Here is a 142702-nt window from a genome sequence, read left to right as displayed (position 1 = left end):
CTCAGCTTCGGTTGACTGCGCAGGTTGCTCCCCATCCCTCCCCTCATCTCCCCACCTACCAACCAGCGTTCAAGGCAGAATTCTTAGGAACGCCAGGCTTACCAAAAAAAGCACAAGCCATGGCACCTAGCATAAAGTAAGATGGTCTCACTGAATTTTGAGCTATTAAAAATCAATTATTGGTAGCATTAGCAGGCTGTGCGGTGGCGAATTTTGTTGGTGGTGAGAGCCCACCTTGCCCTGCTTCTCCCTGCTCCATTTCCTCCCATATATCTCAGCCCCAAGCATACCACACTCCTGCTCTGCAACCTTCCATGACTCCCTCTTCCTTTGGAATTTAGTACAATTTCTTCGACGTGGCATTTTAGGATGCCCACCATCTGGTCCCAACCTCCCTTTCTAGCCTTATCTCCTACAACTGCTTCTTGCTGCTTATTCTCTGGTCAAATCAACTTCTCGTTTCCAAGCACACTGTGTGCTTCCTGCCCCTGTGCCTCTTCTCAGGCTATGCTCACTGCCAGGTTTGCCCCTCCCTCCTCTGCCTGTGGAAATACTATTCTTTTTTCACAGCATCTGGCAAATCCTATCTCCTTCCTGAAGTTCCTCTTTACCCCTGAACCAGACATGATTCTTTTTACAAACTTTTCCCCCTGAATCTCATTTTGTGAACTTCAACTTGGATACTAGCTCCTGTGAAAACATCCATCCCCCAGGAGGAATTCATCTTTCTCACTCCGGGCCTGTAATAGATGCTGTTCTCAGTATGTGCCTAGGATGAGCTGTTTAAGTGTCCCTTTTTCTTTTCCAGGACGTAAAGACAGGGATGCCCAGCCCCTTCGCATACATCTCTGTGCCCTCTCTGGGATTCCAACATGCTCAGCTTGTGTTATTCAGAGTGATAGTTGATGGCCTCAAGACAGAGCTATTCCTGGTCTCTGCATTTATCTAACATGCCTGGGATTAGAGTCACGAGAGCAGCTCTAAGAAGAGGATCAAGTTCACCCCTCTGCCCCAGGCAGTCAGGGGCCTTCTTGTTCTGTTTCCCTTCCTTGCTGTCAAAACTCCTCTGCCACCAGGCAGTTAGACCTTGGGTAAGTTACCTCCCCCTCTGCGCCTTGATTTCCTCTACAGTAAGATGGAGGTTGGCCAAAATCATCCTCAACAGCTCCCTCAGCCTAACAGTTCTCCCAGCAGGCTCTCAGGGAGGGAAACCAATGCATGATGGTGGATATATTATTAATAATACTGTGTTGTATACTTGGAAGTTGCTAAGAAGAGTAGATCTTAAACGTTCTCGCCACAGGAAAGAAATGGCAATTGTGTACTGTCATGGAGGTGTTAGCTAATGCTATGATGGTAGTCATTTTGCAATATATAAGTGTATTAAATCAGACAATGTCCACCTTACACTTATACAGTTTTGCATGTCAATCACATCTCAAGAAGAAAGCTGGGGGAAAAATAATGGTAGATAAATGCTTCAATGCAGGAATTTTGGAGGGGAGAGGTGATTAGGTTTCTTTCTTTTTCTTTCTTTCTTTTTCTCCCTTCCTTCCTTCCTTCCTTCCTTCCTTCCTTCCTTCCTTCCTTCCTTCCTTCCTTCCTTCCTTCCTTCCTTCCATCCTTCCTTCCTTCCATCCTTCCTAAGCACGCACTCCATCACTGAGCTATACCCTCCCCCCTCAACGGTGGAATTCTAAGCACCTTGACAGGCATTTGAAGCAGACGAGGGTAACCAGGTTGATGAGGGTGTTGACAGTGTGAATAAGATTGATCGTTATCACTTATTAGGTGTTGCCCCGTGTTAATATACCCTATCTTGAATCCTCCCAATAAACCTTTGAGGGAATATGAAAACCCATTTTATAGATGAGGAAACTGAGGTTCAGAGAGGTGATGTGACTTTCTCATTATCCCACCAGCAAGTGGCCAAGGCAGGACTTGGAGCTGGGCCCACCAGGCTCCCGCCTATACTCCTCCGGCGCATTCCAGGCAGGCCCGAGTGGCCGGAGCAGGCCCCGCCTGCCTCCCCTCCTGCCCTCTGCGGCTGTTTCGCATCCTGCTGGATTCCTGAGGTGTCAGGCCTCATTAGCACCCATGCCCCAGCGAGCGCCGAGAGGCAGTTGACAGGTATACAATCTGACCGCGGCTCCCTTCAAACCATCAAGCTGTCTTCAGGCAGGAACGTGCCGGGAAGCCGGGCAGAGGCCCCTGGCTTGCCTGCATAATCTGATGCACATTAAAAACATCTTTTGGACGCCTTTTACTTGTTGCACACTCGTTCGCACTCTCCTGGTTTCTCTTTTTCTCCCTCCAAGAAAGCTGACGGAAGTTTGCCAGCCAGCCACGTGGGCTCCCCAGCCCAAGCAGGGTCTTGCTGGCTGGATGGCCACCCAGGAATGGCTGACATTCTTGATGTTTGGCTGGACTCTAGGTGAGAGCACCTGTGACATCGGGCTACATCCAATCAAGTTTTGACACGGACCAGTATCTCTGCCTCCCTCTCCAGTTCTGGGGAACGGGTACAGTTTTACCATGACCATCAGTAGAAAGCCTGGACTGATACTAATCATGAGTGGCATTGGATGAGTGCGTGATTTGGGAGCTGAACTCCTTTTTGTTTGGGGGGTTCTCCATCCCACGAGCCGGAGTTGGGATAGGAGAGCCAGGCTTCCGCCAAGACCATGAGAAAGCCAGATCCTTGCTTTCCCAGGATCCCTTGCAACCAGCAGGTGGGCATGTGACCAGAGCCAGCCAATCCGAGCTCCTGCTCAGCACTTAGTTCAGCCCAGGAGCAGTGGAGAGTCTGACCTCATAGCTGCCAGTGTCTTGGGGTGGTGGGACCACAGGCAGCAGGCATTGTGTGCACAGGGTGGGGGGTGATACACAGAAAGCTTCACTGGACGGGTTCTATAGCACAGTTTGGGCTGTGGTTCTGGCTGCCAGTTCTGCCTTATCCTGGCATTTTCTGACCCTAGATTTCCAGCCTTCCTGATGACTTTTCTGCTTAAAGCAGCACAAAGGCAACTTCTATTGTTTTTATTTAAGGTTCTCTGGCCAGAACTCATATGATGGCTGTTTAATTCTTACAACAATCCTTGAGATGGCTGCACTTATTAGTCTCATTTTACAGACAGGAAACTGAGGCACAGAGTGAACACAAGCTCACACAGCAAGAAACAGCAGGGCCTGGATTCAAACCCAGGTCTGAGAGCCTGGGCTCTCAAACACTTCGAGAAAGAAACTGCAGTGGGCTGAATGATGGCCCCCTCGAAGACGTCCATGTCCCAGAATCTGTATATGTATTATCTTTCATGGCAAAGGGGAATTTACAGATATAATTAGGTTAAGGATCTTGCAATGAGGAGATTCTCACGGAGTATCTGGGTGGGCCTACTGTAGTTACGAGAGTCTTATAGGAGAGAGGGACAGAGAAGAGGTCAGAGAGGAGGGAAGATACTACACTGCTGGTTTGAGGATGGAGGAAGAGGCCACGAGCTCAGGAAAGTGGGCAGCCTCCAGAAGCTAGCAAAGAAGAGGAAACAGATTCCTCCCCTGATTAACCTGCCCTCCCCACACCTTGATTCTAGCCCAGTCAGACTGATTTGGGACCTCTGACCTCCAAAGCTGTACGGTAATAGACTGATGTTGTTTAAGACACTAAGTGTGTGGTAATGTGTCATGGTAGCAGTAGGACTTTCCCTGGGGCAGGAAAAAGGCTTACACCATTTGTAATTCTTGTTGAAGGATGAGAGGATGGTGCTCTGTGGGAAGCCCCCGACTGAACCCCCAGGGTGGCTCAGGGCTGCTGTTCCATATATCCGTGTTACCTAAAAGGATGAATGAACACAGATTCCCTGCTTCCCTGCCTTGGGAGATGAGGCCAGTCATACACGGTGGTAGCTGTGGCTTTGGCCCCAAGACCAAGGAGGAGACCCTGGATGGCCAAGTGGGTCACACACATGGAGGCTGGGACCCAAAGCTGACCAAGCCACCCCCATTACCCTTTGCTCCTAAACCAGTGTCCTCTGGGGCTTGCCACTCCCATGGTGAGAAACAGGCAAGATAGAACAGTTAACCCAAAGAGAAAAGCAGGAGTCTTTTCCTTCCAAGGGGCTCCCCTAAACTGGGAGACCCTGCATCTTCCCCTTCATCCTCTCCTGAACACCACTCAGGCCTCCCAAGGCCCAGAAATCAGCCCGAGGGGCCTCCACCGAGCGGTCAGTCCCACGCCAACCTCATTCCAACAGTGCAGAAGCCAGAGGGCTCAATCTCAGTCTGGAAAGGTGTGCTGTGTTTCCTGCTTGAGCTGGTAAAATCCATCACTCAGGGCTTCCGTGCAGGAGACAGGCCCACGGAGGCAGCCTTGGCCTGCTTTCAGGATATTTACCTCTTCCTAGAACCTTTCCATGGGGTCATGCTTGGAGGGAGTGGGCCTGGGAACAGCTAACACGATGAACATTTTTTTGTGGTCTCATTTCCTTTGTTTTGTTTCTGGGGGAACAGTATGGTCTTCAGGTATGTGTCACAAAGTCCAGGTGGTCCTCCCCTCTCTGTGATGCTCAGAAGCTCCAATGCCTAGAGCAGTGCCCTGGTTGAACTCCTATTCATCCTTCAAAACTAAGCTGACTGAATGCCCTATGGTATCCCGGATTGGATGCTGGATTGGGAAAACTATTGAATTCCCAACAAAGACAGTAGTTTAGTTAATAGGAGCGTACCAATGTTCATCTCTTTGTTTTGATAAATGTAACTTGGTTATATAAGGTGTTCACATTAGGGGAAGCTGGGGGAAGAGTTTATGGGAACTCTCTGTGCTACCTTTATAATTTTTCTATAAATCTAAAATTATTCCAAAATAAAAACTTTATTAAAAAAAAAAAAAACTAACCTGTCTTAGGCACAGCCAAGAGTGGAAGCCCCTAAGGCCGGTAGATGTCCCTGCCATGTACACCTGAGTGCCCTTTTCGTTTCCCTGTTGTGGCTTAGATCATCCCAAGATGGGACAATCTTCCCCATTCGACTAGAAGCTTGTGAGGGTAGGGGCCGTGTCTTATTGCACCTTCTGTGTCTGTCACAGAGCATTTACAATGTGCCAGGAACTGTGCTAAGCGCTCTATACACTTTCCATATGTTAACTCCTTTAATCCTCCCAGCAGCCCTGGAAGTAGGTATCCTTGTTATCCCCATGTCACAGATGAGCAAAACTGAGGCATAGAGAGGTCAGAGAATGACTAAAGTCATAAAGCGAGGAAGTGGCAGGACTAAGACCAGGATTTGAAATGTTTTGATGGTCTGGCTTCCGAATTCACATCCTACACTCTCTGCCAGGGGAAGCCATATGGCCTGAGGGCTGAGCAGATCTTTGGCATCAAGTGAGCATCCCAGGTGGCCACACACCAGCTGTGTGACCCTAGACAAATGACTCAACCTCTCTGACTTCAGTTTCCTCATCTATGAAATGAAGAGGAGAATAAAAATGACTTCACCAGGAATGAATGAGACATGCAGAGCACTTAGCCTGGTGCCAGACAAATGGCAACCACGATGATGGTGATTAAATGGTAACCATGGAGATGATGGTAAAGATAGTAAATGGTAACTATGGTGATCAAATGATGAGGATGATGACGACAGCGATGATGGTTTCATGCTTCTGACTGAGCAACGGTGCAGGAGGAAAAGGGGACTATGGTCAGCTTCAGGAAAAGTCCAGACACAATACACTGGGTGTTGAGGAAGTGTGAACAGCAGTAGCAGGTAATGACCATCAGTCTGGAGGCCAGAGGAGAGCGAGGGAGGCAGGAGCCCAGTTGCAAGGGAGCACTGCCAGTGGAGAGTGGTGGTAGAGAAAATGGCCCCGCCACCAGTCCCGGCACACTCTTCTGATTCTTCGAGAAGGTGAATGTATCCCCCACAGCCTCTGTATGCTCCAAGCCTGGGAAAAAGTGAGCAAATCAGGCATCGACCCTGGACAGCCCTGCTTCCCCCCTGCTAGAAAGGGCTTGGTCTGTTGTTTGTTTCACAACTAGAAATGGGCTCTTGTCCCCGCCTGAGCAGGAAGCTTTTGTTTGGCAGGAGGAGGAAGAGCCGAGGGAGGCCGGAGAGGAGCCCCCAGTGCCTCATGCTCCGATCTCCTCCTGCGGCGCCTGCCGGAGCCCAGGTGGGCGTGGGGGCTGAGGAGGCCCTTGCCACCCAGCGAGCGGGACTCCAGGGGCCTGGCACTGCCGGGAGAGGTGGCGGCTGTCAGCGCCGAGGAGGAGAGCATTCCGGGGCACAAGAATAGCCTGACCACAAGACAGGGAGGCGCTGTCTTTGAAACATCGGCTTCCTCCCTAGAGCAGAAAAGACCACATGTTGGGAGGCCCCGAGGTTTCCTGGAACTGCCAGGAGCAGTGGCCTGTCCCCAGGTAGACCAGTTTCCCACGCGGAGTCCCAGAGCCTGGGCATGGGGCGGGCACCCTCATGGAAAGAGTCCACATCTCTGCTTGTCCATGTTCTCTAAAGACACCCTTCCCTGCAGCTGATGCCCCTGATGAGAAAGCACCAGTCTGGCAACCGCCTGGCAGAAGATGGTCCACACTTTTATTGTTTATGTGAGACCCTGGGCCACAAGAAAGTGTTGGCAGAGCCTGGATCCCTCTAAAAGCCACAGAAAATATATGTAGACTTCAGCTCTACCCTGGTCACACATCCTTGTGCATTTAATTGTTCACTTTTTCAGTAAAGGTTGAGTACTTCCGTACTAGGCCCTGTTCTAGGAACAGGGAGGTGGGGGAGGGGTGGAATGGCAAACAGGACAGGTCACTATTCTGGCAGAGATTACATCTAGGAGGGAGAAAACCAGCAGTGAACGAGGAGATAGAGCCAGCAAATTCTTCTGGATAGCAATGAGGTGTGCAAAGACCATAAGTGTGTTTAGGAGATGGAGATGTCCGGGCAGGGAGCACCTGGAAGCTACCTCAGTCTGGCAGTCAGGGAGGCTTCTTGGAGGAGGTGACACTGGAGTGGATCATTTGGAGGTGAGAAGCAGCCAACTATGCAAAGATCCAGGTGAAGAGTTTTGAGCAGAAAATACATCAAATGGAGAAGTCCCCACCTGAGAAAGGAGCAAGCGGGGAAGGGCCCAGTGACTAGAATGGAGTGTGAACAGGGGAAGTGGCACAGGTGAGCCTGGCAGGAGACTGGTGGCTGAGGTGTGTAGACATGGACCCTTACAAGTCAGGGGAGGGGATCTGGACGCAATTCTAAGTGGCATGGGAAGCCACCAGAGAGCTGTAAGCAGAGGCAGGGTGTGAGCTGGCTTTGTTGTCAAAGCCCACTAGAGCAGGTGGCGGGGGAAGTGGGTTGTAGAGGGGCAGTGGGAGGGGCAGGCAGCTGGACATCGAGGGGTTTGGACTAAACTCGAGTTTTCCTGAAGTGTTTGGGAAGGTGGTTCAGGTTTATGGAGCAGGATGTGGGGAGATTGTGGGAGGAATCAAATCTCAATTAAAACACAATAACTCCCCTTTAATCTATTTGGTAGATAAAAAATGTTTTTCACTGATTCAGAAAAATACCACACAAGAATTTAGCCTCATGGTTAAGAGTGCAGCGGTGGACACCCATGTTCATGGCATCACTGTTCGCAATAGCCAAAAGATGGAAACAACCCAAGTGACCATCAATAGATGAATGGATAAACAAACTGTGGCCTGTACATATAATGGAATATCATTCAGCCATAAGAAGGATGGAACTATGACACATGTCACAACATAGATGGACCATAGAAACATTACACTAAGTGAAAAAAGTCAGATACAGAAGGATGAATATTGTATGATTCCACTTATATGAAGTACCTAGAATAGGAAAACTCACAGAGACAGAAAGTGGAATAGATGTTACCAGGGACAAGGGGGAGGTGAGAAGGGGAGGTTGCTATTTAATGGGTCCAGATTCTGAAAGAGATTTGGCAACAGATAGTGGGGATGGTTTCACCTCATCCTCTGGGTACCTGGGCCAGATCCTCAAGAAAAGTGCCCCCAGGTGGAGGTTCACCCAGATTCACTGTTATGTCCCTGCCCAGCTGCAGGCTGGCTCAGGCCGCAATGACAGAACACCATAGATGGGGTGGCTCAAACAGCAGACACATTTCTCACAGTTCCAGAGGCTGAGAAGCCCAAGGTCATGGTGCTGGTCAATTAGGTTCATGGTGAGAGCTCTTTTTTTGGCTTGCAGACCTTTTCACTGTATTCTTGCATGGCAGAGAGAGCTCTCTGGTGTCCCCTCTCATAAGGACACTAATCCTGTCGGATCAGGCTCCATTCTTATGACCTCATTTAACCTTCATTACTTCCTTACTCCAAATACAGCCACAGTGGGAGTTAAGGCTTCAACATATGAATTATTGGGGGGGGGGTTACAATTCAGTCCATAGAAGGCCTCAGTCTCATTGTGGCCTAATCCAGCCTGCCCTCCTGTCCCCCAGTCAGCATCTCCTCCTCATTTCTCTGTTCCACTGGTGGCAGCTCTGTGTTCCAGGTCATTCAGTGGTACATCCCCTGTCTTCCTGCCCATGCTCCACCTGCTACCTGCTATCACAGAGGTCTTCCCAAAACACTAAGCAGACCATACCACCTCTTCTCTATCCCCATCATGTAAGCTCAGACACCTTCAGTGGCTCCCCATTGCCAACCAAATAACATTTAAAACTTTCACCCTGGTATTCAAGGCCATCCCACAGAGTCACCCAAATCTGTCTTTCCATTTCCTTCCTTGTCCTCTTGACAACTGTGGTATTTTCCCAACCTTCTGTCTTTGCTCACATCATCCCCTCTGCCTCCAATGCTCTACCACCTCCTTTCTGGAGGATTTACATCCTTCCAAGTCAAGTTTAACATTCTCCAAGGTACCTTCTCTGACTATTCTTGGTGGAAGAAACATCTCCCTCCTTGAGTTCTTCTGCTCCTTGCATTAGTCAATGAGACCTTTGATTAAAAAACAACCCAGAAACTCAGCTCTCCGTAGCATCTGAAGGAGGAATTAATTGGCTTGCATATCTGGGATGTCCAGACGTGGAGGAGGTCCCAGAAAGGAAGATATCAGGACTGTCTCACCTTTCACCACTCAACCCCTTCATTTCTCTGGGGCTACCTCACTCTTTTCTACTGCAGATGGAGCTCCTCCATGCAGTGGGGGGCAGAAAGAGCCATTCCAATTTAGTGGCCCTACGTGAATGAGAGCATCTGCCTACAAGCCTAGGGAATGGTTCTGATTGACCAGGTTCGGATCACATACCATTCCAGACCAGTCACTAAGACCAGGAGAATAGGGTGCAGTGATTGGCCAGACAAGGATCACATCCCACACAATGGGCCAAAAACATGGAATTTTTTGATTGACACCTTGCCAGGGGTTGAGTAGGGAAAAGGCAGCTTTCTGAAGGGGTGTGTGGCCAACAAAAAAACACATGTCCATCACACCACTTGTCTTTGTTACATAGCTGTTTGTATTTGTAATTCCCTTTGCCTGTGTCTATGTGTGTGTCACATGCCAGACTTAAACTCCTTGGGGACAGGGAGATGGGTCTTATTTTTTTTCTAATGCCCCTCTCTGGGCATAGAGTCTGACCCAGAAGGACTCCATGGTCAAATGAGCTTGGGAAACTTTACTCACCGTAGCCCCTTCTTGGCAAAAAAAAAAAAAAAAAAAAAAGCATATTAACATATTAAATGCTCTGAGAAGTCCTGCGGCAGAGAATGCCTTTTGAATTTGTCTAACTCGCTGATTCCCAAGAGTATTCAATCATAAATTGGATTGTGTACTAGCACCAGTTAACACCCTGCAGAACCAGTGTCCCATGGAACCCGAATTGGAAACTCCTGGGATCTCTAAGGTCCCTTCTGAGCCTACTGTTCTTGGGTGCCCGTCAGAAATGACTGAAAGACCTGGGAACAGGAGACTGAATCTTGTCTGAAACATCTATCATCGGAAGGTGTCTGACGGGCACCTACAGGAAGCCTACCTTAAGAACTGAACTCTCCTAACTTACTGGTGAAGATATGAAATGATTCAGCTGGCTTTTTGTTCATACCATTTTAGCAACAAGTGTCTAAAGTCTTTCAAAGACATACATTCTTTGCTCCAGCAATTCCATTTCTGAAATTTGTATCTAAAGGAAATAATGGCACAAATGCACAGAGAGAGTTTGAGCAGGGACATTCATCAAGTATTGCTTATTATCCTGAAAAGTGAAGACCATTTGGATGTCCAGCATTAAGAACTGGTAAACAAAATCACAGAGCATCCATGGAAGCAAGCACTAAACACGACATGACATGGTAAGGGAGACACAGTATGAAGATGAGGTGGGGAGTGGGCTGCAAACCAGGATGTGAACCCCTGTTTATCAAAATGTCTGTTAGTGCTTCTCAAACTAGCTATGCTGAAGGACCACTTTGTGATTTTCAATCTGTCGCAAGTCAATACTTTTGCAAAACACGACAGATAAAAACGCGGTGTCTATGTCAAATTGCTATGAAAGTTTCTAAATGCTTAGTCTTCTCCATACTTATCTCTTCAGGCACCAGGAACAAACAGTTCCCAGACCACACTTTAAATTGCTCTGTTTTATATCTTATATAAAAGTCTGGGAGGAAATGCAATACTAGGGCAAGAGTGATTTCTCTAAATAGTGAGGTTGGGGTGATAATTCTTTTTCTTTTTAATCTGTATTTCAGCTTTGCTACCATGAATGTGTGTTTCTTGAGTAATAAGAGAGAGCTGCAAGTGTCAGAGGTGGGGCAGGATGAGTATTTAATAAGGAGGTTGTACAGGCTCTTCTGGAACGGGGTGGGAAGCCGGGAGCAGATGGCCCTGGCGCCTCCAGTTCCCAGATGAGACCTGTGGCTGCCTTTGTAGAAGGAGGCATTGGTGGGTCAGCAGCTTTCTGCTGGCAGAACCAGGAAGAGACAGAAAGATTCTTCTCAGTCTGGAGCATCGTCCCAGGCCCCCATCTCTGCTGTCCCTGCCACTCCATCCTCATCCCTGGGCGACTGAACTCTCTGGCCATCCTTCCCTGGCCTGTCCAGCCTTACCTGTGGGAACACGGAGCAGCATGGACATCACCTGCCAGGCGCAGCCCTGCCATGCCAGTGCTGAGCCACCAGACATCACGTCAGGGCGTCCCGACTGGAGGCTGAGCCGCAGAAGAGGCATCGTGACTCCAGTCCCCTGCCAAGGCCCTGGGCAATGTCTGCTGGCTCCTCGGCTCCTCCGGGGAGTTTTCCCAGGGACCTCCACCCTGCCAGCCCGCCAGCCGGAGGCAGAAGGAGGGAGGGCAGGGACTGCACAGTTGTGGTTAGCATGGGGGGGAGGGGTGGAAAAAGCCCTCCCCACTGCCATTCCTGTGGGGTGGAGGCAGCGCTATCCCCCAGGACAGGAGTCTGGCTTTGTTGATGTTTCCTAAAGAGAAGAAAGGGCAGGGATGAGTTTCCAGGCGCCAAAAATGGGGAAGAATGTGAACCCCTGCTGGGATGACAAGGTATTCGCCTCAGTGGTACCCAGGCTCAGTGGATGCCTGGGGGCCAGGGGACTGTGTAAACAAAGCCGGCTCCCCAGAGCCACCACTCATTCTGGCCCCAGAGTGGGGACAGGGTGACCTTGGGTGACTGTAGGTCTCCTGTGCCTCTCCAGGGTTGGACACATCCTGCTTGTCAGGGCACAGATCTGCAGATTCAGACTGTTCCAGAATTTACAACCCAATAAGACAGGTGTTAGTGGTATTCCTGTTTTACAAAAGAGGAAGCCGAGGCTCAGAACAATACAGTGGCTGAATTGCCGAAAGCCACAGAGTTGGGAAGCGACAGAGCTTGGAGTCAAACCCAAGCCAGGCTAACTATAAGACACCATGCTCTCTCTGCCATGATGTTCTGTCTCCTAAGATGGTAAAGAAGAGGAGGTCTGATTCTGGTTTGCACCCACATCCCCTTCCAAAGAGCCTCACCCCATCTAGGACTACATGGTATGTAGACTGTGCTTCTTCCAAGCCCTCATTCCTGTTGGAAGGTGCCAAGGAGCCAGTTATTGCTAATGGCAGTAATTTAGGAAGCTTCCTCCCCAGAAAGATAAGCATTTTCAGAATGGACTCTGGGAAATCCAGTTTATGTCCAAAGGAATGAATATCTAATGGTGGAATTTCAGACACTGGCAGGTCTTTGACTGTGGGCTCCTTCCTGGTGCTCTTCAAATTGTCCTTTTCCCTGCATGTAGCTAGCCATGCCCCACCCACCTGCCTTGAGCTACGTCATAAGACCGAGATTCTCACCCAAGTTTTGACCTCCATTAACTGTGTAGCATTGAAAAGTCACCTAACCTCTCTGAGTCTCAGGAAGATGAGGAGGGTAGAACAGAAAGTAACCCAGGGCCCACTTGTATCAGAATCGCCTGTGAGTGACGCGCTAATTGCAGGTTCTTATGCTCCCCTCAACTTCAGACCTAATGGGTAAGCCTCTCTACAGGGTGGTGCCTGGAAATCTGCCTTTTGAATAGATTCCCCCCGGTGATTCTAACAAGCACTAGAGTTTGACATGACAAGCACTGATATAGAGAATGTCTAAGGTCAATTTCAGGCTCTGCATGTGATCTGAAGGTCAGTGGACATTACCTGTCTTTTTGCTTGCCTCCCCTACTCCCACTCCCACCCAATTTTCTCTGCTGAGGATAAGCTGCAGGGGAAGGCCTGGCATGCATGGGGCTGGGGCTAAACCAGCAGCTGCAGCAGGACAGCAGTGAGTGAAGGGCTGGAGCCTGGGTGGAACCGGAGCTCTGTGCTGGGGCCTCCAGGCTGGATCTTTGCTCTAGGGCTGGCCCAGCCTGCTCCCAAGTCCAGAAGTCCATGTGAGCTGGAGCCTGTGTGGAGCCATTGTTTCAGCTCACATTGTCAGGTCTGCTACAGATCCCCACCCCTGTGCCACAGCTCTGGTTAGGGACATCTGCTGTCCCAGGCTCTGGAGAGCTTGCCATGGGCCTGGGTCTCTCTGCACACACTTAGCCCTACTAAGCCAACCTGGTCCTCCTTCCGAGGTGCTTCTGGATCATGTCAGAGACAGGGGCCAGGTGTGGGACTGGGCACCAGACAACGATGAGAGGCTGAGCTGGGCCTCATCTCATCTGTCCCAAACTCGGGAAAACAAGTGGAATCCTAGAATTCTGGCCGAGTAACTGTGTAACCTCGAATTCAGATCAAATCTTTGGAATGACATCAGCAACAAGAGTCAAATTAAAAAAAAAATCTTTTAAGCAGCATTTATAGAGCAATCATACTTATGCAGACACATGCATTTCAGTGAGTCTACAGGTATGAATCTGTATCTATTTCCATATGGACCTGGAATTGGGCCAAACTTTACAGACTAAGACCATGGATCTCCACAAGACTGCCCTGACTTCAGACACCAAGGGTCCCTGTACTTCAGACCAGCTGGCTATAGACTCTGAGGTCCCCATGGACCCCCACAGGTTTGATAATTTGCTAGAAAGATTTACAAAACTCAAAAAAGCACTATTAATTATGACTATGGTTTTATTATAGCAAAAGGGCACAAATTAGAAGACACATATGGGGCTTAGTTTGGGAGGGTTCCAAATACGATGCTTCCGTCACCTGCAGGACCGTGTTATCCTCCTGGTGTTGGCATATGACAAAGAGTACTGCCAACCAGGACCTCTCCAGAGCCTCAGTGTCCAGAGTTTTTAATGAGGCTTCATTGCATAGGCATGACTGACTGAACTCAATCTCCAGCCCTCTCCCCACTCCAGAAGTTGGGTTGGTATTACGTGGCTCAAAGTTCCAACCCTCTAATCACACAGTTGGTCTTTAAAGCGTGGCCAGGCCCCATCCTGAGCCATCCTGTTGCCATAAACTATCAGGTGTGGTCCGAGGGGCCCACCAGGGATAATCATGCAGTCCTGTTACTCAGCAATTTCCAAGGGCTTAGAGGTTGCCTCCCAGGAACTAGAGACAAAGACCAGCCAAATGCTTTATTACACAAACTGTACATGACATAGAGAAAAGAATGGAAGGAGATCCCTCAAATGTGAACAGGGGTTCTGTCAGGATGTTGAAATCTGGGTTGTGGCAGACACTGGTATGTTCACCAGAACCCATTTCTCTTCTTTCTGATACACAGTTAGACTACATTTCCCAGCTTCCCTTGCAGTCAGATGTGGCCATGTGGGTGAATTCTGGCCAATGAAATGGGGGGAGAAATAATGCTTGCTATTTCCAAGCCTAACCCATAAAACCTGCTGCACAGTCTTTACTCTCTTTTTTCCCCACCTACTGGCTTGAGACAAAGCACTCAGGGCCCTAGAGGGTGATGGAGCCACAAGATATGAGGATTCCAGGTGCCTGAATCATCAAGAGAAAGGTCATGGACCAAACAGTGTCACTGGACTTTAGCATGAGCAAAAATAATCTATTCTGCTAAGCAATTGAGATTTGGAAGTTTTTTTTTTTTTTTTTTAACTTACGTGAAATTTTTAATTTGAAGATATATCAGTTTGTTCTTTAGTTCTTTTAAGAAACCAACAGAAATACTGTGACGGGTTTATGTTTGACTTGAAAAGCAACACCACCTTTGTGTACTGAAAGAAAAACAAAATTTCTTTAAATTCAATTCATTGGCTCCATACTTCATATACCAGTGAATTTGCTGCTATTCACAAATAGAAATTATTTAGTTCTATGTGTTAATCTGAATAACAGATGCATATTATAATTTTTAAGGCAGATAGTGACCTTTTCTTTAGGACCTGTGAGATTTCATCTTGTCATGGGGTGAACACTATTTTACAAAGTGTAACAATGCTTCATTTTTAAAAGTTGAGGTAAAGAACTTGAGCGACTAAATAGTAAAGCTGCGTGGGCAATGGAATATAACCTCACGCTCTGGTATCTTCTCTTCCTTTCCATTGGGCCAGATTAGATTTCCACCTGCTGCAGTGGAAAACAGGAACTACTATAAAGCCTGAAAATAAAATGTTCTAAAGCTAAATCCCAGAGCATTTTAGTAGGCTTAGAATCTTTAAAGAGTTTTAAGAAAAGGACTAATTGCCCAATTACTCCTTCAAAACAGCTCCCAAGAAAAGCCCTTCTTTCTCAAAAGACTTATTCCATTTCATTTCATTCCATTCCATTCTATTCACGCCTTTTGCTAACTAGGGTAAAGAGTTTCATTTCAAACTGCACATTTTTTTAAAACTAGTTTTCCCTCAAAGCAAGTTCTTCATGCTGACATTTCCAGTGTCAGGAAACACAAATGCCGCTAATCATCTTCATTTCTCGCGTTACCAAGATCTTTCTCCATCTTGTTCTGAAGGATGAGCAGAAGTTTGAAGGGTACATTTCAGAAGATAAACTGCGGCATAAAGACCGTATGTTCACCCAAACAGTACGCACCTTCCGCCATCCGTGTCCCATTCCGGGTGACGCCTCAATAAAGCATCTCTTGTCCTGAGCAAGTATTACAGCTTGGCCTGTCCCCAGGCTACAGACACAGTTCATCTCCTGTGGGCAAGCTGGATAAAGGCACCACTTCTCTTCTTGGAGCCCACCCTTTCTCCAAATGGCCTGTCTGTTACAGTAATGTCCACAGAGCCAGTTCTTAATGGCTGACTGCAGACACACCATTGAACAGTGTCTATGGGCAAGCCCCAGGACAGTTTGCATATTTTAACTTGGCTTTTGGTCAGTAAAGTGAGATGTTATTTGTTGATCTATTCACAGCCAACGAAATCATAACATTTTTTAAAAATTGAAATACAGTTAATTTACAATGTTGTGTTAGTTTCTGGTGTAGATATAGTGATTCAGTTATATATATATATATATATATATATATATATATTTCTTTTCATTATAGGTTATTACAAGATGTTGAATGTAGTTCCCTATGCAATACGGTAGGACTTTGTTATTTATCTATTTTATGTATAGTAGTTTGTACCTGCTAATCCCAAACTCCTAATTTATCCCCCCTCTTCTCCTTTGGTAACCATAAGCTTGTTTTCTATGTCTGTGAGTCTGTTTCTGTTTTGTAAATAAGTTCATTTGTGTCATTTTTTTAGATTCCACGCATAAGTGATATCATATGACATCTGTCTTTCTCTGTCTGACTTACTTCACTTAGTATGATCATCTCTACATCCAACCATGTTGCTGCAAATAGCATTATTTCATCCTTTTTTAATGGCTGAGTATATTCCATTGTATATATAGACCACATCTTCTTTATCCAGTCATCTATCCATAAACATTTAGGTTGCTTCCATGTCTTGGCTATTGTAAATAGTGATGCTATGAACATTGGGGTGCCTGTGTCTTTTCAAATTGGAGTTCCCTCCAGAGACATGCCCAGGGGTGGGATTGCTAGATCATCTGGCAACTCTATTTTTAGTTTTTAAAAGAATTTCCATACTGTTTTCCTGGAAGTTGTTTATTAACATCAGGTGGCCTACCCTAATTAATGCATGGGTAAATTTCTTTTTTCCCCCTTATGTTAATTTTCTTAACATGCTATAATAAATACTTAGCATTTTCTTAAGAAGAAAAAGCAAACACCGAGGTTATTTTTTAATGACGACATACAAAAAATTAAATTAGGTAGAGTGGAGGGGGCCTGAATAATTTTAAAATGTCTTTGAAGAAATATTTAATAGAAACATTTGATAGTGCAGCAAAAACCTTTGTTCATTTGGAATCCCTGAACCCTGAGGGGCCCCTCCGCTCTCTCAAAGACCCACCCAGCAAGCCTTGAAGTAGCTTTTCTTCTCAAGCATCCTCAGATTAAAAACATGTTCCACGACAGGACTTCTTCCCAGCCTGCTGCTTGGGTTGCATCCCAGGAGATGCTTCTGCTCCTATCCAAGGCCCTAGGCCTGAGACTGAGGCTCAGGGTTATGGAAGGGAACTCAGGCTAGGACCCCAGTCTTCTCTCCACTCACAAGTTTTCTCCCTTATAGAGAACATGCTGGGCTCCATCAGGATATCTCGTCAACCTTACTACCTTGACGTTTTTGCCAAGAAGGAGCTTCCTTTCCTTCTGCTGAGTCTGCTGCGGCTTCACAGAATAACCAGACCCTGGTCTGGGGCCAGTCCCCATCCCCTACCCCAACAACCACTCAGGGCTTGCCCAGGGTCTGGCGCCCCAAGGATCTACTTCCTGAGGATACACTTCCAGGTCAATTTCAAAGAAGCCTGCTGAGAACTTTCCTTCTCTTTTCATCCATGAGATGGCTGGTGCTGGCCATACATTTTATTGTCAATAAACATAGGATCTGTATTAGTTAGGATGCTCCAGAGAAACAGAACCAATAGGATGTGTATGTGTGTGTGTGTGTGTATTCATATATATGTATGTGTATACATATAATGTGTGTGTGTGTATAGAGTCAGAGAGAGAGAGAGAGATTTATTTTAAGGAATTGGTGCACATGATTATGGATGCTGACAAATCCAAAATCTGTGGAGTAGATCAGCATCCTAGAGACCCAAGGACTAGCCATTGTTGCAGCTCAAATCCAAAGGCTGTCTTCTGGCACAATTTCCTCTTGCCTGGGAGAGTCAGTCTTTTGTTCTATTGAGGCCTTCAACTGATTGGATGAGGCCCACCCACATTATGGAAGACAATCTGCTTTACTCAAAATCCACCAACTTAAATGTTAATTCCATCCCAAAACACCCTCACAGAAACATCCAGAATAATATTGGGCACCATGACCCAGTCAACTTGACCATATAATTGACTGTTACAGGATCCTTGAAGACCCAGCCTTTAGGTCAGTTTTTCTTGACAGCTAAGACCTCATCTTCCAGGAGAATCTCAGCCCATGAATCACATGAAACAGCTGCCTACTGAGTGCTGCTGACTCCCCACATGTCATCATCATCATCATCATCACCACCATTATTTCTGTTGTTAGTCCCACTTTCCCAAGCAGGTGCCTAAAGTTCCAAGAGGCTCAGTGACTCGTCCCAGATGACATGGCTGGGAAAGAGAGGAAATTGGATTTGAGCTTGGATGTTGGAACCAAACTCATACTTTTCCCATCATGCCACGCTCTCTCTCTTCAAGCAAACACAAAAACACTTGCGGCAAGGCCTGGCGCTGCTCTGGGCGTTGAGAGGTATCAACCTATTAAATCCCTGCAGTCGCCCTGGGACATCAGCACCTCTAATGGCCCCATTTAACAAATGAGAAAAATAAAGCACTGGGAGGTGGGAGAATGGGCACCACAGCAAAGTGAGATTTGAGCTGGGCAGCCTGACCCCAGAGTCCACAGTGAACTACTGCCTCACACGGTCCCTCTCTGTTGTCCCTCTTTCCTCTCCACCCCACACTTCCTTTTATTTTTAAAAAAACTTGATAGAAAAGAAGAATCTAAACATTATTAGCCTTCTGCTCTTTGCATCCCTCTAAAATGAGCATCTTAAATGTAGGCATCTTGTTGTAACTGGGGCAGCCAGCTCTCGGGGGCTCTGTCCTCTGTGCTTCCACACCCACCCCACCCCTGATTTCCCTGGATCCACAGAGTCCACGTGCCGCCACGTCCGTGGAGCAGTGTCTCCCATTCCACCAATTTCCCCCCAGCAAATTGTTGGGGTTACTAAGCGTGACGGTTTCCAAAGAGCCAATGCTCGGCCAAGTGTGGAGCTAGATTCATCTTCACGGCCTCCTTAGGCGACTCGGCAACCCAGTGAGGCAAGCACTCTATTATCCCCGTGACACAGAGGAGGCGACCGAGGCACAGAGCCATCAGGTGCCTTGGCCAAGGGTGTGCCGCTCCTAAGTCTGGCCCAGTCTGGGTTTGACTGACATGACAGCCGGAGCTGGTCCAGGCACTAGCCTCTCAGTCTTCTAGGAGAACTGGACTGGGCCCCAGGGTGTAACTGGCCTCAGCAGATGCTGGGAACCCAGATACGAGTGAGGTGCAGGCCCTGCCCTTCTCTGGATCACCGTCTAGCTTAGGTAGCATAAAAATATGTAACAAGCAGCCCCCTTCCCAGGACCCCATGTTACAATCTGTGGCCAGCCTCCACCTTACAGCTCTACAGCTCGGCCTCCTAGCCTCCAGCCTGCCACCCAGGGCCAAGGCCTGGCCTCCACTGCAGGGTGGTGGCATCTGTTCTGCTTTGCTTGGGAAAACCGCTCCATTTATAAATATTTGGATTGTGGAGCTGGTCTCCCCACTCAACCTTGGCTTGGGCCTCAAAATGAAGCCCTCTTGTAAGGGCCCTGGGACAGGGGTCCTGGCCAGGAGAGGGGCAGAACTCTGATGGTCTAGAGTCCATGGCGGGTAGGCAGTATTTCCAGATAACAGGGCTGAGCTGGTGGGGGCTCACTGTCTATCTACCACACTGAGACTTTGGACCCCCCCCCCCACCTCAATGACATCTCAACCAAAGGCCTACGACTCCCCTTTCCTGTAACTCCCCTCCCAGGCTCTCCCTCCTGAGCTCCTAGTTCTGGCAGTCATGTTGCCCGCCCTGGAAAGCAGGTGACCTGGATGGTTCTTCCAGCGGGAGTGCCAGGTACTGCTGTGGCGGAGTGGCAGCTCAGCCAGGACTCTCCCCTGAGGACTCACAGACAAGAGGCAGAGCAGTTCAAAGTTGCCAAGAGACATGATTCACTCACTTGCCAGTTACTGAGTTCCCACACAGTGCCATCTGAGATGAGGGGTACTATGGTGAACAAAAGGGGACATGGTCTCTTCCTTCCTAGTGGAGAGGTGGTGAGAAATCACACTGAGGAATGGGAACTAAAACTAAAGGAAGTGCTGAGAAGATGAGGAGCTTGATTCTATGAAGCCTGACACAAAGAACCAGATGGGAGTCTGGGAAGACTTCCTGGAAGAGGTGAGGTTTGACATGAGTCTGTCATATGAGTTGGAGTTAACCAAGAGTTGAGGCAGAAGAGTGAGAATCCCAGATTTAGGTGAGCAGGGAGCTTGGGGGGGACGTGAACAGAAGTCCTGGTCAGCGGGAGGACAGAGATGAGGAAAGGTCTTGGGGATGGGCTGAAAATCCATGGAGGAGAGATGGGGGAGGCAGACCAGGCGGGGCCTTGAAGGGTGTGTCAAGGATCTGGATCCTGGCCACTGAGGGCAACCTATGTCTTCACTGGGGTCCATGTGCCTATTGGGCAACAAATCATCCATATGGAGGATTTTGATGTCCAGATGGACTTACTTATTTTATTTCTTTTTGTCTAATCTTCTGGTATTTTAAAGATATGTTAAATCATTTATCCAAGTGATTTAAAGTTGTTAAAGAATAAAAAAAAATTTCTGCGACTGTTTTTAAAAATCCTACTACAGTCACCCTTCAATATCCACATGGAGTAGTTGCAGGAGCCCCCTCTTATACCACAATCCATGGATGCTCAAGTCCCTTATATAAAATGTCCTAATGCAATCGGTATGATAGTCCCCCGTCTGGTGGATGTGAAACCCGCAAATATGGAGGGCTAACTGTACTTTTATTGAAAAAAATCAGGGCATAAGTGGACCTGCATAGTTCAAACCTGTGTTGTTCAAGGGTCAACTATTTTTATAAAAGTTTAATTATAAAGTTACTATGGAGTCTAACCGTTAAGAGCAGGCAGACTTGGGTTCGAATTCCACCTCTGTCCTTTATGAGCCAAGGGTCACTTCTCCTCTCCAAAACTCTTTTCCCTTTTGGAAAATTTCTATTTCACAGTATTATTGATAAATGGAGGATCAAATATAAGCAAATGGCAGGCGCTTTGTGTTCGATTAACTATCGTTATCATTGTTGTTATTCATGTACTTTTTATTTCCTCCCATCAAAAACCTGTTCCATCCTCTGTTTCTCACTTTGAAAAACAGCCTCACCATTCATAAAATATTGTTCAAGCCCCAAATCAAGGAGTCACCTTTTTTTTTAATTTCATTTTTTACTGAACTGTAGTTGATTTACAATGTTAGTTTCAGGTGTACAGCAAACCAATTCAGTTATATGTATATACACATATACATGTATTTTCAGATTCTTTTCCATTGTAGCTTATTACAAGAAATTGAATTTAGTTCCCTGTGCTATATTTATTTATTTGTTATTTATCTATTTTATATATAGTAATGTGTATCTGTTAATCCAAAACTCCTAATTTATCCTTCCTCGCCTTTCCCTTTGGTATCCATAGTTTGTTTTCTATGTCTGTGAATCTATTTCTGGCTTGTAAATAAAATTTGTATCATTTTTTTTAAGATTCCACATATAAGTAATATCATATGATATTTGTCTTTGCCTGACTTCACATAATATGATAATCTCTAGGTCCATCTTTGTTGCTGCAAATGGCACTATTTTATTCTTTTTAATGGCTGAGTAGTATTCCATTGTATATACATATGAGAACTTCTTTATCTATTCATCTGTTGATGGACATTTAGGTTGTTTCCATGTCTTGGCTACTGTAAACAGTGCTGCTGTGAACACTGGAGTGCATGTGTCTTTTTGAATTAGAGTTTTCTTCAGATACATGCCCAGGAGTGGGATTGCTGAAGGGTAAGTCTGTTTTTAGTTTTTTAAGGAACCTCCGTATTGTCCTCTATCATGGATGCACCAATCTACATTCACACCAACAGTGTAGGAGGGTCAGAAGTCACCTTTGATAGCTCACTTTCTTTATGCTCAGAGGCTGATCCATGAGCAGAACATGCCGCCTCCTAAATCTGCCCCATGTTGGCCACCTCCCTGCATTTCCCCCACTTTCTCTTGTTCCAATTCTCCATCACGGCCCCCTCGCTGACGGTACTGCTTCCTAAGTGGCCTCCCACTTGCCCCTGCCCACTACAGTCTATTCTCCACACAGTGGCCTGAGTGACCCTCAGGTCCTCGCAGCTCTGGCTCCTTCTAAACTCTGGGGTATATTATAAGTGAACTTTCATCTCCTCAGGGAGGCCTCTCCTGACCACCTCTCTTAGGTCTCTCCTCCCCATTCTTCACCTCCTAACTCTTTGTTTTATCATCTTACCTTATCTACAACAATGCCACCTACTTGAAATTATCTTATTCACTTACTTGTTAGTGCCTAGAAGGTAAAGTTCCTTAAAGGCAAGGACTCCTCTGTCTGGTTTATCACTCTATCTCCAACACACAATAAAAGCTTGAAATATTTGTTAAATGAAAGGATTAATATCAATACTGTTCATATAAAATTAATTTGGAAATGCCTCAAATGTCACCTCCTCTCTGAAGCCCTCTTTGATTTCCGGGGTATTTTGTGCCGATGTCTACTGGCCAACTGACCTGGGGTTGAACTGGTTTAAGGTAAGTTAGTCCAGGGCTACTGAGAGTTGCTGTAGGGATTTTCTGAGAGAAGCGGTCAGCCTTGTTGTCTTAGAGGCCCGGAAGCCCCAGCCAGGAGCAGGCTGACACAGGCAAGGAGGCTTCACCCCATCATTGCAGCTGATGGGACAGAGAAGAAGAGATCGGGGCCAAAAACTAGAAACAATTTTCAAAAGAGGGAGAAAACTCCAACCACTGACCGCAACATAATGAAGTAAGACAGCCACCCAGAGAAAATTTGCATTTTAAAAACTGAGATCTTCCAGGGCCTGGTCATACCAACTCAGCATCTGGTTGTTGCCCTATAACTCATCTCCTCACCCCATACTTGGAGCCTCTCCAAATGGCTCCGCTCGTTTGGTCCGACATCCTGGGGATGCCTGGAAAGCTGAGAGTCCCTGACCTCCCGGGGTGACTGAGTCAAAGAAGATGCAAAACAGAAAAGGCAAGCCCTGTGGCTAATCTGGATTTGGGTTTCAGAGGTTATTCTGGAGCTTTAAATAAAGAGCAGGTTTCTACTGGCTTAAATCATGGTGCTGTACAAACTATTGGTCAATAGATTCTAGGGTCATTGGACTCAAATCTTGAATTTACCACCTATGAGTTATAAGATTGTGGATAAGTCACTCAGCCTTTCTGCGCCTCAGTTTCTGCACCTGTAAAATGGGTGCACACTCTCAAAAGGATGCCTTGGTGATTAAATGAGGGAATGCATAGAAAGTACTTAGGAGAGTGTTTAGCACACAGCTTGTGCCACTTCAGTGTTTGCTTTAATTATTATCCTTTATCAACACAGATTGATTTCTTATAATACAATATTAAAGTAAATCATGATAAAATTGCATTTCAAAGAACTGAAGATTCATTTCCCCTCATCACCAATTCAACAGGCAGCACATCTGGATTCTTGTCTAGTATCCTTAAGGTTTTCAGTCCTAACGTAAATTACCAGAAAGAAAACATACTCGATACGATGGGCCATTTACGGCTAAGATCCACTCTGAGCCTCTAATCTCTACCACCTCCAATTTTCCCCCCAAAATAATCTTTCTGAAGCATTGATCTTGGAGGCAAGAAGATTATTTTCAGATATCTGGAAAGGCCAAGATAATTAATGGAAAACTATGAGAAATAATAAAAAGGTTTGTTATTATGTCTAGTTACAAAATAAATATACAAAAATCAGTAGATTTCTTATGTATAAACAATAATCAGTATAGTGGAAATAAAGAATTCGTTCACAAAAGCAACAATAACAACAACAAACAAAATACTGGGAATAAGTTTGGTAGGAAATGTGCAGGTTTATATGAAAAAATATATATATTTTTTCCCCAAAATCTAGAGAGAAGGACTTGAATAAATAGATGTATCTTGTTCTTGTCTAGAAGGCCTCAAAATTATACAAACGTCAGTTCTCCTAAAATGTATTGAAAAATCCAATCCAATCTCAACCACAATTCAGTGTGGTTATTTTTGGAGCTTGACAGCATGGAAGAATAAATAGGAGAAAATACATATCTGGGGCAAAAATAAGAAAAGAGGGACAGTTGCACTAGCAGTTATTGAAACATAAAAACAGAATAATATAGATGCTTTGATATGAGATCAAAAATCAGGAGGTCAATAGAACAGAATAGAAAATGCAACTTAATACGCGAGAACTTAGTACATGAGAAGAGACACTTCTAATCAGAGGGGAGAAATGTATTATTTAATAGATGATGTGGGCAACTGGCTGGCCATTTGGGAAAAAAAATAAAGACAGATTCATACTTCTTTTACCAGAATAAATTCCAGATGGAATAAAATTTAAATGTAAAAACCCAAACCATAAAAATACTAGGAAAAAAGGGATAGAAGAATATTTTATAAAGAAAAGCCTTTATAAGTGGCAAATGAGACCCAGAAGCCATAATGGAAAAGATAGGCTGTTTGAGGTTTTACAGATTTTACAATAAAATACATTGCAAATAAAGTTGAAAGACAAGCTTCACTTGGGAAAAAAATATGACAGAGATATGTTTACTATCCGTAAGATAGAAAGAGTTTCTACAAATCAATGAGAGGGAAAGAAAAAAAAAAAAAGCAAAGAACCTGAACATTCAAAAAGATGGTCAACCTCTTTAATAGTAAAGGAAATGAAAATAAGACCAATGAAGTGTATTCCCCACCACCGTTCACCTTGACAGTTTTCAAAGATCAAATACTCAAAGTTGGCTAAAAGTATGGGACATAGGCATTTTCATAAATTGTTCGTAGAATTACAAATGGGTTCAAGCTTTCTGGAGAGAAATTTGGCCATACCAATCAACACTTTAAATGTACAAAATACTGGGAATACAATTCTGTCCTTTTTTTGGCTTTTATACATCTTCTCATGTGAGAAGAATTGTGGTGTAGTGGGTGCTGTGGTGTGTTACCCAGAGCCTCCTTCAGCTACTAGGAGGGTTGATAGCTGAGAGCTCACAGCTGAGTACCACCCCTACTCCAGCCACCACAGGGATTGCTCTTGGCTGAAAAGAAACATCTTACACAAGGTCATGCCTGCCTCCTGGGGCAGTCCTCATCCCTGACTGGTTAACGGAGGTGGTATAAGACTTAATCTTTTCACCCCAGTGTAGGGTAACTATTGCTCCAGAACACCCTGTGGGATGGGCTGAGGTTTTTGTCGTGTCTGCACTGCAGCTCAACTTCTCCCAGTACCCCCAAATGATTCCTTTACCCCCTTGTAGGTGTGGATGCTGAGAACATCTCCCCATGAACCTCCCACAAGCAGATCTCTGTCTCAGAATCTGATTCTAGGAAATCTGACCTGTGATAGTTGGTTCTGTAAGTGATCCAAGAAGGCAGAATTTAAAGTGAGATTTTGGTTTGGATTATCTGCTGCCTGGGAGTGAGGGCTTCATCACTGTTGGCATGTGGAGCACCGAGAATCACTAGAGCACCACAGCAATGAAATTCAGGAATGAACAATCAGGAGTCTGAGAGCAGCCGCCCCAAGACATGATCCTTTGACCAGTTTCTGATCCTGAGCCGGTTTTCAGACCTAAATCCATTGGCTGAAGATTCTTCTTGGTGTCCAGGAGGAAGAAGCCTGCAACACCATGGCAGGTGTCTATGGTAAGGATTTCCCCAGCTCTTCCACCAGAGGGACTTACAGCCATTCACTTGAGTAACTGAACTCTGGGAAAAGAGGTACTCCTTAAACACAGGGCATGAGTTGACACTGAGACTTGGGGACTCAAAGCATCACCATGGACGTTCTGTTAGAGTGGGTGCATGTGGGAGCCAGGTCCAGGGTCCACTGCATCTATGGTCTTGCTCAGATCATTTGCCTCATCCCCGAATTTATCACTGGAATATCTATACTTAGAATTTGGCAGAACACATTGGTTTCTTGGCAGGTGAAGTAAGAGCCAAGTGTAAACTTTTGAAATTGACCCCCTCACCTCAACCAAGATAGTAAATTTAAAAAACATTATTTTATCCCAGCTCCGGTAGGACAGAGCCAGACAGATCCTGAAGGATGACAATGGAAGGCTGCAAACTTAACCAAGTAGCAGCCCCTGTTGCAGCTGCTGTGGTGCCGGATGTGGCTTCTTTGCTAGAACGTGTTAGAATGGGCTCTAGAAAATGACCACTGATCTGGTGAATGTGTTATTTTCCATCTGTCAGACAGGAGGGTCAGAAACAGTTTGCATTCACTTGGAAGGAGCGACAGTATACATTTACTGTCTTACCCCCTGGGCTATGTTAATTCTTCTGCCCTCTGTGATAGTATCATCTGAAGGAACTGCACCATCTGGCTGGGATGCAGCCTGCAGAACATCACTAGTCTTCTAGGTTGATGCCATCATGTTAACCGGACTAGATAAACAATAAGTAGCAAATGCATTGGAAATATATGTATATACTTGGTATAACGTGTGTTCCAGGAAGTAGGGGGCAGTCCTAGAAGATTCAGGAGCCACATTAGTGAAGTTTTGCTCCTCGTCTAGAGCGTACTGGGATATTCCCTCCAAAGCAAAGGGCAAATTATTGCGTCTCAAGCACAATGCCTGGTAGGCCTCAGGTTCTAGAAAGAACATTTGTCATGTTTTCCAGCCCATGTATCAGAACACATGAGACGTTTTTAGGGGAGACCAGAGCAGAGTCTGTCTACAGCAGACCCAGGCCGTAGTGCAAGAAGCCCGCTGCCTGGACCATAGGACCCAGCTGACTACATGGCACTGGAGCTCTCCAAGGTGGGGGGAAAATGCTATGTAGATTTTATGGTGAGCCCTAACAGGAGAATCTCAGTGTAGACCTCTGAATTTCTGGAGCTAGTTCATGCCATCTGCAGTGGGAAAATACACATCTTTCAAAAACAGCTCCTGGAATGATAGAGTGCACTGACAGAGATGGAGTGCCCAATCATGGACGGAAGTCTCCAGGCAGGCAGAGCTGTCCATCATTGGCTGAGTTCAGATGGCACTGCAAAGCCAGAAGTTTGGCCAAACAGGACCAGAGGGTACAAATAAGCTGACAAGTCCCCACGTTATCCGCCACTCTTCCACTCACCCCATGTCCATATGTAGGGGCAACTGATGGAGAGGGGGAAATTCACAGATGGGTTAGACTGATGTGTAGACGCAAGCTGCAAATGGACCCTAACTGCATACAGCCCCACTTGGGGTTAGTCCTGAAAAACAGTGCTGGGGGTAGATTCTAGTCCTGGATGGAATTTTGGGCTGTGACCCAGTCATCCACTTAGTGCAGAGAGCTGGCCCGAGGTTAGAATACAGATGGACTCAGGCAGTGGTGAGGGGCTTGACTGGTTGCTCAGAAAACCGAAAGGAGAAAATCTGGAAGAAATAAGTGGATGGATTTAAGAGAAGAGGCATAAAGTGTGAAGATCTTTCCACTGCATGTTAATACCTGCAAGGGAGTGTCCACCTCAGAAGAAACACTAACCAATTAAACAGACAGAATGACTCAGCCAGATGATTTCAGCCAAAGTGGTATCAGCCACCCTAGTGCCTGCGTAAATGGCACTTGAATGGAGTAGCCATGATGGCAAGGGTGGAGGCCACACACGAGAGGGGTCCCCATCCTCCAGGCTGGTCTAGCTATTTCCACTGCTAAACAGCCAAACCGCCAGGAAAGTGACCAATGCTGAGCACCCCCACCATATGACACCTTCCCTCAAGGAGACCAAATAGCCACTTGGTGGCAAGTGGCTGTGTTGAATTCCTTCTGCCCAGGGAAGAAAAAATTTATCTCGACTGAAAGAGACACATGCTCAGGGGATGAGTTTGTTTCTTTCTGTCCACAGGGCTTTAGCCAGTATCTACCAGTATTCAACGTCTAGCCATGTGTTCATCTACCCACACAGATTCATGCATAATATTGCGTGGCACCCAGGGACCCACTTCAGAGCAAAGAAGGTGCAGCCCTCTTCCTCCATCTTCAAAGTACATCACCTCAATCTCTGCTTCCATTGCCACATCTCCTCTCTGATCCTCCTACCTTCCTCTTGTAAGGATGCTTGCGATTATGTTTACAGATAGGGCTGGTCACCTTGATAATCCAGGCTCATCTCCCTATCTCAAAATCCTTAAGTCAACTACACCTTCAAATTCCCCTTTGCTATGTGAAATGAAATATTCACAGGTTCTGGGGGATTAAGATGTGGACAACTTTGGAGGGGATCATACTGCCTACCACAAGTGGTTACCCCAGCAGCCACACAGATCAAGACAACCAAACATGAAACCCTACCTAAAGTTCTTTCATACGCTATGGTTTGAAGTCTAGTGATCTGGTCTGCCTGATCTTAGCTAGGACAGAGAGCAGAGCAAGGTATGTTAATTTAGAGCCACAGAGAGGTGAGTGTCTTGGTGAGAGCTGAGGGCTGGAGATGGCAGTGATGCTGGGGCATGGAGATGAGCCCCAGGTCTCTGCACAGGTGGGTGATGGACAGTGCTCAAGGCAGAGCCTGAGAGGACCACACTGCTGTGCTGCTAAGACAGTGCCAAGAGTCAGCCTTTAAGCCAGAGTCCAGAAATGGAACCCCAGCCACCTTTCCAGCATGATGAGAACACAGGAGAAACTGCTGCTTCTGAGAGGCAGAGCTGCAGCAAGGGGTCATTCCTCAGGGCCTGATTCCTCAGCTGGAAGATGAGGGGGTAGTAAGGACGTTCCCCCATGGAACTGCCATGAGCATCCAAGAATGATGGGTGTAGAGGGTATCACGTGGTGCCAGGCACATAGCCAGGGAGTGCTGGCCATTGAGACAGTGCTGGCTGTCTACCCACCAAGATTTATGCTCCGCTTCCAGAGTGCAGTCATTGCTGGCAAACAGCAGTCCTGCTGGGGACCACACTTTCCAGCCCACTTCATCTCTCTGTTGTCACATGACTGGTTCTAGTTGATGGAATATGGGCAGTATGATGAGTTCCCTCGGGCCAGCCCCACAGAATCCCTCCTGGTGGTCCTCCACTTCCTCTCTCTTGTGTCTCTGGCTAAATGTTGATGCCCAGTGTGACCTTTGAACCTAGGAGATAAAGATAGCACAGACTCCATTAACCTGGATTCCTGAGCACATGGGACTAACACCTCCCTGGTATCCCACTGCCATTTAGACTTTATGCAAACAAGAAATAAATTTCTATTCTGTTAAGCCACTAAGATCTTGGGATTTACTCTATCTTTGTATCACCTAACTTTACCTTAATGGATCCAGTTTTCAGTGATTACTTAGCCATCTGAACATCTTGAAAATCCAACTCAAGATATGAAATTGGCAGGAGCTTCAACAAATCTGAAACTAGAAGGATGGGGCAGCGCATCAGTGATACCCCCAGGTCCTAGGACTGACGCTGCTGAGACAGTTTGGGGCATCCAGGCTCAATGCTGTAGTCGGGGTAAATGAGCGTATCCATCATGGTGGAGCCAAATCATCAAGCCCTTCCTACATGCTGACTCTTTCCTTGCTTTATCTCACCAAACCCTATTTTGCGGGTACCAAGTTTACATCCATTTTACAGAGAAGGAGCCTCTGTGAAAACCTCACAGAGAAGTTCCTTGATTTGCTGAATGTTGCACAGCTGGAGCACAGGTGTATCTGGGATTCAAGTCCAAGGCTCCTGAAGCCAAGCCATCCCCTCAAGCTCTGTGCTTGCCTTCCTCCCTTGGCTGGTGGGAGCTAAGTGGATTGCCAGACCCAAGAAGATTTTTCGTTTCTGCAATGAACAGTTGCCCAGGATGTGGCTACAACCATCATATTAAGATGCTTAGAGTCAGATTTGTATAATCAACAGGGAAGGTCTTAAGTGGAGGGCCCTAATTTAGGCTTCTGGGGCCAAGATGGCTATAAGACTTGGGTTAGAAGACAGAAAGACACAGTGATCTGGCCTATTTCCCCTTCTCACTTCCTCTGTCTGGCCAACATCATGCATGTTTCTGGCATTTTTACTCTTGGCTCTTTACCTTGAACAAAACAAAGCGAAACAAAAGAATGAAGCCTATTTATTACATTTCAGATTTTGAGATTGATGGGTCAACAGTGAAATAAACTTATGGGGGTTAGAACAAGGATAAACTCTCATCACATGTGTCAGTATTTGGGGGCCTAAGTGCCTTAAGAGCGGTCTAAAGGAGTCTGGATTCCATCAGCAAGCATCACTAATGCGGCTTATTGATATCTGTATCTATTATCTGTTGCCACAATAACGCTGATTTACAGCCACGAAGACTTGGATGCGTACAACAATAAACACGTATCTGGCTCAAGCGTCTGTAGGGTTGTGCTGATCTGGGGTGGGCTTGGTGGTCCTTGGCTGGACTTGCTCGTGCTGTCTGGGCAGCTCTCTCTTGGCTGAGTCTGTGCACACGTCTGGAGTTGGCTGGCTCTCGGCTGATCGAGGCTGGCCTGGTCCGAGCTGACTGGGCCGACTCAGCTCTCCGCACAGGTTGCATCTTCTGCCAGGGTGGCCTAGACCTAGTGTCATGGCAGGTGCAGAGAAACAGGAGAGAGGGAGTGGAAATACACAGGTGCTTTCTCAGGTACAGCTGACCCTTAAACAACACAGGTTTGACCTGCACAGGGTCCACTTATACCTGAGTTTTTTTCAGGAGGAAATACTGTAGTACTACAGACCGAGGGGTGATGGACCTGTGGATGTGGCGTCGTGGAGATGGGTAACCACAGGTGCAGGGGAACTGCATGTACACAGGGCCAACTGCAGGTTACACTTGGGTTTTTGACTGTGAAGACGGTTGGAGCCCCCAAACCCCACATTATTCAGGGGTCAGCGGTACAAGCTCGCATCACACCTGCTAACATTCCATTGGTTAAAACAAGTCACGTGTCTGAGCTACAGTCATAGAGGCATGACGCTAAAAAAGGACACAACAAAGAGTGAGGACACCTGAAGGGGTAAAGAATTTGGCAGAGGGTGGGGAGGGGGGAGGGGGAGGGGGGATGGAGGCATTAACACCAGCAATCTACCACAAAACTTATTATTTACTGCGTATTTACTGTGAGCCATGTCCTGGGGCCAGATCCTTTATATATGATCTTTAATACTCATGACTATTATCATTTCGTCACTGATTTAGATCCTCAGAGAGGTGCAGTGACTTGCCCAGGGTCGCACAGCTAGTGAACAGCAGATGTGAGCTGAGAATTCCCAGCTGGCTGCCACGGTAGGTGATCTTTCCACACCAGCAAGTGGCTTGGCTATAAACATTTGTTATTACTAATTTTGAGAATCTATCATACCATAACTGCTTACATTCCTACCTCCAGCAGAAGATTCATATAGAAGGTCTGAGTCTTTCTTGTTTTGTTAGTGTGAACACTTGAAATACAAAATTTTGATGTAAAATGATTACTCCCAAATAACAAGAATAACAGCAATTGTAATAAAAACAGGAGCTTACCGTGTGACAAGCACTCAGGTCTCACGATTACCTTATGACACAGGCATCATTTCTTCCTCTGTTTTATAGATGCTGGTAAGAGGCAGATCTGGGCTGTAACACAGGAGGGTGATGGCAGAGCGTGCTGGCTCCCTTCCCCTGTTACTAAGTAGAACTGAATGTGTTTGGGGGCCACTTTGGGCACAGTCAGCTATGTCCCATGAGCCTCTCCCTCTCTGTCTTCGCAGCTACCCACCCTCTCCTTATCTCATGTGATTTAGCTCCTTGCGCGAGGGCAAACCAGTCCTGGGGTAGGGGTGGGAGGGTGTTAGGTGGAGGGAAAGCTTCCAAAGCTGCAGCGGGGGAATTGTGCTGGGAAGTGGGGGCAGGGGTCCTCCTCACAGAGAGAGCAGGCGCTGGCCACATGGACCTGGCTTCTTGGCAATGTAGCCTCCAAGATGGATGGCCGTGGCCTTCAGGGCTGGACAACCTCTTCTCAGGCCTTTGATGCTGCAAGCAGAACGAATGTGAGCCGGCCGCCCAGCCACAGCTGCCTCTCATTAGGGCCCGCTTCCTCCAGCCCAGGACAAGGTGGACCCAGGAGGTAAGCCGGGGCAAACACCACATGTGTCTGCCCCCGCTGGCTGCAAACCTTGCTCTTGACTTCTTGCCCCTAGACCGACTTCCCAGCCCGACTTCCCAGCCCCCCACCCAACATCCCCCTGGTTCTTCAAGCCAGAATCTGAAATCAGAATGGGTCCTCCCTCCCCACTACCACCACCTTCCCCCCACACCTCCAATCCATCAGCAGACCCCGTCAGCTCTGCTTTCAAAATATGTCTTCCCTCTGACCACTCTCCCCATCTCCACTGACATCACCTGATCCAGGCCACATGCTGTATCCCTTCTGGTCTATTGCCCTAGCCTCCTGGTGTGGGTTGAAAAATTCAAAATCTTTGAATTCATATGTTGAAGTCCTAGACAGCCCAATAGCTCAGAATGTGCCCTTATTTGTGGATAGATGTAATTTGTTACTATGAAGTCGTACTGGAGTAGGATGGGTCCCTAATTCAACATGACTGGTGTCTTTCAGAAAAGGGGTAATGTGGACCCAGACACGCATTCAGGGAGAAGATGGAGGCAGAGATGCAGGTGTTGCTTCTATGAGCTAGGGAAGGTCAGAGATGGTCAGCAGACCAACAAGAGCTGGGGGAGGGTCATGGAACAAATTCTCCCTCACAGCCCTTGAAGGAATCGACCCTGCCAATAACTTGCCCTCAGACTTCCAGAATGTGAGACCATAAATTTCTGTTGTTTGAGCTGCCCAGCCAGTGGCTCGTCGCGTCGGCAGCCCTGGCCAACTAGTACACCTCCGGACTGGAGTCTGCTTTCTCTCTTGCCTCCTTCCCCAGCCCATGTGCACATTCTATGCCACAGAAAAATGGATATATTAGAATTCCAATGGGGACCGTTTAATTCTCTTGCACTTACTGTGGCCTGCAAGGCCCTGGAAGACCTGGTCCTGCCGAGTTCCCCAGTGTCCCCTCATCCTCTTTCTCCCAGGCCCACTACACACCACTCACACCAGCCTTCACGTCAGTCTTGAACTTGCCAAGCTCCTTCCAGGTAAGGGCCTTTGCACATGGTGTGCCCTCACCCCTCTGCCAAGTCTTTACATGGTCACCCTGTCTAGAGAGCCAGGGAGACATGGACACTGATGACATCATTAGGATAGGGAGGAAGATGCCTTTAGAGAAAGGGGAGGGACAGGGAGGCCTGCTGATGGAAGGCTGGGAGCCTGTGCCCTGCTCGCGGCCTCTGAGAGGAGGTTTGTTTGCCAAGGATTTTCACATTTTGATGTAAAGACTCAGACTCTTACCCCCAGTTCTTCTCTGCGGACTTGCATGACCTTAGACAAGTCTCTGGGATAGTGATGTGGTCGTCAGTTTACCCATCTGTAAAATGGATCTGTATATGACCTCATTTAATTCTCCTGACAAGAGTGCAAGGTGGGTGTCATCTCAACGATAGGCACTATTAGAACCTTCATTTGTTAGAGGAGGACCCCGAGGCTGGGGTCAGTGAGGTCACTTGTCCAGATCACCCAGCATGAGGAATGGCAGACCAGGGATTTCAACCCGAGTCTCCCTGGCTCCGAATGCACATCCTTGGTCACGGTGCTACAGCAAGTCTGTGACTGTCCACATCTGTAAAATGAGCAGGTAGCTGAGGAGGTGGGATTACAAGGCCCCAAGTGCATTTATCCAGCATAATTCCATTGAGTCTTTCTAAAAAGTGAAGTCCATCTGTCTATGATGCCAGGTGAGAAGCACCCCGCAAACACACACAGTAGACAGCGTACACACTGTGTGCCCTCCGCTGTGTGGCTCACATGGGAGAGAAATCCACAAACACACAGGCCACCCTCGGGGGGTTCTCCTCACGTGGTTAATGGTTGCTGCTCTTGGGGAGAGGGAGAAACAGCTGGCGTGACTTCTGAGACTTTGTCACAGTGGAATTGTTCCCGAGCAGATGTGGGCTCCATGTTTTCAACTTTTATACCAGCTCTGATTTAAAAAAAAAAAAAAGGAATATAAACAAGATTACAAAACCAATATGATTGGCGTAAAGTTTTCATTGACTGTAAACAGACTGCTTTTAAACATTCCTAAAGCCAATTGCATATTATTAATGGGAAGCCCCCAGTACAGCTTACCTGTCACCAAAATGAGCAGCAACGGATGCCAGCCTGAGTAGGGCGCTGCTCTGGCTAAGACCCACACACACACTCCCATTTAGCCCTCAAACAATCTGTGGAGGTAGATGGTGACATTCCTGTACCCATTTTACAGAAAATGAGACTGGGCTTCAGCGATGGTGGACTAGGAAGCCCACGCTATCCATCACCATGGGATCATGGCAGACTTACTAACGACATCTTAATTAACATGTTTTTCTATAACTTTCTTACCCTTTGACACTCCCCACCTCTCACCTCTGCATCCTGTGCCTTTTGGCTTCAAGCAGCTTTTAGCTATTGTCCCCGGGGAGGTGTCACAAGTGACTGGGAAAGAACAAAAATCCCCAAATTCTATAATTCTCTGTGGTTTAGGTGAAGAGCTAAACCGTTTGGGTAGAGGGTTTGTTTCAGGAACAGCAGAGTTTGGGGGAGGTGGCAGGAGGCTTTGTTTCAGAACAGGAGCTCTGCCAGAGCCATGGCAGAACCCGGAGAAGGTGGGAAAAACAGCCCCCTTTACGCTGGGGGATGGGCAGGCAGGAGGAACTGGTGCCTCGCAGCCAGGGACCCACGCATGCCTGGAGCGCAGCCCTTTGTCCTCAAGGAGTGACAGTGATCGCACAAGGGGCCTGTGCCAGCATCCCCTGAGCAGCAGGGCTTGGAGCCAGAGCACAGAGCTGGCTGTGTGGAGTCTCCCGCGGCCCCACAGTGTGGCCTCCACGTGGGTGTCCGGGGACCCTCCCTGCTGCCCCTGTGGGACTCAAGTTGGCTAAATGACAGAAATGCGGGGCCCCAAAGTGGAGGAGACCCGTGAACCATGAAGAGGTGGCAAGGAGAGGCCTGAAAGAGGCTGAGCTGCCGCCAAAGGCCCCAGCCTCAGGGGCTGACAGTTGAGCCCTGCATCCAAAGGATGAAGGGGGGGACAGTCCCCAGACTGAGTAATCCCTGGCTCCCACGCTGGTCCAGCGAAAGCCTGAGAGCCTCATAGCTGTCTGTGCATCATCCGCCTGGATGTGATGAAGTTTCATTGCACCGGTACCATGAGGGCTCCGTATAGAAATTAAGGTTCGTCACGGAAAAATAAAGTCACATTTATTTGCACACTGGAGTTTATAGCCTGTAAAACTTATACCTGTCTTACTGTTCTACCTCACGCTATGAGCTGGTTCCCACTAGAGCATCCAGTTCTCTGCACACCCCCCCACCCTGCATACACACACACGCATATACTCATCACACACACACACACTCATCACATACACACACACACACACACACACTAACACACACACACTCAGGAGGGTCTCTCTCTGAGCCTGTGTGATAAGCAGAAAGTGCCCCCCCAATCGTGTCCGTGTTCTCATTCCCAGAACCTATGATACATAACATAACGGGAGAATTAAGGTTTGTCTCAGCTCAAGCCCCTGGGATCGGGCAGCTCCCGAACCCCAGGCCTGCTGGGCAGGGCAGGAGCAACTTTCATGGGCCTCTTTAGTCTTTTCCAAGGTGGGGCCAATCCCCCTCCCAAGCCCCTGGCCAAGGGTGGGAGTGCAGGCCGGGGGCTCCTGCCTGGAAAGGCTCTAATGCGGTCTGGGAGCGGAGCAGGAAAGGGGCGGGGAGGGCCCAGCGAAGGGACCCGAGCGCCTCACACCTCGTAAAGCAGTGTGAGCGAGCGGAGCTGGCGCGCAGAGGGGCTGCCCTCGCGACTTTCATCTCCTGTCAATAAAGCGTTATCAGCACTGAGCTGGGTTTTCAGCTTTTCATTCCAGATGTGGCCCCAGGCAGCTTCTCTTCCCCCTGCCCTCTTCCTATGCAGGCCCCTCAGGGAAATACTGGAGTAGAGGAGGGGCAGGGACAAAAGCCCCTCTTTGGGGATGGTGTCTTGGGGTTGCAGGAGCCAGGCCAGCCCAGCCAGGCTCGTGGAAGGTCAGAGATGCTGAGATTCCTGCCCCGGAGGCAGAGAGGGAACGGAGGGTGCCTCCACCAGGAGTCTGCCTGTCCCTGTGGAGATGTGGGAGGGGCGCATCCCGGATTGGGTGCTGGGAGGCCTGGACCCCAGGCCTATCCTGGACCTGAACTGTGACCTTGGGCAAGTAAGTTTCCTTTTCTGGCCTCAATAGTCTTGGTAAAATAGGAACTTGCTTTAGTTTCTTTTGTTAATTTGTCAATAATTATGTACTAAGCCCGCCATGCATTCTGGTTTCTGTTTAGTCTTAGGAGATGAGGGTGCACACAGAGCAGGGCTCCCCACTCTTATAAAGCACTCATTCGAGAAGAAACAGTTCATCCCAAGTCAACACAGACAAAAGCAAAATACCGGACTTTTAAAAATGCTATGCAAGAAAGGAAACAAGATGCTATGAGAGAGGAAACCTTAAGGGGAGAAACTTCGCTAGGAAGGGGCTAGGGGATGCTCCTCTGAAGGGAGGATGTTTGAGTGGGACCAAACAGGAAGAGCATTCCAGGCAGAAGGAACGGTGAATGCAAAGTCTCCAAGTGGGAACATGATAGGAACAGGAAAGCCACTGTAGCTGGCACAGAGTAAGGGAGAGGGAAAGGGGTAGGAAGTGCAGACTGTTCAAGAGTCGGGGGTCAGATTTCCTAGCATTCACTAAGACCAGGTCAGGTGCATGGTAAAGAAGTCCACAGGTATGTAGTTGGGGCTGGTGTTGCACTGTAGAGTCTCATCCCTGGCTCCTTCCATGTTGCTACTCCACATTCTCAGCGTGGGACTTACTTCTCATGATCCAGGATGGCTGCTTGAGCTCTGGACATCAAGTCTACTTTCCATTTATCCAGAAGGAGGAATTAAAAACAAGGAAAGTAGCCTTCTTCCTGTTTGGGGCACTGCCCGGTAGTTGAACACAGCATTTCTGTTTACATCTGGATCATAGGAATGCTGGGAAATGGCTTTTTATTCCAGACGGTCATGTGCCCAGCTAAGAATCAGAGGTTCTATTACTAAAGAGGAAAAAGGAGAATAGGTATTGAGGTAGATACCTGACAACTCTGCTACTGCCTACAAGATTGGGAGTTCTCATCCAGAGCCCACCTCCTGGTCCCACTACTCAAAGCCCCATCCAATGATAAAGTAATCACTTACCCCGTAAATCTAGTTTTCTAGATCTCAGGAGTTGGCACCACTGTCTAGTCAGCTGCCCAAGACAGAAATTTGACTCTTTCCCCACCTCCTGCAAAGACCCACATCCAACCTATCACCAAGGCCTGTCCATCCGACCCCCAAAATATATCCTGAATCTATCCTCTTCTCTCCATCTCTGCTGTCACCATCTTAACCAAAGGCCCATCTCTTCCCCAGCGCACTGCAGTAGCCTCCAAACTGGTCTTCCTTCTTCCCTACCATCAATTCTCCACAGAGCAGCCATCATCATCTAAAACTCACTGTCTCTGTCTAAAGTCCTTCAGCGTCTTTCTGGATAAAATAATAATGTCCTAAATCCATGACATGGTCCTGCGATGACCAGACCCATATTTCATCTCCTCTTTCTCCCTCTCTCTTTCTTTCCCTCCTGTCTATCTGTCTGTTTGTCTGTCTCTGTCTCTCCTCCTGCCACACTGGCCTTCTTTCAAGTTATCAAACATTTCAAGTTCCTTCCTGTCACAGGGCCTTTGCACACATGCAGATCCCTCTGCCAGGAGTGCTTCCCTGCTTCCTTTCTCACCTGATTAAATCCTATTGAAAAGGACCTTCCTACCACCCTATCCTAGGTGATATTATTTGCTCTCACGTTGCCCTGAATATCTCACACATGACATTTATCACAATTGCAATTAATGAATGGTTTCATGTCTGCTCCTACCAGAAATCTGTTCCTGGTGGGGGGAGTGTATCACATTCACAGGGAGGGTGCCCAGTAAATGTGGGTTCAGTGCATACACTGGACTTCCCTGTCAGTTCCCACACCTGGCTTTCACCAGCGGATGCCTGTCCATCCTCAAGAGGATTGCACAGACTTCTAGGAACTCGAGACTCTGTGGCAATGGTGGGCCTTGACTCGTATGGGCTGCTCATTGCACAGTAAACCTTATGATGCCTTGAAGAGGTCTTAATAGCTTCATGAAGGCCTAGGTTCTCAACCACACACATCTCTGGGCATTGGCCACAGACTTAAACCTCACGTGAGACCTTCAGCAGGAGGAATTCCGGAAGGTGAGAGAGGGGGAAACAGTCAGGGGCCAGGGAAGGGGAAGGAGGGGTCTCAGCAGGGTTTGAAGGAAGCCAGGGAGGTTCACGGAGAGATACCCAAAGACAGGCAGCAGCTGGGACACCAGAAGCCTGACCCACAGACAAGATGTCTTTTTAGGCCTCTTTGGAGGAGTATGTCTCTTGAACTTTTAGAGTATTTTTCACAAAATTTTGATTTGATCAGAGTGGTCACGACGGGCTGCAGATCAGGGGACCCAGCGGAGGACTCACCTGTGCACCACCCTGTCGCCTTAGTGGGCATGTTGCTCCTTCTCTCTGGGCCTGCCTCAGTTTCTCCACCTGTGAAAAGGGGGTGGTTGAACTAGAAGATTCTTAGAGTCCATACAATTAGCTCTCGCATTGATAAAACTATGAGATCTTGGCTACCTCTGGAAAATGTAGATTTACTTAGATGTGAACCCAACTATTAGGATAGACAAGGCTGTGCCATGGGAACTGATAAGCCCGGACCCCTCAGTGGCTTGACGCAGTAACACTGTATTTCTCGCTCTCATAAACTCTGCTGTGTGTCAGCAGCAGCATCTGGAACCTGTGGCCACTAAGGTCCCGAGACAGAGGAGAGAGAGACAGGGCAGGGACGCCAGTTCTCACCACCTCTGCCCGGCAGGGACACCCGGAGTTTCCATTCACAGTCCCCTGGCCAGGGGGAGCCTGGGGCCCCGCCCCAGCTGCAAGGGGTTCTGGGAGATGGAAGGAGCACTTGGATGTTTTGTGGGTTCCCACTGTCTCTGACACACTCCATGATGTGATGTTGGGGTGAGAAAAAAACCTCTCCACTCACGAGCCTGTGTTGCAACACATGCGCAGCAAGCACTTTCCTGGCTTGTTTCCTGGAGCTGGGCTCCATCCCACGCCCCCTCCTTTGCTCACACTCACTTAGCAGCTGATGTGCAGAGACCCCTACTTCCTCTCGATTATGCCACCCTTCTGGTGGGTGACCAGCTCCTCAGAAACATCTGGAATCCTTCTTTCCCCCTGGGAGACATGGAGCTGGCCACAGAGGGTGTCTCGCCAATGCTGGGGCATCCCTGGTCTGACTTGGGACATCTGTTCTCCCTTCGTCTGGTCAAAGGGAAGGGAAAAGGAGAGTGGTCTTTCAAGTGAAGGAAATATTTGTAATAAATAGTTAACTGGCTACATCTGTCATTCATTCTCCGGCCTCACAGGCCATTTGCCCATCCATCCATCCAGTTATTGAAGAGTCATTTCCCACCAGACACTGGATAACACTTTAGAGTGTGGAGCCCCTAAAATGTGCAGAGTGTGGACACACGAATACAATGTAGAGCCTTGTCTTGGAAGCGAGTTTAACTGCTTTGCTGGGAGGAATAATTTAAAAAGTAACCTTAGGAATGATAAGGATGCTGAAGACGATGGTCACAGCTGCCATTTCCTGAGTGGCTGTGCAACCAGGCACTGTGGGACCATGCTGAGTGCCTTACAGATATGGCTGCCTTAGAGCTGCAAGTCCCAGGGAAGCAAGAACTATTATCCCCTGAGCAAGAACTATTGCTCAGCCACTTGGTGTCGCAAGCCAGCTATGCTATCTGGCGACAGTAAAGTTGGCTGAGACCTGCTCAGGGATAGTGGTGGCATCTTCATGGGTCAGTTCTATAGTGTGACTGAGGGGGTTGCTCCTCACAGCCTAGCCTCTGAGCCTGGTTCTCCAGTCTTTGTCTGTTCAAATTAGCCACCGTTCATTTCTGTCACTTGCCACCAGGAGCTCTGTGTTGGCGCCAACCAGCAGAGAAATGCCCCAGCAAATATGGGGAGAAATTCACCAGTCCTTCAAAGGTGACCTCTTTTCCTTCCCTTCTGCCTCTGCCAAGGCCACATTGGTAAAAGGCCACATCAACTCTCCCTGCGTTATTGACAGCTGTCTACGTGGTCCTCTTGGTCGTGCCGCACATGGTCCACACAGCTACCAGAGGGTACAGTCTGACCCGCATACCCCCAGCTTCAAAGTGGGGTGAGCTGGAGGACAAAGAACCCCTCCTCCACCAGGGCTGCCAAGCCCTTCAGATCTTCCACCGCCTGCCCATGGCCTCAGCTCCAGTCCTGCTTGTCTTGGCCACCGCTGGGCTGTCCTCCAACTGTGCCACTGGCCCTCGGGCTTCAGAGCCTTTATTCACACTGTTCTAGCCAGTAAATAGTTGCTGAGGGTTGAGCTCCAAGTTGGTCCTATCTGTGTCCAGAGTGTCTTGCACAGTGCCCAGCATGTACAGAGTTCCCCCTAAATGGTTGTTGAATCAATCAAATTAGAACTGGATAACATTCTGAGCAGTCCTCTCATTGGGAGGTTTCGAATAGGTGGCCCAGAGGCTGGGTTTAGCTATTATCATTTAAAATTCTATTTAACTAGCTTTCAACATTTTTAAAAGGGGATGAATCCCACTTTCTGAGTGCTCTTCCATAAACAGAAGAGCCGGCACTCCCTCCTTCCAGGACCCAACTCTGATTATTATCCCGCTGGTAAAAGCTGAGTGGCAGCCACTTCCTATAAACAGGGCAACGGTTCTCCTTTGTCCTACAGCTTCCATCCAGCTCACTTCTCTCATTTATGCAAAATCTGTCCTGGGCTTCTGTAGGCACTGACTGACATTTTCAGTCCTTGGTTTGTTTGAAGCCTTATTTTACAAGTGTACATAGATGCCCTGCTAGAGGGTTGTCCAAGATTGCATTTAGTGACAAAGTTTGGACCAAGGCTAGGACCAGGCTGGAGAACCTCCATCTGTCCCAGGTTCTCCCTGCATCCTCCCCATACGATGGAATGGACCCTGCGCACACCCCGCACGTGCTTGGAATCTCCGCTTCGGATTTGCCTTAAGCTCCTTTTGCTACAAGGATGTTTTAGAGCCTCCAAAGTCTACGTGAGCTCCTCCCATTACCACCCCCAACGAGATCCTTGGTGCCCCCAAGCGCGGCGTCCAGAGCCACATCCATCATGGACACCGGGCTGTCAGCACGGCCACGCGCCCCTCTCAAAGGCCCGAATTCAGAATGGATTTATCCCAGGGGGAGCCTTGTTATGCTTTTATGTCTTCAATTCATTAGGTTTTCTGTCAGCAGCATAAATCAGGGCCGGACCTTCTTCTCACACACTCGGGAACGGGGAGGCCACGTAGGGAACAGATAGAAAATGCATGGCGAGCAGGATGGGGCAGACAGTGATTCTATCACCCTTACATTTATTCCTTTGTTTTTTTTTAACCAGAAAGAGATTTTAGAGAGATTGTTGGGGACACAGGGAGAAGGAAAGGATGGATGGGGGGACTGAGACTGAAATTGCGGCTTTCCCCATAATCTTACCAAATTGCCCCTAATTTCTCCCAATTCCATAGTCAAAAAATTCCCTCTGTTTTTTCTGCCATAACATGCCTAGGGAAGTTATCTTTAAAAAAAATAAACCAAATCATGTTAAATTCTTCAATATCTCCTTATTTCAATTAGTTCAAACTCCAAACTCCCTACCAGAGTCTCCTAGTTCACCATGATCTGTCTCCTTCCTTCTCTCCCATCTCCCTCTGCTTGATAAGTTGCAAAAATGTTTTCATTCATTCATTCATTTATTCGTTCAGTCATTCGACAAATGTTTCATAAGCACCTGATGGGGGCCAGGCATTTTTTTAGCCCTTGGGATGAAGTAGGGAAGAGACACACATTCCTGTCCTCATTGAGCCTACGTTTTAGTGAAAGAAAGGCAATATTATGAATAAACAAACACATACATAGTATGTCAGATTGTGATAAGTGCTATTAAAAAAGAAAGCAGAATAAAGGATGGGGCTGCCCAAGAAGACCTCTTTGAGGCAATGTCATCTGGGCAGAGACCAGAGTGAAGTGAGGGAGTGAGTCACTAGGATAAAAGGAGAGACAGTGTCCAGGAAGAGATAACAGTGAGTGCAAAGGCCCTGGGGTGGGAGTGTGCAGTGGGTTCAAGCAAGGGTAAGAAGGCCCACGTGGAACCCCAGTGCACTGTTGGTGGGAATGTAAATTGGTCCAGCCATTATGGAGAATAACATGGAGGTTCCTTAAAAAACTAAAAATAGAGTTATCATATGATCCAGCAATCCCACTCCTGGGCATATATCTGGGAAAAAAAACCTCTAATTCAAAAAGATATATGCACCCCAGTGTTCATAGCAGCACTATTTACAATAGCCAAGACATGGAAGTGACTTAAGTGTCCATTGACAGATGAATGAATAAAGATGTGATGTGTGTGGGTGGTGGAATATTACTGGGCCAGAAAAAAGAATGAAACAATGCCATTTGTAGCAACATGGACAGACCTAGAGATTATCATACTAAGTGAAGTAAGTCAGACAGAGGAAGACAAATATAATATGATATCACTTATATGTGGAATCTAAAAAAACAGTACAAATGAACTTATTTACAGAACAGAAACAGAGTCATGACATAGAAAACAAACTTATGGTTACCAAAGGGAAGGAGGAGAGGGATAAATTGGGAGTATGGGATTAACAGATGCACACTATCATATATGAAATAAACAAGAATGTACTGTATAGCACAGGGAACTACATTCAATATCTTTTAATAAACTATAATGAAAAAGAATTTTCAAAAAGAATATAGACATATACATATATATGTATAACCAAATCAATTTGCTGTACACCTGAAACTAACACAATATTGTAAATTAGCTATACTTCACTGAAAGTAAGTAAGTAAGTAAATAAATAAATGAAGGTCCACGTGGCAGGAAAAGGGTGGGATAGGAGTAAACTTGGAAGAGGTGGTCAGAAGCCAGCTCAGGTAGCTCACGCCTGCGGGCCACTTGGAGGTATTCTGAGTGTAGCGGAAGATCTGAGGGTCTAAGCTAAGTGGCATGCTCCTTTGTTTTAAAGGGATCACTCTGTGTCCTATCCTTCCATGGGACAGACCTTGGGAAGGCCCAAGTGGGTCCTGGGGGCACTCCAGGTGGAAGCCTGAGCTGGGCAAGGAGAGACTGGAGAGGGAGGGTGGAGGGGGAAGTCTTGGCGTCAGGAGAGTGGAGAATGGAGCTTCATACCTTAGATGTTTGCCTGGGGTGCCCATGGCGCCATGACACCTGCGCCACATCTTTGTATCATCACTGCCTCCACTGAGCCATCCCAACCCGCCCCCCCCCCACCAGTCCAGAAACCCCTTGGGATCTCAGCTGATCCTCTGACTCTACCTCCCATGTTGTTTGCGCATCTGAAAAAGTATTAGGTTCACGCCAGCACGAAGTAGGACAAGAGAGAAGAAATACTCTTCTAAGAATGGAAGACGGAAAGGTGGGAATTTTGTTCCTCATCTCCCCAAACTCATGCCCATGTCAGGGCCTTTGAAGCAGCCACTGCTTCTAGAATGTGGGTTCCCTTCTCCCAGCACCTTCACCCAGAGCCTCACCCCTCCATCCTTTTGACCAGGGGTGTGCCCCCCAAGATTCATGTGTTGAAGCCCTAACCTTCCATGTGATTGTATTTGGAGGTAATTAAGGTTAAATGAGGTCATAGATGGGGACCTAATCTGATAGGGTAAGTGGCCTTATCAGAAGAGGAAGAAAGAGGGAACTCTCTCTCCCCACCCACGTGTACACAAGCCACTTCAGGACACAGAGGGAAGGCAGCCATCTGCAAGCCAGGAAGAGAGCCCTCACCAGAAATCAAATCAGCCAGCACCTTGATCTTGGACTTCCCAGCCTCCAAAGCTCTGGGAAATAAATTTCCGTTGTTTAAGCCACCCAGTGGATGGTATTTTGTGGCGGCAGCCCAAGCTGATCAAGGCAAGGGGTCTCCCAACTCTTTTGATCACTTACCTCTTCCCAGCAGTAAAAATACCGAACACACCAGCCCCCTCCCAACTGCATGTAGAGCTATTTATGAACTTCATACACATACCACTTATCCTGTCATTGATCTGTATATAAAACATCAAAGAAAAATGGCAGTTTCTTATTTTTAAAATTGAGAAAGATAAATAGAAATTCTACTCTTTTCTTCATGGAACCCACTGGGTTCTCCACTTGGGAGACATTATTTCAGAACTCTGTTCTTCAGGAAAGGCTTTTCTGATCTACAGGTGACTTATTTGTTCATTCATTCATTCATTCACTGGAAAAAGATTCATAAAGGACATACTAGGGACCCAGTATACATGGATGCATCAAATAGACATGGTTTTGCTCTTGAAGGCAATGATCCAGCCTTGCTAGGCCGTTCTGTAAGGCAGCCTTTTCTGTAATTCACTGTCATTAATAAGGGTTCAACTGCCTGTTTACAAGACACCTACCTTTCCTGCTAGGGGACTGAGGAGGACAGAGGTGAGCCTATCCTCATTCACTGTTTCCTGGTGTACAATAAGCATTCAGTAAAAAGTGAGTGGATGAGTCATGAATGATGAATGAATGAGTGAGCAAACGTGTGAACAAAAAGTGAATGACAGAGTTTACTCCTCCTTTTCTCCTTTTTCCTCAGGTCAGTCTCGCCATGAAAAACTATTGAAGTAGCTCAGGGGCAGGTGAGCTGGCCGCAGGGCAGGGGCGAGAGGGAGAGACTGGCGAGCAGGGCCAGGTTAGCGGTGGTTTTATTACATCCCATTAAGCATATGGTCATGATTATAATAAGCACATGAGTTATGGCGAGTGACATATGTTTCTTAAAAAAAATTTTTAAAAGAAAGAAGAGAGGAGGAGGAGGAAAAGAAACCCAGCTAGCCCCCAGAGGTGGCCTGGCCGGCTAGCCAGGGAGCGGGCCGCGACTGCGACGGCTCTGCCCCGAGCTTTTTCACGCCTCACATCCTGGGCGTAGCATGTGGGCAGAGAGGGACTCCTGCGGGCCAGTCAGGGTCTGGGGGCTCCCAGGAGGATCTTTCTTGCCCGGTTGTCTGAGAGCCATCCAAGGACAGGGATGCAGTCAGCTTAGCTTGAAGGCCCCAGTTTCTGGGACAAGGCTGGCCCCAAGCAGACGTTTGGCAGGTGAAGGAGGGAAGAAGGACAGAGGAGGGAGACAAAGGAGAAAAGAAAGGCAAGAATGAAGGAAGAAAAGGGGAAGGGAGGAAGGGGGAGGGAGGGAGGAGGTTGGAGCTTCTCACTGAACTTACATTCATTCATTCATTCATTCATTTATTCATCAACCAGGCTTCTTGTACCGCACACAGCACAGTGTAGCAGGTGAGGCCTGGGCTGGGATCAGAACACCTAGGTTGCTCCTTGGGCTTTGCCATGCACATCCTGTGTGGCCTTAGGTGAGTTCCTTTCCTTCTCTGTCTCTCATTTGGCAAAGAAGGTTGTCACTCAAATCCCTCCCAGCTCTGACTTCATGGAGGCTGCAAATCTCCAGTTGGGAAGGGGCACAGAGACGCCTGCCTCCTGCCCCAGCCTTGGGAAGGGCCACACCCATCTCTCAGTTGGGAAGGTCCTAAGAGATCATCTAATGTCCTTCCTTCTCACTCATTTCGCAGGTGTGGAAACGGAGGCCTGGGTATCTGTTCTCCTCCGTCTTGCCTCCTCCTCCTCCCAAGGTCAAGGGGGATTCTAATCATTCTAACCCGACTCAGAGACACAATCCACTAGCCCATTTTCTGTGACCAAAGAGGTGTCCATGTCTGGGCAGCAGCAGAAGACAAGAGTCCCTGTTTTCGGAAGCTCCACCTCACCTTGACAGCCAGGCTGTGGCTCTTGGCCCCCGGGAATGGGCCTCGGTGGCCTATGATGGAGGGTGTGGGAACTGGGGATCTTGGCCACCAGACCCTTGGGTGTCAGGAAGTGTGAGGCCCCATCTCTGAAAATGACCACGAGCCAGGTCACCTAAATAATTAGTCTTTAACTCCCTCAAGCGGTTTCACACTCTCTTTCCAGATGCGGAGATGAGGTTGTCTGAAAATCTCCCCACAGCAGGTGGCAGAGCCAGGCAGGGGTCCAGGTCTGCCTAACTCCACAGTCTTTGTGAGGCCTTCCTCCCTAACACCTCTACCTCTGCAGCTCGGAGATCTGGCCTGGCCTCTGCAGTGGGACTGTGAGTAAGTCAGGTCATCTGCATAACAAGCAGCATCCTCACCTGTAGAATGGGACCACCCTCAGAGGGCCGACAGGATGGGTAATCCAGGCAGCATCAAGCCCAGAGCTGGGGCGGGGGCGGGGAGTGGGGGTGCTCTGGGCTGGACCCAATTAGTTTCTCAGCCTTTTTTTTGGCAAGGAAGAAGGCTTTTATTATCCTGTGTTTTGAAAGATATTATCTCTTGAACAAACTTTGTTTGAAAGTAATCATTTATTTCCCCTCCCTCATATCTAACATGCCGGTGGCCATCCTCTGAGATGACGGCTGTGTCCACACTGGGCTGTCAGAATTCCAGTCACCTCCAAAACAGGACACTGTCCAGCCAGGATTCCCCGAGTATGGGCTAAGGGCCTCGGAAATTTCAAGATGAAGGAATAATACCCATGCTATCACTTCTCCACAGGCCCAGGTTAAGAGCCCCTGGGAGGGTGGTAGTGATAATAAACGCAGTCACGGGCCTTCACTGAGCTCATCTTCTGTGCCCTGTGTGGTTCCAGGAAGTTTCTATGCGTTACAGCACAGGTCTATTACTTGTCCTCATTATGCACGAAAGAACCAAGACTTGGTGATGTCACTAGCTCCCAAGGTCACGAGCTAGGCTGTGGACAGTTAGGGCTCAGGCCCTGATTCCAGAGAGACCCCTCTAAACCCCAACACTAAGTTTTCTTCCCGAACCTGAGTCTGGAATCTTGTGATGGGGGTGGGAGGGGCCCGAGGCAGCGTGGGCCTTGCCTGGAGAGGGCTTCCCAGTTTAGCAGAGGACACTGGACATGGACTGATTTGCCCAAACCTGCAGGGCAGCAACGCAAAGTCCCCACAAGGCCTTTCATGATTTGGCCAAAGGTCACCCAGGGTACCTGAGCTGAGCAGCCCCCTACTCCGTGTCTCAATTTACCCTGGTAAAGAGCACACACACCAGTGCTTCAGAGGGCTGTTGTTAGGCTGCCAAGAGATAGCAGGGGCCCAAACGCCCAGCCAGCACGGCCTGTGACTAAGACGAATGGCCCTTGGGCTGCAGGCCTTCTCCGTGTATTGCCCAGTGGGGGCTGGAAAGGAAGCTGGAGGAGGGTTGCATCCTGGGGGCCTGTCCTGAGAACTGGGGCCGCCCTGCAGAGTGATGGCCGTTGGGGGACGAGCCTGAAGATAAATAAGAACAGTCCGCGTGAGCCTGGGCTCATCTTAACACTAAGCAGAGAGGCCTGGGGCTGGACTTGAAAGCGTCCGGCCGAGACGGATGGGCTGCTGCCACGGTGGGGGTGGCTGGGCGTGGGGGATGAGTGATGGGGTGTCGGGACGCTCAGTCACCGCCAGCCAGAGATGCCGGCCTCTGTCCAGCCGCCGGGACATGTGCGGGGGCCTACCCCTCCTGCCGCCCTGCCCGGGGATTTATGGCTTCGTTAAGGCCTGGAGAGGGGCTGAGGCCAGGCCTGCGGTGGGAGGGTTTGATGTCAGCCTGGCTGCCCCTGCTGGATTTCCGCCCTGCGCAATCCAGGGGAAAACAGGCCGGCCCCGCGGGGCAGCGGTGACTCGGGGTCACTTACAGAAGGGCGTGAGGCCTGACCTCTTCTGTTGGCTGCCTCGGGGGACTTCTGGGGAGAGAGGCCTAGGGGCCTCTGGGTGACTTGCCCTCGGCCAACTGACACCTCCGTGCTTTTCCAGTCTCTTTGCCCGGGTCCCCCTGCCTGGAGTAGCGGGTATCCTGGAGAAGTCCCGCTTGTCCCTGCAGCCTCGGCGCCCATGCCATCTGCTGTGGGGGAGCTTCCTTTGGGCCCTCTGCTCCACCCAGGCAGCGTAGGGCTTTCTCCTCAGTGTCCAGCCCCCTCCTAGTCCTTACCAACCTCTTCCTCAGGCCTTTGGTATTTGCCCCCAGATGACCATGAGCTTGAAGGCAGCTAGCCCATCTATCTTCATCTTGACACCCCTGGCATACATACGACCGCTTTCTGAACTCTTCCTACATGCTGGAAGCTGTGCTAAGTGTTCTTCTATTTTACTATTTACTATGTCCATCTCTTTTACAGGCATGGAAACTGAGGCTCAGAGAAATATTAGCCAGAAAGCAAACCGAATCTGTCTGATTCCAAAACACAAGCGCTGGATTACTCAGTTAAGTGCCAGCCTGGGGGGAGAAATCAGCAAACATAGAACAAGTTTTCTCTTTCCTCTGAGTCCATCACCCCATGCTTACCCTTTGCATTTGCCTAATAATGTGGCTTCACATACATTCTCCTATTCGATATCCATAGCGGCCCTGAGAGGTCAGTAGTATTATAATCATCCTATTTTACAGAGTGAAAAAACTGAGGTCCAGGGAGAGGACAGACCGGTCAGGGTCACAGCCAGCGAGTGGCTCGGCCAGAGCTGTCGATGTGGACGTCTTGCCCTCTCCCCACAGCCCCTCAGCTATTCCCACATCTCCTCCCTCCCAGGCCAACCTCAGCTCAGGAGGGCCGACACTCTGCTGGTGGACTTGGTCCTGCCACTGGGAGAAAGAGGAGCCTCCCCAAAGCCCAGGCCTCCCTAATTACTCCCGACCCCAGGAGGGATCTTTGTAGAACAAAGCCTTTGGCTGCCAGCCAGCCTGGACTGTCCTGTTGTCAGGACATCCCCAAGTGGCCCTGCCCTCCTGCCCACCTACAGCCCTCCGTGCAGGAGGTGAAGGGACCCGCCGCTGCCCCCTTCCTGTCCAGGCCTGCAGCTCCAGAGTCGGCACAGCTGCGAGGAAGCAGCCTTCTCCCACCACCTCGGCCTCCGTGGCGGGGGCTCCGCTTCCAACAGGGGTGTGGCTGATGGCCCACTGGGGCTGTCTGGGGAGAAGCAGGAGCACCAGAGGCTGGTCCAGTCTCCCACTTCCCCGCTTCCGCCTCCTCGTCCCTGCAGCCTGGCTTCATCGTCCGTTTTGGGACCAGATGTTTAACAAGTTGGGATTCTCAACACCTGTCCCAAAGGATCAGTCAAACTCCCTGTTCGCTTTTTGGGAGGAAAGGGAGGCTTTGAGGAGGAAATTGACAAGTCTGCCACTTCTTTAGGGCAGGAGGACAGTTATAACTTGAGCCTGCAAAGAGCTTCTGCCTCTGTCATTCATTCATTCATTCATCCATCCATCCATTCACTTATTCACCTACTGTGTGCAAAGCACTGTTTGTTGAGCACCTACTGTGTGTGAGGCATTGTTCTAAACAGAGATACCATCATGGACAACATGGGCAGATGTTTTGTTTTCATGGAGCCACAGTCCCATGGGAAAGACAGACATTAGACAGACCTTCGGAGAGTAATTCATTCATGTTGTGATAAATCACTTCCTTCACAGTTCTGCTTAAATATTATTTCCTCAGAGAGACCATCCCTGACCTCCATGTCTAAAACACCCCCCTGTTAATCTCCATCCCCTTCTTGATTATTTGACAGCAGTATGAGTGTTTGGTGTTATGTTATGTATTCTTTGTTCATTTACTGTCTTTCCCACTAGAATGTAATTACCATGAGAGTGGAGACAATGACAATTCCATGCTCAATCTCCAGCATCTGGCATGTAGTAGATGCTCAATAAATACAGATGAATGGACAGATGAGTGCATGAAGGCAGAGGAATGGCAACGTGTGCAGAGCCTGGGATGCCAAAGAGAACGGATTAGGCTCCTGCCAATGTGCCCAAGAGGACAGTCATGGGCAGCTGCTGTGGGGGCCCACAGGGGAGGGATCATCTTCCAGCGAGCCTTTGGTGGCATCACAGGGGGCTCTAGATCCTTGGGTTCAATCCTGGACCTCCACCTCCTTTATGAATGATCTTGGGCAAGCATTAACCTCCCTTATCCTCAGTTTCCTCATCTGTAAAATGGGGATGAGTATAGCATGTACCTCGTCGCGTGATCATGAAGGCACATGGAATGACAGCTGTGAGTTTATTTAAATGAAAGTCTCACTCACTGTGAGAGTTCAGTAAACACTGGTTATCATAGCCCAGTGCTGCTCCCCATCTCCTACAGCAAATTAGGCTAAGGGGGCTGGGATTTTAAAGAAGTGGTTCCTGGTTGGCATGGTTATGGGAATGATGGGGTGGAAAGTCGACAGAACAGAATGTCAGTTCATTTTCAGCCTCTCCCTTGAACAAGTCATCCACCTCTCCGCCTCAGTGTCCCCATCTGCTCCAGGAGGCGTTGGCCAGCTTCTCTCTGCGTCAGGCTCCCTCCCCCAGCCCATTCCCAGCCAAGCTTGCTATTCCCTGCGGCTGGAACTTCCCGTCAGAGATCTCAGGGCCACGCAGAGCCAGGCCTTCACCTCCTGCAGGAATAGTTTGCACCTTCCCCCAGCCCAGATGTCCTGGAGTCTTGCCTCTCTCGCTCTCGCTGGGCCGACTCTCTCCCAACCGGCTCCCAGCCAGGAAGCCACTGGCCCTTCCCCATGCCCCTAGTGCCTGCTGTAGGGGCCGGTCTACCCGGAACAGACCCCAGGACCCCCAGCACCTCGAATCCCCAAGCTCCCAAACTCCCACCCATCTATCCGCCTGCAGCTGGAGGTCATGTCCACACCTGTGGTAAATACTTTTAGGGGGGTTGACTCACAGTGCAGGTTGGTTGGAAGGGTCCCCCACCTCCTACCATGGGGGAGGCGTGCCCCAGGTAAGCGCGCGCGCGCGCGCGCGCGCGCGCGCGCGCGCACACACACACACACACACACACACACTGCCTCAGGAGATCTGCAAAAGCTTTTTTCCCCCAGAGACAGAGCGAGTTTCAGAAACCCAGGACAGTGGGAAAGGGGTTGCTGAGGGGGCAGGCTTTGGCGCTGGGCCCAGAACTGTGGTCTCGGAGGCGAGGGAAACTGGGGGTGGGGTGAAGGGAGGAGGCGCTGAGTCTGCAGCCAAGCAGTGATGTGGAGAAGTTCACAGGGCAGAGGTAGCCCCGGGATCTGTACCCAGACGAGGTGACCCAGTTTCTCCCGGTTTGGGGACCCTGAGGAAGTTACTGTCCTTCTCTAGACCTGTTCCTTCCTCTGTGAGGTGTCAGTTCCAGACAGTTGGTGGCAAGGAGCCAGGCAAAGGTTAGGCAGCCCCAGCTCCCCATCACAGCCCAGGACCTTCCAAGACCATGTGGCTTATGGTAGGAAGTTGTATCTTCCTGGGCCTTTATCTTTTCATCCACAAAATGGGGGCGATAATAACCCTTAGCTTGTAGGATTGCCACAAGGGTGAGAAGTCCTGTATGGAAAGCATCTAATACAGTGGCTGGAAAACACATCCCTTCCTCAGGGAAGCCTGGCCCCAGGGTGAGATCGGGGGCCCCTTGGTAGGATCCTTCCTTATAGACTCTGGCCTTGACAGCACTGATTGCTTTCTGTAATTAAATATGTATTTATGTGATGACTGGATGAATGCTCTTCTTCCCCACTAGATTATGAACTTCTTAAAGGCAGACACATAGTAGGGGTTTCTATTAAATCCAATCAGGAAGCCAGAACTCATGTAGTTATTTCAATAGAAGGAATTTAATATAGGGCGCTTACTCTGAAGAGGGTAGGAGAGCTGAAAGGCTTTATGGGATGATGAGGCAATTCTGAAACTAAAAGAACCAGGAAGCAAGTGATGACACCAGAGCCTGGGAGCCAGGATCAGTGAGGGACACTGGAACCACAGTCAGGCAGGAGCTGCCCATAGAAGCTGGCACTCAGAGGGAAGGCCTGTCCCCAGGACCTGGAACCACAGGGGTGACCCAGACACTGCTCAAGATGACACCAAAGCAGAAGAGTAGGGTCAGAGCAGGAGAAGTATCCTGGCTCCAGCCCTCCAATCTCTAACTGGCTCTTCCCATTGGCTAAGTATAACAGGAGGTTGGTTGGCAAGAGAACCTGGGAGGTGTCATTTGGCAGGAGTCAGTCCTGAGACACAGAGAAGGATAAAGAAAGACCGGGGGACAGATCTGAGTTGAACAAATGGCAGAGCCAGACCTCAACTTCTTCATTCATTCAGAAATGCACATATATTATTATATATGCATACTGTATATTACATATGCAAATACACAGATATATATGCATACATAATATGCATATGCATATCTGTGCATATATATGCTTATTGCGTGTATATGCACTGAGCACTGTTCTAAGATCTTTGCCAAGATGAACTCATTTAATAAGCATTTGTATAAAGAATAAACAGTAGGCACTCAGTAAATGCTGCTTGCCCTTGTTGACTGGGATACTGTTGGCAGACATGCATGAAAGGGCTCAGACTTGGCTGGATTCTGTGATTTTCCTGTCTCACACTCCAAGATCTCCACCCCTGCCCTGGCCTTCTTGGGTCCAACCAGCTGGGACCAGGCCCCCAGGCTCTCCCTGGCTGAGAGCAAGGGAGGAAGGGCAGAGGATGGCGGCCCTGGAGCCCCAGCCCCCGCGGAGCCCCTCCGTCTCTGCCCGGGGCTCCACGGGGAGCCGGCGCTCCCTTTCCGCGCCTGTCAGTCAAACCCGGCTGCTTGGAAGTTCAAGCGTGGCCAAAAGGAAGCAGATTTCAAAACACACCTCTGCTTGCCCTGCTTCCCTTCCCGCCCCCTTCTGGCTGTTGCTCCAGGCTCCCTGGGGGCTCCCTTTCCCCTGGCCTGTCCCAGGCAGATCTGAAACCATAAGGGTCTGGAGCAGAGGCCGGGGTGGGCTATGAGGAAGGAGTGGGGGTTACCAGCCTCGGTCTCATGCTGTCTAGGGGCTGTTGCTGTGGGCGGAGAGGAAATTTGAGGCACATCAGGGGCCAAAGCTATCCCTTCTTTAGTGAGGAAGGGCCCTGGGGTGGCAGGGGAAGGTGGCCTGACCCTAAAAATCAACGAGGCTGGGGGCTTGCTGTTTTTGTTTATTACACTATCCTGGCACAACTACAAGACTTGGCTTCTGGAAGAGTCTGCACAAGTATATGTTAAATGAATGAATCAGCGAATTCCCGTCTGAGCAAGGGCATTTGGGTCAGAGCACATGGACACCATCCTGACTCTTGGACACCTTCCAGCTGTGTGACACTGAACAAGCCTCAGCTTTCCTCACCTGTAAAATGGGGAGAGACACAGGCCTCTGCTTGCAATAAAAGACCAGTCTTTTCAGATACCAGTGACTGTTGTAAGCTAGACAGTGAGCCCGAATGTCTTCCTGCGAGTTTGTCAATAGCATTAATAGCATGGCCAGAGCCTCTTAACACGGAGCCATTGCTTCTTGTAATGTCTTTGCAACAGCAGATGCAAGGGGAGCAATGCCCAGTCACGGAGGCCGATTCTGGAGCAAACGCCTTGAACCGATGGTGGGAGTTTGTGTTTCCTGATGGGTTTATTAGGTTTCTACTTGTTTGCTCCCCTCCCGCCCCCTCCCCACTCAAAGCCCAACCATGAACGTGGTGACAGCGGGACCACACTGTTCCCTTTATTGCAGTGTTGTTTTCCATGTGGAAAATCTCTCTCCAGAAAGTGCTTGCGATTTTGAAGAAGTGAGTTAACCTATCGATGATGTCTTTATTGTCAGGACACTTTCTGAATTAGAAGTAAAAGGCTCTTCTGAATTCACCAAAATGACATGGGGGAAAAGATGCTCCTTTCTGAGGATGAAAGGTGTCCTTTTGTGGTTAGTGGGCGTGGGGGGGCAAACATTCTGAAGCTCGGAGCTTCACTTGAAGATCCTTTGGATAACTCAGGAGTCTGTTGAGCGTTTAGTGTCCTGTTTCTGAAGGCAAAGGAGAAATCTCTGCCCTCCCAGGAGCAAGGCCAGCTGGTGCCTAAGCTGTGGGCCCATCTCTGGCTCTTGTCTGGTCTTTTCAGCCCCCAGCAGCCCTAGTCTGACCCTCTCCTGGGCCCCCAGTCCTGTCAGTCACCCAGCAACATCAGGCAAGCCAACCCCTCTGCAAAACTGTGGGGAGAAAAACTCTGCCCTTGGTCCCCTTCTCTTCTCCAGACTCCACCAGGCTGTGCCTCCTCCATGACCCCAAAGCCCTACCCAACCTTTTGAGTCTGAAGTTGTCTATGATTCATTAGAAGAGACAGATGGCAAGGTAGACTGGAAAGGTAAGGCTTTGGGCTCCCACTGATCTGGACTCATGTCTCCTTGATCTCCTAGTTGCTGTGTGACCTTGAGCAAGTGACTTCACCTCTCTGTGCTTCAGTTTCCTCAGCAGCGATGGAAACACCCAGCACAGGGCCTAGAATCTACAGTTGCAACTCATTCACTTCCCTATAGTCTTATTATCACTGAGGAAGAAGCAAGTTGCAGGAGAAGGCACCTAGAGGATATTGGCAATAGGAGGGGCTGGGCAGCAGAAGTTTCCTCTCAAGGGGAAATAAAGAAAGGGGGTGGCTGTTTTAATGAACACCTGCTTGGTGCCAGGCACACAGCGATCCTGATTCTACAGACACAGAGAGGTTAAGTTTCTTGCCCACGGTCACACAGCCAACAAAAGAGACTCAGTTCCATACCTGGGTCCATCAGACTCCCAGTTCAGGCTTAGTTTGCTCCACCCTTGAGAATACCTTCCCCAAAGCCATGCACACCTTGAAAGGTGGAATGAGGATCCATGAGTAGGTGGAGCAAAGGAAGTCCTGCTGTGAAGGAGGGAGGGGGAGGGGGTTTGGAGGTCCCCCAGCAGTCGCCCTCCCTCCGGCAGCCCTTGCTGAACATGCTGGGAGCATCTGCTTTCGTGTTCTGGGCAGAGCCACTTTTCCCTGAGAACAAACCCAACTGTCCTGGGAACAAACATCTTGTTGACTCAGACACCTGAGCAGGCTCTGTCTCCCAGGACCCCAGTGCTTCTGACTCCGTTTCTCATTTCTTGCTGATAGATTTGCCTTTACAATCCTATGCCTGCCTCTTTGAGTCTCTGCCATCCTGCTTCCCTGCCACCAAGTGTGTTGGGGCCCAGGACCCAGAAACAGGAAGCCAGGGATAGCCAGCTTCACTGGCCCATCTCCTCTGCACTGGACGGAGGTACCATGGTTTGGGACTCCTGCTGGGGAGGAGGGGACTGGTTGGGTGAGGTGTGAGCCCCAGGCACCCCTGATCTGCATAATGCTCAGGGCCAGCTGCGGGCCAGGCTGAGTGGCCCGGGACTGGGGGCAGGGAAGGGACACATGGGCCAGAGCCGCATCTCAGCCAAGGACAAGGGAAGGTCCTGGTGTCAGCACTCAACACTGACTTCTTTCACTCCAGGCACTCTGGGAAGGAACTCAAGAGATCAAGACTGTTTGCTACAGGTCCATCCAAACTCTGTGTCCCTTGAATGAATGACTGGCCCTCTCTGAGCCTTGTTTTCTCTACAGGAAAAAATGCGAGGGATGCCTTTCCCTACACACCCCTCTTTGGGACAGTAGGATCATTTCCTGCTTCAAAATCCTAATCTTTCATCTAAAATAAGGCTACATCCTGATCCCCCTCCCCTCTGGCAACCCAGCTTCGCTTTCCATGCCAGCTAATCTGAGGACGCCATACTGTGTTAATTGCAGAGACCCCTTCCTCTCCAAGGCCTCCCTCCCCAGCTCTGTTGAGGAGGTAATGTGAGTCTCATGGTGCCCACCAGCCCTGGGGCAAACCCGGATTCCTGCATGCAGCCAGCACCCTCCGGCAGGGTGTCTCCTGTTCCTCACGTATGTGACAGCCATGACCACCCCTTGTGCGTTGCGTTGTCTGGAATATGACCTGAGCTACCACAGGCTGAGTCCTCCCTCCCTTTTCATGCCTAGCCATGCCCAGTGCTGACCCAGAGTCAAGAGATCAGACTTTGGTTTCGGACGTGGTCACAAGGTGGCTGTGTGGCCTGGGGGACATAACCCCACATCTCTGTGCCTTGATTTCCACATCTGAGCAATGAAAGTGCCCCTCTTCTCCATCCTGTCCATCTCTCCCACTGCCCTAGCCACTCTAGGATCCTGGTGGGGGGACAGCTCAGCTGGCCTGGCCTGGAGGCCCATGGAGGGTGAGGAGGTGGGGTGAGGCCACTGTGCTGCAGCCCCCACCCCACTGAACACTCGCCACAGACACATTTGCAGCCATCTGGAGCAGCTGGGTCCCACCCGCACACATGGTCCAGCAGCCAGACCCGCAGCGCACCGCCCCCACCGCCCCGCCCGGCTGCCTTTCCTGCCACCCCCGGATTTGTACCCATAATCTGCATATTTAGCAGTTCACCACATTGCAGGCCAAACCATAAATCCTTCTCAGGCGGGGCCCTGGGAAAGAATCCCCACGCTTCCGTAGAGCCCTGAGGCCTGGCTTCTGAGACCCTGCTCCTAAGTCTTCAGGCCAGCAGGGACGGCAGCTCTGCCTTCAGGCATCCCCTGCTCTCCAGAGGCTGAGCCAGGCAGTTGAGAAATCAGAATAATCAAAATATTTAGAGGAGAAACAAAAGGGAAAGAAGAACAATTTCATTTGACTTTCAGGTTGCTGAGAGATGGACTAAGCAAGCCTTTCTTCCCCATTCTGCAGAGGGGTAAACTGAGGCCCAGGTTCTGTCCTGACGCATTCAGAGCCAACTCAGCAGTAATGCCAGGATGACCAGTTATTTCTCTAAGCTTTGGCTGATGCCAGCGAATTTCCAATTCTTGAGTTTGGGAGCAGCTAGGAGCTAAGAGCAGAACACAGAGGACGGAACCCACACACTTGGCCTCCAATCCCCCCTTGGTTGTGTGGTCATGGCAATGGGTTCGAGTCCTCTGAGACTGTTTCCATCACCCCTTCACTCCTGGGCTCTCTCCAGACTCCAGATCAGCCTCCCAGCCTCTCAACTCTCCAGCCCTGACCTTAAAGGGGCAGGATCTTTTAGCGTCACTGATTCTCCTCAAAGAAATAGAAACCGACAGCCTTAGAAAGTTGTTACCAAGAAATCTGCATAGCAGACATCCTGGGGCCCATCAATGAACCTGACCCCTCCCCCCAAATCACAGGCATTAACATTTTTTGAGCTCCATCTACAGACCTGATGCTGCAGGGAGCACTCTGTGGAGACTTTCTCACTTAGTCCTGATGTCAGCCCTTTGGAAGGGGAGGAAGATGATGAGGATGATAAAGAAGATGATATTGGAGGGTGGCAGGGGCCAGGCTCCAAGCCAGAGCTTTCGGGTGCGGGGCCTGAGCTTTCACTCCCATGGTGTCCTCAAGAAGGAGGAATCCTCCCAGTTTCTGCTCTTTGCTGCTCCCTGCAACCCAGTCAGCCCCAAGCAGCCCCCATCTCTCCCGACATCCCAAAGGATGCACTCCAGGCCCCATCCTCAGCTCCACTGCCTCTACTGCTCCTCTGTGCTGGGGCACCTACCTGCAGAGATTTATACCAACAGGTGATCTCTACAGCCTGTCTCCGATGCCGTGGGCCTGGACCCTCTCCCCAGCAGCATGGGGTGCTCATCAGGGAAGGATTTGGGGTTCAAGGTCTTCTGTTCTCTCTTCTATTCATGTATCTAACATGCCTTGTGCCAGCTGATGGAGACAAAGTCATTAAAAATGTCTTCAGTCCTATTACCTTGAGGCTGGGGGCTGGACACCCCCACCGCCCCACTTAAGTGTCCACTGAAGGACGCAACAGAGAATTTAGAAGAAAAATGGAAATACCGTGCCTGGAATCAGAAGACCAGGGTGGAAGGTTACCATGCCATTAACTCACAATGTGACCTTGAGTGAGTCACTCGGGCCCTGGGCCTCGGCTTTGACATCTGTCACATGGGAGACCTGGACTCCAGCAATCACACAGCCTCAGTAGCTCCCATCCCATCTTCCCAGTTTTTGCCCTGTCCGCCCACCACCTGGAACTCTCTTAATATTATTCTTGAAGTAAATGTACTTTTTCTCATTAAGTGAATTTATTTTAAAAGGGAATTTTAAATTACTTCTACAAATGGAAAAACTCAGTATCACTGGCCATAAGAAATAAAAGGTAACCAGAAAAATAAATACAATGAAGACAAAATAATGTTATTAGCCTCACTGGAAACTGTTGCCTGCTGAAGGCTGAGGTCCCACTCATTCATCTTACAAGTGTTCCCTCAGCTCCTTCCCCATGCCAGGCACCGTTCTGGTGCTGGAATAAAGCAATTAAAAAGAGACAAAGTCCCTGCCTGCATGGAGCTCAAGCCCTAATGGAGGGATATAAGTCAAATGACTGTGATGCGGTCAAGGTACATGCTGTGGAAGAAAAGAACAGCAGATGAAGGAGGGGTCGCTACCTTACTGGCGATGTGGTGGGGGAATCTCAATGTGTATTTGAGCAAAGCTCTGAAGGGAGCGAGGACAGAGTCACATGAGTATCTAAGAAAAGAGCAATCAGGTCAGGGAAAACAGCAAGTGCAAAGGCCCTGAGGCAGGAGTGTCGGGGTCTGAGGAATCTTGAGAAGCCCATTGCACAGTGAGCTGGGGGAGAGGTCAGGGAAGGAGCAGGGAGGCTGCTGTTCACAGGGGAAGTTGAGAACGTACCACCTCCTGCTCCCTGTGTAATCTTAGGTCAGCCCCTCCCCTCTCTGGGCCCCGGTTTCCCCATCTGTAAACTAGAAAGCTAGATTAAACTAGACTAAACTACTAAAGCATCAGAATCACTTGGAACTCATGCAGGGGTGGGGTGGGTGGGGTGGAGGAACCCACTCCAAACCTACTGAACAAGAATCTCAGGGTGGAAGGGCTCAGAAATCTGTATTTTAAATCTACTGGACCAGGCCAGGTCTGATGGGCCATCTAGTCTGTGAACTACTTAGAGCTTTCCAGGTCTGACTGTCTTTGGGTTCATGTACCCCAAAGTGGAGACAAACACCATCCGTACATACAGGCATGCATTCATTCATCCAGTCAAGCAGCATGTATTTCACGAGTGGCTAAAACTGCTCTAGGTTCAGAGCCAGTGGAAGGAGGCAGACGCAGTTCAGCATCACACTGATGGGGAGGTAAGAGACAAGAGACAGGGCGGAATGATTTTAGACAATAAGAGCTGTGAAGAAAAGATACAGTGGTATGAGACTAGGGGAGGGGCAGGGCCACCTCACGGTCCTTAAAGATGCCTCTTTGAGAGGGGACACTGAGCTGACACCTGGATGATGTGACTCTCTGGGGGAAGGGTACTCCAGGCAGTGGGAACAACCAGTGCAAGGGTTCTGGGGCAGGTACAAATCTCTCCAAAGAGAGAAGGACAGTGCAGCTGGAACGTGGTGAACTGAGAGGGAAGGAGGAGTTGACAGCGGCGAGGAGAACCTGGGCCACGGTGTGCGGGGTGAGTCTGGGTAAGGGGCTTGGTAGCTTGTAGCAGGATGAGATCTTTGTCTTCAACAGATGGCTCTGGATTCTGGCTGAGAACAGACTGGAAGGTGTACTAGAGGAAGCAGGGAGGCAACCACAGTCATCCAGGTTGAGAATATCTGGTGTCTGGGCTGGAGGTGGGACAGGCGGGAGAGAGGGTCCAATTAGGCATCCATTGGGAGGGAGGGTTGAGAGAAGTTTTCAATGGACCTGCCTATGCTCCAGTGGATGGATGTCCTGGGGAGTCTGAGCAACTGGAGGGCGGGACTGGGTCTTACAGGGCTTTGTGCCCTCAACAGAGGCAAAGCCCCGTGCCTGTGAAGAAGGTAAGCAAATAGCCTGCAAGCTCAACAGAGCGTGAGTAATTCCTAAAGTGTCCACGAGATGGCAGCATTCCAGTGAATTCGGGAGAAGCTGACGGATGCCAGTTAGGGCAGAAGGATGCCCGGGCTGGACCAACGAGTGGGTGGTACAACTCCAGGGTCACTTCTTGTGAATGTTGCCTCCTGGGGTGGCACAATGTGTGGCCTGGCCTAGAGTCTCAGTTCTGATTTGCCTGGTGGTGCCAACCAGTAAGTGGGGGTTGAGCCAGGTCTAACGTGAACCCAGAGCCTCCTAAAAGCTCAGGCTCGACCTGGCCTGGCTGGGGCTGAGGACTGGTTCTGCTTCGTGTCAGCGGTGTGACCCAAGGTGAGCCACTAAATTCTCTGTGCCTCAGTTTCACCATCTGTAAAATGGGGCAGATAATAGTGTCCATCTCCTAGGGCTGCTGGGCAGACTAAACGAGCTAATACACATAACAATGTTTGGGATAAGGGCCTGGGTCTTGTCAGTTCTCAGACGGGAGCTCTTACAAGCAACGCTGTTGCCATTACTATTCCTCTCTCTCTGGCCATTGAACTGGGGGAGGGGCTTGGCTCAGGCAGGACCAGGGGTGGAGAGCAGGGGCAGGGATGCCCTCGGAGACCAGGTGGGGCATGGACCCCACCTGTGTGCCTGGCCCTGCTTCAGGGTCAAAGGGGAAAACTGAACCAGAGAGAATGTTCCAATCCAGCAGGGGGAGGGGGCGGCCAACAGGGACCCGGGAAGATCCTGAAATGATCTGAGAGGCCTCTTGGAGCAGATGGTGATGGCGGAGGAGGGGCCAGACAAGTGGAGGAGAGGAGGGAGCGGACTCTAGATTTGCACGGAGGCAGGCAGAGGGGAGGGAGAAGAGCAGAGGCCAAGGTGGGCGTTTGCACCAGAGGGAAGGACCAGTGCCTGGAAGGGAGGTGCTGGTCAGACGGTGAAGAAAGGAAGACATTCAGACAGAGGACATGGGGCTAAGCTAAGAAGCCTTGAATGATGAGGAGAGAAATTTCTATTTCTCCCACTGGGAGCCCCTGGGAAAAAATAAGATGATCTAATAAGAGCATATAATGTGCTAGGTGCTTGTATGTCTTATCTCACTTAATATTCAGAACAGCTCTTGGTATCAACACCTGTGATTATCTCTGTTAAAGATAAGGAGACTGAGGGTCAGAGTGGGGAAGTGGGGAAGTGGTTTTCTCAAGGTCACACAGCTGGGAGAGGTAGAACTTTGGCCCACCTTGGTGCCCTTCTGCAGAGAGGAAGGGTGCTGTGCCGGGCTGAGAATCAGGGCAGGTCGACTCTGCTCTCTGCCTCTGCCTGGCTGTGTGACATGGACTTGGATAGTACTGCTTCTTCTGTGGGAAATTCCAGGGGAGCTGAAGGAGCAGGTCTGGAGCCCGTGAGAGATGAGCCAGGAGGAGAATTGAGGACTTGGTAGGGGTAGGCTGGGAGGCTAGGCTCACCCCTGCTCTGGGCAGTTGGGAGCTGGCCGGGGCGAGGTCCCAGCTCGAGTTCCCAGTGTCCTGGGAGCTGTGGCAGGCCTGGCCTGGAGTTGATTAGCCACTGGGAGGGGAGTGTGAGGGTGGTGACCTTTGGAGGCGGACTGGTGTCCCACTGGCCCTGACTCCAGATCCAGCATCCACAGACATCTGGCCCACTCTCAAGCAGGACTGGAAGAGGCTCTGGGGTGAGGGGCAGAGGTAGGGGGAGGTTTGGTGGGGAGGACCAAGCTCAGGCCTGGGAGTCCAGAGACCTGGCTTCCAGTCCCAGCTCTGCCCCCAGGCCCTGGTGACCTTGGACGAGTCTCTGCTTGCCTCTCAGCCACTTTCCCCACCTATGAAAAGCAATGGATGAAGCTGGTGGCTCTCTTCCATGGCTCCCTTCCAAGCCTCACATTCCCTGGGCCTGAGACTGTGGGGAAAAGTCAGGGGAATGGGAAGCCCTTGGGGGTGGGCGACATCTGGGCTGTGGGAGGACAGCGAGGTGAGCTGGGAGAGGAGGACCTGAAGAGTCATGGAGCCTGCACTTGGAGGGGACCTTGGGGGGGTGTTCAGGGTCACTGCAGGAGATTAGTGGTCAGAGGGCTCCTAGCTCCTCTCTCAGCCCCTCAAGAACCTGACAGTGTTGCTTTATCTCCTTCCACAACTGACTCCACAGGGGAAGTGGCTTGAAGCTGCTTCTACTGCTAAAGATCAGCTTGAAAACTCCTGCCCTAGGCCTGTCCCATTTCATAGCGAGAACAGTCCAGAGAGGGGAAGAAACTTGCTTGAGTCACATAGCCAAGGAAAGTGAGGGGACAGAGTTGAGAGGGGAGCATCCACCCCACCTCCCTTATCCCCTTAACGCTAGCATGGTTGCCTCTCCAGAAAGATATTCAGTCCACCTGAGTGAGCTCATGCAGGCACAGAAGAATCACCCAGAGGTGTGGTCCACTAGGGCCACTGGCTCTCCTGACATCTTTGGGCAACCCTGTCTCATTTATTCTTCGTTTGTTGCCCCTTCTTCCTCAGAATTCCAGGCTGGTGAAATTTTCATTTCATTTCCACTCAGAGAGCTGTAACTGGTAAGATGGGGAGGTCTGAGAATGCCTCCGGCCTTCCCCCGGAAATGCAAGGGGAAGGTCAACTTAGAAGCAGCAAGGAAACGAGAAAGCAAATCAAATCTTTATCAACTATCCAACAGGGCCTGTCAACCTACCTATGTCCAGGCATATCATTATTGCCTGCACTTGGCAGGTGAGGAAACTGAGGCTCAGAGGGCTGAAGGGACTCCTGGTATTCCTCGCTGGGACCAGAATCCAGGCCTCAAGACTCCACAGTTCATGAGGCTTGCTGTGGTGAGGCTTTTCACGCCTCTCCCAGTGCCTTCTCCTGGATGCTGAACAACTCCCCTCCTGCTCATCCATTCATCCACTGGGTTAGCAGCATCTTCCCATGTTACCTGCCCCTCCAGGAACCTGGACCACAGTGCACATGCCCAGAAGTGCCCCATTTCAGAGACAAGGGCGACACCTGCTGACGACTTATGAGTATGACATGCTGCTGAATACTTTGGGAGTAGCCCCAGGAGGTACCCGGGCACTTTGACTCCTTGGCTTCCTTCCTCCCTCAGTGTGTAGTTATGGAAGGCCCACTCTGCGACAGGCACAGTCCACGGTGTCAGGGGCACAAAGCTAAATATGATCTTTTCCCTCAAGAGAGAAATTTCCCTCAAGAAACTTCAAGCGTATAATATTGTTATATAATGATAATTGCAATGCAAAGTATGAAAACCAAAATTTCACAGTTTTTCCTTTTAATCAGGGCAAATTAAATCCTATATGGAAGTATAATTTACTGTGATATCCAATACTTACTGAGCATTTACTACACGCCAGGCTCTGTCCTGAGTGCTTTCCCTGAACAAACTCATTTAACCCAACAAGATTGGGAAGCAGGCACTGTCATTAGCTCCATTTTCAGATAGTAACTATATTACTAGCTTCATGTAATATCATGTACAAGATAATAATGTTAGCTCCATTTGCAAACTAGTGATCAGAGAAGTTGAGTAACCTGGCCAGGGTCACACAGCTTGAGAGATGCAGAGACAGGTTTGAATTCAGGCAGACTGGCTCTAGAAGCTGCCCTTCATCTCAATGTTACACTGCTTCTGTGTACAGTGGATACAAGTGAGGCTTCTCTGGCTGAAAGGAAAGGGGGGATAGCTTAGGAGCCATGCTTGTTCAACCCAACCCTTATCTCTTCCAGACACCCAAGGAAAAAGGTTTCGAGAGCTCTTAATGTTTGATTTTTTTTTTCAGCAAAAACTCCTATATACTCTGGCTCCTCCCTTATCTCTTCAGAGCAATTCCTCAGAGCTATCTGAGAGGCTCTCTCTCTCGGGCTATAGTCCTCAGTAAGGTCCCCCAATAAAACATAACTCACAACTTTAAGGTTCTGCATTTTTCTTTAGTTGGCAGGACCATGGGGCTCAGGGCTAGAGGCTGTGATCAGAGTTAAGGGGCTGAACTGGGCCAGTAGACACGAGAGTTGAAAGCAGGAGGGCAGAGGGGGAAAGGCGATTGGTCTTTGCCATGGAGGTCACATGGCCACAAGCTTAGCTTTTAATTTACCTGGAGATGGGGGTGGGGTGGGATATAGTTCTAATTTGCCTCATGAGCCAATCAATTCATTCACAAGTATTTATAGAACACCTGCTATGTGTCAGCCACTGTTCTGGATGCTGAGGTTATAGTGGGAAACCAGGATGCACGGTCCTGCCACCACAGAGCTTGCACTCTAGTGGAGGGAGTCCAGCAGTAATCTTAAAGGTAAATAAGATCAAAGAAGATGGTGATAGATATTATGGGGCAGATAAAGCAGGGCAGTTGCTCAGAGAGGCAATATTTATAGCAATTAAGAGTAGAGACTTCAGAGCCAGACGAAATGGTTTGAATTCTTAGATTGCCATTGACTGTGCAGACCTGGAGATAGTATTTCTGGAAGAGGGAACGGCAAGTGCAAAGGCCCTGAGGTGAGAAGGTGTCTAAGATATTAGAGAAACAAAACATGTGACCAAAGCATGGGAGTGGGGGCAGTCTGATGAGAAGCAAGAGTCAGATCACATCTCATGGTAACAAGATTGGTGTTTTGTCCAGGGCAACAGGATACCATAGGAAAGTTTGTGGCAGGGGCATGACAGAGTCTGATCTGCATTTTAAAGGACCACCCTGACTGCTGAGTGGAGAAAGATTACCAGGTAGGAAGAGTGGAAGAGGGAGTCCAGTTAGGAGGTGATTATATTCATCCTGGTGGGGAGACGTATGGTGCCTTGAGGTAGAATGGACATGGCAGAGACAAAAAAGATGAAAGGATTCAGATGTACTTGGAGGTAGAATTCGCTGGGCTAGAAATGGAGGGCACAGTAAAAGGAAGAATCAAAGGGATGTCCTAGAATTTGGACTGTGGCTGAATGGTGCTGTGATTTACTGAGATCAGGAAGGCAGGAAGCACTGGTGTGGGGCAGGGGGCTGAGGGGAGCATGTGTTCTGCATTTGGTTACATAAGAAGAGATGAGACAAATAAGGAAATAAATAAAATATATGTATATAGATGTATATATAGATATATAAATCTGGGAACCATTGAACAGATCAGATCTGAAATTTGGAGGGCTGTTATCTCATTAAGAAAAGGCAAACCATGGACTGGGAGAGGATATTCACAATTCTACTTCTAGACATGTAATGAACTTCCATCAATATCACTATTAATACTGCCAATGTCAATACCGTACCATTATCAGTGGTAATGTCAGTACACTACAATCATCAGTGTCACCAATCACTATAATCATCAGTGTCACTACTGTCATTATCATCACCAGCACCACCACCATTACAATTATCAACATCACCACTATTATCACCATCACTGCCAGCATCACCGTTAAAATCATCACTGTCTCTACCACCATCATCAAAATCACCATGATCACTATCAATACTACTGACACCATCAGCAGAATCACCATCCTCACCACCAGCATTACCATTACCATTATCACCATCACTGTATCTGTGATACCACTATTGTCATCACCAACAGCAGCAGCACCATAGCACCATTACCACCCTAGCCATCATCATCATCATCATCATCATCATCACCATCATCATGATCCTCCATTACCTCACCAACATACCATCACCATCCTCCTCATCAGTATAGCCATCACCATCATTATCATCATCCTTACACCATCATCAGCATTGTTGTCATTACAGTCATCATCATCACCACCTCCACTACCATCAATGTCACCATTACCACCACCAAAACCATTGCAATTCTCACTATAATAGTTATAATCATCACCTCCATCATTATCATCACCATCATCCCGTCAACATTTCCATCTCCATCACCACCACCATTGTAACCATTACCATTTCTATCACTGCTTTCATCATCATTGTCTGTTCTTGAATTTCATCCTTCTTGTAAATCCAAAGCCTTGATCCATGACCTCACTCATTGGCACTATCCCTCAATGATGCTGAGATCACTCTTTCTATTTTACAGATGAGGGGTGAGGGAGGTGCTCAGACAGGAGTAGTGCCTTGTTCAGAACCAGCCATGGAATAAGAGACGGAGGTTTTGTTTCAGGAAATGGAGAGTAGAGTCAGGGGTCTGAGAATTTGAAAATGAGCTTGAGGAAAAGATTGCTCTCAGAATCCACATAAACAGAATGAATCCACCCAAGAAAACCTGCAAAGATGCAGATTAATCTGCTGTTATCCAGAATCTAGTGGCTCCAGGGAGATGGACATTTCTCTCTCTTTTGGCCCCAGCTGGCAGGGCTGCTCAGTGTTGTTGGGGAACCCAGACCTTCCATCACATCTCTTCATCATCCTCTTCACGCAGCTGCCATTCATAGTCCAGGAAAGCTGTGCCATTTCTCACCATTGGGTCCACTTTCCAGACAGTGAAAATGGGGGACAGGGAAGACAAGGGCACTTTCATCTCCTATAAGCACATGACTCAGAAGTTGCACACATCACTTTTATGGCTAGAGAGAGGGGTCTCTGTCCATCAAGACAAGAATTTTATGTTTAGATCTGTGATCCATTTTGAGTTCATTTGGTGAAGAGTATAAGGTCTCCAAAAGGCTATCTTTGTTCCATTGTATTGCTTTTGTTCCCTTTGTCTTATAATCATTTGATTATACGGAGGTCTATTTCTGGGCTCTACATTCTGTTTCATTGATCTATTTGTCTATTCTTTCAGCAATACCACATTGTCTTGAGTACTGAGGCTTTATATAGTAAGTCTTAAAGTCAGTTGGTGTCAGTCCTTCAATTCTGTTCTTCCCTTTCAGTATTGTGTTGGGTATTCTAGGTCTTCGCCCCTCCATATAAATTTTAGAATCAGTTTGTCAATATCCACAACATAACTTGCTGAGATTTTGATTAAGATAGCACTGAATCTCTTGATCAAGTTGGAAAGAACTGATAGCTGGACAATATTGAGTCTTCCTACCTATGAACATGGAATAGCTCTCTGTTTATTTAGTTCTTCTTGGATTTAATTAATCAGGGTTTTGTAATTTTCCTCATGTAGATTTTCACAGATTTTGTTAGATTTATACCTATGTATTTCATTTTTGGGGGTGCTAATGGGAATGGTACCATGTTTTTTAATTTCAAACTCCACTTGTTCAATGCTTGTATGTAGGAAAGCAATTGACTTTTGTGTATTAACCTTATATCCTGTGACCTTGCTATAATTGCCTAATATTTCCAGAAGCTTTTCTGTCAATTCTTTCAGATTTTCTACACAGACGATCATGTCATCTATGTCTATGAACAAGGCAGTTTTATTGCTTCCTTCACTATCAGCATATCTTTTATATCCTTTTCCTGTTTTTTTGCAATACAGTGTTGAAAAGAAGTGGTGGGAGGGGACATCCTTGCCTGGTGCCTGATCTTACTGGAAAAGTTTCAAGTTTCTCAACTTGTTAGCTGTAGGGTTTTCACAGACAAGTTAACACGTTGAGGAAGTCCCCCTCTGTTCTTAGTTTACTGAGACTTTTTATCATAAGTAGGTGCTGGTTCTGTCAAACGTCTTTTTTTCTGCATCTGTTGATACCATCACGTGATTTCTTTCTTTCTTTTTTTTAGCCTGTTGATTGATGGATTACATTAGTTGATTTTTGAACATTGCAGGCCTGAGATAAATCCCACTTGGTCATATTGTATAATTCTTTTTATATACTGTTGAGTTTGATTTGCTGAGATTTTGTTGAGGATTTTTGCATCTGTGTTCATGCAGAGATGTTGGTCTGTAGTTTTTTTGTAATGTCTGCCTGGTTTTGGTATTAGGGTAATGTTAGCTTCATAGAGTGAGTTAGGAATTATTCCCCTCGCTTCTATCTTCTCTTATTTATGATGAAATCTAAAACACAACAAGTGTAAATGAAAATGTGTGTGTCTACCACGTGGACGATGTTAAAATCAACTGTCTATCTACCCAAGCCAGGAATTATGACCTTGAGATAGTTACTCAACCTCTCGCTTCTCTTTCCTCATTTGTAAACTAGCATTGATCATAATAAATATCTCTTACTTATAGGCCTGTTTTAAGTAGCAAATAAAATTACAACATGTTAAATGCTTAGTACAGTCCCAGGATATGGGGAGGACTCATTAATATTAGATAAGAGTATGACCAGGTCTTTAATTTTACATTTAGAGATACACCTCACTATAAAAATCTCATCCATGCCTGAAATGTCAGAGAGTAAACTTTGCATAATGAAGGACTATATTCTTCTTTTTCTCAGTGCAAAAAATTACACACTCCTCACCCATTCAAAATTCCCAATTCCCCAAATATCACATATAAACATACATAATGATTGACTAAGGATTTCTGTATCACATGAAGCAGCTAACACCAATTACCTAAATACTCAACCTCTGTTGGACTCATCGGTGGGTCTGTTTGTCTTCTAGGTGCAGACTGTGAGGATACGATGCTCAAGGGCAATGAGATTTGAAGGGGAGGGTTCTTTGTTACTGCAGCATAACCTCATAAAAGCTGGCTGATACAGGGCTAAGGGGTAGCACTGGAAAAGTAGTTAGGTTAAATGACCTCTGAAGTCCTTTCCAGGCCCTCATTCTAGACTCCCTGGCTCATTCTCAGCAAATGGGACATCAGTCCTGAAAAAGGAGGCACTTTAGGGAGACAGTACAGCACACTTGTTAAGTTTTGGAGTCAGGCAGTCCTGGCTTGCTCCCAGCTTTGCCACTCACCAGCTGTGAGATCTTATTCAAATTATTTAAACCCCCCATGCCTTAGTTTCCTTCTCCACAAAATGAGGATGGTAATGATTCCTACCCCCAAGGGTCAGTGTGAAGATTAGATGAGATAATGCCCAGGGCCTGGCATGTGGTACACTCTCCATCAGCAGGAGCTGCAGTGAACATTTGTCATATTCATAGATGTCTTGCATCTTTTGAATAGTCTTTTTCTATTGGCGGAAATTCCCACATTACAAATTCTACCTCCCAGAGTGGGCATCGGAACTCTAATTCTCAGCCTCCCTGGCAGCCAGCCTGCCCACAAGTGGCCTTGGTGTCTCCAGTCTGACACTCCCCTGTGAGCCTTGGATTTGGGGGAAACAGGCCCTGCAAAGAGCTTCTGCTTCCGTGTTTTACCATAGTGATGGAGACAACCCCCTGGTGGTGGACTCCCAGGGGCTGCAAAGTGGACTTCCTGGGGCAGAGGGGCATTGGGTGGAGAATGTGACAGTGACAGCTGTCTCGTTAGGCCAGCGCTGCAGTGTAGTTTGAGGCCTTATTCTTGGAAACTGAGCGTGAGTCTGACTCTCCAGCCAGCCTCAACCCCCACTCAACAATTCGCGGGGCTTTGCAAGTGCCTTTCAGTAAGTTTTTCTGCATGAACTAGACTCCACACTTTCTATGCTTCCAGTGCCTACCGTAGTTAATATTATTTCATCACTGTTATTAAATGAGTTATCCAGCCTTCGAGGCCTCCAGACACCCAGGGGCCAACTAATGTCGGCTCCTGACTCCCACACCAAGTTTCCCTGCCTGGGCTGGATGGGGAATCTGCCCAGCCGGAACCTGCTAAGAAGACCTGTTTCCATGTCTGCCCTCGCCTGGCCCTCATGCCGGGCCTCTGCTCTGCTCCTGGCCGGGGGTGGGGGTGGGGGGCCGGAACTGAACTGACGACCAGGGTGGTGGGGGGCACCCTCCCGGGGGGTACCCTCCCCTCCCTCTCCAGCCTTCCCTCTCCAGTCTCTCTCCAGGCTTGTTGATTGGCTGCACTGAGCGCTACAGACACCAGAGGGCGATAAATGCTCATTTAGAAAGGAAGCGTTTGAAAGTTCCTTTTTGGTGTTTTGTTTTAATCTCTACATTTCTCTTAGTGAAAAAAGTGACTTGGAGACAACTAACCAGTCCAGCTTACAGCCCTAATGTAACAAATGTTGTGTGTGCATTGCCTGCAGCTTACAGGTGAGGAAACAGAACCAGACAGGTGAAGATGCGTGCTTAAGGTCACGTGGCTAGAAAGTTCGCGGGGAAGGGACTTGAGCCTAAACCATCTCTCACAGAGGACTGTGCTAACACTGCAGCTTTCCTAGGGAGGGTCATGGAGAGGAAGGAAGAAAAGACTGTGATGTCTTCCTGCAGAAGTCTGTGTGGCACTGCTGTGACTCAGAGAGCTCTCAGTACGAACGCCAATTCAATCAGCATCTATTGAGCCCAGGACTGCACGCTCCGTTGCCCACAAGCAACAGGCAGGTCACATAAATGAGGAAAGTAGGTCAGGTGGGCAATAGGGAGTGGTGGGGAGCATGACCAGGTGGGGGTATATGCTACAAACAAAGGGGGCGCTCACACTCAGGTCCACCAGCTCTTGCCCTTGTGTCAGAATGCACATCACAGTGTTTGGATTTTTCTATTTTCCAACAGAAGCTGTAAATCTAAATGTTAGTATGAAATTCCTCAATTTTTAAATACGCGTGACAAATTCAAAATTTTTTCCACTCCACTCTCTGAGCCTTGGCGTTCTCAACTTTACAGTAAGACTGTATACTATTGGCTTCTTGGGCCACAGGAGTGTCCTTTTTAGCCTTGGGCCTGATTCAGAGGAGGATCTCACGCTGGTTTTGTGCAGCTCCACCCAGTGGCAGGTGTGAGAGCTCCCATTTTGGCAACAGCTCCTCATTCATCTCAGGGACTTAGGAGTGTCTGGAGACACTGAAACAGGGTTGTCCAGGGGAGCCTTCTGTGTTTTCTGCTCCAACAACTCTTCCCTGTGTGCATAGGGGTTGTGGGATTTGTCTCCAACAGGATCCATGGGGTTCGTCTCCAACAGGATCCATGGGGTTCAAGGAGAAAATGGTAGGATTGCTTTATATTGGCTTGTTTTTTTTTTTTATATCGTGAATATTTTTATCTTCTCTTTTTAAATTTTATTTTTGCATATGGTTCCGAATGTGCAAAACGGTAGCACATTAATGCATACATCTCAATTATAAACAAATATACATTGGCACGTGGGCTTATGACTGTTGGGGTCCCCAGTCCCTGCGAAGGGTTGACTTGATGCCCGGAAGGGGAAAGCAACAGGCCTAACAGGGAATTGTGGGTGGGGAGACATTATTTAATAGTTTCAGTTGCCCAAGTGCCACAGTTGTTTAAAAATATACAGTTTCATAATATGTAAAAAACTACACAAATGCTAGTTATTAAACTAGTTAAATACACTCAAAGTCATCTTTAAGTTGTCTGGCGCATGGGGAGAGCTTAGTTTAAAAATGGAGGCTGCTGTCAGTACCGTTGCCATTGCTCTTGGTATCGTAAAGCTGCAGGGCACCGCTGCCATGGTTTCCGGGTCAGCGTCCCCGCTGTGCCAAAAGCCCCCTGAGGCCAGGGCTGCTTGGGATTAACCCACGGACCTTCTCCCTTGTAGCAGGGGACAGGTGGGATCAGAGCTGCAGTCTAAGTGATCTTTGTTCAATGGCTGAGATGGGAAGGAATCAATGGCTCAGTCTCTTTGCTGGGAACTTGGGTTCTGTCCCAGCCAGGACCCAGCTTTACAAGGGGCTTAGAGTTCAGATCCTCATCCAGTCCTTTGGAGGAGAAAGTAAAGGCCCTGGCCCTGCTGAGCCAATTCAAATGCAGGAATTACCGTGCTTAGCAATAGACTCAGGCTTGAGAAATTGCTATTAACCACTTCTTGGCTCGAGACACAGCAAGAGGACTGAGTATGGGCAGACTTGTGTCAAGCATGGGCTGGAGCCCAGCTCTCTGGGGACCAGGCGACCGGGCTTCTTTCTGCTTCTCAAGCAGGAAACAGGGTCCCTTCAAGGCCCCAGGGGAAGCTCTTTGACCCAGTGTGAGCCTTTAGAGATAGACCACGTGGCTTAGCGTTGGTGGTCATAAACTGGGTACCAGTTTCCTGCCCAACTTGGCTCTTTCCCCTGGGGCTCAGTTTCTACGACAGAAAACTGGGTTGGCTATAAACTATCATTTCTCCTTCCTCTGTCACTTACTAAGTTGTATGACCTTGGGCTGGTCAGTTACCTTCAGTGCCTCCATTTCCACATCTTCAAAATGGGCATCCTAACAATATATATCTCAAAGGGTCACTGTTATGAGGATCAAATGGGTGCTATTTAAGTTTATAACTTTAAGGAAATGGTGCAGGTTGAGGGGAGGGACGTATATAATCTGTTCTGAGGACTCTCTGAAGATAGAAGATCTTAACTAACCCAAGCACTCAAGACTAACTGCCACCAGACTTCCTTTTTTTTTTTTTTTTTGGACCTTTTTTTTTTAATTGAAGTATAGGCAGTTTACAGTTTACAATGTTGTGTCAGTTCCTGGTGTACAGCATAATAGTTCAGTCATACATATACATACATATATCCATTTTCATATTCTTTTTCATTATAGGTTACTACAAGATTTTGAATATAGTTCCCTGTGCTATACAGTATAAACTTGTTGTTTATCTGTTTTATATATAGTAGTTAGTATCTGCAAATGTTGAACTCCCAATTTATCCCTTCCCACCCCCTTCCCCTCCTGGTAACCATAAGTTTGTTTTCTGTGTCTGTGAGTCTGTTTCTGTTTTGTAAGTAAGTTCATTTGTCTTTTTTTTAGATTCCACATGTAAGTGATATCATATGGTATTTGTCTTGCTCTTTCTGGCTTACTTCACTTAGAATGACGATCTCCAGGTCCATCCGTGGTGCTGCAAATGGCATTATTTTATTATTTTTTATGGTTTGGTAGTATTCTGTTGTAGAACTATACCACATCTTCTTTATCCAGTCATCTGTCGATGGACATTAAGTAGTTTCCATGTCTTGGCTATTGTAAATAGTGCTGCTATGAACATTGGGGTGCATGTATCTTTTCAAATTAAGGCTCCCTCTGGATATATGCCCAGGAGTGGGGTTGCTAGATCATATGGTAAGTATATATTTAGTCTACTGAGGAATCTCCATACTGTTTTCCATAATGGCTGCACCAAACTACATTCCCACCAGCAGTGTAGGAGGGTTCCCTTTTCTCCACACCCTCTCCAGCATTTATTGTTTGTGGACTATTTAATGATGGCCATTCTGACTGGTGTGACACTGAGAGACTTCTGATTCATTTGTACACAAATGTTACTCTGTGAGAAACATTGTGTACCTTTTCCTTTAAATCAGCTTAATTCAGACTCAGTTCCTACCAGAGGAATTTCTACTGCAGTCATTCTGAGGTCCCGCTTGGAACAGACTGCATTTTCTAGACTGAGTCTCAGGCCAACAAGAATGTCTGCAATAGTATCTTTGGTCCTGCAAGAGCTTTTAGGAGACTGTGTCTCCTCCCCTTGAACGAGGTAGGTCTTTGTGATTGTCTCTGGTACCGGAATACAGAGGAAGTGGTGCTACATGATTTCTGAGATTAGGTCATAAACTGCCATATGCTTCTATCTTGGTCTCTGTTAGTTCTTAAAACCCAGCCATCTTGCTATGAGGAAGCCCAGCAGCCTGCGGAGAGGCCTTGGTCCCCAGCTCTAGCTGAGCTCCCAGCTGACAGCAAGCACCAACTTGCTAGCCATGTGAGTACGCCATCTTGAAAAATAGATCCTCAGCCTCCAACTAAATCAGCTGATACTGCGTAGAATTGAGATGAGCCTTCCCCACTGAACCTAACTCAAATGGCAGCTTTATGGGCTAAATAAATTTGTTTGTTACCTAACAATAGGAAACAGATGCACCACTCTCCTTCCCTCCCTCCTTCTTTCCCTCCAGAGCTGTACAGAAGTCTCGGGGCCTTACCCTGGTCCAGGTACCAGTGAGACCCCAACACCCATGTTCTTGCCCACATGGCCCTCCAGATCTCCTGCTCAGCAGCTCCTGGGCCACCTCTGGGGTGGAGAATCTCTTGAGAGGCTGGAAACCTCACAGCCAAACCTTTTTGAAGTCTTCCATACTACCATTTCCCCTACCTCCAAGTTGGCCGTTTTCGTATCTTCTCTCAAGTCTTTCTAGACTGGTTCTTCTTACCCCTTTTCCAGCCTCCAGAACTCTTGGCTTCACCTCTGGAATGGACTGAAGAATTTCCCCAAGGATGGAAATGATCTTTTACTAGAGGTGGCTCTGCTCTCTGCCTGGAAAAACACCCAAGCGAAGTCATGACAAAACATGACTGCTGCTGGAAGAGAGGAAACACTGAAGGAACCAACCCAATTTGCTATTTCAGTAAATAATTGAGAACACACATCTACTCAATGACTGTCCCTTAAGCTTCCAATGTGTGCCAGGCATTATGCTAGGTGCTGGGAAGACAAGGCTGAATGAATGGCAGTGCTACCCATAGACCTGGACAAGAGTGCCACCTGTGTCTACCCAGAGCCTGCATCCTGCCCTCTTCCTCAATCATGCTTCCGGGATCTGAAAACCTGGAAATATCTGCCCAAATGGCCCAAGCCCAGTTTTAGGGCTTACACAAGCAACTTCCCCAGGTCCATCCTTCTGAGGGCACAGCATGTCCCTGCATTCACCCCTAGAGGGCTGACCTGAGTAGTAGCTAGGGGGTGTGGGCAGAGTTTGGGCATGTGGGCTGGGGTGTTCACATGCTGGAGTCCTAGGCCACTTGTGACACACGATAGAGATGGCACGTGGAACAGAATTGGGGTGGGTGTGCTGGGGGTTGGGGTTAGGCCTGATTTACCCACATCGCCATGTTCCTGCATAGAATTCCAAAGAATACAAGAATTCTAATTTTTTTTTTACATGTTTTTTGTTTTTTTTAGGGGGGTGGTAATTAGGTTTATTTATTTATTTAAATGGAAGCACTGTGGGGATTGAACCCATGACCTTGTGCATGCTAAGCAGGCACTCTACCACTGAGCTATACCCACCCCCTCCCCAAAATTCTAAATTTAAACATGGCTTTTTTGGACATTATAAAGAATATTCCTTAAGGCAGGAGAACAGACATTATTTTACAGTCTGTTAAATGTTTAGATATAAGGTTTGTGGGCCTCAGCTTTCACTATGAACATGTTAGGGTAGCTCTGTGGAATAGGACCAGTGCCCCAGGCTCTGAACACCTATAGGTGACTCTCTTCTATGGGCTGCAGAGGATGGTGGGGGAGTATGACAGAGATTCCAGAAGCTGCCTGCAGACTGCCCTCCATGTTGCCACAGCTTCCTCCATCTCTAACCTGGAGTGACAGAGACAGGAAGGGGTAACAGATGGGACCAGTGTGATCTAATGTCTGGGGGAGGGGGGCGATGGAATCCAGCTGTTTTGCCACCTGCCAATCACCATCACAAACACCCCCAGCCTGAGGGGAGGGGAGCTGGAATCCAGCTCAAGACAGAATAGCACGTTGTTTCCCCAAATGTGGTCCCTGGACCACATCATCATCTCAGAGCTTTGCTGGGCTCTTGGCCTCCTGCAGGAAGGAGGGCATCCCTCTGCGGGAAGGACTACAATATGGGACATTGCTGGGCTTAAGAGGACTCCCCAGCTTCACTCCCCCAGCTTGATGTGGAGATTCTATGAAGGTGACTTTTAACTGGAAAGAGAACATTTATTGAGCATGCACGGCGTCCAAGAGTGGACAAACTTCATGAACACCATCACATTTACTCCTCAACGGCCACCCTCAAGATTGGTATTATTATCATCATCACCATTCCCCTTTTAAGGGCTCAGCCTAGAGAGGTTAAGTCCTTGCCTTCAGTCACAGTCTCCCGATCTGGTCTGTGTGATTCTCAGACCACCAGAATGTCTTCACCATTATGCTGAAAGGTGGCTCTCAAACTTGAGGGTGATTCAGAATCTCCTTGAAGTCTTGTTAAAACAAATTGGTGGGCTCCTCCCCTGGAGTTCTTATTCAGTAGATCTGGGATGGGGTCCCCAAACACACCTTTCTAACAAGTTCCTGCTGCTGCTGCTGCTGGGCCAAGGACCACGCTTTGGGAACCACCTTGCTGGGCTGGGATCCAGCTCACCGCCCTACTCCACCCATGCAAAACCAGCATAATCACACCTTCTTCACAACGGCGTCCTTGTGAGATGCCAGTGAGATAATGGGTGCAAAAAAGCTTTGTCAGCTGCACAGGTGAACGGCTCCAGTCATAACCCAGGGACCCGAGGCTGGTCCCTGGGGTCTGGCAGTGTGGAGGGAGGCAGGCGGGGGCGCCACAGCCACCTGGAGAGCTTTTGCAGCCCATCTTAATTCTGAGTCACTTCTCAAGGGAGAAAGCCAGCTTCTGAGGAATGGGCCAGCAGCCCCTCCTGCCGCCCGCCTCATCCACCCTTGCCTCCTCCCTTACCTCAGGCAGCTTGCTACCACTGCCGCAGCAACTGACTGGTCCGGGCCACTTCTCCAGGGGCCAGTCCAGGCAAGCCGGTGTAGCATCAAGCCTTATGATTCAGGGCCTGGGGCTGGATCCCGCTCACCAGCCGTGTAAGACTCAGAGGCCGGGACTTGCCTTCTCTAAACCTCAGGTTGCTTATCGGTAAAACGGACACACCATCTGGATAGAGCTGTGCGAATTCTCAACGGCCAGTACTTTTACAGTACTTTTCTAAACCAGAGCTTGGCATGGAGCCTGGCCCTTGGCGAGAGTCCAGTCAGTGGTAGCTGTTAGTATTTTCAAAAAGTGCCTAGGCCCAAGCCACCTCCTGATAGAGGCCCGGACTTGGAACGCAAACCGCTCCCACGCTGTTCGCCGGTTGCACCCGGATACACCCGCCCTGGAATGCCAGCGTTGGGGCCGAAGGCCCGCCCGCCCTGGGTTGGGTTGCCAGGGCAGGGCAGCATTAGGGAGGCGCTGAGGCGGGGAAGGGGCGTTTCTGAGGCGGGGAAGGGGCGTTTCTGGGGCGTGGCCTCAACTTAGGTGGGCTGTGGAGGGGGTAGGCCCAGAGGAGAGGACGTCGGAGGCTGGGGGCGGTGGGAGGGCCTAGGGAGGCGGCCATCGGCGTTGGAGGGACCTGGGGGTTTGGTACCTGGGGAGGCCCTGGCAAGGATGAGGAAGGGCGAGGAGGGGCGGGACCGTTAGGTAGCGCTGATAATGGGGCTTACCACCTAGCAGGACTCAAGCGCGGGACCCAGCCAGATAGGGAACCAGGCTGCGTCCGGGCAGAGCCGGGGTCTGGAGGGGCACAGAGGACCCGGCCGAGGAGGCGGGCCCAGGGACTGGCCTCATCCTCCCGCGTGACGTGGGGGCGGGGCAGGCCCGGTTCTGTTGGGGAGGCTGTAGCGGGGCCGAGCGAGGGGCGGAGCCCCACCCCTCCGCCGGACCCGGGGCGGGGCTGGAGGGTTAGAAAAGGGAGGCAGTAGCGGGAGGAGCCTGGTCGGGTCGGGAGCCAGGCAACATTCCTGCAGGACCTGGGGGCGGTGCTGGAGGCCCAAGTCTGGCGGCCGAGGGGCGTGTCCAAGGCGGGGCCTCTGGAGGGGGCGGGGCCTGGCCCCGGCCGTTGCGTTCCCCGAGGACCGCCGGGAGGGGGACCATCGAGTGACTGAACCCAGGGTTGCGCAGTCGGACGCTGACTGGGGCGCGAGCGGGCGACGCCGGGCTTGTAGCGCCAAGCAAAAAGCAGAGCCAGCAGGTGAGAAGGGGCGGGGGGAGGCCTGCCGGACAACCACGGGCAAAGTTAGTTTTCACCCCCACTTTCAGAGACCGCTTAGGCAGCTTTCTCGGAACAAGTGAGGTCGGGCCACGAAGGCAGCTGGTGGGTGAGAAGGAGCTTAAGTTCCTGAGTCCTGATCCCCAATTCTCCGGCTCCGTCATGTGTGACCCTGGACCCGTCCTCCCACCCGGTTCAGGACCTCTCGGGTTCCAGTAGGAGGAAGGGGGTGAACCGGGTGAACTCCATGGTCCCGTTGCCCTTTCTCGCTGAAATCCCGGAAGGTGAGGCTGGCAGCTGAGAGCAGACTGCACTTCAGCCGCAGGTATTCAGATCGCTCCGCCCAGACTAGTTTGCCTCCCTGCAGAGTGGCAGTGAGCAAAGCCAACTTTGCGAGCATGAAGCGAATTGCTTTAAAGGTCACACTAGTTTCTCAGATGGGGCTTGAATCCATAGGCCTGGGGAAGCAGGGGCGGAGTGGGGGACCCAAGTCAGGGAGATTTCAGCCTCCTCCTGCCCCAACTCTGAGAGCCTAGTATGACTTGGGGTGGGAAACTCAGCCGGGCATTTGTCCCCTTCTCAGGGCTTTTCCAGGTGAGCTGGCTTGGGAGGCCCCTGGCAGAAACTAGCGGACAAGTTCTTATCCAGGTGAGTGGGGAAGAAAAGGGAAAACCCCGCCAAACCATTGGGCCCAGAGTTAAGCCCAGTGCCTGGAGTTCTTGTTGCATGTCCAGGTGCTGTCCGTTGTGGTAGCAGGTGCCCTGTGCCAGGGCCATGGTAACTGGGCAGCCTAGTTCAGTGGTCAAGGACTTGGGACCAAATTGATTCTGATTCCACTCCCCCTTCAAGCTTCAGTTTCCTCATCTGTAAAATGGGGGTAGTGACAGTACTCAATGGTAGTAGTGAGGACAATAGAATAATGTGTATATAGTGCTTAGCAGGGCGCCAAGAACCAGTGAGACTTCACTGTGTGACAGCTGCTCTGATGTGGATAGGCAGGTGATGGGCTGGCTTCCTGCCTGGGAATGAGACTGTTTTTGGAGGGCCAGAGGCTGGCTGCAGCTCCTCCTAAACTTGTGAGAGCCAAAACTTGCCACCTGCCACCAGTATCATTTTGTCCATTTTGGGGTTGAAGAGTGTATCATCTGGACCAAAGAGTAACTGAATTTTTGGTAATATTGCTTATAGCTGTTAGATGTCCAGTCAAATAACCCCCAAAATATTTACTTAGCACTGTATATTAGATGGAGCTAAGGTTTACAGACGTCAACTAGCCAGTCCTGGTTTTTGCCCTCATTTTGAGTTGCTAAATGTGAGGCTCCCATCCCTACTATGCCCCTGCTGGAGAGGATAACTCATGGCCAGGGCTCAAGTCCAGATAGATTTCATGGGTTTGTACTGGCCTGGTGGCCAGAATCCAGCTCTTGCATTGCATGCTTGGCTTGGGGTAGAAGTGAGGGGCAGTGTGGATACCTGCTATCTGTTTGATCAGGGTTGGGCACCGAAGACAACTGGCTCCCTGTATCTCCTGGGGAGATGAGCCCTACACTTTGGAACCTGCTGGAAAGTACTAACGGACAGGGTCTGATTGGAGGTTGTACTGTGTGGAGGAGACAGTGTGTGTATGTGTGGAAGAGGCGGTGCTCAGGAGAAGTGAGACTCTGGAGAAACCAGGGTTGGGGGTAAAGGGGCTTCCTGGAGTTGGTGAGACTTGAACAGGACTTTCTGCCTGGGATCTCAAGTCCTGGTTGGACTTGGATCAGCTCGGGGCCACCGACTCCCCTCTTCAAGTGTTTGAGTGGCTTAAGATTAGAGTTTGGTCTGGTGGTGAGAGAGAGAGGTCAGTACGTGTTGCCTGTGCAGGGAGGAGATGCTCATTTCAAACAGTGCTTAGTAAACATCTAGTAGAAAGTCCTCCCACCACCCCTCCTCCCCACATGATTAATGATGGATGATGACGTACTGACCCCATTCTTAGTTGCTTACCATGTGGTAAAGGACTTGGGGGGGGCAGCGACATTTATAGGAGATAAATGAAGAAAGGGTCAGAGGAATCTTCAAGAAAGCTTCATGCAGGAGGTGGAGTTTTGGGTGGACCTGAAGGATTGGGAGGGTTTCAGCAGCCACAGCAAAGATAGCGTTTTAGTCAGAGGAAGATGCCTAGGGGAAGACAAGGTGGTCAGCATGTTCAGGGAATTTTTAAGAAACTGCTAGAATGATCAGTCTGGCTGAAGAGTTGGGACTGTGCAGGGATGTGAAGGGGGAATGGTAGGTTGGATCAACTTGTGGAGGACCTTGAACGCCAAGGTGAGATGTTTGGATTGGATCTGAAGAAAGTGAGGGCCACCAAAGGTTTTTGAGCAGGGGGGTGACATAATCAGAGTGCCACTTTAAGAAGGACAGTCTGCTAGATGCACTGGGGTGCAGGACCCAGTGAGCAAGGGATAAGGAACCGATGGCTGTGGTGATGGGGACAGAAGGCTCTCGGGGGCTTTGGGATTGTCTACAGCTGGGGGATAGGAAAGGCACTGTTGGAAGGGCAGTGTAGCAAGTGTCCCAATGTGTGCCCCGTGTTTCTTCCTATCCCTCACCCAGCCTAGACCCTGGTGCATAGCAGGTGCTCAGGAAGATGGCTGGATTGGGTGGATGTGGGCGCTGGGGAGGGTGATGAGTGCTACACAGTGATAGCGAGGGAGCCGCCCAGAAGGCTCTGTTTTTACCCAGGACAGGGAGACATCTGGGCCAAATGGAGGGAACCTGAGCCAGTCGAGGGCCTGGGAGAGGGGTGGGATTGGAGAGCAGGGTTGCTGGGAAGAAGGACTTGGAGCTCTCCCCTCCTAGTCCCAGCCCAAGGAGGGCCAGGATAAGAGGTTAACCAGTAGGGGCACAAATTTCCCACATGGTACGGGCGGATTTTTGGCTCCTCCCGGGCTCCTCTGAAGTTTCTACAATGTGGGGCAGTCCCCTCTCTCTTGAGACTTCAGACTTTTGAACCATTGCCTGGAAGCTCCTCTCCCCCAATTCCTACCAACCCTGGGGACCCAGCCCCTGCTACCCCTTGAGGACCAGACAGCCCCTTCCTGGCACAAGGCTGAGTGACCCCAAGCCCTGAGCATCCCTTTCAATTTGGAGCATCTGGGGCCAGCTGGCACCCCCTGGTTTTGGCTTGGCCTTAACCCCCTACTCCACACCTTTAAACCCACTTCCTCCACCCCATGGGAAGCTCAAGGGGCAGCTATGATTTCACCAGTCAGGAGTTGGCTCTGTGAGAGGCGGGCAAGAGGGACGAGCCTGGGCCCCTCTGTGGGACAGGCCGGGGCCAGGAGTCGGGGCGCCGGTTTAATCTCAGCAGGAACTGCCCTGCCCACCCGCTTCCCTCCTCTAAGCCTGGGTCTGGGGAGCAGGAGGGAAGCCCAGAGGTAAACATGGGCTGAGCAGCATGCTATGCCTGCTTCCCTCTTCCCCTCGCCCTGTGATGCTGCCTGCGAGGAGGCCAACCACAGGCCCAGGGCCTCTGTGATGGGCCCAGCTGGTGTCTGGGGGCTGGCTGGTTCCTGACTCACCCCTGGGGTTCCCCCTACACCGTGGTTTTCCTGTCAGCAGCTGATTCACTCTGTGCTGACTTGGAGAAGCAGCTGAGAGGAGGGAAGAGGCCGATATTCTGGTTCTTAGATTTAGTTTCAGCTCTTCTGTTTATAGGCTGTGTGACCTTTCATAAATTCTGTCTCCTCTCTGGGCTTTCTTTCCCTGCTCTGCTAATGGCCTATTCTGTACTTGGCTCTCAGGGGGTTCTGTAACCTGGGATCTGTCATTTATAAAGCAGGGCACATATAAATACACACACACACACACATACCCCACAAGGTCTCAATACAGAGACCCTGGAACTAGGCGACTCCTCTCAAACATACAATAATTGTTTCCTCCTCCTAACCTTGCCTATCCCCTACCTGAAGCACCTTCATCTACCCTCGGCCTGTCCGCAGATTAGGGAAATGGTGCAGTATGGGGTCAAGAGTTGGACTTGGAGCAGAAATCTTGCCCCTGACTATTCTCAGCTATGTGCCCCTTTCTGAGCCTCAGTTTCAGAATCTGTAAATTGGGGATAATAATGGTAACTACTTCATACAGTGACATGGTCCCATGAGGTTAAAACAAAAAAGTGCATGTGAAGCACTTACTTAGCAATTTTATATCTACGCATGGTGAACCATCCGTAAATGAGAGCTGCTGCCATGAATATTATTTTCTGCATCTAGCCAGTCTTTCAAGGCTTGTTACGAGGCTGCTGCTCAGGCCTCCAGGAACCTTCTGTCTGGGCCCTCTGTGCCTCTTCAGCATAAGTGTGCATATGCCCCAAGACACTAGTCATTTCCGCCCATGTGGTCCTCTTCCTGGGGGTGGCTGGGTCTCCCCAGGGTGACTCTAAGCTTCCTGAGGGGAAGTTGGTCTGTATGTCAAAGGCAGACTTTCTCCAAACCCCCTCCTTTCCCTTCCTCTCTTTCCTCTGTGCTGTCTACACTGAGCACTTGCCTCTTTGCTGCTGTTTGTGGCATATGGAGTGTCTCTCTGAATCCTGCCAGCCAAGGACTGCTCTGTCCATCTCTGTATCCTGACTCCTGGCACAAGCCCTGGCCCACAGCAGGTGTTCAGGAAATGATGGTTGAATGAATAAGTGATTCTCCTCAGGGTGGCCCAGTAGGACCCAGCTTGGAGCCAGATCGTCAATGACTTCGTGACAAAAGCAGAGCCAGGAAGCAGGGGCTGGATGCCCTCACATTGCCCTTCAGGCCTACCTGCTCATGCCTGGAACTGGGGTCCAGGGAAGTGGGAATGGTCTGGCTGGCCTGGGATGGCTTCAGTCCAGGCTTTGACTTCCCCTGTGAGACCTGGCCTTTCCCCTCCTGAGAGGGGAAGAACCCGACTTCCTCCAGCCCCAGCTTGGGGAGGGGCCTCTCTGGCCCTTAGTGAGCCCTGACTCAGCCAGCAAAGGCACCTTCAAGTCAGCAGTTATTTGCGGAAGGTGCTCCTGCCCTGTGAGACGTGGGCTTAGGCTGGGGGGTGGGAAGATGCCCTCTAGGAGGCCCACCCCTAACAGTACCCCTGGCGATCACCAGGTGGGCAGCTCTGGGAGGTACCTCCACTCTCCCCTCTGGCTTCTTTGTCGGCAGTGGGGACTTCTGCCCCTTCTTTGGGCCCCACTCCTGACCTTCCCTGCTGTGTTGGGTGATCTGGGATGGGAGTTGCTGAGAACTCTGGAGCTAGGCTTATAGGACCCATGCAGAAAGTGGACAAAGTGCTGGAGCCTGGGTGTTAGGAAGCCTGGGTTCAACTCCTGGCTCTGCTGTGAAGTTGCAGAGTGACCTGGTCCACGAGGGTGACCCCTCCAGGCTATTTTTCTTACTCTTCAGGCAGCAAATGCTGCGGAAGCCTGCCTGGGGTCCAGCTGGCCTTGCCCCAGGACAGTAGGGAAGGAACCATAGGCAATGTCATGGACTGTGGCATCAAACTGCCTGAGGATGATCATTTCTACCTCTGCTATTCACCTGCTCGGTGTGACCCTGGCGAGTGTCTTAAGCCCTCTGCACATCAGTTTCAGCTTCTAACATGGAGATGGTACTAGTACATACCTCATAGGGTTGTTTGAGAATGATTCGAATTAATGTCTGTGAAGCATTTATGACATGTGCCTGGCACGTAGTAAGTGCTTTATATGTACCAGCTCTTTGGGGTGGTGTTGCTGTTATTAATAGGAAGCAGGATTTACGTCTTTGGGGGCAGGAAAGCTTGGTGAACAGCTTGAGTCTGGGAATCCAAAGACCTGGGTTCTGATCCCAGCTCATTCTTTACTTGCCATGTGACCTTGGGCAAGTTAAAGCCCTTCCTGAGCTGCAGAACTCTATTATCCTGCATTTGCTGCACTTGACTTTGGTAAGAGACATATGTGTAGTATCACAGTGGAGAATTGCAGGGTTTTGTTCAGGGAAAGGACTACCGGGTGCCTAGCCTCTTCTGCACTGAGACGACCACAGTAGGTGGGCAGGTCCTCACACTGCCACGGAGGCACTGCAGACACAGAATGGCTGAGCATCCCCCAGCAACTGCACTCAACAAGGCTAAGAAGTAGATGAATACACTTAAATATACACCTAATAATGGGATTAGCTAGATCAGATTACAGACCTTTATTATTATTATTATTATTACTACTACTACTACTACTACTACTATTATTATTATTATTTTATTTTCCCTGTTTTCTGAATCTTCTGCAGTGAGCCCCTGTTATTTTTATACACTTATACAATAAAGCTATCAAAAAGCTTACTATACATATTTAAACAAAAATGTATTATATGAACTTGGGATCATATCGAGGTTTTTATTGTTGCTAATAATCATATTTATTTCAAAAGGGGATGGGGTGTTGATTTGAAGTGAGTATCAATTTGTCGAGCCTCAAAAGACTGAGGGAGTGTCTATGCAGGGAGACTAGAGTCAGATATGAATACAGCTTCCATCATGGTGGACCCACCCTGAGTGCTGCCTGGTGTTTGGAAAGCTTTTCAACAATCCTTGACACCAAAGGGCTTACTTTCCTCACGTGTAAACTAGGGGTAATAATAATACCTAACTCTGAGGGGGTGCTGTGAGGGTTAAAGGAGCCTCACACTTGTGGAAGTTTTAGAGGGAAGTCCTCTTCTCCTAAATTTGGAACCAAGTGAAAAGAACTGTTGACAAAGTTGGAGCGCCAAAGGAAGCCCAGAGGATGTGGCTTTAGATCCATTGCCCAGAGGACTTGCTAACCGTCTGCCCTGGAACTGGCAGAGTTACCCGTCCGGTCACAGGCGTTGCTGAACAGGAGCCAGCCTCCCTGCAGGAGCTGGTAGTAAGCAGGGGAGCAGCCCAGACAGACTGCTCCCTGCAGGCAGCCTTGCTCAGTGAGAGGCGGGGCCCCGCTGAGCATGCCGAGTACGTCTCCCAGATGAACCAATCAGATGAGCCACTGCTGGGGTCCTGGTGTGAACTGAAGAAGGGAGCAGAGGGAGGCCTGAGGTATTTTTCCCGTTGAGGTCCCTCGTGAGGGAAACAGGTGGAGAGAGGAATGTGTGTTCCCCCACATACCTACTGGGCACTCTCAATGATGCCTGGTACTCAGGCACTTCCAGTGATGCCTGGTACTCAGGCACTCAGTAAATGTTAATTTGATGTTGCTAACAATAATGATAGCGATGAGTAATTCTACTACTAAAGTTGGAAAAATCACGCTTCCATTCACCATCTTAGGAGATGGAATGTTAGAATGTTGTTTGCAGTGGGACATGATGAGAAATCCTCAGGCAGAGAGAAAAATAGAAACTCAGTGGGGGCGGGGGAGGATTGATTGTCTGAGGTCCCGCTGCAAGTGAGTGGGTGGCAAGGCACTGGGTCACTGTTGGTCACATAGACAAGCCACCTCCCTGACCCCTGGCCTCTGTGAACTCACAGCAGAGGAATAACTGGGGTCAGAGGCTGTGTCTTTTAGAAGTTCTCCAATGCCCCTCCAGTCTCCTTTCTCTCCACCCCACACCCTCTCTGGCAGCGTCTGGCGGCTCCCCTTTTACCAGGACTGTATAGCGTGGTGCCATGCTTCTCGTGTGCATATCAGAAATCCATGCTGGGCAGGCTGCGTAGGGGACCACTGGGGTCGTGCTTAGCTTAGACTTCTTCCAAGTCCTCAGGCCTTGATGTTGCCCAGACCTCAGTAGGGGCCAGCTCTTTCTCCCACTATCTACTCATCTTTGGACAAGTTTCTCAGCCTCTTGGAGCCCTGGTTTCCTTATCCATGAAATGGAGAATGATAATGGCACCTCTCTCCCTGCTTTTGGTGAAGATTAAATGAGATAATGATTGTGGGTAAAATGCTTCAATGGTGGGCCCAGCACTGAATGAACCCCCCATATAAGCCAGAGGATGATAAAGGTGATAGTGATGAATGAAGGCTGCTCCTGCCATCCCTTTGGGGAAGTGACAGCATCCTCTTCCCCAAAGATGGAAGTCCCTGATCTGGAGTGAAAGAGCTTTTCAAGGTCGTTTACAGATCTAGGGGTCAGGAAAGCCTGAGGCCTCTATGGACTTATTCCTTGATCATACTGTCTGAGCCCAGCCTCGACCTGGGTGCATTTGGCTTAGAGTTGAGGACAAAGTTGGGAGCCTGTGACTAGATTCACAAGATCATGGTCTTGTGAGCAGCATTATAGTTCATTGAATCCACCTGCCTACCTAGTCTGATCCCATGAACAACATTCAGCCTTTGCTTGCACACCTCAAGGCTTGGAGAGCTCACTGCCTTTCATCTCTGGGCAGATGTGACTCAAAGAATGCGGCATAGGATTTGAGTAAACCCACCCTCACTCCTACTTGTTGGTCCTGATCATGCTCATGGGGACCACATGGCGACCATGCAGAGTGTGAACACCACCTGGGGGGACCAAGGCTCCCTTGTGGTACCCCCTGCCGCCCCCAGGCCAGTGATTCTGATGTAGGGAAGAGGCATTCTGTCAACTTTTTAAAAGCTTTCCTCTCCATCTGAACCAATGGGCCCTTTAAAAAAAAGAAAAAAACTCCTAATTATTAAAGAAATAGTCTCATGGAAAAAGTTGGAGGGTGAAGAACAGATGCAAAGGAGGAAATAACTGCTCAGAGATAAGTACTGTGAACAGTCTGGTGTATACACACACACACACACACACACACACACACACACACACACACACACACACACGATTGGGATCATACCATATGAACCACTTCCTGTGCTGCCACTTTTAGGTTAACAGCGTGGACGGAGGGTTTTTCCATGTTATTCAATATTCTTCCACGACGGGTTTCCCGGCTCCATAGTACCGCACCACACAGATCTGCCGTGACCCACTTAAACGTTCCCCTGCTGTTGCACATTGAGGCTGTTTTGCATTTTTCATTAGTGCCCACATTGCTATAGTGACCACCTTGTCCATACGTCTGTTTTGTGCTCCACTTTAATGATCGCCACAGACTAAATTCTTAGAAGTGGCTTCCCAGTCAGATGGTTCTTAAACTCCAGGTCTGGGGGCCAAATTCTCCTGGAGAAGCCCTTTCCCAGATACCCACCAGAATGTACTCCCACATTCAGCTCCACCCCCTGGGGGGAGAGGCGCTGTCTCTCAATGTTAGTTAGCAAACTCACAGAAGGAAGAGGGCAAAACCTTGGGGCCTCTGTGTGTGTGTGTGTGTGTGTGTGTGTGTGTGTGTGTGTGTGTGTTAAGAGTCAGACAGAAAGAGAAAGACAGACAGATATGGAGGAGATTTTACTCTTCAACTTCAGTCTGACTTTTGACCCTCCTCCTCTCCGGGAGCCTGTAGTGTCATTAACTAATCATGGGATCTTTACTATTTAATGACCTCTCTCCATGGTGGCTCCTTCCTCCCCAGCAGCCTTCTGGGAGCCAGGGAGTGGGAAGGTGAATCTGTGGGAAGAAGTTTCTCTGGAGTCGGAGGGGGGCTCATGGGGTGGTGCAATGGTTCTAACTCTGACATGCATCAGAGTCTCCTGAGCATTTGTTAAAACACAGCTTATACCCCCAAGAGTTTCTGTTTCCATTGGTCTGGGGTGCAGCCCAGGAATGTGTGTTGCTAACATGTCTCCAGGAGATGCTGCTGCTCTTGGTCTGGGACCCCACTTTGAGAACCAGTGCAGGAGTGGATTGGGGCAGGACAGGCTGTGTGGTGAATTTCAGCTCCTAGGAATGCTCACAGTAGGAGCCTTGCCTTATTTAATAAAGGCTCATGTGAGGTCTGAACTCACCTTTCCCCACACCCACCTCATCACCCTTTCTCTAGTATGTGCTGTTAGATAGTTAAGTGCAAAAGAATAAGACAATTACCACCACCCCCATTTTACAGAAATGAAGACTGAGGCTCTGGCAGGTGATCTGATATGTCCAAGGATGACCTAAAAGCTGGGAGGAGCACTAATACAAGACTCCTGGCCTTGTCACCTCTCCCTGCTCCTCCTGAATCCCCTCACACACATGCACGCTCCCTGGGATTCCCCCATGCAGGTGTGGTGCAGGAGCAGAGGTTCCCTGAACACTGTGCCTGCCCAGGGGACTCCATGTGAGGGGGCTGGGATGGCAGGTTCCCCTACACTGTCTCTGAGCCAGGGTCTTGCTCTACTTTTTACTTCCATTAACCATTCAGTAACCTGATCTTCCAGGATCTAGTGTTCTCCAGCAAGTTTATGTTCCCGGTCATTGTTCTGGGCCAGTTTTCCGGGAGGCTGGAAACTTTCCCCAGTTAAGCCTGCATGCTATCTGGCAGACAAAGCAGAGGGAGAGAAGAGAACCCTCACCTGTCGAGCATCTGATGTGTGCCAGGCCCAGCCCCGGGCACTGTGCAACCATGATGTCAAGTCATCCTCTTCCCAGTGCCTTCGCCAGGAGAGGTTATCATCAGCCCCCACTTACAGATAAGGAAACGGAGGCTCCCAGAGCTGAAATAACTTGCCCAAGGTCACAGCTGAAGGAGGGCAAAGCTGGGCTTTTAATCCCAAACTCCATGTCCGGGCACCCCTGGGTCTGGAGTCGCAATGGATCCTGGACCAAAGGAGCTGGGATGTGGGGAAGACAACCTGTGCTCCATCCACCACTCACGCAAAGAGGGCCAGCCCAAGGGGCGTGGCTCCCCTGGGATTCAGGGTCTTGCAGTGGGAGGAAGGCCCTGGCCTAGCCAACAGGAGACTCAGTTCAGATCATGCTTGGCTGCCACCTGGCTGTGTGATCCTGACTCACACAGGTCCCCCAAGCCCTCATTTCTCATAATGATATCTTATGCTTTATAGCTTTTAGCAGTGGACATTTTCTCTCAACCTTAGTCCTGCAAGCCTCCTTGTGAAACAGACAAGGAAGGTATTATTGCTGAGCCCACTTCACAGATGACAGAGGCTGTGAGTGACATGCTCAGCATCCTACAGCTAAGGAGGGGCTAGAGGCAGGACTTGAACCTGTGTTGTCTTCACTCGCCATCCTGAGCCTGGTTCATCACCAAAAGCTGCATCCTAAGTAAGGAGGGAGAACTCTGGGCTCCTCTTTCTTCTCAGCTCAGCATTGGGACTCTTAGTTGGACTAGTGGCTTTTGGGTGCCAGGGGCCCAGGACTCCAGGAAAGGCTAGCCAGAAATCCTCCCTCTGGGGAGGGAAGATAGGGTGGTCCTGTCTGTCCCTATTACTGGCTCCTTCCCAGGCCAGGGCATTTGAAGTTCCTGGTGGTGGGGGGAGGTGGGATCTGGCCCAGGTCACCCTCCATCTCAGCCCCTGGTTCCCCTGAGGACTGTGCCTGCCTTCCAAATGCATGGTACAGAATTTTCCAGACTGTCAGGCCTCGGTGCCCCTGCCCTGTTGTTCTGCCTGTACCCTCACCTCCTCCCTTGTCTCCTGATCTGAGTCTTTCTCATCCTTCCAGACCCAGCTCCAGCCACTTTCTTCCCTTGTGGAAGCCTTGGTGCTGTGGCCAAGCCAACTCAGCTGTCTCGGGTTCTGTCCAGCAGGTGAACTGGCTGACATGGTTAGTTAACTCACCAAGGAGAACAGGGACGGGGGCTGCTGTGGGCCCAAGCCCCTGGGGGTCTGCCAGGCCGGCAGGGCTCAGGATGCTGGGTCTGTGTGGGCTGGGGACAGCTGAGACCCTAAAGGTCAGCCTCAGACCTGTGACTCTCATACTTTCCCACCCTGAGAGGGTTACTTCTCTTCTGTGGCCGCTGGCTTCTTTCTAAAAATAAAGCTACTTTCCTCACTAACCACCGTGAAGCTTGTGTGAGGAGCAGCGTGCAAAACACCTACCGCTGATGGCTGGTGGGTTCGAGGCACTCAGGAAGTGCCCATTCCTCCCCTTGCCTGCAATCAGCTTGGATTTCATTCCCCCTCCACCCACCCAACCCCTCAAGCAGGGATGGGTGTCTGCTTAAGCCTCGGTCTAAGGCCTGAACTCTATCTGCTCTAGCGAGGGGGTGTTCTGGGCAGATAACAGGAGGATGATTTGGCAGAGGGACAGAATCAGCTCCAGACAGCCTCTGCCAGTTCCACTTTGTGACCCTGGCTCGGTATCTCCCTGAGCCTCAGTTTCACGATCTGTGGAAGGGGTGTACGCATATGGCCCACGTGCTCAGGATCACACGGAGCTTCCTGGGAGAGCTGAAGGAGTAGAGGGTAGGGATCTAGGCGAAATGCTGAGGGCCCTGTCCTGTTGAGTCCAGTCACACTCAGTCCATTTACATACCTGCTTTCCTACTGCAACGCAAACAGTCCCCTTTCCCTCCGACATTGGGAGGCTCAGCAGGCTGGTGTGCTTTTGCCTCTGGGCCTGGTGTGCTGTGTCACCATCTCTCTGGGCTCCTTTCTTCCTGTGCAGCCGGGGGAGCCAGCCCAGGCCCGAAGTCCTGCCTGATAGAGATCGAGGTGGTGTTACCAGAGGTCCCTGTGCTGAGAACTGGAACCCCAGGCCTGGCCCCTGAGGCTCACTGGGGGCACAGACCCCTTCCAGTAGCCCCAAGCACTTTTCCTTTCCCTTTCTGTCTGTCTGTACACCCCGCTCCTCCCAACTCCATGTGGCCCGGAACCTTCTCACGATGATAATAATCACCATATTTCCCTTTATTGTGCTCGAGCATTTTCAGTCCTCAAAGCTCACACTTCCCTGTAGGTAGGAATGGACTGTTGTTATCCCAGAGTGAAAAAGACTTTTCAAGGTCCGCAGTGGGGACTCATAACCTCTCTATTCATCCCCGTTACCCTAACTCTCAGTGGGTGCTCAAATTCTTGGCTAAAATTTGACAGGTGTGCTCCTGGAATTGGGGGCGGGACGTAGGTTGAGAGGTGAGGCGGCGGAGTCCTCTGTCTCCAGGATTGGGGTGGCAGGATCCCACTTTAGGGGCTGGCAGAGGGAGCATCCCCACTGCAGAGACAAGGAAGCTGAAGTTTGCAGAGGAGGAGTGAGATAGTGTGGAACTGGCTGGGCTTTTGCCTTTCCTCCCCAGGGCCCTGAGGGCTGTAGCTGGGGGGATTCCATGGGGCCATCTGGGACCTGGGTGCTCATTCTGGCTTAGGTGATGTTGGCTGTGGTCAAGTCCCTCTCCCTCCTCAGCTCCCTTGGGGCCTGTGAATGGCTTCAGCACCCTTTCTGGTGATAAAGACCCAGCCTGCTCAGGAATCCCCACGAGATATGTGTGTGTGTTGGGGGGGTTCTGTCCAGGCACCACCAGGCACTCCCAGAATCTGAGGGAGGCCACGGCTGAGAAGAATGGGCTGGGGAGGGGATGGGCCATGGTTGATGGCTGGTTGGGGGAGGGCAGTGTGTGTAAGACCTAGAGGGCAGCTGGTCCATCCAGGAGGCCATAAGGAGAGGCAAGGCTCTTGGCTACAGTAGAGGGTGAGGGTGGGCATGTGCAGTAGTCTGGGAGGCAGAGCTGGGCTGGAACCCACGGTGAGGTCCTGCCTGGGCCAGCCAGGCCTGCGCTCCTGGTTGGGTTTTGCCTTAGGCTTCCCTGGGGGCTTCCCATGGAGACCAGAGAGGGTCTGTGGATTGGAGCCCTGGCTGCAGGGGGGGTTCCCACCACCTGTGATCTGTCCTTCTCTCCTTGCCATTCTCTGTCTTTCCCTATCTCTGCCTCTGCCTCTCTCTCTCCCCTCCCTGTTCTTCCCTGCCTCTCTTTTCACCTCCCTCCCGACCAATACTCCCTCCCCCACCAGTCTCCCTCTGCCCACCCTCCAAGCACTTCTGAAGCCAGAGCATCTCTGGAGGGTCTAGCAGGTGCTGACGCCCGAGACCACCCTGGCTGAGTCCAGTCTACCCAGGCCCCACTCCTCAGCCAGCCCAGAGGACCCAAGAGGCCCGGGAGCCCTGAACCGGGAGCCCAGACAGGCTGTGCTGAGCTCCTGTTGCCCAATTTCCTGCCCCAGCTTCCAGGTGTCTGGGTTGTCAGGCCAGGCTTAAATGGCCACCTCCCCCCTTTTCTGAGAACTGGGGGCTTGGGCTCTGCCTGCCCTGTGGGAGGTACAGCCCTTCTTCACAGCCTCGGAGGGCCTGGATCCCTGCAGTTGACTATAGAAACGGGTCCCCCTGGACTGCTCCTCCTGGAACAATGTGCCCAGGGCCTTGTCCAGGTTGAGTGCCTTGGACACTCTGGATGCTTAGAGGCCCTCGGGACGTGGGGAGAGGGAGAGACTTGAGTGCTGGTCTCAGAAACAGGGGGAGACCGGCAGAGGGGAAGGCTCAGAGGAGTCCTCTGACAGAGAGAGGGACATATACAGAAGGGAAGGGACAGGTAAGGAGGAGGGACTGAAGGATGGCGGGGAGGGGGAGCCCTAGAGGCCCTGCCCTGCTCTTTTCTACCCCTGGGCTGAGTGGCCTCTAGCAGGGTCTCAGGTGGAAGACCCCCTTCCACCCCAACCCTCCACCTCCAAATTCCTGGCGTTAGAGACCTGCCCCTGCCCTCTTCCCTTCCCCCATCTCCTCTGTGTTTTCCCCCAGGACCCATGAGAGAGGGCATCCCGGTACCTTTGCGAGCAGCACGTGGCCTTTACTGTGTCTCACTCGCCTCCCTTTCTGTCTCTGTCTCTCTTCCGTCAAATATCCTTAAAGCCAAAATAGCTCTTAGGCCTGAGAAGGTGCTGAGTGCTACAGCCTGGATGTAGGAAGGATTAGCCCATTTTACAAATGAGGTAACTGAGGCTCAGAAAAGCTAAGTGGCAGTGAGGGGTGGTCAGAGCCAGGGTTTGAACCCACATGAGTCCCACACCCACCGTAACTACTCATCCGGAAATATTTAGGGCTGCCAGCTGGTGCTCTGTGAGCATCTGTGCAGGAGAATGCTCTGGGAAGGCTGCTTGGAGGAGGTGGCATCTCGTCTGCTCCACGTCTTCCTTCCTGGGCCCAGTGCCTGAGGAGGGTGTGCTATGACTGCTGCCATGTGAGGTCCCTGATTAGAGTCCCCCTACTTCTCCCTAATCGCCCTGCCAAGGGCCCACACCCAGTGCCCAGCCTCCCCACACTCAGCACCCAGCCTTCATCCCTTAGGAACCACAGCCCTGACCGAGAGGTTAACCCTTTGTTAGACGCCTGCCCCCAGGTGGCCAGGCCCTGAGATGGGTGTGTGAGCTGATCCCTGGTGCCTAGTGACTCTCCAGAGTGTCTTCAATTGGTTGGGTTTGGAGGCTGGGCTGTGAAACCCAATTAATGTCAGTTGGGCCTTGGCGAGTTTATTTAGTTACCTATTATTTGTAACTTCGGTCCTGCAGGCAGTGCAGCATGACAGTAACACACAGAGGCTCCGGGTCAGGCTGTTGGGGTTCAATTCCCAGGTCTATGATCTGTGTAACCTTGGGCAAGTCCCTCCACCACCCTGAGTCTCAGTTTCTTCAACTGTAAAATGGGGTTAAAAACAGTGCTTACCTCATAAAGTCATTGCAAGGATAAACTGAGCCGTGTGAAGCACTTAGCACAAAGTCTGGCAAATAGTAACTGCAAAAATGTTAGCTTCTGTTATTATTGAATACTGGAGGCTATATTCTAAAGAGCCCATCCTGTCCCGCAGAGGGAGCGCAGGAGGCTGGGTGGGATCACTGTGCGGCTTTGTGATGACCCTGGTGTGTAACCGCTCATTTTTATATATGTCTGTTCTCCTTCAGACTGAGGACTTCCTGAGGGCGGGGATGGGTTTCATTCCCCTCATTTTCTGTGTCTAGCTCGGGGCCCATCAGAGTGGGGGTTTAATGAACTGCATGGGCTCAGGATGGAAATGAAACAGAGATGGCCACTGGGAGCCCCTGGGAAGGCAGCCCTTCAGGCCTTCTGACCCATGAGCCATTCTGGGGAGAAGCGTGCTGCCCCCTTTGAGGTTGCCTCTGAGGGTTAGGCCTGGGTTCACTCACGTCCCCTTCAGCCTGGCCCTCTGCATCCACCACTGTCACAGCTGGCTGGTGTAGGGTAAGAGTTCCGAAGTGCCCATGTGTTCGTTGTGTCTGCAGACACCTGGCCCTGCTCCTGGTTGCTCCAATTCCATGCGCTTTGATGCTGGGCTTTCATGACCCCACGTGAGAATGCTTTGTGGTCTGGAGCACAGAGTACAGCTGGACCACTGTCCTCTGTGTGACCACCCCCTTCCTGAGCCCCAGAAACCCTCCTTATAAAAGGAGGATGATGGAGCCACGTTCTCCACCTGGCAGGGTGGTAGGGATTAAATGAGATAAGATTAGCGAAACATCGCTCATATGGGGACGCTTTTATAAACATTCATTTCATCAGGCCTCCCTCTGCCTGACATGTTTCAAGTTCGTGGGTGACAGTAACCTTCCTGGGGCAGTTTGTGTCCCACATCTCAAGGGACAATCTATGCATACCCTCTTGCCATGTAAGGAGGGAACTCTTTTCCTAACAAGACCTCCTCCCAGAGACTCCTGCCTGTCATGCTTGCTCCCTAAGTTTTGACAAGCTGATTCTGCCACCTTCCTGGACAAGGCTTGATATCCCCATTTCACAGATAAGGACACTGAGGCTCAGGGGGGTAGGCAGCTTGCCAGAGATCACACAGTTCTGTGAAATGGGATTGGAATTGAGGTCTCTCTCAATTCAAAGTCCACATTATGACCTGGTTCATTATTTTTCCTCTCACCATGGGGCTGGGGAGGGGTCCTCAGAAGGTAACTGACTCCTTAGAGCCCACCTGGGAATCTGGGTCCTATTGTTAGGGTCCCTAGACTCTGGGGCTCCTGGGCAGCCTCTCATATAGTCCTAAATATCCCTCTAATTCAGGGCTTCCCAACTGATGTCCGCAAATGAGTTACAGATGTGTTGAGTTGATTGGTTATCACCTTAGTCCTTGGGAACAGAGCCCTGGGTGGGTCACCTCAGACCAGGCACAGTCCTGTCTGTCCACCCCAGACTGCTGGACAAATATGTGTACTTCTCTACATGTATCATGACGTGAAACATGTTGGGAAGCACTGATGGCTCTAACCAATTCCCTCCCTGCTCTGTGTACACTGGACACACACATACTTCCCAGAAGGGTAGGGATTCATGGTCCTTTCTGGGTCTCAGTCTCTTCATCTGAGAAATGGGAACTGAAGTCAGTGATGTCAAAAGCCTTTCTAGTAATGTGAATCTGAATGCATGAGGCTTAGAACCTAGTGTGGGGAGAGAGTAGGGCTTGCATGGGGCCCAAGCAGCCTGCAAAAAACAATCAGGAAAAGAAGCCATGGAGAGGGAGAGGTCCAAGGCTATGGCTCAGCCTCAACTTGAGTCTTTGGCTGCACTGGGCCAGGTGGGGAGGCTGGAAGGTTTGTAGTGTCTGCTCTTTTCCATGCAGCACCCTCCATCAGAGTGGCCCCTTCTTTATGCTGAAGGCCCTCTCGTCTCACTGCTTGGGTTTCAGAGCAAAGCCTTGTAGGAAGGACCACATCTGTTGGCCTCATCAGCCATACTGAAGGAACACCCTGGCCAGGATTGGTAGGGCTGATCTTTTCCTTCCTGACAGGAAGCCAAGAGTCAGTTCTCAGAGCTAGGGCAGGATAGGGAGTCAGGCAGGCATGCAGAGGTGCGGAAGGGTGGGGTGGCTGGGCTCTACCATCTACCTCATTGACTTGGCAGCAGGTGAAGCAAAAGGAGCTCTGGGCTCAAGTCAGACCTGACATGGCCTTAGGCAAGTCACTGAACCTGAGTCTCAGTTTCTTCATCTGTTAAATGGGGATAATAATATCTCGGTGGCGGAGGCAGCATTGTTATAGAGATTAAATGAGAGACAGTGGGGATGGCATGATACAAAACAAAAAGTTTTGTCACTGCACTGCTCGTGGGATCTTGTGACAGGAGCTGTTTATGGCTCCTCCAGTTCAGCTTCTGTAAGACAAATAGGAGGCCTTGTGTGCTAAAATCCTGGGATTCCTGAGAAGGTCTGATCCTAACATGTTTCTTCCAGCCCATGATGGTGCTGGTGATGGGGTTTGCTCACTTATGTTGTAAGAAACTTACAGTGCCCCCAAAATCTTTACATGCCTTATCACAGCCCTCCAACAACCCTGTGAGACAGAGCATCCTGCCAGTATCCCTGCGGTACAGATGAGACTCTGGGCTGAGAGGTTTAGTAACTCCCTTGCTCAAGGTCACACTGCAGAGCTGGGATTCAAATCTAAGTCTTAAAGGAAATGTGAGATTCTAATCATGTTTTGTAGCCTCCAGATTTCTTCCGGTTGCCCAGGGTAACAGCTTTTTATTTTTATTTTTCTGTTTTAACAAGAGGAAAGGTAAGACCAGAGATGGAAAAATAAGATAGTAGGGAGGTCAAAAAGCCAGCCCCTGGAGTCAGTACGGGTTTCAGGAAGCACATCACCTGTCACACGTGAAAACAAACACAACCGTCTGTGACCAGCCTCTCTTCATGGGCAGTCAGGACAAAGTCCAGAGCCGGGTGGCCACGCCAGGTGGAGCGCCTCCTGACGGGCGGCCTTGCAGAGCACAACAGCCCGGCCAGGCTCTCATTCTATTTTCTGTCCAAGCAGACTGACTGAGCTCCCACGGGATTAGTTGTCCAACTCACCAAACTGGCTGGACGGCCAGGCCTCAGGCAGGCCCCTGAGGCACAGCCGAGAGGCTTGGAGACAGAGGCCCTGCCCCTGTGGAGGGCAGAGGCCCTTCTTCCTTAGGTGGCCCAGCCCCGCCCTGCTTCACCCCGTCCCCCTTGCCTGAGAGCAGCAGAGGCCTCCAGACCAGGCACATATCTAGAGGCAAGTGCCCTACAGGGCTTCGGACTGTTGGTCAGGAAATCAACAACCTCTGGATGATAATCATCATTATCGTAATTGGTGACTTTTATTTGACACTTACTAGGTGCCAGGCACTTTATAAATACTGACTCATGTCAGCCTCACCATAACCCATTATTAAGTCCATTTTGCAGGTGGGAAAGCTGGGGCACAGGGCTGAGGTAATTGCCCAAGGCCATACACAGCTGATAAGATGTAGCAGATGAGGCATCTTCGGGCAGGGAGAGTGGGAGCCAGAGTGGATTACAGTCACCTTCACACCCGTGTGGGGTAGGTGGGAGGCAGCTCTGCAGCATTTCCCCAGGTTATGTGGCTGATAGGTGGGAACCAAGGGCTGCTGTGTGCCTCTGAGTCCAGTTCCCCTTAAATCTCTATGCAGAAGGCCTGGTGAGCTGGGGCAGAGCAGCAGATGGAAAGAGAAGAGCTCTGGACCAGGAATCTCCAAGTCCTCCACTGTGTGCTCAGCCCCGATCTTGCTGCATCATCTGTGGGCTCGTGCTCTCTCTGACCCCTCTGAGAAATGCAAGGATCTCAAAAGTCTTCTTCTGCATGGCGGATATTGCTCTAGGGTCAATGACCCCAGGAATGTGCCTCCAGGAAGTGGAGGGTGGAGCAGAGGTACAGGGAGGTTCATATGAGATACTCCCCAGCCAGGACCTGCTGTACCAGGGGCCCCAGACCTGCCTGCATCCCACTCAGACCTGAGGGACCAGGCCCTGCTGGGGTCTCAACTCATTAGAATTCCCTGGAAAGCTTACAGCAACTATAGGAAGAAAACTTCTGGTTGAACTAATATGAAATCCATTTGCTAATTGTGGGGAGAAATAAAGCTTTCAAATTATTTTTAAAAAGAAGAAGTCCCTGGAAAACTTAAAAAAAACCCTGATGCTGAGGCTGCACCCCAAACCAATTAAATCAGAATCTCAGGGCAGGCACCAGCAAGGGCGTTCCTTCAGTATGGCTGATGAGGCCAACAGATGTGGTCCTTCCTACAAGCTTTCGAGCTCCTGGGCTAATTCCAACGTACTGCCAAGACTGGGGGCCACTGCTCTAAAGCAATCGGGAGATGGGGAAAGTAAGGACCTCCTGGCTTTCCAGGGTTAGTGACCCCCTGAAACCAAATGAAAACATGTGCCTGCCCATCTGCGTACATCTTTCTAGGGAGAGGGCTTACAGCTTCCATCAGCCTTTTCCGACCCAAAGGGGATTAAAATCTACTCTTAGAGGAAGCAACCCCATCCACACAAGCCAACAATGGTATTTCTAAGGACCAGAAACCTCCCATTGCAAGATCAAAGCAGTTTGTCTTGTCTCCTCTAAGAAACATTTCCTGACCTCCTCAGACCCTCCCCCTTTCCTTTCCTTCTTCCTGTAGATACACAGTGACTGCTTACTATGTGCTAGGCACAGTTCTAGGCTCTGGTGTACAGGGCGAATGAGACAGACACAGCCCGTCCCATGAGGAACCATATTCTAATTGGGCTCTGGACGCACTAGGGGACCAATAAGATGACTGCAGTGAGCAGGGCCGTGTACAGGCCCAGATGTTGAAGCTGCTGCTCTCTAGAGTCACCAGGGGAGCCCTCCCTGCCCCTGTAAGGGTCTGATGACTTGATCAGGGCAGGGACAGGGGCCTGCGCATTGGCATGTTGTGATTCTAGTGCACAGCTGGAGTGTAGGTCTGCTGTGTAGATCAGGTATTCAGGGAGGGCATCTGGAAGGAATAACAGCCTGCCTACGGGGAGGGAAGGAGCCAGCTGGGGGCTTTGGGGGAAAATCTCCTGGCAGAACAGCAAGGACAAAGGCACTCAGGTGGGCAAGGGTCTGGTATATGGAACAACTGGAAAGAGCGGCCTTTGTGGCCTTAGGAATGAATGTGTGATGGGGAAGATGGAGGTGCTGAAGACCCAGGGGAAGCCAGGCAAAATGGGCAGGGCCATGCCAGCCACCTAAGAGCCTGGATTTTATAGCAAGCGTGTTGGCTCCATCACCGTTGGAGGGTTGCGGGCAGGGGAGTGACAAGATCTAGTTTACATTTTTCAAAAAGCCCTGCCTGCAGTGTGGATAATGGGTTGAGAAAGGCAGGAGTGGAACCCATGACCAGCCAGGGAGTTGCATGGGTCCAGGTGGGAGGTGAGGCATGGGGCTGGGAGAGGTGGTGGATAGGAGGAGATACATTTGGGCTGTGGGATGAGGAGAATGAGGAAGAGCCCCGAGCGTGGCTTTTGGGTGTTGGGTCTGAGCCAGCTGGTGGTCGAAGGACCATCCATCTCCTCCCTCCTCTGAATCCTGCAGCTCTGAGTCCCAGAGACCCGGCTCCCAGGGGACCTTCAGGAGCATTTGGCTTAGCATTTCCTAAGATGTATTCCATATGGTGTTAAGGCTGTTGAGTGAAAAATGCTTTTAAGTCAGCAGTGTTTACTGCGGGTGTCTTGGAAGCACTAATAGCCTAATGTACAGTGAGTCTTGGGGAGAACTGACGCGCCACAGACCCAGTGATAGTAAAGACTTGTTCTTAATGGCATGTGTTCTAGGACTTGTATTTGGAAGAACTACTCTGGCAAACACTGCACTTGGTCTCAGCCTTTCATTCGACTTTTGAGGAGGCAGGCCCGGGGGAGGGGGGCAGTCACTGGTCCTAGGTGCTAAGTAGAGCAGGTGCTAAGCCTGAACTTCTGATTCTGGGTCTAGAGGTGCCGCACCGCTGCACTGCTTGCTTCCCCAAGGCTATCAGGGGACTTCCAGGTTCTAGGGTCAGACTTGAGGGCTCCTCCCCCATCCTCAGGTGAGGGATGAATCAAACCTCCTACTCCACAGGTGTGAACTCACAGGGACCCGTCATAGAGATGGGGTTCTCTTGAAGACACGAGCTCCTCCCCAGTCCTACTCCTAAGCTCCAGGGCTCTGGGGAAAGTGAGGGAGTCTTGGCAGTTGGTTGCTTCTGAGTGCTTACCCTACACATTCCATACCCCACACTTTGGGGAAGGACAGAAGAGGCCTGAAAATGAGTCTCCGCTGACTCAGGGACAGTGGATCTCAGACTTCCTTCAAATGGCTGAGCATCTGAAAGTCCTGGCATTCTAGGTGGAAGTTCCTCCCCCTCCCCTTCACCTCTCCATCCATCCCTCCATCCCTTTATCTACTCATCCATCCATCCATCTGTCCATTCATCCCTCCTTCCCTCCATCCGTCCTTCCATCGCCCATCTATCCCTATGTCCATCTGCTCATCCATCCCTCCCTCCATCCTTCCATCCATCCATTCACCTATCCATCCATTCATGCATCTATCCCTCCATCCTTCTTTCCATTTTCCCTCCCTCCATCCATCCAGTCTTTCATTCGGCAAAATTTGTTGGGAGTCTACTTTGATCTCATAAATACTACACAATCTTTCATTTCAAGGTATTGCAGTCCACAGAGGGAGACGGACAAATGAGTGAAAAATTACTGTACAGCATTACATGTTATAATAGTAACCTTAATTTGTTGAAAGCCTACCTTGTGCCAGGCATTAACCCATATTATTTAATTTAATCTCTGGGCAAATCTGCCAAATAAGTTTTATTTTTGTCTTCTCACAAATGAGTAAGGTGAGGGTCAGAGAGGTTAAGTCTCCTGTCCAAGGTCACACAGCTAAGAGGTGATAGAACAACACTCAAACCCAGGCAGTCTGATGCCAGAGCCTGTGGTGGGAGCTGCTCCTGTATCCAGTGTGATTGGAAAGAAGCAGAGGAGTGCCCCGAACTAGCATGTGTGTTGGCGGGGGAGGGTGTGGCACTCGCTGTGGTGACAAGGATGACTGGAGTAGGAGGTTCCCTGGGGGAGGTAGATGTTTGAGGTGAGTATTGAAGGATGAGCAGGAGTTAGTAAAATATTAGTAGCATAACAATTTCATTGTACAAACTGATTTGGCATAAAATTATATATTTGGTCAATTTAAATTGTAGTTGCTTAGACATAAATGGTCAGTCTACCAGTTATAAAGTGTAACATAAAATCAGTACCTCCTTCCTACTGCTCACACAGCTGTGGGTGATTATTCCAGAATTTTCCAAAGAAGATGTGCTTGCATCTCATAACCTTGTTTTGTGGCTGTCAAGACCTCCTCTAAGGAGAGCATGGGCAGACCTTCTAGTGTTTACAGAAAGTGTAGACAGGAAAGCATAACACTGGGAGACACTCCGTTTAATTTCATCTGCAAATGAAACACTCACCCCTCGCTTCTTCCGCAAGTGCTCGTACAGAGGCTTACGCAGCTCCAGCTCATCAAGCCTGACCATGCCAGGCGCCGACCTCACTTTTCTTTATAACACGGGGTTCAGTCGGGAAGTGAGGCCCCGAAGTCTTTTCTCTGTGGCCCTGCATTGGCAGAGCTAGGAACTGAACCCTTGTCTGTATCTTTTCCCTCCTGACTATTCAGTTCCTTCTGTTCAGTTCTTGCCACTCAGCTCACTCTCCCTTGAGATCCCAAGCTAAGGACAGCTCTAATCTTGCTGCTTCTTACAGACACTTGTGTGTACACCATCTGGTCCCTGGCACCAGGGACCAGCAAACTTTCTCCATCCAGGGCCAGGTAGTAAATGTTTTTGGCTTTGTGGGCCAGCGGTCTCTGTCACAGCTGCCCTGCTCCGCCATGGCCTGTGGTAGCCGCGGTGGACAGTACATAAACTGTGGGCGTGGCTGGTGCCAATTCAACTTTATTTATTTATTTGAATTTCATGTGTTACAAAATATTCTTCTTTTTATTTTTTTCCCAACTATTAAAAAATGTAAAATCTGTTCTTAGCTGGCAAGCTGTACACAATATTGGTGGTGGGTTGGATTTGGTCCACAGGCCCTAGCTGGCCAATTCCTGCCCTATGCCAACCCTTATTCTTATTGTGTTGATGAAGAAACTGAGGATCAGACCTCTCAGCGTGGGCGAGCAGAGCTGGTATAACCCTAGGCCCTCTGAATGCAATTTGGGGGTCTCCTTGGGGCTTGATGGTGGTTGTGGGCTTCCTGAAGTTGATGCCCTTCCATCACAGGGCCACCTAGGCATGTCCCCAGCCTTAGCTGACGCCCTGCCCTCCAGGGAACTGCCCATCTTCTGCCGAGTGTGGAGAATGTGTTCATCTCCTGCTCCCTGTCGCTGCGAGAGGGAAATGTCTACACTTGTCAGGCAGAAGGAAATTGGATCCTGGATCTTGGCCAACAGGCCCTGGAGCCGCCCACTCTGAGCTCTGATTCTCAGCCCCTTCTCCTCCGTCGGGTCATTCCCAGGTAGTCTTTGGGCCTGCCCCTATTGGCCAACCTACCCGCCAGTCACGGGCTATTTCAGCACCTGAACCCACCCAGCTGCCTCCCAGAGAGGATGGGGTGACCTAAGGAGCCAGGCAGCCTGGGTTCTGTCCTTGCTGGTCCATGTACCCGTGACTTTGGTCAAGCTCCTTCACCCCTCTGGGCCTGAGTTTGTTCATAAGATGCTGAAAGCTCCTAGTACAATCTGTGTGAGTGACAAGAGGTTGTCTGGGGAATATTGGGGATACCAGCCCAGCAGCCAAACCAGAGCTCCTTTGAACGAGCAGTGACCTTGGTGCTCACCACCTACTTGGACGACGGAATCCCCACCATCCCCAGAGACCCCTTATCGCAGTCATGGCCACTCCTCAGAAGGTAGCACTCACAGTGGAAGGATCTTGGGCAGTGGAGCTACCACTGCTTAGCGAGCTGTGTAACTTGGGCAAGTGACTTCCCCTTTCTGAGCCCGACCCATCCTGCTCCCTGGGACAGGAGGACCCCCTCACCTTCTGGGCAGGTCGTGAGGATTAAAGGGAAGGACAGATGCCAATGGCCACCCAGAGTAGTTGCTGTTCATGAGGAGGCCAGCTTTCCACTCTTGTCTAAAAACTGTCCCTTTGGAACACCCCCAACGCTGCCAGGTGGCCCTGGAGACCCAGCCAGAGCAGAGGTTGTGGGAGCCGGAAAGTGGAGAAACTCCCTTCCCGGATTCTCTAGAACTGTGCAACAGTGCAGGCCAGCATCCGTTGCCAAAGGACTGGTTCCACACTTCTCCAATTTCACAAGAATGCGGTCAGCACCACCGCTCCTGCCGCTCCACTCACACGTAGTGATGGCGTTCTTCTGGTGAAGTGATGACTTATCCATAGGCTGCTTGGGACTGAGCCTGGGGCAGCCCCTCTTACTCAGGGGAGACTCAAGCAGGCCAGTGGAAGGAAAGAAAAACATGCTGCCCTTGGTGAGAGAATCTTTCCTCTCCTGCTGTTTTGTTCTGTGGTTGTCAGGCGCTGGGCTGGGAGGGGAGAGAGGAAACAATAGCTCTCCTTCATGTGGACCGTCCCCAGCAGGCCTTACTGGGGCCAGGCCTGGGTTGGGGATCTCAGATCTCGGTTCTCCTGACACGGGGGAGCCTTTGTGTTCTCCCCCTCTGGGTCTGGGGGAGCCCCAGGTGGAGTTGCCAAGGCTGGACTTCCCTAGCTCTGAGTCACTGCTGTCCCCATATTTCTCTGACCCAGGCTTTGGACCCTGGTAGCCTGGAAAAGCGTTCAGTCTAATCTCCCCACGTAGCTCTTGAATTCCCCATAAGTCTTTATTTAGACTTTGCTTCCATGCCACTTGTGACAGGGAGCTCACTACTACCCAGACAATCTTTTCCTTCTTTGGACAGTTTTGCTTCACTTTGTGCCCAAATCTCCCCCTTAACCCCTCTCCCCCGGTCACTGGAGGTGTAGAAAGTTGAAGCTGAGCTCCCACTTGGCCAAGATGTTAGGAGACTGTTTTTCTGCCCAGAGAAGTTGTTGTGGGGGACCTCTGTATGGACAGAGGTGGGTCATGAGACTTAGGACTGCCTTTCACCCTTGCAAGAAGAAGAAGGGTGAAGCCCTGCCTCAGGCCCTCTGCTCCCCCTGCTCTGTGGCCTGCTTCTCCCTCCCACCATCCCCCAACCTCCACAGGGCAGTGGGAACCTGACGGGGTCTGGTGCCTGCTTCCCCCTCCCCTGAGCCCAGCTCTGCCCATGCAGCTGTCCCAGGCCAGCTGTCTCGGCCCCAGCTGCCTACTCTGGCTTCCGTGGTCTCACGAGGTCTGAGGGCTGGCCATGGTCATTCCTGGGTTGTCTGGCCTCAGGGAGGCTGAGGGTCTACATTATTTCTCTCCAGGCCCTGCCCTGGTGGAGTGGCTGGCCCAGACCCTAAGTGCAGCCCACACCCCACTGTATGACTTTGGGTCAGTAATCTAACATCTCTGGGCCTCAGGGTCTCTAAAACAGGACCTGACGTTGGTGCCTACCTCATGAGGTTGTTGGGAGGGTGACCTGGGATGATGTGGGGCCAGCAGATCTAGGGTGCCCATCAGCATCGGTTCCCTCTCTTCCCCGACCCCGGCCAGGTCCCACCTTGCACTGACCTACCTGCCTTCTGTCTTCTGTCCAGGGAGCTCCACGACCGGCAGGATGGGGTCAGCCTGTATCAAAGTCACCAAATACTTTCTCTTCCTCTTCAACTTGCTCTTCTTTGTAAGTATGACCTTGGCCACCCAGCTACCTCCAGCAGAGACTCTCTTCCCCGGGCCATCCCAGCCTGAGACCCTCCAGGCCTAGGGATGGTGGTGGGTGTGGCTGGTGGTGCTGAGGATGCACTGTTCAAAATGGAACCAGGTGGGGGCGGTGGGGAGATCCCAGGGTTCCCAGTGGCTTGGCGGCGGTACACTGGACTCCTCTCCCAGGGTCCCCGCCTCCTGGAGCGCTGAGGCCACCGGGCTGTCAGGGCTGGAGGTGGGCATGGGGAGAGGACAGCCCCAGGCGTCCCCCAGCTGGCCAGCAGGGAGTTGTTGTGGGGAGCCTCTGGAATCTTTCGCGTCCTGTCCTGACCCCCCACCCTCCTCTACCCACTCTGAAGACTTGCCTGTTACAGCTCTAGGTCTCAACTACCCCCACCACACCCCCACCCACATTGTAGGGATGTCCCTGAGCTCCCAAGGGTAGGCAAGAGGAGGCTGGGCTCTGGGCCAGGGTGAGGACACAGTCGCCCTTCCCCAGACCCACCCTGGCAGGTCTCCGCAGGTCACGAGCCACAGGGCCACCCAGATGTCAGCTCTGTGCACATCTGGAGCTGGTTTTCCTGAGGCCTCAATTTTCCTCTCTGGTGTGGCACAGATGAACTCCTCCTGCCTTGGAGTTGCCAGGATGATGATGATGGTGATGTGTGAGTGTGTATGTGATTATGCATGAGTGTGCATCTGTGAGAGTGTGAGTGCGTGTATGTGTGTGATGGGGGTGAGGGTGGAGGTGGTGGGAGAGATTCTCAAAGCCCCAGATTGGTGCTGGGGGCCTTGGCCTCTCATGGTATTGGGTCACCCTATACTACTAAAAAGTCATATTTTATAATAGGATATTTCTTATGATTCCATTTTTAAAATGTACACATACATGAATATTTTTGAGAGGAGAAGAAAATACCTTCGAATGTTAACATTGGGATTCCTGGGAATTTGGGTTTTATTCTTTTTGCTTCTCTGCAGTTTCGAAATTTTCTACAGGAGACATGAATTGCTTATGGGAAAGAAATGGTTTTACATTACAAGTTACATAGGATTATAGAGTTTGGAAATAAAGACTCATTCTCGTAACTTTAATCCAACACACAGATACTTCCAAGTGTGTTTCTGGCACATTCATGTGCACACACGTGCAGGCACACATGTACAGGGACAGCCCTGCCCTGCTGTTTGGCCACCCTGGCTCCAGCCCCAGCTCCCTCCTCAAGGACCATGCTGAGGCCCCCCCTGCTGCTCTGGGCCTCCACTGATGGCAGCCGGGCCTGGGCACCTGGGTTTCCCTGCTTGGAGTTCAGGTCCCTCCTGGCTGGGCGAGGCCTCTGGAAAGCGGCTGCCCACATAGCAGAGCCAAGCCTTCCCTGGCAGGCACTTGGCTCCCCGGGCTGGGGCCCAGCTTTTAAAAAAGGCCAGCTGGTCAGGATGGGGTGGGGGATGTGGGAGCCCCATGGTTTTATCCCCTGGGCTCTAGGAACTGGAAGGAGGAGTCTGGGCTACAGCCTAGGAGGTGGTAGGACTTGGGGTTCAGGGGCACAGACACCCCCTCTTCGCTCATGCAGTGGGTGGGATGGGGTAGAGACTTGGTAGAGAAAGGGAGTGAGGTTGATGGTTTTGGCCAAGGTGTTCCTTCCTGTCCTCCTCCCAGGCTGCCCTATAGAGCCGGAGCCTGGAAGAGCTTCCCTCCGGCCAGAGCGCCGGGGGCCAGTCTTGCTTGGCCTCCTCCCAGCCGCTCCAGGGGGCTGGCAGGAGGAAGTGTTCACTCCCTGTGTCCAGGGGCCAGGGTAGCTCATCAGAATGGGGGGCTGCTGTACTTGGGGAGAGGGGGAGCTTTTATCACAGGAGAGTGAGAGGGGAAGGAGAGAGTTAGAGGAGACTGTGTGTGTTTGTTCATTCACTCGTCCACTCATCACTCATTTACCAAACGTGGATTTGAAATCTCTGTGTATTCAGACCCCGTCCTGGATGCCAGGTAGACAGTCACTGGCAGAAGGGCCACAGCTTCCGCACTCGTGGTGGGGCTGACGTTCTGGGGAGTGGTAGGCTTTGATCCGGGACTCAAAAGGAAGATAAAATTGCAGCTGTGTTAGGTGCTGGAATGAAGGGCATGGTCCCTAAGAGAGCAGATAATAAGACACTTGGCTTTGTCAGGGCAGTCAGCAAGCACTCCCTGGAGTTGTGTGTGCGGCTGGGAGAGCGGGGTCCGGGCAGCAGAGCAGAAGTCCAGCCTAGGGGGAGAGGAGCAGAGCGCGCCTCCCCGGGGCATGGGCTGTGCAGGCCTTCCAGGAAGGACTGGGTCTTTGTTTCATGCACAGGGAAGCACTTACGTGATTGGACTTGTGGTTTGGCAGAGCCACTGGGCTGCTGTGTGTGCTCACACATGCAGGCGGGTACACGTGTACATCCTTGCCTCCACTCCCTCCTGACCCCAAACTCCCCGGGAAAATTGCTCCATCAGCTGTTGTCAGATCCCAAGAAACCCTGAGGCCGTTCTTGGGGCAGGACGCTGGCTATGAGGCTCCTGGCTCCTGGCTGAGCCCTGTCAGGAGATTCTCGTGGGTCTGGGGAGGAGTGTTAATATGGGATGTGCACCACAGCCCTGGTCCAGTTCACAGAGAAAGGGGGTGTCATGGTGCCTCCCCCGTTCTGGCTGGCCCCGTGACCTGGCCTCGTTCCTGGCTGTCCCATGGCCTGACAGCTGGTGCAGCCACACCTGGCGGCCAGGCTGTGTCATCAGATCACAGAGCCAAACAGGCAGCACCAGGGACTTTCCTCCCTGGGTTCCTGGAGGCCAGCTGAGGGGCTCAGCTGGGCAGTCTGGGATTTTGCTCTATTTGGGATTATATTTGCCCAGAGGGAATTTTCTGCCCTGCCTCCCCTTCTCTGTTTAGGAGTGTGGTTCTCCCTGCAGTCCTGCCCTGTTGGTGCAGGAGGTGTGCAGACAGGGGCTCCTCCACGTGGGTCTGAGATGGCAGGAGCAGACCGTGGGCCAGCTGTTTTGTGAGGTGTGAGGTTGGGGTGGGCAGGGGTTCAGGAGTCTTTGGGAACCAAACTGGTAGGTCCTGTAAGGCCCACCTTTCTCCCAGCAGGCTGCGTGGTCTGAGGTGCCCCCACTTACGGGTGGACCCTTCCCCTTCCCAGGGTCTCAGTAGCTTTCCTGTCCCCAGGGACTGGCTTTCTAGGCTCAGGCCAGGGAGGGACCCCAGGTACCCCTGATGCTGATGTGTCACCATCTGGCCTGATTAAATAGTCAGACTTGACTTTGAGCCCCTGACAGGTGAATTGGGTGACCTTGGGCCAGGTTAAGACCTCAGTTTCTCCATCTGTAAAATGAGGACAGTAACAGGGCCCATCTGAGAAGGAGAGAGGTGAGGACAGGTGAGTTTCTGGGAGACAGTGGGGGACAAATGTGGGGAGATCACTGTGCCTTCATCTTCCTGGTCCTTGGCTGCTGTTGTCTCTAAGCAGGGCCAGGGTAAGGCGAGTGAGATCAACACGGCATCACGCTGGGGCCCTGATCCTTTTCAGAAGGGAAAATCAGTAATACCAAGCCTGTCTTTATTTAAAGTTTTGATATTTTGTTCATCATAGATTCTTTTCCCAATTAATTTGGGTTTCTTAAAAATAATTGTTGTAAACATTGATTTATTTTGGTTACTGAGTTTTTTCGTGTCCCCTTCATTTTTCCACCTGAGTCAAATGCCGCATTCACCTTACCCAGGGGCCCAGCTCTGGTCTTTAATAACTGCAGAGCCAGGCTGAGCAAGACCCTGGGGCCGGGGGGCTCACCCCAGGCTGAGGGCTTTATCAGTAGTTACTGACCTTGCACCTGAGGTTATGGGATGGATGATGGCTGAAGCGGGAACCCCGGGCTGGTAGTAAAGGTGGGTAGTGACAGGCTGGGACCCTGAAGGTGGGTTTGTCCCCAGATGGGTCTAAGCCAGGCCCCAGGGAAAGGCCAGTCTTGTGGGGTGATGCAGGCCCCTACACCCCAGTCCCCTCAGGGGAATCTGTGCTTCTGCCTGGACTGCAGGCCCCTCCTCAGCCTTAGCTGGCTTGATGGGATGGTGGCTCTTGGCTAGATTTCCGCCTGGGAGGTGGGCTCAGGTTGTGGGCCCGCCCTGGTAGAGGGAAGGGAGGCAGGGAATCCCTATGTCAGCCGTTTCCCATTCGTTTTCTTTTCCAGTCTTGCATTTACATAGTTTGATTCATAATCTCGCTCACTGCCTGTGTCCGCAGCACCTGGGACTGTAAGTGCCCCGGTGCACAGTGCTGCATGCAACCCAGCCCTGCCCTCGGGGAGCTTGCAGTCTAGGCAGAGAGACACGTGGCCGAGTTAAACCCAGTGTGAAAGGCTCTTAGGAAGAGTCTGACACAGAGAAAGACAAATACTGTAAGATATCACTTACATGTGGAATCTAAAAAAAAAAACCAAAACAACAAACTAGTGACTATAACAGAAAAGAACCAGATTCACAGATGTAGAGAAGGAACTAGTGGTTACCAGTGGGGAGAGGGAAGCAGCGGGGGGGCAAGAGAGAGGTGGAGGATGAAGAGGTACATGCTATCATATATAAAATAAGCTACAAGTATGTGTTGTACAACATGGAGAATGTAGCCAATATTTTATAATAACTATACATGGAGCTTAACCTTTAAAAATTGGGAATTACTCTATTGTATACCTGGAACATGTAATATTGTACATCAACTACACTTCAGTTTAAAAAATATGATATTGTAAAATAAACGCATAAATAACTTTTAAAAAATATTTTTTAAAAAAGGAGGTCTGACAGCACAGGCTGTGCAGTAGGGGCCCCTTGGTCTGCCTGGGGGTCAGGAAGGTCCCCTCTCCTGGCCTTGGACCCAAGATACAAAGGATGGATGGGTTAGGCTTTGATGATAAGTCCACTGAGGGTTTTCCCACCCCGAGCTTGGCTTCTCTAGGAAGCTTCAGCCCCCAAGTTGGGGAAGGGCAGGAAGATAGTAGAAGGGTGACCCTGGCAGGAGGCTACACCCCAGAGCCTGTAGGCTCAGTTTGACCACACATGGGCCTAGGGTAGGGGAGACAGGAGCCAGGAGGGACTCCCCACTTATGGCCCTGCTGTCTGGATTGCTGGGGTTGGCCAGGACTTAGAGTTTGGGGCCTGAGGCCATCCTGACATCCCTGGGCTGGGCAAGGATGGAGGTGGCTCCCCTGTGTCCCCACGCCTGGGTGGCAGGGGCAGCTGGTTGGGGCCCTCTCACCCCACCTGCTCTCCAGCCCCCCAGTAACAGCCCCTTTTCCTTCTAGGTCCTGGGTGCTGTGATCCTGGGCTTCGGGGTGTGGATCCTGGCTGACAGGAGCAGTTTCATCTCCGTCCTGCGTAAGGACCCCTCTGCTCCCCCTGCCCCAGCCGCCTCTCGAGTGGGGCCCAGCAGGCAGGGCTGCTCCCACAAGAACTTGAGCCCCAGTTCTGGTCCCTTTTCCAGCAGACCTCAGGGCCTTGCCCAGGTCCTGCTGCTGACCACCTCCCGAAGGGCCTCTCTGCAGGGGTTTCCAGAAGGAATTTTCTCTCCCTCCCCAGACAAAGCTACTGTTGTCTGGAGAGCACTGGGGGGTGCGGGAGTCTTGTTCGCCATCCTGGCCCCTTCCCTCTGCCCTGACCTTGAGAAAGCCTCTTATATCCTCGGTTCCTCTATTTGCTTGCTCAGCAAAACGTGGCCAACTGTCCCTCCCCTCCCTAGTTCAGAGAGGGCCAGGAACGGTAGATTACCAGGTATCCATGAAGCTCCTACTATGTGCCAGGCACCGGTCAGGTAGGTCAGGCCAGTGCACAGTTGAGGAGGCACCAGGCCCAGCGTCTGTTCTGTTGTTTGTGCTCCTGATGTGCCAGACATGGGGCCAAGCATTTTGCATAGATAAATTGTCTTAATCCCACAACAGCTCTGTGCAGTAGGAACTTCCTGCCTTACAAATGAAGAAATGAGGCTCAGAGAAGTGACGTCCCTTGCTTAAGTTCACAAAGCCTCTGAGTGATAGGTGTGGGTCTTGAGCCCCCAGAACGTTCTTCCTAAATGCTGCACATAGTGGAGGGCGGCGGGGTGGGGGAGGGAACCGCAGCATGGAAGCCTCTTGTCTCACCGTTGAAGCTGGAGGGAAGAAGCCCACGGCTCTCCTGCCGGGATGATAAAAGCCTTTCCAGTTTACTCACTGTCTCCTCCAGGAAGTCTGCCGGCTCGCTACACTAGCCTCTCGTGGAAGTCTTGAGGTGGGAGGGAGGCAGAGCAGAGCAGGGGGCCCCAAGTAGCACAGTAATGCCACTCCCCTCAGTGAGCGCGTCCTTGGCTCACTTCCCCTCCCAGCAGCTGCCCAAAGCAGCGGGTTTGGACTCAGGCCCATGACAGCTGCTTGATTTGAATGAAACGGAACCAGGCTAGTATGAGTGATGAAGGGGCTACACCTGTCACCGGGGCCCCAGGGGCTAGGGCTCCCCTCAGATGTGCAGGGAAGCCAGGATGATCCAGCCTCCAGCCACATCCGATGCGGTCTGGGGCTGTCAGGGTGCAGACTGCTCCCCATTCTGGGGCTAAGGTTTCGGTTTCTGACCTCAGCTGGGTGCCCACCCTCCCTACATGGGACGTACCCTCCTTGGCTCTGCTTGGCCCGGGCTCCCGCTTCCTGGGCTGTGGCCCACACCCAGCAGGCACCGCGCCTCTGGGCAAAGTCTCAAGGCCCAGCCCACCCACCGCATTTCTGCCCTCTGCTCCTCTCGCCTCCTCCCTGTTCAGGATTGAGAATCTTGAGCTGGCCAGACTTTAGAGGCCCCCTGGATGCACCCGAGTGTTTTTATAAATACCGCTGGGCCTCACCCCAAGGGACCTGACTTCATTGGTGTGGGTGGAGGCCGGTGCACTGAGATTTTTAAAAAGCTTCCCAGGGGGTTCCCCAGGCAGCCAGAGTTCAGAAACACCAGTCTGCCAGCCGGGTCACTATACCCGTGGGTAAACTGGGGCTCAGAGATGGAGGGAAAAGATTTGCTAAGAGTCACACACCAAGTGAGGTTCAGAACCAGGAACCCAGGGACTACTATGTGCCAGGCCTGCGTGACATGCCTCTTTTCTTACCTAGCTGAATGCTCACTGTGAGTCCGTGGGGCCAGGCATCATCAACTCCATTTTATAATGGAGGAAATTGAAGGGAGGGGAAGTAACTCGTCTCAGGGCACACAGCTGGAGGGTAGGGGAGCAGGGACATGAACCGGGTGACATGTCTCCTGAGCCCCTACCCTGTGAGGCATACCATGCATTTGCATCGTAATAAGCAGAAGCAAGCACGATGGTTAAGAACACAGACCGTGGAGCCACAGTTCCAGTCCTGGCTCTGCTATCTACTGGCTGTATGATCCTGGGCAAGTTACTTCACCTCTCTGTGCCTCCTCATCTGTAAAATGGAGATAAGGATAGGCTGAACATCATAAGGCTGTCATGAGAAAGTAGATGAGTTAATGTCTGAAAAGCGTTTAGAACAGCTTCTAATAAATTGTACACCTTACACAAGTGATCGTTAAATAAGTTTATAGCACTATTTAATCTTTAGAACATCTTTAAGAAGTAGGAATTATCAATTTCTTTTTACAAAGAAAGAAAGAGAGGCCTAGAAAATGGCTGATCCGGGGTCAGAGCCTATTAGCAGCAGAGCTGGGACTAGTTCTCACTTCTCGTGGTCCTCGGTCTCTTTCCGTTTGGGCCACTTTCTCCCCACCTCGTTGGTACGTCCTAGGCCCAATAAGGCCAAGAAGATGTTGGTTGGTGCACAGTGTGTTGGCCTCCCCAGGCTACAAGCTTGCCCCTTTCTAAGTCAAGCTGCTCATATCAGGGCCAGCCTGAGACCCTGGACAAGGACAGGGACTGGTATCAGTGAAGTGTTCTGAGAAACAGAAACCCTGCAACTCGGCTGGCCCCCCAGGAGAAGGACCCGAGTCGGCGTCTCAGCCCCAGGCCTTGCCCCTTCGGCACCTTGGCGGCATCTTAGCTGCTCTGGGCCTCCAGGCCCTTAGGGACAGATCAGGGTGTAGACCTACTGTCATCAGGCTGTTGTGGAATTCAGCAGGATGATTTGGATAAAGGGCCTTTCTCAGGGCTGGCACACAGTGGAATTCCAGGCAGTGCCAGTTGCTTTTTTTGGGGGGAGTCCTCACTGCGGGGACTTGTGGAACCCAAACCCAGGAAGTTTAGGAAAAGTAAAATTAAACAGCTTTCCCCTGCTCTCGTGGACGGCGGAGAGCCAGGGTGGTGAGGGCCTGGAATGAAGAGGAAGTCACCTCACTCACTCCCGCAGGGCTCTGCCCACATTCCTGGGGGCTCCTGTGAGGAGCTGGGTGGGGGTGCCTGAGAGTGAGGTGGGCTGGCCTGGGCTGGCCCGGGCTTTTCCTGAGCTCCAGAACATTCTGTCTGTGCCCAGGAAATGGAGCTGGATCACATCCTTCTGCCCACCCACGCTCCAGCCTTGTCGTTGTTCCTTAAGGGTGCTAACGCCCACTTTGTGTCTCAGGTGGGGATCTCAGCTCCCCAGGGTCATGGTCACCTAGCTTAACAACTGTGGCAGCCCTGGCTGTATCTGAGTCATCAGGGAAGCACATTAAAAATGCAGGTTCCAGATCGTCTTCTGGAAAATCTGCCCGGCTATGATAGACTCAGGGGTCTGCCTCCCTAAGAGGGTCTTCTGATCCACTGAGGCTCCTAGGATGCTCTGCAGCTTTCTAGTAATATCCTGCCCAGCTGCCTCCCTGAGAGTGCCTTGCCAGCCTCTCCAGAGAGCCAGGGCTGTCAGGGGAGTGAGCACATCCACCCTGGCCCTCCTGGTGGGTCACAGCCCCGGGGTTGAGCATACCCCATGCACCCCACACCCAAGAGCTGGAGGCAGACATGAGCCTTACCATGTGTTATCTTGGGAATCCTGGGAAATGCTAATCAAGTGCCCTGATGAGACTTCTGACCTCCAGCCCTCTGGGTGGGCTCTGTCCACTGGCGGCCCTGAAGAGGGTCTCTGGCCATTAGGCCCCTCTGTCTCTCTGTGTCTCAAGTGTATTGCCTGTCAGAGTCCTCTCTCATTCACACTAGTCTATTCTTTCTCTCCTTCTTTCCTTCCTTCAAATACACCAAGCTTACTCCTTCCTCAGGCCTTTGCACCTGCAGTTCCCACTGCCTGGAATGCTGTTCCTCAGATCTCCACTTGGCTGACTCCATTCTTATCTGAGCAAAAATGTCCACCTACTCAGACCTGCCTTCCCCAACCACCTCAGCACCCCCACCCCCGACTCCTGCCTGTGTTCTTGACGTTAGCCGGCTTCCATATCTTCGTGGCCCTTCACACAACCGGATCTCCACCCGCAACCCATTGAATGTAGCTTCTTCATGCAAGGGCCTTGGCAGGCTGGCTTCTGTACCCCCAGCAACCAGCACAGCACCTGGCACACAGTGGGCACCTAGTAAATCTTCGTCGGCTGAACAAATGAATGCGTGTAATGCCTGTATCAGTTCACATGCCCTGTGCATCAGGGGAAAGAGCATGGCATTGAGGGGTCTGCCTGTTTCCAAAGCCCAGCTCTGGCCCTTGCTAGTGTGCCTCTCTGAGCCTCAGTTTCCTCGTCTGTGAGATGGCCGTGCTGGTGCCTACTGGGCAGAGTTCTGTCAGAGTGGAGACAGCATGTGTGAAGCCGCTGAGGCATCGTGAGTGGGAGAAGAGCCTGGAGTTCATTGTTTACGGACAAGGAGGAAGACAGGCCCTCAGCGTCCGTGGCCCCAGCAGAACCTGCCAGTCTGTGGTGTGTTAATTCAGCCGATATTCATACAGCACTTTGCTGTGCCAGACGCTGTTCTGGAGGCGGGGGGTCAGCAGGGACCAGAGTCCCTGTGTTCATGCTGCTCACGTGCTCTTGGGGGCAGCAGACAATGAGTAAGATAAGTCAGTAAAAAGAGTCTTTTCAATCCTGGCAAGAGCTAAGGAGAAAAACTAAAGCAGGGCTGGGGGTTAGGATAGATGGGGGTGGGGTGCACATCTAGGGAAGGCAGCTTCCAAACCGGGAGGGAGCAGATTCCTTGCTGGGTGGCTGACCCCAGCGCCCCAGCCCCAAGGCAGGGACTTGGCAACTGTCCTGGACCTTAGGGCTCTGCCCCTATTTTTGTGCTTAACAAGGGCGAGATAGCCAGGCTGAATCGAATGCTCTTCTCCCCCCCCCCACCCCTCCCCGCCCCCGCAGAGACCTCCTCCACCTCGCTCAAGGTGGGAGCCTACATCTTCATCAGCGTGGGGGCCTTCACCATGCTCATGGGCTTCCTGGGCTGCATCGGTGCTGTCAACGAGGTTCGCTGCCTGCTGGGGCTGGTGAGTAGGGCCTCCGCCGCTGCCCTGCAGCCCGCTGCACCCAGCCTGGGTGGGGGAATCGAGGTGAGGGGGACTTGCCGGGGGGCCTCAGCTGACTCTGTGCCTGCTCTGTGTCCCCAGTACTTTGTCTTCCTCCTCCTGATCCTCATCATCCAGGTGACTGCTGGGGTCCTCTTCTACTTCAACATGGGCAAGGTAAGCACCCCCTCATCCTCACCCCGACCTGGGCGGATGAGCCGCTCAGAGTGGGGTCCAGGGTTGGCCTGGGAGTGAGAGGTAGACAAGAGACCTCTCAGTTATTGCAGAGAAGCCCACAGGTGCCAGGCAGCCTCCCAGGCCTCCAGTTCCCTGTGGTCACATGGCAGAGCGTTAGAGGAGAGGACAGTACGGGTGGGCGCAGTCGCTGCTCAAATCTCAGGTCTACCCCACCACCTTCTTGCTGAGTGGCCATGGGCGAGCTGCGTGCCTCTCTGTGCCTGTTTCACCTTCTGTAAACTGAGGACATTAGCAGATTTAATCTTCAGGATTGTTGCGATGATTCAGTGAGATTATCTGAGCAAAACACTTAGCACAGTTATGGCATCTCATCCACAAATGAGGCCCAGGGAGGAGACTGTCAATGAAAACATTTGTCCTGTGTCAGAGGAGGGGACACTCAGCACTGAGGAACAGAAAATCAGACGTACTGGGGCTGAAATTCTAAGGACATTTGTCATTGACTTAACCAGAAGTCGTGTTTGGAAGCTCAGAGATCCTAGTTCTGGCTGTCTGTTCAACATCCTTATTAAGACAGCCTTCCTAAATCATGCCACTCACCTCATGGCCACAAGATGGCTGCCATAGCACAGGCACAACATCTGTGCTGCTGAGGCCGGAAGAAAGGAAGTAAGGCAATGCCAGCCATGGCCATGCCTTTTATCAGAAAATCAAGCCCTCCCCAGAAGCCTCCCCCAGACTGGGTTACAAGGGCACTCCTGGCCTCAAGGGAGGCTGAGAAAGTATGTATCCAGCTTTCAGACTCTAGAGACAGAGGCACAAGAGAGAAGGGAGCTGGCAGTGGCTATTGGGTGAGCCAGTCAATCGTGACTGTCAGTTGTCATTATGGAGCACCTACTACATGCACATGGTACTTTCTCGAAGGTTTACACACATTATTCCATCCTTACAACCCCCACCGTCTCCTACATAGCTTCGGCACACACCAGGTACTGGGTGTGGTGTTGGCCACTTTGTATTTCTTCTTTCCCTGAGCCTCACCACACTGTAGAAAGGTGGTGCGAGTACCCTCATCCTACAGACAAGGGCTGAGGGCGCACAGCGGTCAGTGGCCAGGCCAGACCAGAGCCCGGGCTCCCTGATGCCACTCGGAGTTCCCCCGGCACCCTGCCTTTTGCCAGAGCTACAGTTCTTGTCCACCGGTGGGGGTGGCAGGGCTGCCAGTCAGGTGGGCTCCCGCATTTGAGCACTTGCAGGTCAAGTTGCCGCAGATCCCTCTCAGAAGGAAGCTGAGAAAAGATTACACCAACACCAACAATTAACACAGTAGAATTTAGAACAAGCCGGGTACTAAATGCTTCACATATGCTGCATTTAATGATTCGTTCCTCACGGCAAGCCTTTGAGAGCATGACTATGAATGAATACCCTTATTTTCAGATGTGGAAGCTGAGGCACAGAGAGGTTAATTAACTTGGCCAAAGGTCACACACTTAGTAAGTGGCAGACCAAGATCTGGACGAAGGCGACCTGGCTTCTGGATTCATGCTGGTGAAATTTTCATTGTAGTGGTTCTTACCTGAATCTGCTTTACTTATTTATAATCCACATGCAGCCTATTTCCTGAGAGAATTGGAGCTGGCTTTTAACATGGATATAGAGTAGCTAAAATCAATATGAGAGAGATCAGAATGCACACTGAGAGAAAGAAGACCATTGTTCCTGAGGTTAGGGGGTAAGATACAACAGCTGATAGCCAACTTGAATACTGAGCTTCCTGGCAGCCAAAGCAAAAGGGGAAATAGCAGTTTTAGTAGATGAAAGGAAGTTCACTTGGCTACCAGAGAGAAAGCTAGTGTTTGAGGGAGGGAAACTACTTTTCTAAAGAAAGCATTGTGGGATAAGTTCATTTCCGCCCCACGGCACCTGGGACTTCTCTGGTACCCAGTCATTGGTACATTACAAAGAGAGTGGATAAGAACTGGGCCCCAGTGAGCTGGTTCCTGGGACTAACCCAGAAGCTGGTCTACTCTGCAGGGGTGTCGTTCAGTCCACCTTTTCACCCCTGTGTGTGTCCCCATCTCACAGCAATAAAGACAGCGCCCATCTGTGAGCACCAATTGCATCCCAGGAGCTGAGCTAGCACCTCGACACACATTTCAGTTTTACAAGCATTTCAAGTTTAGGAAACTGAAGCCCAGGAAAGTGGTGACTTTTGGCCATGGTCACACACAGCTCAGATGCGTCACAGTGGAGCTCTCTGTGCAGATGCCCCTGACCCGAGGCCCATGCCTCTCTCTATACCACGGCACCTCCCCACTAACTGGTATAATCTGCTTAGCGCTGACCAGGAGCCATGCCTCAGAGGCATCCCACGGGCCGAGAGCAGGGCTTGCTTGGACAATGGGCTCTCCTGTCTCCAGTCCCGGCTGTGTCCGGCATGGTACCCCATTGTCCCCTCCTTTGCCTCACCCCCACCCCCGGGCTTCAAATGCCCCCTGGCCCCAGCCCACCTCACCTTGGCCCACCCCCTTTTCTGGAAGCAGGGGGAAATTTCCTGGCTTAGCTGGGGAAGTTCTGGCGCCACTCAATCGCCCAAGTTGGAATGAATGATTTATTTTTTCTTTCCCAGCACATTGTAAATCCCGGTGGGAGACTAAACATGCCCTTGGTGGTGTTTATTCCTGCAGATGAGGCCCAGCTGGGAAGCCTGAAGGAGAAAGGCGTTCTGGAAGGCGATGAGCCCAGTCTTCCCCCTCTCTCCAGGCCCCCTAGGCAGGTGGGAGGGACTGCGACCCTGGGCTCCCCCTGAAGTGGTCTCCAGGGCTGCCATCTGTCCTTCCTGCCCTGCGCTCCTTGCAGCCACTGTTCCCAGGGCAGCAACAGGGGAGCTGGGGCCTTGGACAAGGCACTGGTCTCTCAAGCCATGGGTTCCACATCTGTAGCTGGAGGAGAATAAACCTGGCTGGACCCCACCCCAACCAGGGCTGCAGTGAGCCCAGACTGCAATGCTGGTGGAAGGAATAAAGTGGTGGCCGAGGGCCTGGACCCCAGCACCAAACTGTCCGTGCTGGAACCCTGGTCTGAGACCCTCGGCAAGTTATTCAGCCTCTCTGTGCCTCGTTTCTTCTTTTGTCGAATGGCAATAATCATGCATGTCCACTCTCCCTTATCTGCAATTCCAAAGTCCAAAAAACACTTTGAAAACCAAAAATACCATTTGCAACTCATTTGGTGGCAAAATTGAACCTGAATGGAAATGAGGCTGTTTATGGCTTTGTTTTACCCTCTTTAGGTGTCCCTCGGGAAATATGAATGGGAGAGTTTGTTGGGGTGACACATAGCCCCCAGCCCTTTCTAAAATCCAAACGTTGCTCCGTGCTGGACCCATTGGCCCCAAGGGCGACTGTATGGTGCTGCGGGGAGGATAGAGAGCATTGACAGGTGGTCATAGCGTCCACCTGGCCCAGGGCAGATGTTTGCTGGCATCATCGCAAGAGTTTATTATTACTGTCGCCATTATTAACTTCACTAATGCCTAGTAAGGGCTCAGAGAATGGCAGCTGTTCCTGTGCCATCAGTATTAATGTTAGCATCAGCCCGGGCTGTGGGAACTGGGATTTACGTGTGAAGTTAAGATTCCTCTGGCTGTTTCCACAGCTGCTTGCTGTGTGGCCTTGGACACATTACCCAGCCTCTCTGAGCCTCGGGTGAACACTTGGACCATCCCCAGCTCTGAAATTCTGGAATTCTGACTTGTTCTCTCCAGGCAGTGGAGGATGGGTGCGGGGTCAATGGGGGAAGAAGTGAACTAACTTATAACTGTTTCCCACGATGTGCTGGGCACTGGATTTGGTGCATTTATGCAGTCTGTACCGCTAACCTGCACGTGTGAGGCTGCTGGGGCTCTTAGAGGTTATATCAGGGGCTTGAGCAGAAGGACGAAGGCTGAGAGCTTGGGGAGGAAGGGCTTGCGTGGTCTGCGTGGGAGCCAGCGGTAGGGGTGGTGACAGTGGCTCCCCAGAGAGGTGGCCAGGAGAACTGTGTTTCCTTCCTCCTCCTTTCCTCTCCCACCTAAGACACCCCAAATAGCCAAATAGCCAGTGCACACAGGACCTAGCGCACAGGTAGTGAAATGGCTTCCTTGAGGACAGCGCTGTCTGCTCCCTGCGATGGAGACTTCCTGGTCCACTAGCTCGGGGGTTTCCACTGCTGCTGTAGGGGTGGCAGCTGGAATCAGGACAAGGGGAGGTGATGGTGGCCTTTCTTTTCCCTTTTGGAAGGGGGAAGAAGGCGTCCAGGCTGTCCTTCTGGAAAGGGTCAGAGGAGAGCAGCGGGCAGAGACTCTTAAGCAGCTGCCTGCATGGCCCCAGTGCCTGACTCAGGTGGCACCCTCAGAGAGCTTCCAGTGAGGGTGTGGGGGTGTGGGGGTGTGGGGGCAGGGAACGCGGTCCCCTTGCTGAATTCTGGAGTAGACAGTTGTATAGATTGCAGTTTGGCTTTCCGGGAAGACGCTGGGGGTTACTAAGTAAAAACATGCCACTCCCTCCACATTCACCAGGGCAAAGGGTCCTCATTTCTTACAAGGATCCCAGGATGATGTCTCAAAGCATTGGCAACACCTTCTGTGGGAAGCCGGGAAGAGGACAGGAAGGTGTGGGTCCCCTACATTGCATGGGGACACCTCATTGTAAGCGTTAATTTGACACATTAGAACAGGGAGAAAGGGCTGAACACCATCCCAAAGAGCCGTCAAAGGAGCATGGAGACTTCCCCTGGGGAGGTGGGGGTGAAAGGAGATGTGGTTTGGTCTTAAATATCTGAATGACGGTTATTCTGGGAGAGAGCAATTTGATTTGTTGTGTGTGGTTCCAGCTGGGACTTGAGAGGGAGAAGGAGGATGAAAACTAATGGGCAGAAATCATTTGAGCTCGACTTAAAATGAGTTGCTAGTATCAGGAGCCTCCCCAATCTTGCAGTATGCTGTTTTGTGTGGTACTGAGTTCCCCGTCACAGGGAGCATTTAAGCAGAGCCTGGAAAAATATGGGAGGGATTCTTACGTTTGGATGATATGCTGGACTCAAAGATCTCTTCTACTTCTAATTGTCTGAGAAAAGTCACACTACAAGATGAAATAAAAGCACAGCAGGGGCTGAGGGGGAGGAGAGGCACCCCAGAGGATGACAGCATCTCAGGTCAGGTGGAGCTGGTGGGTGGCTTGCTGTGATTAGGATCTCAGGGTCCTGGAGCTGCACATAGTAGGTTAAGGTCATATCTCTGCTACTTGATGGTGATCTCATCTTGGGAAGTTATTCTCACTCTCTGAGCCTCGGTTTTCTCTTCTGAGAAATGGGGAGAATGGTGTTGGGCAGGACCAGGGCTGGCTCCCTAGGTGTGTAACCCCAGCAGCCACACACCATCCCACACTTAGAATGGTCTTGTGCGTGGTCTGATGTCTTGACATTTTTAATCATTTCACAGTAAGAAGCCCTGCATTTTCATTTTGCACTGGGCTGTAAATTATGCAGCAAGTCCTGGGCAGGATGCTTTATTACAAGTGACAGTAACCCAACTGAAACCGGACAGACTGGCTGCAGGCTCAGCTGAATCCAGGTTCCTAAAGGCTGCCATCAGGACACCTCTCCATCCTTGGCCCTGCTCTCATCTGTTGGCTCCCTCCTCAGGCCAGCTGTCCCCAGTGGAGCTTCAGGTGGCCACCAGCAGCTCAGGCCCTTATCCCACCAGATTAGTGGAAAGACAGGCCCAGTGTATGTGACCTCAGGACTCACACCCATCCCTGAACCATTCTCTGTGCCCAGGGTATGGAGGCACTAAGTGGCAGTCTGGGTCTTTGCCTGTTCATGCAGTGAGGGGGCAGGGCTTCCCAGCCACACGGAGGGACTGAAAGGTGCTCATCCCCAGGGAAGGGAACTACCATTTCAAGGAGAAGGGAGAATGGGTGTAGGGCAGGCAGAAACTACAGAGGGGCCCCTGCAGGGATGAAATGAGATGGTGAGCATCTTCTGACTCTCCCTCCTTGCTCCTTCTTGTCTCAGGAACTGTCTGGTTGCCGAGGTAACCTCCCTGGGCTCCTAACATGGCCTCCTGGCATTGGGGTGCCAAGGCATCAGCTCTAAGCTGAACCAGCCCCTGCAGCCATGGTCCCTGTGGCCTAATTGTGTCCCTCAGCCCCATTCTGGGCAGGAGGATGGATGTAGTGTTTCCATGGAAACCACCCAGCCTCAGTGGAAACCACCCAGCTTGCATCACCTTCTCATTTCAGGGACCTGAAACAGGGAAGTCTGGGCTGCAGTGGCAACCATTGCTGAGTATAAATAGAGCCGAGGTCGGTGAGGGAGGGTGGGTGGGAAGGATGTAGAGGAGACAGCTCTCTATGCAAATGCCTCTGGGGACCCCCTCCTTTCTATGCCTCGGGGATTGTCAGCTCACTAGGGAGTAGAGGTGGAGCAGAGGTCAAGGAAGAAAAACTCAGATTCTACAGACAGACAGCTCTGGCTGTGTGACATGGGCAAATCACTTCACTTCTCTGGGCCCTCCTTAAAACTGCTCTGACCTACTGCAAGTTCTGGCCATGTGGTTTAAATGCTGGTTTAGAGCTTAATGGGTAAAAACTTGGGTTCTGGAATCAGACAAACCTGGGTCCAAACCCCAGCTCGTCACATGTTGGCTATGAGACCTTGGGCAAGTTAATTAACCTCTCTGAGCCTCATTTTCTGCATCTCTGTAATGAGGCAATGAGGGCAATACCTAGGCCATAGGTCTGCTCTGAGAATTACAGTGAAATCATGCATTAAAAGTGCCTAGCACTGTTCTGGTACCTAAGAAGCATCTGATCAAAGTTAGCCATTACTGCTGTTGTGATTAGTCACTGAGGGGAAAGCTTGGTAAACTGTAGAGCTCTGCGTGAATAAAACCAAAAAAGTATTATGCTAAGTGTTTTATGGAAAGGGAGAGGGGCAGAGAGCGGTCCAAGAGGATGGGGCTGCCTGGGACAGGGGCTGGTTCCTAGGATTGGTGAAGGGAGTGGGGCAAGGAGCCAGGCCCATGGGTCTGTCTGGAGGATGTCAGTTCTCTGAGCCCAGGGTTCACAGCTGCCCGTGGGAAGCTGGTGGATGCGCCATTCACGGGGTTCTGAGCCAGGCTCTGAAAGCCCCTGCCTGGAGGTGCCTGTCCCAGCCCTCCAATTCCTCTCTCAGGAACTGAGGGGCAGGTGTGGGGCTCCCCTTGGTGCGGATGCAACTCTGGCACCTGCTGGCCCCTTGCTCTTGGGTTCTGCAGGGACAGCAGGTGATCACGACCAGCTGGTGTGCCCGGAGAGGCCCCTGAGCAAGGTCCACAGATGGGGCCAGGTGGGGCCAGGCTGGGGCCAGGACTGGGGGGCTGGGTCCTGGCATCTGGGCCAAAGGAAGCCCTGTCCTCAGCTCTTAGGCTGGTTTTGGTTTGCCTTCCTTTACACAGCTGACTTGTTCCTAACAAGCTGCCACAGTGAGCTCCCTCTGTTCAGAGCCCCAATAAGAGTCCTTGGGGGATGAATCCTTTTGATCCCTGTATCCTTCGTCTAGCCTTCTTTTTTTTTAAGTGGAAGTACTGGGGATTGAACCCAGGACCTTGTGCATATGCTAAGCATGGGCTCTACCACTGAACTAACCCCCTGCCATCGTCTGCCTTCTCTGTAAATGAGTGTTTTCTCTGTGGGGTTAGTGAAAAGCAGGTGTTTCTCGCTTCCTTCACCATTGGCCCTGAGTTTCCGAGCCTGGTGGGGGCCAGCACAGGTGGGCAGTGAACTTTGCGGGGCCCTGGGTCCAGCATGAGGATTAACTGGGAGAGGTGCTGCCATGGTGCGGGGGAGATGGCAGGGTTATGCTCATGTTATTCGTGACTGCCACACCCCTACTCTGGCCAGGCTGGGCCAGATAGTCCCTGCCCCCTCGGAGTTGATGTTCCAGTGGAGAAAAGAGATCATAAATCCTGGAAACAGATAGGCACGTAATGATGAGGCTATAGAAAAAAAAATCATGCTTACCCTTACCCCCATAGGATAAGGAGGGCCTGGGAGGGGACAGAGAAGGACTGGTATTTTGTAGAGTGGTCCAGGAAGGCCTTTCAGAGGAGGTGCCATTTGAGTAGCATCCTGAAGGAAGTGGAGGAGTGAGCCATGTTAATATTTGGGGAAGAGGATTCCAGGCAGAGGGGACAAGCGCAAAGGCCCTGAGGCAGGGGTATGCTTGGCACAAAGACAGCAAGATCTGTAATTGAAATAGAGGGAGTGAGAACAGAGGAAACGAGGTCTAAAAAGAACAGGGCCAAATGTTGGAGGGCCTTATGGGCCATTGAGAAGACAGTGGTGTTTCTCCTGAGAGTGGTGGGAGGCCACTGCCTGGTTTTCGGCAGTGATATGGAGAGATTCACGTTTAAAGGGCCATGAATGCCGAAGTGACGGTCAGGCAGGGGTGGTTGGCCCTGACTGTGCTGGGTGACCAGGGGGACACTGGCACCCAGGAGGTGGCAGGAAAGTGGTTGGATGGGTGACGAAACAATTGAGCCATGAGCTTGTTGCCAGTGTTTGGAGGAGTTGGGGAAGAGGCGGTCTAAGCGGATGTGACCGGAGGTGGGGCACGGGTTTCAGGAGTCTGACTCTGCCCCCACGCTCTCCCCTCTGCAGCTGAAGCAGGAGATGGGCGGCATCGTGACCCAGCTCATTCAGAACTACAAGGACAACCACGAGGACAGCTTGCAGGAGGCCTGGGACTACGTGCAGGCGCAGGTGAGTGGGATGCAGGGGGACTAGCCTCTATGTGTCTGTGTGGGGCTGGTCATCTGTGTGCCTGGCTGTGCCTGGCAGACACAATCTGTTAGCGGGCTTGTGTGTGAGTGTGCGTCTGTTGGGGGGGGGGGTCCTAAGCAGCCCCCCACCTGGCACCTCGGCCACCACAGTTCCTCGCTCAAGGGTCCCAGGGTCCTGGAGGTGGCTCCACGGCTTGCAGTGCTCCCACCCGTGGCTAGAGAGAAGGGGCAGCTCTGGACCCTCCATCTTAAGCCGGGCTGGGGCGTGCTGGGAGCTCCAGCCCAGAGGTTAGGAAACTGGGTGCCGAAGCTGATAGGCTGACACAGGTATGAATGGAGGCGACCCCTCAGGAGGTGCCGTGGGAACCTTCTGGAGTGAGAAGAATGTTCTATTCAAATCTTGATCCAGGTGGTGGTTATGCCAGTACGTATGGAAAAGTTCTTCAAGCTGAGTTGGTACACTTTGGTGCAGGTGTGTTCCACCTCAAAGTGAGAGAGACTGACTGACTGACTGACTGACTGGGTTCCCAGCCTGCCTTGATGGTGAACCAGTCACCACACACACCAATCGCCCTCAGTGAGCAGGTCTCAGCTGCCCCGCTGGTGGTCCCAGATGTTGTGTGCCCTTGGTCAGGACCCACCCTCTCTGGGCTGCAGCCTCCTTCTCTGTCTCAGGAGGCACTGGACACAGCGGTCACTTAGGAGCTGCCGGCACTGACTGACGGCTGCCTTGGGGTGTGAGGGGCAGGGGCGGGACAGCAGGAGAAAGCCTGACACCAGGAGAGTGTGGAGACTAGAGATGGGTCTCTGTCCAGGCAACATGGGCACGCCCATTCTCTGAGCTGTGAAAGGAGAGGGTGATATTTTCTGGCCCACGGGCCATGCAGATTTTTGATGACATAGGGGTCTGTGTCAGCCGGGGGCTCAGTGTGCACAGGAAGATGTTTTCATCCCACCTTTGGTTTGATCCATAACTGCTGAGACCGTTTGCTGAGATTAGAGGGAGCAGGATGTCCCAAGATGAACAAGTATCACTCTTCACAGAGCCTGGGGGAGAGGTGGTGAGCACCCTGCCACGGGAAGCGGTGGACCGACCGGGGATGCCCACAGCAGGCAGGGCCTCTAGGTGATTTGATGTTGGTCAGATGCTGCTTGGGATGGTGGTAAGAAAACAAACGGCGAGTCAGGTTCCCAAAAGCTGGAATACGAACTTGGCTCCTTCCTGGCCAGACCGTCTCGGAGCCTCAGTTTCCTCATCTATAAAATGGAGCTATTGATCCATGCTCAAGTGAGATGAGTTTATAAAGCCCAAGGCATTTGTCAGGTGGCATGTCGGCAGTGATGTGTAACCATCAAGCACAACCACTGAGATGCAGGGGGCCTCTGTGCAGGGAGCCCTGGAGAGGAGGGCTCTGCTTAGTGCAGTCGAAGGGCCAAGGAAAGCTGCCTCATTTTGCTTGGATGTGGAAAGGCCTGTGGCTGTCCCTCAGAGGTGCCAGCCTTTCAGCTGTAGAGGAGTTAGCTGGGCACTGGCACCAGCCTGGACTAACTGCCCAGAGCCAGAGACCATCTGAGCGTGCCCGGCACGCCCCCTGCTGGCCAGTAGGCTGCTGGTCAGGGTCGAGCTGCCTGAGATGGGAAGGAAGCAGGTGGGGAACTGACCACGTGCAGGGGGCATGGTGGCTACCTGAGGTTTGCCCACTGGCCCATTCAGTCCTCTCAGGGGCCCAACAGCAGCATGGCTGTTATCACCTCATTCTCTAGATGAGAACGCCAGAGCTCAGAGAAGTGCGGCAGCTTCCTCATTCCCAGGGCAGGGCCAGAATTTGAAAAGGCCCTCCCCCAACTCTTCTCCACCTTCCTGGGCATTTCTGGCACACAGGCTTAGCCCCCGAGATCCCAGTGCTGTCAGGAATTCAAGCCCAGTTGTGACCTGAAGACTCTCGGGGTGCCCTTCACGAGCTCTGCGGAGCCCAGAAAGGCTTTCTTTGCCTTTGGAACTAGAGGATTTTCTCCTCTAAAAAGGCCAGTCGACCATGTCTCCCTTTTCACTTTGGCGATCAGGAAGCTCAGAGCCAAACCTCAACACCTGCATGTGCTCAGCGCCTAAAAGTGGAACTGGCCTTCCCTGAGCAGTTACTGTGCTGTCCAGACCTGGGCTGGACGCTTTGCCTGCCTCGTCCCTTTTAGTCCTCATAAGGAACACTCCTTTGAGTTAGGAAGTTTTGCACCCCCTCCCCCACCCCATTTTGCAGAGGAGGAAGCTGAGGTCAGCACTCTGACCAAAGCTGAGCAGCTGCTAGGTGGCAGAAGTGGATTTGAACTCAGTAGGCTGACTCCAGCCCCCAAACTCTTAGCCGTGTGCCATCTGCCCTCCTTGTGACCCACACACCTATGTTCTGTCTTTCAACTTGAACGTCTCTCCTGCTCCACTTTGTATTTTTGCTGCTCCTGATTTCTGTTTCCTGCTGTATTCATAGTTTATGGTAGGTGTTCCCTGAGCGCCCCTTTAAATTCCTTGTGGTTCACAAAAGCCAAAGTGAAACCTAAACTCTAATCCTGGTGGTTTGGCTGAGGCCAGGAGGGCCTGGAAGGGGTAGATCTGAGGTTCTGTCTAGAGAGGCCCCAGCTGGAGTGGGCAGTGGGCTCGAACGGCCTGTCCCCTTCTCTGCCCAGGTGAGGTGCTGCGGCTGGGTCAGCTTCTACAACTGGACAGAAAACGCCGAGCTCATGAATCACACCAACATCACCTACCCCTGTTCCTGCGAGATCGAGAGAGAGGAGGATGACCACAGGCTCCAGATGAGGAAGGGCTTCTGCCAGATCCCCGACAGCAACACGACCCAGCCCGGAGTCAACAGCCCGGAGCTCTGGCCCGTCTACCAGGAGGTGTGCGGAAGGTTGTGGGCCGGGGCTGGGCTGGGGGTGCAGCGGGTTCAGACGCTCGGTCCCCTCTGGCTCATCTGGGCTATTGTGCCATCTTTCCTTTCGTCATTGAGCTGTTCCTGCCTTTGATTCATTTGTTCGCTTGTCATTTGTACCTTCATCTCTGTATTCATGAATGTATCCATTCAGGGAACAGGCAGTGTTCCCTGGCCGGGGCGTGGGCCCTCCTGGCGATGCTGCCTGGTGGGGGGAGGTGGCACATGGTGGGGTGACGTGGCTGTGTTCTCCCTTCCTAGGGCTGCATGAAGAAGGTGCAGGCGTGGCTGCAGGAGAACCTGGGCATCATCCTAGGCGTGTGTGTGGGCGTCGCTGTCATTGAGGTCTGGGTCCCTTCCCCAGCCATCCCCACGCCATCCCCTGCATGTCCCCACTCTGCAGATGTCCTGGGGGGAGGGGTGGGTTGAAGCCCATCTGCTTCTAGAGGCCCTGCAGCAAACCCGGCCTGACCACTGGCCCTGCCTGCCACCTGGATCACAGGCTGACCCTGGGGGTCTAGTTAAGGATCCCCATAACCCACATCAGGCCCCATGTGTGGACATGGACAGCGGGATGCTGCCCTGAGGTCTCTGGAGACCTGAGCAGCTCTGCCTGCCCCTGACTCTGGCCGTCTCCCTCCACAGCTCCTGGGGATGCTCCTGTCCATGACTCTGTGCCGGCACATCCATTCCGAAGACTACAGCGAGGTCCCCAAGTACTGAGCAGCTGCTGTCCCCACCTCCCTGCCTGTCCCCTAACCTCAGGGCTTCTAGGGGTCTCCCTGGCTCCCTCCTCCAGGCCTGCCTCCCGCCTCACTTACAAGACCACTAGTCCGTCCTGTGCTGGCTGGAAAGTGGGGTGGGGGGAGCTTTCTGGGGCCTGGGCCCCTCCTCTCCTTTGCTTTTCTGCCACCAGCCTTAAGCCCCAGCTCTTCTGTGGCTCCTCTACCCAGTGTCTGCCTGGGTTGTCTTAGCAGCTCAGAGAAAACACTCCCTGCACAGGTGGGCTGGGTTTCCACCTGCCTCAGGTGCTGTATATATCATGTCAGAGAAAGTGTATTAAAAGTTTGGGGACAGCGGAGTAGATAAGGCACCCCAGGCTGTCAGGGGACTGCCCACTGCGTGGGTCAGCTTTGTTTCCTCTCTGATGCTTCTCTCTTTGGTTTTCACATTTTCATCGGGGTAGTGGGAGAGGGTGGGCTTTACCTTACACGAGGAGCCAGGACCCCTTCCCTGGGTCTGACCCATCCTCACCCCAGCAGCTCAGATCAGTCTGGGCCATGCCATGGGGGCAGGGCCTGGGTGAGCTGGACTGAAACAGGGCTGCTTGGGCAAGGGGGTCTGGACCATCCCTGGGCTGCTTAGGGAATCAGAGGGGTGAAGAGCTGGCCCTGCGTTCACCAGGATCCTGAGCTGTCCAGGGAAGGGTGGGGGATGCTTTCTCCTGTCCTCTGCCCCCCAGGGAGTGGGTGGGTGAGGCTGTGCCTTGTAGGGGAGTGGGCTGGGGCCCTGTGCACAGTTCTGTAAAATGCGGATGACTGATTATTAAAAAGGATTTGTAACAATCCGGTCTGCTATGGTGGGGATGTGGCTTCCCAGGGTAGGGGGAGGACCAAAGGGCAGAGACAATATGAACAGAGTGGCTGGATCTGCAGGAAAGAGTGGTGGGGGCCTCACTGCGGTCTTCAGGGCAGAGAGGTCTTTTGGAGCATCTCTGGCCCACCCTGTTCAGCCTGGTGCGTGAGAAGTGTGACGCTCAGCTCTGGTCCACCTGCCTGGCCACCGACATGAATAAGGTTTATTTGTGTGTTCAAACAGGTGGATGTTACCCCTAGGTTCCAGCCTCTGAGACCAGGGACCAAGTGCCCCCAGAAAATACACCAAAGGGGGCTGGCTGGGATGATGGGGGTCAGTGAAGCCACAAGATAAACTCAGCCTCTTTCTAGAGCATCCAGTTTTTACAAAGGAAGGAAATATTTTCATAATAAAGAAATGTGATGGAGTAAGATGTGCAGAATTCAGGAAACTTTTAAAGGGGCAATATGAGACTTTAAAGGAAGCACTAGCTTGTACACAGGTGTGAACCCCAGCATCCTGAAGCCCAGAGGAGGTGTTCAGATGCTCTGCCTTCACAGCTACTTTAGGACATAGGATGGGAGAAGCTCCCTTGGGTGGGGTGGGTATGGAAGGCTGGAGAAAGGCCCATCTAGGAGGACAGTTGCCCCTCTATCTCCTCCTTTCCAACCTCTCGAGGGCCCTGAAGGCAAAGGAAGGGGTGGGGAGAGGACTTGCCTCCCCGAAGTGGGGCAGGAGGGCAGTGGCTGTGTTTCAGGGGGGCCCACCAGGTGGCGCTGCTTCCCCAGCCTAGGAGCCTGATGGAACTCAAAGTTGTTCCCTGGTTATTCCAGGCGCCTCGCCAGCCCCAGGCCTGTGGGTCTCTCACTCTGGTGAGTGGGTGGGTGAAAGTGCAGGTTCCAGGGCTCAGGAATTCTGAAGCAGGAGATCTGGGCTGGAGTCAAAGAACCTGCATCTTTAGCAGTCCTCCGAGGTGATGCTTGAATCAAGTTGCTTTAGATTCTCTGGCCCTGATAAGATGTAGGTACAGATGCTCCCCAGAGAAAGACGGGATGGAGGGTGGGCCTGGGATAGCCTTGTCCTCCAGCAAGGAGGGAGGGGCACGTCTTAGGGACAGTCTAACTCTTGATCTTGAACCTAATTAATTTCTTGCAAGAGGATTTCTGCAGCTGAAATCGAGGGCAAACCCACTTTCAGGCTTGTGGGAGGCCACGAACACAACCCTGGGCTGAAGAAACCTTAACTCCAGGGGCGCTGTTCACCGCAATCAGGGACTCTCCCAGGGGCTCCTACCAGGCTCAGAGGGCTGAGGGCCCTGGGTGAAGCTGTTCCGGCTTATTTAATTTATGACTTGCCTCATTCCACAAAGGAAGTACATATAATAAAATGTAAAACTTAATAGAGAAAATAGAAATTTATAAGGAAGTATAGACTTGGGTGAAATTAGCACAAGTTTATTTGAGTTGCCCAACCTAGTGATAGCAAATGCATGGCATGTTCCCCATGGCTGTACTCACAACAGACATCACTAATTGATCACTGTTCCCATTTTCTTAGCCCAGGTGTACCCTGGCCATGCTTCCAGCTGATATCACTCTTTGCAACCTCTGAATCCTTCTCAACACAGCACTATTGATCGGTCTAGTTGGAACACAAAATGAAAGTAGTTGCATTCTTGAGCTCTAGCTGTTTAGTTGAACCATATATAATTTTGCCTTTGAGCTTCCTGCTGGCCAGAGCAAAAAGGGGGAGCTTTGTCAATTATATAGCTCTCACTTCCCAAGACTTCCTTAGCTTAGCCACTGGGAAGAATGTGGCTGGCTGGAATCTAGAATTCAAGACCACCGCCAGACCCACAAACTTTGATAGCCTTTCGTGGGGGGAACAAAAAGCATAAATGAGGCTACTGTGCCTGACCTTGAGCTGGTAACTGGAAACAGGGACAGAAGCTGTGCTGTCTGCCAAGGAGGAACCGGGAAGATACAGAAAATGCACGTGAAGCAACCAGGTGATAGTTTTACATAATTGGTGCTTAGATAGCACTTGCTCTATACTAGTCCCACCATACGTTAACTGATCTACGCACTACAATCCTATGAGGTGCACGTTTATCATTATCCCTGTTTTACAGATAAGGACCATGAAGAACAAGAGCTTAAATAGTGTCCTCAACATTCTGCTGTTGCTAAGAGGAGCGGGAGCCACACTGGCCAGCAGGTTGCACAGTCTGAAGGCGAACGTGGTCCTGCTATCAAGGCAGCCGGGAGCCGTCCCACACTTACTGTCCGTCTAGATGCCTCACAGAGAGACCACATGCTACCCTGCGCTGAAGATGGGCTTGCAAGGGGAGAGAGGCCAAGAGACAAGGCTTGGTCCCTGGCTGTGGGCTGGGACCCCTGGTCAGAGAAGGAGAGTCTGGGGCTTCAGCTGAACTTGGGCTGTGCTGGGCGGGGACAGAGTCTGATTCAGCTCAGAGGTCCCTCCACGCCCACGCAGCAATTCTACATCACTAAGTTTGTGTGTGTCAGGGGGTGGTTTGCAGACACCCACCCCTGCCCTGAGAAGGCGTTGGCTCCTGGGTCAGGCGGAACTCAACAAAGGTTCTGGTGTTTGGTAGCCACACGACCCCTGGCAAAACTCTGCCTCCCTTTTCTCAACTGAACACTAGGATGGTGACAGGGTCATGCAAGGATCAGGTGATGTGAAAGACGTAGAGCTTCAGCAAGGCACCTGGGCCCCTGGGAACCCCGCACCAGAGTAAGTGACTGTCCCCCTGGGCTTTGCCCATCTCCCAGTGTCCAAGACCCCGGCAGCGGAGGGTGAGAGTCTGCAGGAGGTGGGGACTGAGGAGCACTGGGTCCTGTAAGGCAGTGGTGAGAGAGTCTAGGCAGCCAGATGGCGGAGCTCCTTGGCCCGTCTGTGATGCTTAAGGGTGGGGCCCCCGCAGCGGGACATCTGGGAGAAGCAGGTGTGAGGGTATATCTGATATTGCAGACAGGGGCCTGGGCCCGGGTGCCCTCTCAGGATCCATCAGGACCCTGGAGTTGGGGGCGACACAGCGTGGGAGCAGCAGTCAGATGAACATGAAGACTCCCCAGGTCCCTTTCTTCCCCCATGCACATCTCCTCCCCAAGCCCCCTTGGCCTGGGTGGTGGGAAAACGAGGGTGCCGGGATGGTCCAGGAAGCCGAGCGCCTCCTCCCCAAAGAGTGGCAGCAGATGTAAGCTGGCTGAGAATGCGGATTGAAATCTGGGTGGGTCAGGCCCCAATGCCTGGGGCTCTGGGGCTGAGGCTGCGAGCCTCAAGAAGGTAGGGGGCAAGGGAAACCCAAGGTCACTCTTGTCCTTGCCACTGCCACCTGCTGACCTATGACCTAAGTAGGGCCTGTGTCACCTCCTTCCTGAGCAGGCAACGGGGAGGGGAAGGAAGTATTGAAGGCTCTACCTGGCCTGTTCTCACAGACCCTGTGCCATATAGAGTGGGATTGGGCTCAAAACTCTGTCTGCAAAATGCTTTGGAGAAGACAGAGTGCAAGTCAGAAGTGATGAAGGGGCTGGGCTAAGCCCCCGCTGGCTTCCTTCAGGCACACCCACCTTGGGAGGCACATCCCAGGCCTCATGCTGGAAGGTGCCAGAGCCAGGGCTGGAACGCACATCTTGCCTCCACAGCCTCCCTCTGCCCCCGACTTCCTGGGACGCCCCTAGGGTTATGTTGTAAAGCCTGCTGGCCACTCACCCCCACCTCCTGGGGGAACCCAGTTGCTGCCGCCCACTTCCCCTCCCAGGCCCGTGAATTTCCACTGAGAGGGACTGCAGACTGGCTTCTCTAATTCCTGGACTGGCCCCAAGAGCCGGTCATGTGTCCGGAGCCCGCCTGAGGCTGCCAGCCTCCTGCCTCTCCCTCCCTGGGTGGCTGGACCAGCTGAGCTGCCACCAGACCTGCAGGGGCGGGGCCGCCCCCGGGTTGCCATCTCTCCCACCAAGGTCCAGGCCAAGGACATGCTGCTCAGAGGACTGGCAAAGGAGCCCCATGGTGCCTGGTTGCTGAGCCCCTGGGAAGTTCCTGCCTGCAGTTCCCTGGGGACAGGCAGGAGGTCTAGGTGGGCACCAGCTCACTCTCTGGGTGTTTCGGGGAGCCAATGGCAGTGCCTAGGAAGTGTCCAGGAAGCTGGACTTTGGGGGAGCCATTGGGCATGGACACTGACTGATGGGGATGGAAGGCAGACTTGAGCGGGAGGATGTCCTCCTGTGTGGATTGGCAGGAGGTGCAGGGCCACCTGGAGACTGGCCTACGGGGATTGTTATCCACCAGTAGAGAAATATTTCAGTGTTTTAATAACCGACATGGCTGGATCTACACACATGCCCTGAAACCCCCTGAGCTCAGTCCATTCCCAGCTAGGAGGACCCTCAGCTCTTCTCTCAGACTAAGCTGCAGGTGGCCAGTGGTGGGCAGGAAAGGCCAAATGTCTGCCATTCTGGAACGTTCCAGGCTTCCCCTGGCGGAGCATCTCACTACCAAACCCAATCCTGCCTGTTTCCGAGCAGATTCTCCCCAGCCCCTGCCCTGGGGTCTTCCAGGTGTGTAAGTTCCCCAGGCTGAGGAGTAGCAGGTGAAGGGAGGGTCACTGTGACACTGGGCTGGCCCACCACCAGTGTGTCTCGTGGGCCAGGACTGCCACCACCTCCTTCCCCTGCAGAGGGACAGAGACTTGAGTTGCCACACTCCCTCAGGGCTAACACACCGCTGTTCCCTGTGGCCTAAGGTTCACTCATTCATTCCATGATACTTAATGGGCACCTGCTATGTGCCAGGCCCTGTTCCAGGCTCCTGAGAACCCCTCTGTGGAGACACCTCCGTGGCACCTGTGTTCTGAACGTCGGGGGTCTTGCCCACTCACCTGTCCACACTTACACACGCCTGAATACAGCCGCCAGCTGCTGTCAGCACGGTCCATGCTGAGTGTGGAGCGGGACCCCAGGGGCCCATCCAAGGCCTCTGGCATCCTGTGGAAGGAAGTAGAATAATGAACAGCGAGTGGAACAAACAGGAAAGGGGGTGGAAGTCTCATCACTCAGCCTCCCCCTCCAGCCACACTCCACAGGAGTCAGCCATTCCCCTGGCAACCCCTTCCCGGCAGAAACCAAGTAAAATCAAAACACCTCCTGCTCACAGGGGGGAACGGGCCCAGTGACTTCACCTCTCTTAGTCTCATTTGTGGAATGGGAACTGCAATTCCTAGCTCCCAGTGTTACTGTGGGAATCCAGTGACGTGATGTACATAATGAGCCACTTCCCGTGCAGCCTCGTCCCATGTCTGTCCTTGGCCTTAGTGGGATTCCCCGTCCCTTGGGGGTGGGTCTCCCTGATCCCACCGGGAAGGTTGGAGAACTTTGGTGCCTCCAGGCCAAAAGGCTGGTGCCAGGGCAGGAAGGAATCTGTGTCCAGGCCCCTGCCCAGTGGGGCGGAGCCTCCTGGCTTCTGGGAAAGGTGCAGCCAGGTAGAAGGGGCCGCTAGAGGACAGCTCAGCTGTGAGCGCTGGCCCCCACCCCCAGCCGCCCCCTCTGAAGTCATCTCCCCAGCACCTGCCTTCTGCGCTGGGGCACTGCCAGGCCCCAGCCAAGCTCTTGCCCTCTAATGTTACCTCAGATGCCTCAAGCCGCACCCTCTGGGAACAGGAGTGGACTTCCTGCAGGCTGCTGGGGTGTAGGGGCACCGGCAGGAACTGCTGCAAGTAGCGGGGAGGATGGAAGGTGGGAGCTGGAGAGGTCCCGGCTGCCGCCTGGGGGGCAGTGGGCAGGAGAGGGTGCTGGTGGCCGCCGACAGGAATGAAAGGTTTGGCCTCTGCCCCTGAATCACACACCTGAGTGAGCCTAGCTTGGGGCTTCCACAGTGATGGCAACCCCTTTGATGCTGTTTCATGGGGGCCCAGAGGTGTCACTATCCTGGGGTCTGGTTGGGTGGGAGGAGAGGGACAGGCCTGAACCCGAGGAAACCACAGAGAGGAGGGAGGGTGACAGTGAGAACGATGCTGTCAACAGGACCTATGCCCAGAGACACTGGGAATATGGGCCGACTCTGCAGGGCGAGGTGTGACTCAGCAGCAGGCAAAGGGGCAGGCGGGGCAGCAAGAGGCGAGGGGCCGGCAGCCAGCAGGCACGCAGGCCGGGATCATCTCCCTGGCACCCTGCCTCCTTCCCAGTCACAGCTCAACGTCACCATCGCAGCAGCTGCCGTGTGCTTAGTATTAACCTTTAAACTTCACATCCCAGCAGAGTAGACGGTTATGAAAACTGAGACTTGGAAAAGCTAAGTCGCTAGCTGCAGGCCTACCCCACTGCACAGACCCAGGAGGAGTCATTCACACTGTAGTCTAAATAAATGGCTCCCCTGAAGGTGGCAGTGGATGACCAGTACTACTGCACATCCCACCTTGTGTCTATGGTCACACAGGACGTGGAGAAGCTAGGATTGGCCCTCGGAGCCTATGGCTCTATGTCAGAGCTCTTTCCACCATAGGCCTCAAGGCCACCGGGAAAAAGACCCCTGGTTCAGAAAAGGAGTAGAGAAGCCCTTTGGGAGGGGGCTCAACTCAATTAAATCCAACTTTTCATCCACCCTTCTGTGCAGTAACTATTGGGCACCCACTGTGTGCCAGGCTCTGTGGAAGGAATCAGGGACCACCAAGGTCAACAAGGTCCTGACATTGCGGAGCTTACAGCCTAGGGCAGGGCACAGGCGATAAATACAAACATAAATTGGAACATGCACATCGTTTCGGTGACAGATGATCAAGACCCTGTCTCTACCTGCCAGTAAATGCACAGAGGACAGAAGAGGTCTGTCCCTAGACTGGCTATTTTCACCTGATGTTTCCGTTGCCTGGGACACCGCAGGGGCTGCCACTCCGTCAGGAGGCTGGCTCACCCAGAGTTGAGGAGGATGCGCATGAACCAATCAAAATGTGAATGCAAATGAGAACCAGGCACTCCCTGCCCCAAGGGGAACTAACAGCCTCCTGTCCCCTCACCGTGGGCAGGAGAAGCTATCTATAGCTGGTGATGGTCCAAAATACCTCTTCAGGGATCGTTTAATGAGTTTGTTTAGCAGACAGCTGGGGCTGCCCTGCGGGGAGGGGCAGAGGACACACCTGTGTCCAGGTGTGCTGTGTGTACTTCCTTCCCCTGAGGACTGAGGGGACAGAGACTCCATGGGGTTTCCGTGGGGGAGGTGGGTCATCGGGTCCCCATGACTCCATGAATGGGATGTGTGTGCCTGGTCTCCATCTTCTAAGGGTGAAAGGATTTGAAGGTGGCAACCGGGATCTGGCTGGGGTTGGGGCGCGGAGGAGTGAAACCATCTGAGAAAGCAACGGGCTTTGCTGCTGGTGTCACAGGGCAGAGCAGGCAGCTGAGGTGGGAATCGTCACTTGAGCCCAAGACTCAAGAAGTTTTGTACACTGCCTCTCTCTCTCTCTCTCAAAACCCTGCCACTGCCCCCTGAAGAAGCCCAGGTTAGCCTGCTGGAGGATGAGAGTCACCTCATCACCCCCACTGGGAGCCAGCCCACACTGGTAAGCAGAGTTGCCCGGCTCACCCATGGTCAACCACAGACACAAGATGGGGTCCAAAGAATCACCCAGCTGGGCCCAACCTAAACTGTCAGCATGCAGAATTGTGAGCTAAATGAATTGTGGTTGTTTTAGGCCCCTAAATTGGAGGCGGGGGAGTTATTACACAGCAATAGCTAACTGGTACAATGATGAGCTTAGGCAATAAAAACAGCAGCCACCGCTTGCTGAGGGCCTACCGCACACCAGGCCCAGTCTCAGTCTCTCACCGTGCATCACTTTGCTTAATCCGTCCAGCACCTCAGAGTGTTGTTGGATCCTCACTTTACAGACAGGAAAACTGAGGCTTGGGGAAGACAAGTCTCTTCCAAGCCTGCCTGAACAGCCAGAGGCAGAAGCAGAATTAGAACATAAAATCTGTCTTCGTGGACTCAGTTCTGAATCTCCTTCCCAGACGAGCTTCAATGTCAGAGAAAGCCAGCAGCTCTCGAGAGCATAATGTATTCTGTACACAGGCGCTGATGTCATGAAGAATGTTCTCAGCCTTCCATTCCCCAGGAATTATGCCGTATCTCACCCCGCCCCTTCTCACCCCAGCCGATGCCTCTAATTCACGTGTGCTTTTAGGAAGAAAAAGGCACAGATGCTGGGATCATTTATTTCTTTTTTATTCCACCTCCTATGTAATAGAAAATATTTATCGAGGGCCTGTCCTGTGCCTTTTTTCACAGCATTCTTCCTTTCATGATGTTTCCTGGACCCCTCTTGTGTGCCAAGCCCTCACTCAGCACATGTAATCCTTGCAGCAACACTGGGGTAGTTAAGATCATCCCCACTTTACAGATGGGAAAACTGAGGCTCCAGAGAAGTGAAATGGCCACATCGAGGCCACCTAATTAGTAAGTGGCCAGGACACAATTTTGTTCTAGATTTAGCTGAATTTAGGGTGGGCCTCTTCTCATTCTATGACCATAGCTATGGCTTTTTTAAAAATATTTTTTTGAAATTTCCCCTGGGCTCTGAGCATGGCAGATAGGCGGCTGGGAGGCTGAGAGAAGGAGAGTGTAGTAGGGGTGCTAGAAAATGTTCCCCCACTCTCAGAGCTGCCCGGGTCCCTGGATGCTCAGGTCCTGGTAATGCTATGAGTGGCAGCAGGCCAGGAAGGCCAGCATGCGCTGGAGATGTGGAGCGGGAACCACAGGCTCCCCCCCACTCCCCTGCGTCCAGAGCTGACAAGTCCCAGCCATCCTTCATCCCCACCTGCCTACCCCACCCCTCTGCTTAGCTGCCGGACAGCAGCCAGCCTCCAGCACCAGGCACCAGGCACAGTGCCCTGCCCCTCCTGGCTGAACTGTTTACAAATGGGGAATTCAGGGACGGCCCCGGCCATCTCCCCCTCCCAGGGGGATCACAGTCCCGGGCCGGGGGATTAGCCACAGGCCTTCCAAGTTTCCCAGAGCTCCTCTCCTGCCAAGGCTGCCTCCTCCAGGCTGGCAGTGGGCCTACCCAGGTGCCCTGGCCGACCAGAGTCTAGCTGCAAGGAGCCTTTGCCTGGCCCGGCAATGCCAGCTGGTGTGTCAGGAAGGGTACAGAGATACAAAGCCAGGAGGCCTGAGGGTCTTCTCGGCGATGGGGAGATTTCATATCCCACAACTACATGTCTCCCCTCCCCTGAGGCAACTTGGGTGCTGGGAAGATTCCTGTGCTCGGGGCCCTCACTGGCTAAGAAACTTAGACAAGTCACTCTACCTCTCTGGATGGCCGTCTCTTCTTTAAACTGGATGGAGACTGCTCAGAGCCACACACGCACAGACGCTAAAAACTAACATTTAGTGAGTTCTATACACATTATCAACACTTTATACACATTATCGTATTTACTCCCCCAAATGATTCTAAGATCTAAGAATTCTTAGCATCGTCCTCATTTTACAGACGAGCCTCTCAGCGCCTTATGCTGGGTACCGTTTTTCCCACTGGAGCTCTGGTGAGAATAAATTGTAATTGCTGGTTAAAGTGTGTGACTTCTCTGTTGAGTTCTAAGTTTCTTGAGAGCAGGGAAGGCTTCTGGCTTGTTCTTTGCCATGCCCCCCGCTTGGAACACAATGCCTGGCACATACAGGCATTTGATACATATTTGCTGAATGAATGAATGAACATAATGGACCCCATTTCCATGCCAGAGTGAAATAAACTGATGCAGAAAAGCGCTTGGGCATCAGTCCTTCGAGCAGTGCCCCACACTCGCCTGACTTGACAGTCACGTGAGCCTCTTCTTAGCAATCTAAATTCCCAGGCCTCATCCCTGAAGATTCTCATTCCTTGAGTGTGAGGGGCTCTGGGAATCTGTGCTTTTAACCAGCACCTCCGTTGATTCGGATACACAGGCAGTTTGAGAAATCTAGCTCAGAGCAAAGCTCAGAGAGAAGGCCAGCAGGAGAGGGTTGGAACGGGAGCCACAGTAGAAGCTTGGGCAGAAAACAGGTTTACAACTTGCCATGTTGAAGGTATAAACCAGCCAGGGACTAGAGATTTTGTCAAAAAGATTTTGAAGGGAGATCTGGGGGTGCTCAGATTTCCAGCCCCTGTGAAGGGGGAGAAGTGGGACTAGCTTGGTGAGAGGCTTCCCAGGGGACCAGAAAAAGGCGTGTGTCTCCAGTGGGTCGGGCACATGGTAGCCCGGACGTAGTTGGCTCCCACTGGGAAAATTTTAAATGGCCAGGAAGGGCTGCTACCTGCTAGGGATGAGCGGAAGGTGGGGTGTCTGATATGAGATGGGCCGGGACCCCACAATTTGTCAGAGTACGGGACACAGGTGTTTTTCTGTGGTCCACACATGGGCTTGGTCTGCCAAGATGTTTTACAAGACACAGAACATCACCACCATCATCACCATCCGCATTATGTGGTCTAGTAAATTCAGAAAACAATACAGAGAGTCTGTGTGGCCTTGGAGAGCCTGAGGTGGCTTGGGGAGCAGCCATGTGGAGAAGGCACAGGGCCCACATCTTGGGAGGTGGGAGTGGGGGCTAAGGACCACCCTCCTCTGCCCCGAGTCACTTTTACCCTCTGCAGGGCCCTGTGATCAGAAGCCAGCTTAGAACGGGACCAGTGAGGGAAAACCTTGTCCCTCGGCTTCTGCCCCTCCCTTTCTAGACTCTGGCAGCCTCTGAAACTCAAGTATAAGATTAAGGAAGAGGGCAGAGGAGGAAGGGCACTGACAGGGGTGAAATGACCTTTCCAGCTCATGACCTAAGGGGACAGCAAGGGCAGGAGTGTTAGTTAACTGTACACCAAGTTTAAGGGTCTGAATCTCAGCTAGGGCTAGATGCTTTTCATTGTTAGCTTGACTCCTTGTTTGCAGCTTCAAGTGACCTAAAAATTCTCGTCCCCTCACAGAGGACAGAAAACTAGTGGAACTGCCTGAGTTTTCATCTGGGAATAGGGAAAGGACTTTCTCCCACAAATGAATTGTAAAGAGACATCAGGAGAGAGAAATACAGTTGCTTTCCACTTCCACCCCGTGAGTTCAGCTTGTCTCGGGCGCTGGTGTCTGTCCTCATGGTAATGAATTTGTCTCCCTTCCTAGAATTCAAGCTCCCTGTGGGCAAACCCTTGCCAGATTCAATTCTGTCCCACTGGCACCTGACCACGCTTAGATGTTAATTTCCTCCCTTCCTTCCGCTTGATGCTGGCTGTTCAGACAGGGTGGCATCTGGCACCGGTGAGAGGCTAGTCCAAGGCTTCATAGAAGTGGACAGAGACTCAGCCCATCCCTGAGGCCATCTCCAAATGTCACTCATATAAATCAGATAGTCCATCAACCAGTGAGGGGAATGAATGATCAGACCATCAGATAGTGGAGCATCAATCAGGGGATGGCTGGCTGCCAGCCTTGCCAGACAGACAGATAATCACTCCACATTCAATCGGATATGGACACCGCCATCTAGAGTCCCCCTCCGAGGACTTCAGGAATGTTGCTCTTTTCCCAGAGACCCCGTGCCACAGGAAGCCTGGTCCTGGGTGCTCCTGGCAGGGTGCCCATTCCTGATCACGACTTGGCAGCCTTCTAGCTGCTGTTTCCAGCGCTGCCCCTCCTCCCTCTGCTCCCTCCCAAAGTGGGAGCTTCAGGCTCTGCCAAAGCATTACTAAGAGGGCGATGACATCACCTTCCCTAGTCCCACCCGGCCCCCCCCACCCGCTTACTCTTCACCCTTGGCTGCCCCTGAGAATATGACACATCCTGGGTGGGGAGGGAGCTGTCCTCTGGGTCCTCAACCCCCAGTTCAGCGCATTCAGGCTGCCCTGTTCGCCCCTACCCCCAGCAGCTGGAGGATGGCCTGTCTTGCTGAAGCAATCAAGGTCCTGGAGGCAGAGCCAGACAGATTCAAAACACACTCAGGCTCCTCCACTCACCAGCTGGGTGGCCCTGGACAACTATCTCCTTGAGCTTCATCTCTAAAACGAGCATAATAATCAGACTTGCCTCCCAGGAGAATGTGAGGCTTAAATGAGATCACGTGCCTCAGGGCCTTGCCCAGGGGAAGGGGAACTTCGGTCCATCTTGGTTGCCTGTGGGATGTTCAGTCCTAACTCCTCAAGGTCAAAGTTGAATGTCTGGTCCTTTGCTGACATGGTCACGGGGGGACAAGGACCTCCCACCCATGCTCTCAACACCCACCTCCTGGCACCAGGGCAGCTGTCCCCAGTGTGAAGCACAGCCATGTGTGGAAATTCCCAGCACGTTCCGGAACCCTTGCTCCTCAGCGGGGACTAAGGGTGCAATCCCAGCTCCCTGCACTAGTTCTTTCTCCTTCCTGTCAAGGGAGCTGTGTCTCCTGAGCCAATAGCCGGATGGAGGTTTTATTCAGTAACAATCTTGAAACACATTAAGACTGTTATCCCCATCCCCTGCCACCTGGAGTCTGGGACCCAGAATATGAATGCAGAGGGAGGCTGGCTTGGCACTGGGAGAGGGGAGAGCCTCCCCAGCCACTCCAGCAGGGAGAAGGCTCTCCCCACGTCCTCTGTCTGCCCCCGGAGTGTTCTCCAGTGGGGAGATCCCCCAGGCTGCCCCGGCAGGCGCCACCCAGCCAGGGCCTCTCAGGTGTGTCCCCCAGGATGTGAGTCCTGCAAGATACTAGTCCTGTTCCCTTCAGAGACACACCTACACATGCCGCCACTGCCACCACCACCACCACCACCGTAGAAGTATGGCAGTGAGGGCATGTGGTGGAGTAAATTTGGAAAACAATGCCAAAAAACCCTCCCGCTTACCCCCACCCCCTCTACCCAACCCCACCTTAGTTTTCAATGATGAACACATGGAGTTACTGTTATAAAAATAATGCATAGTTACTGTAAGAAGTTCACACAATGGAGGCGAATATAAACTGAAGACAAAGTCCCTCCGCTGGCTCAGGGTTCCGCTTATGGCCCCTCCTCGGGCATCTCCCCTGGCCGCCCTAATTAGATAGCCCCCCTCCCCCATGCCATGCTCTGCCCTCCTCGCCCAGCTCCGTTTTCCTTCATAGCACGTATCGCCACCTGACGTTGTGCGATGGATAGTCTGGCGTGTTGCTTTATTGTCTGTACTTCATCAGACTGGCAACCCCACGAGGGCAAGGTTTTCTGTCTGCTTGGCTCTTCTTTGCTGTGTCCCTAGTGGCTAGGACAGAGCCAAATGCACAGTAGGCGTTCAGTTAATATTTTTGAGTGAATGAATGAATGAACGAGCTCTGCTATTAGAAATGGGTTTACCTTTTTTTTATTCTACCTTGGTATTCATCAAATTTCTCTGACATCCATGACACTAATCTTGTAGAAGAGGTGACTGTCAGAGTATACTTTGGGTACTGGTGCACAGCACACTCAAATCACGCATCTCTCTAGCTCTCCTCCCTTCACGCAAACGTCTGGACCCTTGGCTTTCCTAGCAGGAAGGTGACACACGGCAGTGGCGGTTATGGACATGACTAGCTGGCACTGTGGTTTATACGTCATCCTTTAGGGGGTTTGTACGTGTGAATCAGCACCCACGAGCCTCATCCACTCTGGGTCATCGAGAAGTTTGGATTGAGGGTTTCCTGTGGACATTACCAAAGAAAATGTCTCCTGACTGCAACCAGTATGGGTGACTGTCCCTATGACTCAAGTAATTTCCATTCGAACTTTTCCATCTGGATGCTGCCAATGGTGTCATCCTTCCTTGCACTTGGAGGCAGCTGAAGCACCGTGGCTGAGGGGACCCCTACACCTCAGTTTTCTTTTCTGTAAATGGGCACTGGAGAGCACCCTAGCCACCCCAGCATATACTATATGCTATATACTAGGGTTGTTAAGAATATCAAGTGAGTTTTTACATGTGAAATGCTTGGGTTCTTCAAGTCTTACAGAGGGTGAGCTACTCTGACATTCCCTTCCAAACACATACACTAAAAAAAGCCAGATAAAATATGACAGAGCAAAAACTGGCAGAGGCCAAAATTGAATTTCATTTCAGGAAATCTAAGATGTAAGTCAGTATCAGTGCCAGCTTTCACCTGCTGGACCCTGGTGAAACAAATCAAGAAGACCTAAGTAAATGGGAAGACATCTCTTGTTCATGGGTTGGGAGATTCAATATTGTTGAGATGGCAATACACTGCAAATTGATTGACAAATTCAATGCAACCTCTTTCAAAAGTCTTAGCTGGCTATTTAAAAAAAAAAAAAATGATAGCTGATCCTAAAATTCATATGGAAATTCAAGAGACCAAGAATAGCTAAAACTTGAAAAAGAACAAAGTTGGAGGACTCACACTTGCTGACTTTAAAACTTATTACAAAACTGTATTAATTAAGATAGTGTTGGCACAAGGATTGACGTATAGATCAATGGAACAGAACTGAGAGTCCAGAAATAAATCGGTACATTTACAGAAAGGGGTGCCAAGAAAATTCAATGGAGAAAGAATAGTCTTTTCAATACATGGTGCTAGGACAAGTGGATATGAACACATGAAAGAATGAAGTTCAACCCTTGCTTAACACCACATGTGAAAATTAACTTAAAATGGATCACAAACCTAAATATAAGGGCTAAACTACAAAACTCTTAGAAGAAAACCTAGGTGTAAATATTAGTGACGTTGATGTAAATCTTAAAGACAACACCAAAAGCACAAGCAACAAAGGAAAAATGGATAAATTAGACTTCATCAAAATTTGAAACTTTTGTTCTTCAAAGGACACCATCAAGAAAGTGGAAAGACAGACACAGGATGGGAGAATACGTCTGTCAATCATGTAACTGATGAAGAACTATCCGGCATGTATCCAGCATCCAACAACTCAATATT

General features: G+C 50.9%; 1 protein-coding gene across 2 annotated transcripts; it reads left to right on the top strand.

Moving 5' to 3' along the window:
• The first annotated feature begins 77263 nt into the window (after positions 1–77263).
• On the top strand, positions 77264–127779 carry CD82 (CD82 molecule). 2 transcript variants are annotated; one of them, XM_031459753.2, is made up of 10 exons: positions 77264–77502; positions 78104–78168; positions 103785–103867; positions 109199–109271; positions 114147–114271; positions 114392–114466; positions 123172–123273; positions 125970–126182; positions 126476–126559; positions 126860–127779. In XM_031459753.2, exons 3-10 carry the CDS (start codon positions 103805–103807, stop codon positions 126935–126937), a joined length of 813 nt encoding a protein of 270 aa, XP_031315613.1. In that variant the 5' UTR covers positions 77264–77502; positions 78104–78168; positions 103785–103804; the 3' UTR covers positions 126938–127779. The 2 variants fall into 2 exon arrangements, with proteins under 2 accessions (XP_031315613.1, XP_031315612.1); XM_031459752.2 differs by lacking the exon at positions 78104–78168 and having other exon boundaries at positions 77266–77502.
• The last annotated feature ends 14923 nt before the right edge of the window (positions 127780–142702 follow it).

Source organism: Camelus dromedarius, chromosome 12 (assembly GCF_036321535.1).
Source record: "Camelus dromedarius isolate mCamDro1 chromosome 12, mCamDro1.pat, whole genome shotgun sequence".
In the NCBI taxonomy this organism is placed as follows: Eukaryota; Metazoa; Chordata; class Mammalia; order Artiodactyla; family Camelidae; genus Camelus; species Camelus dromedarius.
This window is presented reverse-complemented; position numbering and strand designations above follow the sequence as displayed.

What these genes read in the sequence shown, in the direction of transcription:
- CD82 (XM_031459753.2), top strand. Translation starts at nt 103,805, where the DNA reads ATGGGGTCAGCCTGTATCAAAGTCACCAAATACTTTCTCTTCCTCTTC. An exon ending in GGGACTACGTGCAGGCGCAG is followed by an intron (nt 123,274 to 125,969) that starts GTGAGTGGGATG and finishes TTCTCTGCCCAG; the next exon opens with GTGAGGTGCTGCGGCTGGGT. An exon ending in TCTGGCCCGTCTACCAGGAG is followed by an intron (nt 126,183 to 126,475) that starts GTGTGCGGAAGG and finishes CTCCCTTCCTAG; the next exon opens with GGCTGCATGAAGAAGGTGCA.